At 38.5% G+C, this 133,091-nt stretch overlaps 1 protein-coding gene and 1 non-coding gene across 2 annotated transcripts; one reads left to right on the top strand and one right to left on the bottom strand.

The window, feature by feature from the left end:
* Window positions 1-56,839: 56,839 nt before the first annotated feature.
* SLC15A5 (solute carrier family 15 member 5) lies at window positions 56,840-132,391 on the top strand. Its single transcript, XM_026502340.4, has 9 exons — window positions 56,840-57,200; window positions 61,191-61,413; window positions 71,373-71,542; window positions 82,153-82,373; window positions 86,697-86,883; window positions 100,241-100,429; window positions 109,124-109,252; window positions 127,438-127,546; window positions 132,244-132,391. The coding sequence occupies exons 1-9, from the start codon at window positions 56,840-56,842 to the stop codon at window positions 132,389-132,391; spliced, it is 1,737 nt and encodes a 578-aa protein (XP_026358125.3).
* Window positions 112,374-112,480, bottom strand: LOC113258107 (U6 spliceosomal RNA). Its single transcript, XR_003317122.2, has one exon. It is a non-coding gene; the product is annotated as a U6 spliceosomal RNA (small nuclear RNA).
* Window positions 132,392-133,091: the final 700 nt, after the last annotated feature.

Below are 133,091 nucleotides of genomic sequence, written 5' to 3'. Positions count from 1 at the left end.
ATTTGATAGACGAGTCGGTGTTCTACCAAAAAAGGAAGTAAGACTTACCAGTTTGCTCTGGGAAGCAGAAATTAACCACAAACCTGAGAACAATTTCTGTATAAGCCTATCAGTAGAGTATTGGGAAATCTAGCATCAGAAGATAGTGGTGCTTCATTTTCAGGTCTATATCTTTTGAAAATTGTATTTATTTACTTATCTCAGTAAGGTACTCTGGAACCCGCCCGTAGCACTATCCCGGTTAGGACAGACTTTGAGATGAGTCTATTCTTTGTTATGCGGTGACACAGCCCAAACCATAACATTACACAAAAAGGTACAGAAAGCTATTATTAAATAATTTGATCTACAGAATTCCAGTTGAGCAGTTCTAACATGTTTTTGAAAAGAAGGGGGCACCTGACTTATCTGATTCTCTAACTATAAGATGTATTCAAACTTAACTAATCAGTGAATAAATCCTGAGTTCCTGCTAGCAATAAACCGTGAACAATTATTGCCTGTCTGTTATATATGTGACACTGTCTTCAGTACAACATCAGCACTTAACAGTAATAAATTAATTCAAAAGACATTTATGAAGTGAATACAAGGCACTTGGCCTCATGCTAAAATCTGAAACTAAGATAAATAACATTGAGTAATTTTGTTTGAGGAGTTTATAATCTAGTAAACACAAAGGCCAAAAACAGTACAAAGGCCACCAAACTTGAGGAAGAAAATATTTCAATTGAGAAATGAGAATGCTGATTGGGGTAGGAACTCGGGCAGTAAAGAATTTACCCTTTCTATTTATCTTTGTTATAAGCTCTTAGATGAGTACAGAGAGAAAGAGTTTTTATCCAGCTGCTTTTATTTTGGGTAAAGGGAGGGTTTCAGACTTTGAACCCTTCTCCTCACCATCATTTTAAGTCTATAATAAAATCTTTCAGAAAAGCTTGACCCAAGCTTTAGGACAAGTAATTCCCTAGTAAATATTAAAACAGTTTAAAAGGTCAGTGATTTGGGGTGGAAGAGCAAAGGTCATTCAGCAGAGTAGCTGTCCCAACAAAGAAAAGGGGGATCAGATCAGAAAGGTCTAGAAGAATAAAGCATTTGCAGCCTAGCAATTCTTGCCTTTTAAAAAGCCCAAAAAGGAGAAATATCAGAAAGGATTGCCATTACCACAAGACAAGGCTTACTGTAAGTGGGAGGGGATCAGGTGCCCATCATTTCTTGTAATTATCTTAGATCTTTGTTTTTTTCTAAATCCACAGAAAAAGTGCCCCTGTAACCTGAAACTAAGGGTGCATATCCTTCTTGAAGATTTGCGTCAGCATGCATGAGAACTTTTAAGATTAAGGGAACCAAGAAGTGAAATAAAAATAAGCAATATTCTAAGCATACAAATGTTTTTAAAGTTTTTATTTATTTGACAGAGAGAGAGAGCATGAGCACAAGCAGGGGGAGTGGGAGAGGGAGCAGCAGGCTCCCCACTGAGCAGCGAGCCAGATGCCGGACCCAATCCCAGGACCCTGGGATCAAGACCTGAGCCAAAGGCAGACGCTGAACCGACTGAGCCACCCAGGCTCCCCTGAGCATACAAATTTTATTTTAGAATTATAATATGCTTTTTAAAAGGATACTAGATTATTTATCTCTCCCAACCATCCTATAACAGAGTTCTTATTTTTTCCTATTTTATATATATGCGCTCTGAGATCCAGAGCAGTTTGGAAGTTTTACCAACCTCTAAAATAAGCTCTGAGCCTAATACCTACAGGACGTAAAAGGAGCCACAGGGAGAGGAACAGGACTAAAAAATAATAAAACTCATGAAACAAGTCAAGAGAATATGGTAAAGCTATAGGATAGACAAGCAGATCAAAAGAACAGAATAGAGTCCAGAAATAGAATCAGACTTAGTTGGTCAATTGATGTCCAACAAGGCACCAAAGCAATTCAGTGGATAAAGGAAAGTTTTCAACAAATGGAGCTGGAACAACTGGATAGCCATATGGGAAAAAAATGTACTTGTACACAGCATACATGAAAATTAATCCAGCATGGATCATAGACCTAAAGACTAACACTCAAATTTCTGGAAGAAAACAGGAAAACACCTTTGGGGTAGGCAAAGATTTCTTAGACAAGGCACAAAAAGCATTATCTATAAGAGAAAAAAAATTAATTAAGTGGACTTCATCAAAACTGAAATCTTCTAGTCAAAAAATATCATTAAGAAAATGAGTAGGCAAGCACAGACTGAAGGGAAATATTCTCAATACATTTATCTGACAAAGAACTTGTATGCAAAATTTACAAAGAACACCTATAACCCTAATTAAGAGACAAAAATATACAATTAAAAATAGAAAAAATATGCAAAAGACTTGAATAGATACTTCACAAAAGAAGTTATGTGACTAAGAAGCCGATGTAAACCGGCTCAATGTCATTAGTATTCAGAGATATGCAAATCAAAACCACAATGAGATACTTCTTCCCAAACATTAGAACGGCAAGAATTAAAAAGACAGACAAAATCAAATATTGATGAGGGTGTGAAGCAAGTGGGATTTTCATACATTGATTGTGAGAGTATAAAATGGAACACCCACACTAGGAAAACTGGCTTGTAGTTTCTGCAAAAGATAAGCATAGATCGAGGCTATCGTCTAGCAATTCCACCCTGAGGTATCACTCAAGAGAAATGAGGACATATAGACCCAAAGAGAATTGTTTAAGAATTTTTTTGCAGCTTCATTTGTCATTGCCCAGGCTGAGAAAACCTAAATATCCATCAGCAGAAGCAGAGAAAACAAACTGTGGTAACATTTATATAGAAATACTAACTAGGTCTCAAAAAATAGTAAGAAAGTACTAACGCATAGTAACATGGCTGAATTTCGATACTATGTCAAGTAAAAGAAACAAGACCCGTTTCATTTATATAAAGTCCAAAAACAAATGAAACTAATCTATGATCACAGAAATGAGAAAAGTGGACGGTTGTGGTGGGATGGGGTGCCAATTGGCTGAAAAGGAGCATAAGAAAACTTTCTGGAGTAATAGAAATGGTCAGGATATCAGTTATGTGAGAGTACGCATTTATCAAAACTCAGTGAACTATACACTTAAAATCTGTGTACTTTACTATGTACAAATCGTACCTCAATAACAAAGGCATTTTTTAAAATTTTATAAACTCCACAGAAGGGGTAATGAGCTAAGCCTAAGATAATTACACGGTCACCTCTACCAATTCCATCTTAATATTGGGTAGAAAGTACTGAAGGAAAATGTAGATATATTTCAGAGAAGGCCGTGAAGTCTTAGTTTCTGTTTCTGCCTCTTCCACAGAAACAGTAGATATTATTTGCTTTTCCCGGAAGAGGGATATTCTTAAGTACAATTGTCTGCCAAGCATTAGAAGGACATCATCCCTTTCACTGTCGAAGAGCAACACCGAATCTTGCCAAGATTCTCTGGCAAATGTTTCAGGCAACATGGAGACGTAATTCTCCATTTGTAGGATTAATGTTGACTTTTCCAGCAGAGACCACTACACTCTCTCATGGTATTCCATGAGATTCCATTCCACTCTGACATTCCAATTTAGTTATATAATTTAGGTTCTTTTCATCAATCCCTTCAGTGTAGATGAGATATTGGAGGCTTTAAAACACGGAATTCACCAAAGCGAACCTGAAAATATTATTTCAAGTTTAGAAAATAAGCACGATGCACCATTTGCTAATATTCCCATAATTGCTTTTGCTTCTTTCACATCATATAAGCTTACTGACCACAATTGCCATAATGTACGAACAGAAGTCACCATCACTTCTATCATGGAGCCTCTTTTAGAAATACGAGAGCCTTCCGTGTGCTGAGAGAAATCACTTGGCGAATCTTGTAGAACCTACTTCTTTTCTGCCAAACGGGTTTAAAATTCTTCTTTTTCTCAGTTTTGATTTAGTAACTTTAGATCTCTGCATTATGTTGTGTTTTGCACAGAGCTATTGACTTCAGCTAAGGAACCGTGAACAATAATTATTTTGCATGACTAAGCCCTGGTACACCATTGTCAGACAGGCACTTTACAGTACCAGTAGTTTCAAAATTTAGAACAGAACTGTCAAACAAGCGAATGCCTGCACCAAAGACTTCTATTTTCAAGCTACAGGCTTGAATTCTATGATGTGCAATAATAGAGTGAATCTTTGTATTCTCGTGAAAGCTCCTGATTTGACAGTCCTGGAAACGAAAGTCTGTTTCTTTCTAGAACAGATATATCAGTAGTAGCAACAATACAATTTTTTAAAAAGATTTTATTTATCTATTTGTCAGAGACAGAGAGAGAGAGAGAGAGCACAAGCAGGGGGAGTGGGAGAGGGAGAAGCAGACTCCCCATTGAGCAGGGAGCCTGATGTGGGGCTGGGTCCCAGGATCCTGGGATCATGACCTGAGCCGAAGACAGATGCTTAACTGACTGAGCCACCCAGGCACCCCAACAATACAGATTTTTAAGCAAGGCTGAGGTTTGGCATGAGGGCTGGAAATGGGAGGCTCAGGCATGGAGGTTATTAAATGCTAAGAAGGACTGTATACAGTCAGTTAAGCAGCTTACCCCACACTAAAACATCTAATTTGGCTCATCATTGTTGGACATCTGTCCAATTATTCCAGGAAATTTTTATGGGCTTAACCAATTTGTACCGACTAAAACTTTTATCCTAGAAATAATGTAAATCTAATACAACTGTTTCTTCACATTTTAAAAAGCCCAAGAATGGAGCATGTTACAGCAAGCATTAATAGACAGGGACATACATTTTCTATAAATTAAATGTATTTTACCCTTTCAGCGCAGCCAGACATGGCCCATCAGGAACACAGGCCAAACAATTTCTGTTTCAAAGTTGACATTTACCCTTTACATTTTTACAACACTTTTTTTCCAAGGGTCTTATCTTCCACTGATAGTTCGATTCTTAAAACAACACTTTAGGACAGGCATTACCTTCTTTGCATAGGTTTAAAAACGTAAGAACAGAGATTAAATGACGTTGAAATGTTCTATGACCATGAAAAATAGAGGGAAGGATGGGAAGCATGACAAAGATGTCTCTCAGATACCTCTGTCTTTAAATACTTCTTTTTTATTGACCCAGGCCAGTGTTCAAGTTCTCCAAAATAAATTCATACTAACAGATTTATTACTGCTGCTTTATAAATCAGAATTCTGATTTATTAAGTAAAAAGAGAAAGTTCTGCCTTTCTATTGGTCAGACTCCTCGGATCTACTTTACAAAGTAGTCCCTTTCTAGGTGGAAAACCAAATAAGAGATAACAAATTGTCCAGAACAAAGGAAATACTTCCTCCAGGCTATCGTAGAATTTGGAAAATGATCTCAGGTCCCCTTCAGAGGGTACCTTTCAAGTGACCACAGAGACATTACTACAATTTTTAAAGGGGATTCTCCAATTTTGGTCTCTCTCCCCACCAGTATATCCTATCCAGCTCTGCATGTCTGGAATTTCTGGAGCACAGCTCTGGTACGCCACTCCTCTCCTAGAAATTCAAGATAGGATTCAAGAAACAATGGTCTCCACTGGTCTACCTTTCTGATCACAGCTGCAGGATGCATCATATGGCAGTGAAAGTAAAATGTGGGGAAATGGACTGGGTCTTCTTACCTCAATTGGTCAACTTCTGGGGTGAAAATCTTGATGTAATACTTGGTAAGTTGGACCTGCACCCAGCTATCATAGTACCCAACGAAGTACTTATGTAGAACTTGAACTTCCTTCTTTGAAAAGAGTATAAAGGATTTGTTGGAAATTGTTAAGCAGACATTTTGAAAATAATAAATTAGTATACATATGTAAAATTATGAAATTTGTGTTAGGGAAATTTTTAGGTTACAATTTCTTGACACCCTCAAAAGTAGTTGGCAACTAGAAAGAGAGCGTTTAAGTTACTCTGTATGAGATAGAAGAGAGATAAAAAGTGCAGAGGGTTATTAGAGCAGAAACTTTACAAACCAGAGCCAATAGGTCAGCAGGAGCCATAGGGCAAAGGGCTGAGAAAGAGATAAGATGGCTGGTGAAGCAGAGGAACTTCGGAGGAAGAGCAGATGTGGCTCGTAAGGATTTTCATCAGGATTTCAGACACAGTAGGTAATGCAACCTTCCTCCTCTCTCCTTTCCCATACACTCTTAGGAAAGTCTCCCACTCTCTCTAAAGGCCTAGGGAGTTGATTTTCCTTCTGGAACTCCTGAGAGGTACTGAGCAGGACTCCAACAAACAGACTGAGAATGTAGAGGGCCCTTGAGCACAGCCACGTCTTGGTTAAACCACTCACACACAATGAACATACAGCAGGCTCTGACCACAGTTCCCGTTCCTCCTGGGGAAGATATGGCAATAATTGGATTTGATTACTCAATAACTGGCAAGAAGTTGATCCAGAATAATTTTTTCTCTGCATATTCTACTCTAGTTTCATCCAGCAAAACTCTGCTGCATCTTGCTTTAGAAACTTTACTGTGAAGTCTCAGTCTTTACTTGGGCACATGCTCATAGAGCAGTCCATGTATATGGAAGTCTATAAATGACCTCTGTGTAAAGGTTTTGCTTTCAATATGATCTTCAAGCACGGATGGGCTGCAGACAATGATCTGCCTGCCATCTCTTTGTAAGATCAGTGACCATCTCAGCTCTCACTCACAGGGGATAAGAAAGATAGGGATGGGGTTTAAACCCGCTATAATGATAAAGAGAATTGTTTCCCGCTTCCCATGAGATCTGAAAATAGATTGCGCCACATAGACAGTGACAGGACACTTTCTGTCAACACTGTGAAACTTCCATCCTTCAGAATTTCAATGTCTGCAATGGCTTAGGAATGACAAAATATTCTAATAGCTTATGGGGGCAGTATACAAATTATTGATATCTTAACTGTATGTGAAATTCCAGGACAGGCAGAGAAAGCAGAAGACTAGGGGAAGAGTCTATATGTATTGCTTACTCTCAGGTTGGTTCACTGGCACATGTTCGACTTATTTCCGTTGCTGTACTTCTCTTCTGTTGTTTTATCTGACAATATCTTCTTTTCACCTCAGTTTGTCTAAAATTTATATAGCCTAACCTAACTTCTATTTTTCCTTAATTCTGAGGCTTTTACCAAATTAAACATGATTTTGTTCTCTACTGAACTTTTGCAGGAGATTATATTTACCTCCTTTATGGTATGTTTACATTATCTTATAATTTGATTACTTTCATATTATTTTAACACTCCCACTAGACTATTTTTACTCACCCCTAAATATGCAATATATAAATATAGGGCTCTAAATTCATTGAGGAACAATGTGTGTGTGTGTGTGTGCGTGTGCGCGCACACACACACACACATGCACAAGGACTAGAAGGAAATAAATAAAATGGTGATAATTGTCTTTTTCTTGCCTAAAGGCGTCTATATGATTTCCATTTTCTTTCTTTTACTTATCTCTGTTTTTGAAAAATGTCCACCATTATATGTATTACTTTTTTAATGTAAAATACAATAATAAATATATTTGATCGGAAATTCAAGTATTTGATTACTTCTCTTGACAAAGGTACTTCAGGCTTTTCCCCACAAAATACTCTCAAATGATATCAACAAAATACAAAACACTTATCATCTAGGGTTATTTGCAAGAAGGAGAAATAATCTTGGTTCTCATGTTCATATAATGAAAACAAACTCTAGTAGCATCAGCTCAAGAGGTTTTCAAACTATTTTTTTAAGTATAATTCTGTGTTTCAATGAAATCTTACACAGAACCTTAATATTTAACTAATTTACACCAAGGTACGGGTTTCTGAGATGGTCCTAAATCTCCAGTGATTGGGACAAATATGCATTTCCTTGGTTAGGAAATCCCTAAATCACTCTCCTGGAATCTTGGGGTTCATCTAGTCCAATCCTCTTACTTTACCAGAGGGTAAACTGAGGCACGGGGAGGTTATAATATCTGTCAAGATAACTCAGTTGGTAAGTAGAACCTATATTTTCTAAGTCTAAGGTTCCTGCTGTTACATCATACTGTCCTGATTTCTGATTGGAATTATTTTAGAGCATGACATTTTTCCGACTCAATTCTGGATTGTCACATATATCTCATTGGAATTCTTGAGTTCTTCCCCTCTGCTAGCTCCAATGTCTAGAGTCCTGCTTTCATTCCAGACTTTAGAGAAGGCTTCCCTGACAAAAATGTCTGTTACTCAATGGTTATTTTCTGATTTCCCAAGCTTGTCTTTAGTGCCTGGCCTGTTATCTGACCAGATGCTCATTGCTATGTTGCTCCTCTTTTGACAGAGAGTAAAGATTTGTTTGAATCTGAAGGCACATCTTTTCTGTCTATTCCACATTCGGCCTGACTTTGCAATTGAAAGCACTCCAGCTTCCATGTGCTTATCTCTAAACTTACCACCCCCAAGCTGAGCAACACACTTAGATTTTTCCACTATTCTGCTTTCTCTTTCTTGCCCAACCCATAGGGAAAATCCCAGCATACATTCTGTCTTGGTCTTCTAAAAATTATTGAAGTGATACATATCTTTCTATTTTTCTTTCATGCACACAAGTCTACAAAGTAATGGTGTAAGACAACAAATGACTAAGCTTTTCTCTAAGATCAGGAAAAACATGGAGGTGTTGCATCACTCTCACTCAACATAGTACCAGAAGTCCTAAAGCAGTCAGGCAGGAAAAAGAAACAAAAGTTAACAGAATTGGGAAAGAAGTAAATTTGTTTCTATTTGCATATTATATGATTTTATATAAAGAAAATCCTAAAGATTCAACCAAAAACAGTTAGATCTAATTAATGAATTCAATAAACTTTTAGTATACAAAATTAACATCTTAACATATAAAAATCAGTAGTATTTCTCTACACTAACAACAAATTTTCCGAGAAAGAAATAAAAAAATCAATACTATCTGTAATAGCATCAAAAAAATTAAAATACTTAGGAATAAATTTAACTAAGAAGGTGAAAAATATCTCCATGCTGAAAACTATAAGACATTGATGAAAGTAATTAAAGAAGATACAAATAAATGAAAAGGTATCCTATGTTCATGGATTGGAAAAATTAATATTTCTTAAATGTCAGTACTACCAAAAACATCTATAGATTCAATGTAATCCCTATCAAGACTCCAAAGGCATTTTTTTTTACAGAATTAGAGAAAAACACTCCTAAAATTTATATGGAACCACAAAAGACTCCAACAGAAATCCTGAGAAAGAAGAACAAGGCAGGAGGCTTCGCAATTTCTGATTCAAGCTATACTGTAAAGCTACATTCATCAAAACAGTGTGGTACTGGCATAAGAACAGACAAATAGACCAATGAAATAGAACCAAGAGCCTAGAAATAAACCTAAGCATATCTGGTAAGCTAATATTTGACAAGGAAGCCAAGAATACTGCATGGAGAAAAGAGTGTCTTTCAAATATATGATATTGGGATATTTGAATATTCACATGTCCAAAAATGAAACTGGACCCATACCTTACACTACTCAAAAAAATTAACTCAAAATGGATTAAAGACTTAATGCAAGACCTGAAACCATGAAACTCTGAGGAGAAAATATGGTAATAAACTCCTTACCATGGGTCCTGGTAATGGTTTTTTGGATATGACACTGAAAGCATAAGTAACACAATAAAAAATAAATAAGTGGGATTACATCAAACTAAAAAGCTTTGCGCAGCAAGAGAAACCATCAACAAAGTGAAAAGACAACATACAGAATGGGAAAAAAAATATTTGCAAAATATGTATCTGATAAGAGATTAAAGAAAGAAATATATAAACAACTCATATGACTCAATAACAAAAATAATAATAGAGAACCCAATTTAAAAATGGGCAAAGGAACTGAATAGGCATTTCTCCAAAGACGATATATGAAAGGCCAGCAGGTACTTGAAAAGATACTTACCATCACTTGTCATCAGGGAAATACAAACGAGATATCATCTCATGCCTGTTAGAATGGCCATCGGCCATCTTCAAAAAAACAAGAGATAACAAATGCTGGTATGGATGTGGAGCAAAGGGAACACTTGTACACTGCTGGTGGGAATGCAAATTGGTGCAGCCACTAAAACGGGATGGAGGATCTTCAAAAAATAAAAATGAAACTACCTATGATCCAGCAATTCCACTTCTGGGAATATATCCAAAGGAAATGCAAACACTCACTCGAAAACAAATACTGTATGATCTCACTTACATGTGAAATCTAAAAACAAACAAACGAACAAACACCAAACTTGATAGAAAAATAGATCAGACTTGTGGTTACCAGAGGCAGAGGGTGGAGGGAGGGAAAACTGGAGGAAGGTGATCAAAAGACAGACAAGTACTAGGGATGTCGTGTACAGCATGATGACTGTTGCTAACTCTGCGATATGATACACAGAAAAGTTAAGAGTATAAGTCCTATGAGTTCTTGTCATGAGGAGAAAATTTGTTTCCCTTTCTTTTCCTCTCTTTTCTTTTTCTTTTTGTTGTATCTGTAATGAGAAGAGGGGTGTTGTCTGAACCTATCATGGTAATTCTTTCCCAATATATGTAAATCAAACCACCATGCTGTATACTTTAAACTTATACAGTGATGTATGTTAATTACTTCTCAATAAAAATAGAAAAAAAATTTAAAGAAACACATAGAGGTTGACCTGGATTTTTTTTTAAAAAGTAAAATGTTTGTAGAGGGGATTCTTACAAGATTTTTTCTCACTGGAGTTTAAAATGAATTATTTTATAGAGTACATTAGGATAATTTTCATCACAGATCCTTCCAGATTTCTGCCTTTGATCCAATTCATGTATGATCATATCCTTCCCTTTATTTATTAGTCATTAAGTGAACCTTAGGTGAAACCCTGAGGTAGGCAAGAGTTCATCCAGCAGTAAAGGTCATCCAGGCTTTTCTCTGCACCTAGAAATATATGAAAATGTCTGCAATGCTATTCTGGATCTAAGAGTCAGCTGTCCCGGTCCTTTTATGAAACACCGTGGCTGCCGCCTATGACTTGAGGTTGATGTCAAGAAGTATGGCCCCCTACCCTGCCTAAGTTCTCTCTATACATTTGTTAGAATTTTTTACATTCCAAGTATCAGAATACCCAATGCAAATTCAATTAAAAGGGATTTATTAACTCACATAATTGGTCAGTCCACAGGTACACCTAGTTTCTTTAAGGGCTTAGATCAAGTTTTATAAAATGATTTGGAATCTCTCTCCATTACCCAGCTTTGCTTGCTTGGTGTTGGCTGCATTCCAAGCAACCTCTCCCCTCACGTTTGCAAGGTAGTCCTGTTTCCAGAAATGTATCAAGTCATAGAGGTAAGCTTTCCTGACCCTAATTGGTGTTAATTGGGTCATGCATCCATCTCTGAAATGAGACAGATAAAATACACTGAATAACTTACACTGCTGTGGTGGTGAATTTTACGTGTCAATGTGTAAGGCATTGTTGGATGAGATTAATATTTAAATTTGTGAACCTTGAATAAGCAGATTGTCCTATATAATGTGGGAGGGCCTCATCCAATCAGTTGGTGACCTGAATAGAATAAAAAGGCGAGGGGCGCCTGGGTGGCACAGCGGTTAAGCGTCTGCCTTCGGCTCAGGGTGTGATCCCAGCGTTATGGGATCGAGCCCCACATCAGGCTCCTCCGCTATGAGCCTGCTTCTTCCTCTCCCACTCCCCCTGCTTGTGTTCCCTCTCTCGCTAGCTGTCTCTCTCTCTGTCAAATAAATAAATAAAATCTTTTAAAAAAAAAAAGAATAAAAAGGCGAGCATCTGAGAGCAAGAAAGAATCCTCTAGCAGACTGCCCATGGTCTTCATCTGCACCATCGGCTTTCCTTAGTCTCCAAGCTGCCAGCCCACCCTGAAGACCTTGACTTCTCAGCCTCCGTCCTCACACAAGCCAATTGTTTATAATAAATCTACTTATCTTTTATTCTATCTATCTATCTATCTATCTATCTATCTATCCGTCCTACTAGTTCTGTTTCTCTGGAGAACCCTGGAGAACTAATACAACTGCTGAGTGGGTCTACCTCCAGAGTTGGGGATGAGAGAGAGCTTCATCCAAATGTTGATTGGGAAACTAGGAATGGTTTTAGGATGTAGGGAGGCTTGGCTTCTAACAAGACAATGAACAAATATCCACTAAGGCTTAACAATTTTTTAATGACCTTTTGTCCTCTCTGCTTCTTTTTGTAGCTCATTCTTTAGACCAAGTGACTAGGTTTGAATTTCTGTTCAGCCACTTATTAGATATATGACCTTTGCTTGGTAAGTTACATAACTTTTCTGTTCCATATTTTTTCCTGTTTCTCTTTCAGCGATAATAATAGTTTGTTCCTACCTCACAGGAATGCAATGATTAAATAAATAAATAAATAAATAAACACATGCAAAATTATTAAGCAGGGCCTGGAACATAGAAAGTATGCTATTACTATTACTATGCCATCACTATTATGATTATTTTAATTAATCACAACCTCCTTTGATCCTTACTTGTTCGCTATTTATTGAGTTCCTACTTTCTCCACATTACATCATTTACTGCTCGCAACCGAACTTTCCTGACCTAGTTTTCCCAGTTCTTTCTGACTCCCCTATTGTAATTTAGCCAAGGCAGTAAGATTTTTATCAATGCGTTCTTTCTGTAATTTACAAAACCAAACAGACAGCCTAGAATTGTAGGTTTTCCAAAGTAGGGTACACAGGAGTTTTGATTCATTAAGTTGAGGGAGAAATATGTTAGGATTTATATTTTATGTATTTTAAATGTAAAATTTAAGAAAGAAATCAGCTTGTTATTTAATGAATGGGTTCATAATAGCATGTGTGTGTGTGTGTGTGTGTGTGTGTCTCATAATACATATATGTTAGAGGGTAAATGTTCAATTTTTTTTTTATTGATAGGCTAGTCTAATCAAAAAAGCTGAAAGACCAGTGATCCCACTTGCTATTCTTCCTTCACAGAGGAGGCAAGTGACCCCAAAGAAAGAAACAACTTACCTAAGATCTCAACTGTGAGTAGAAGAATCTGGTTTTCAATGGGAGACAGTGAGATGACCATAGCTAAGTCATTTAAACCTACGCAGTCTCCGTGTCCTCATCCTTAAAGGGGATATTAAGGGCCCTGCCAAATAAAATTGTTATGAGTATTGAATGAAATGAAAGTGTATTAAAGAGGGTAGCACAGTGGTTGACCCAATGTAAGGGTTTAATTAATGTTAGTTCTCTTCCTTTCGTGTCTCAGGATAGACGTCTTTCCATTGACCGGTAGTGCCTTTCAGAAACCGTAATAAGTAATACTGTGTTATTTGGTGCTAATAAAGATACACATTGCTAAGGAAAATTTTTGCAACTCAAAATATTTTTTAAAGGATGCAAATACTGTAATAATAATAATAATAATAACCACAGTACCACAAGAGACGGGTAGCTGAAGGATGCAGGGGTAAGGGTTTCCTTTGCAACCTTCTCCACAAATCAAACCATATGGGTCAGCATTGCTGTTGGCACCAGAATTCTCCTATTGGAGGAGTTTAGGAGCAGTGATCTGTTTGGAAGGGGAAGCCAGGGACTTGGCCTACAGCTGGTTGCATAGAAAGTAAACTGTTTCTTTAATGTATATTTATTTTTTTAAAAAAGATTTTATTTATTTATTCGACAGGATAGAGACAGCCAGCGAGAGAGGGAACACAAGCAGGGGGAGTGGGAGAGGAAGAAGCAGGCTCCTAGCAGAGGAGCCTGATGTGGGGCTCGATCCCATAACGCCGGGATCACGCCCTGAGCCGAAGGCAGACGCTTAATGACTGCGCCACCCAGGTGCCCCTTTAATGTATATTTATATGCAGTAGCATTTTTAAGGGGATTGTTCTCTTGTCCCACCCTCACCGCCATCATCACTGGGTCTTGTCGCCTATGCCCATATCCTTAGCCTAGCAGACTTTTCCATTCCTTCTCAAAATCCTACGCAAACAATAGTAAATCTCCTTCACATTCATAGGTGCTGTAAATAGCCGCTATCCTATGTGAACTCTTCACTTTCAACTTAATAAGTCTTCCCATTCCTAAATCAAAGCTAATTAGCTTTGTTTTTCAAATTGCTGACGCTGGGGGTCTTCGCTATAACAAACTTGCGTGTGATTAGTGATATAACGGCTGGTGCTGAGCTTGGGCAAATATTTATAGAGTAATCATATTGGATAGGGTTGAATAACCTCTTGGATTAAGTGTGAGCGTCTGCCAGGCAATGCTGCAGAATTGTGCTAACTTAATGGTACAGTCCATTGTTCCGTCTGCTGATACAACCTCTACAGACCCTGATACAAATATAATCAGGGATATTAGGGCACAGTATGGTTCCTTTATTGGCACCCGTGGCAGTAATATGCCAGACGAATCCAAATATCACTTTGCAAATAGAGATGATGTGGTAGGTAAATGGAAGCTCACTCAGGGAGATTAAATATACACGCATGTAACATAGTGACGAGCCTAAGGTAAGTAGTCAGTGGATAAATAGTTGTTAACATTATTTGTCTCTTAGCTACCAAAGGGACAATTTTGCTTTTATTTACTCTCAGCAACAGTAAACAGATCTGAATTAGGCAAGCCAGTTTTAGCACTAAAGGAGGATTTCTTCTATATCAAGCTGTACGATATTAATGCCAACTTCTCACGGGGACACAGCAAGTAAATCTGAAAACATACAGTTAATTCTCGATAGCTGTCCTCAACCTGTAGTCTGAAAGGAGAATCAGACCTTGGGAAGGAAGAAACGAAGGCAGTTGTTTTTAAAAGTCATGCAGTTAAGCAGTGGCCAAATAGAGACTAAAAATCCCCTCCCAGTGTGTGAACACACTGCCCAGGGTTTTCCCAGCCAGGGCATAGGGACCTGTTAAAACAAAAGGCTATGATATTGACATACAAATGACTTTAGTAAACTGGGTCATTTCCTCACAAATATTCCTTCTCGTACTGTTACATAAATGCTAATTTAATAAAGATTCTACATGTGATATATATAGGTCAAAAGACCTTGCGTTTTTTATTTGCATTGATTAATTGCTATTGCACCAATTTTTAAATACAGCTTAGCTATCTTTCTTAGACACTCCAACTGGTTAGCTATATTTAGATGTGAGGAGGAGGCAGAGTAATTCTTAAAGAGTTCTATGTTTCTTACAACTGACTTGACTGACAGTCCTTAAGTGCTATTTCTTTCAAAGCAAATATGACTCACAGCCCTTAGGTAAAGTGTGTGCACAGACTAGAAATATTGATCTGTCCACATCCTAGAAACATTAAGACACAATAAAAAGAATTTTTAACTTAATTCTGAATAATGCAGTAGCAAAAACATATGAACGGTACACAGTCGACAATGGTAATGTATCTGTAATGTTTTATAATGTCAAGGATTTAATTTAAACTCAAGAAACAGACACTGTCTTTCCAGCCCAAACTCACCCCCTTCAGCTTCATCCTGACAGTTCTTAGAACAATAAGTACCTTAAAAAAAAAACTTATTCAAAGATATAAATAAATAAGCATTATTTAAGTCATGGGGTACCAGGTCCCCACCTCCGTAGTAACTCTAGTCACCAGCTCAAAATTTAGAAATGAGAGCAACCAGGAGGCGGTCTGGGAAGACTTCCCTTCGGAGTTTGCTTGATAACGGAATGAAAGAATGTTCCCGATTACTCCTCATCAACATTGGCCAGAGGTAAGTGGAGGAAGAGGCGGGTTGCAAGAGATAGCCTGGGACCTGAAGGTCCCAGTCGATAGCTACTCCCTTCCCTGGTGCTTCTTCAACTACTTGGAAACCTCTTTTTCCACATGCCCCTGGCCAGCCTTCTTGCTGCAATTATTTCTGGTTCCCACAGAAGGCAGCAGAGAATAATCAATACTGCTGTGGATTATAAAACATGAAGTTTTCTCAGCTTGGGCTCCAGTGGTTCTCCCAGCCCCGCGGAGGTGCCAGCTCCTGAATTCTTCCTTCCAACAGTAATTCAGTGACAGGAATGCAGGCTTCACTGCTGTCACTACCTTAAGAGTTGTGTTTTCCATTTAAAAAAAAGGGGGGGGCTCATTACATATAGTTCTGTTTCCACTTAATAAATGTATATAATACTTCCCCAGGACAATGGAGATATGCGTCCACACAAGTACATTATTTGGGAAGCAAATATCAACAGATAAAAGCAAAAGGGGTCTGAAGCACAGAGAGCTGGTGAGTGTGGGCAGAAAAAGGCTGACGTGTCACCAAAGGACAGTTTCCAGGCCTGTTGACTTCTCCCGTTTCCCAAGCCTGTCTTTCCGCAAATCGTTGCCCTGGTCTCTCACCCACTCCTTCCCCAGTACCTCCCTGGGTTTTGCAATGATGCGCTTGGCTCTCACCACATAGAGCAGAGTATCGCTTGGGAAAATGCACACTCAGCCCTCACCTATAGGCTAAGACTTACCCCATAGAGGACACCAGCCCAGGCGTTAGGCAGAAGGAATTTCAGAGTTCATATCTGAGATGTTTTATCTCCATGTTAAATCAGATTGTTTGCTTTCATGACACTGTGATGAGTGCAACCGAGTTTCTGCAGGGCTGGGTTCCTGTCCCTGAGCCACCTTTATCACCTGGTCTTTCACCTAGTTTGTGCCCCATCCCTGCACGGAGGCTCTTGACATCTGTTGAATGTCTGAATAGCCGTTTCTTTGGCTCTCTGCCAGATGTCCCTATAGAGACAGGCCCTGGAGTAACTACCTGTTCTGTCTCTGTCTCTGCTTGGGGAGACACATGAGATGCAGTCCCATCCTGCTTCATAGGCCAGCTGCTCTTTCTCCTTGGAATCATCTCCCAATTTCAAATTCTCTTTCTATATTCACATCCTTGTCCTTCCAAGTCTAGACCAATCATCTGGTTACAGTCATGTTCTAGAAGCTTGGGTGTGTCTATGGAACTCTTGGTTCTGACCTTCTTTGGTCTGGTTCAACTCCATACCCCCTGGAGATTCTGATCCAAACTAGTCTAGTTCCAGGCAAGAATCTGTATTTTCAAGAAGTTGACTGCTATGGTTACTGGAACTTTGGGAACACTGCACTAGGGCAATTTTCCCAGAGCATAATTTGAGATTGACTAGAATTATTGTGATATCTCCAGGTCTTAAATGAGCGAGCAAAGATTTCAACATGGTTCCTGAACTGTAGGAAATGTTTTTGAACAAAATAGGGTATGTGTTTCAGGCAGTGGGTTACTTGCTGATTGTTTAGGAGTGGTGCATTTCAAAACTAGAATCATTCTTTGACATCTCTGGAAAAATCGTTCACGACAGCCAATAATTAGAATGAGGCTTAAAAATACATCAAATGAAAGGGACATAGAATCAGAGTTAAAACAAAAATAATTCCACGAAACCTGGAAAAAAGGGTACCGAGTTTATGAAGAAGAACGTTCTGGCTCTAAAAACTATCAGTTTACCCCAAGAGGCTTCCAGAATATGCTTTGCAGAACCATAACCTGTAAATAACGAACTTAAAGGAAATTAAATGTACGTTGTTATCTGTGGTGGCCATTGGTGCTTTTCAGCCCTGCATGTCGCCACCATTCTGCAGCTGTGTTTTTTCTGGTAATGTCTGTTGATATGGTTTGTTACAAAAAGCCTTTGCAGTAGCTTCTCTCTCTTGACATTCTCCCTCCTATTTCTGCTGTTAGCAAAAGCTAATCATGAAACATACAAAAGTGTCCAGAAAAAGGCGAGTATCACATATTAATTACATGCCGCAGGTTTATGATGCAATTCTCTTTCTCAGGAACGCGCTTAGAAAGAAACAGGAAGAAAAAGAGCAAAAGGAATGAACAATTGTCTCTAGCCTGGTCTTATCATGAGAATTGGTTCATTAAATATTTCTGAGGACGGCAGAGTCATCTAACTCAATAGAAACTCCTAGACGCTCTTCCTGACATGTAAATCACCGACAAGCAAGAGAAACCTACAGTGGAGCTGGAATTTACTACCCCAGGACGTGGCCCGAGCTGGGTTGGTTCTCTTCCAAGTGACAAGCCCTGCCAAACGTTTAAACACCTGCTGTAGTTATCAGGACACATATTCCCTTAGACAACTGAGAAACAACTCATTGAATAAGCCAATAAGTAAAATAAAGTGCCAAATATGCCCTCAGCAGAGGCTGATAAAATAAAACATTTAAATAAATTCAACTGAGTGCTTCCAAATGGCACACCTGACAATGAAGAGAATGCACAGCGGTGGAAGCCATAGAGAGAAAAGCAATATTGAGCCATCTTTCTATAATTCTCAACAGCTCAACCCAGATCTAACCTCACCCTCCTCGTCCACAGCTAATGTGACTTCCTGCCCGGGGGTGAAGAAAAGTGAAATGGAAGAAAACAATAGCAACAACAATAATAAAGTTTAGAATTACATGTTACAAGGGACTCGGAATAGAGAATGTCCTCCCTTATTTATTTAGGTGAAGAATGATGCTTTTCTCCCTTCCCTTGTTATTTTTCCTTCCTCCCGTACTTAACACCTGTACAAAAGTCCCTGACTTAAGAGGTAGGGCTTAGCTAATGAGGTGTGTCAACACCATTGGAAGCCCATTTCTAAATGAAAATTGCACTGTGCTGTGAGCACAATCCCTTCAGGTTGGAGAGAGCATTTATAAAGCAGCAGGAGTGCTAGCTGGTGCTTTCTCTGTGAGAAGGGGCCTGTAGGGTTACCACAGCTCGGGGAGAGAGAGCCTGACCTAGAGCTCTGGGCGAACATGATAATTCTCCCCCAAATTAGTCATATTTCTCCAGGTTACCTTCAGAGATAGTGAGTAAAGGCAGATATAATCCCTCTCCTAATTGTAAACCAGCACCAGCCTAATTATATTCCCATTTACCCCAGATACTCTAAAATCATAGGCTTTCTGTTTGCTAATTCCTCTTATTCATGGTTTTATGACTCCAGAGGAGGCTTTGGGGAGTACGAATTGAAAAACAGTGCAGTGAGTTAGTTCCACATAGACATTAACTATGAAAAAGTAATAGAACAGAGGAGAAAAGGGGTGGGAAGAAAAAAAGCCTCATATGTAGTTTCGATGATTTCAGTCAAGGCTGGAGGAGGAGGCGGTGAGGCCTTGCCATGTAAGCGTGGGGGTGAAGGTCATAGATGCAGGAGTGCAAAGCAGAGTTCTAGCCATCCAGCCTGTATTTCCTATCTATTAAACGTTCATTCTGGGATAAACTCCACTCCTTTTGTCTTAGAACGTGTTCATATTTAAGATCTACGTGATTGTGTTAAGGCGAGCACGTGATGTAACGAGCACTGGGTATTATATAAGACTGATGAAAAAAAGAAATTAGAATAAGGTCTTTAGTTTGGTAAAAAAGTCTCATACCAATGTAAATTTCGTCATTTTGATCATTGTTACTGTGGTTGTGTAAGCTCTGAACAGGGATGCTTGGGTGGCTCTGTTGGTTAAAGGTCTGTCTTTGGCTCAGGTCATGATTCCAGGGTCCTGGGATCAAGTCCCACATTAGGCTCCTTGCTCAGCAGGGAGCCTGCTTCTCCTTCTCCCTCTGCCTGCCCCTTCCCCTACTTGTGCTCTCTCTCTCTGATAAATAAACAAATAAAATTTAAAATCTAAACTTTTAACATGAGAGGAGGCTGAGTGAAGGGGTATATGGGAACCGTGTACTAATTTTGCAACTTCTCTGTATGTTTATAATTAGTTCAGAATAAAAAAATTTACTTAAAAAAAGATCTACATAACTGTGAGTACTTTTATGTCTGCTTATTAATGTTAGCTCTGGGAGGGACCCACACACCAAAGCTTATGGGGTGATGCCAAAAATCATAAGATGTTAGGAGCTGAGAAGTAAGACAAAGGGTGAAGGTCACAGTGGTAAGCAAGTTTATTTAAGTCTTTCAAGGTAATGTTATCTCCATGCTCCTTTCCCCAGTCCTCACCCCACATGATAAGTGTGGTTATATAATGACATGCTGGGAGGAAGTGTGTGTTGGGGGGGGGGGTGGAGAGAGAGAGAGAGATCATGCTACATAATTCTTTACTGAAAATGAGTGCTCTTAAAACAGGCTTAAGTGCTTTATTCTTCCATGGCCTTTTGATGCAAGTAAATAATAAAAATCTTCCAAGTTATTACCAAGATCACACATCGTTTATCTCTTAAGTTTTCCCAAGGCCACAACTAAAAAGGAGATCAGAACACCAATATTACAGGGTGCCGCGCTCATGGAAGGTCGGGCCTTAGCTCAGTCTTCAGTTGGGGTCATGTCCGTTGCTGGTTCACCAGGTCAGTATTCTTTCACAGGATAGAAAAGGAGGAGGGGGGCGACTGGGTGGCGCAGTCATTAAGCGTCTGCCTTCAGCTCAGGGCGTGATCCCGCCATTCTGGGATCGAGACCCGCTCAGGCTCCTTGGCTGGGAGCCTGCTTCTTCCTCTCCCACTCCCCCTGCTTGTGTTCCCTCTCTCACTGGTGATCTCTCTCTCTGTCAAATAAATAAATAAAATCTTTAAAAAAAAAAAAACAAGAAAAGGAGGAGGATCAAGGTTGAACAGGGCCAAACGAGCAAATTGTCTAGAGGGAAGTTCCTTCCTTCCAGAAGAATGGGCATTTAAGGTGGAGACACATGACTACAGGGTAACGTAGATCGAGTGTTTGATTCTCCACGGCTACAGATCAAGGAGTTTAGTGGTCACGCCCCCCCAGATGACAATTAGGCCCCCATGTTTACCAAAAGCAAGCACCCTCACAACCTAAGCTGAGAGCAGGGACGATGTTCAGTTATCTTCACACCGCACCCGTAGCTGGAAGAGCTCCTTCCAAAGTGCTCACGCAACATAACTTGAATTGATAATCCCGAGAAAGTCTAATAATTTCCCAGGAAAATTTGTGCTTTAAAGCAGACAGGTTGTTTGTGGTTTGGGTTTTTTTGTTTTTTATCCATGCTAGGAAACATTGAGAAATTGAATTTAAATTCAAAGGTTGCCTGGTAAATATGGAATCAGAGAAATGGAAATCGCATGGCCTCAAGAGATGATATTTTCATCAAACTATGCAGCCTAGTGAGTCATTCCTCTCCACTGAAGGGTTATGTTTGCCAATTTAATCACATATTTGTGTTCTCTAGTATAGTTACCCTCCTTCTTTTGAATGTCATTCTTTCCCTGGAAACACATTCATTCTCACCCTATTTTTTTTCTGGATTCCATAAAAATTCTATTATTTGTATTTATTATCACTCTATGCTCCCCATTTTTATTTAATCACCTTTCCCCCCCCCCCCCCCAATCTCTAGAACATTTTCCCAACTAACTTGTTGATTTTTTAAGGGCTAGCTTAGGGCCTTTCTTGCCTCACTGCCCTGCTGCCATTTTCAGGGACTGCAGTAGCTGATTCATTTTGATACACAACCATCACAGGTAAGGCAATGGATTAAGTGCTGGAGTGTACATAAACATTTATGAGACATGGTCCCAGTTTTCTTTATAGCACATCAATGTCACACTGATGAGCCTGTCGGACTAATTCGGACCGTCAGAGTAGGGTGCGCATGCGCACGGGCTCTGGGATAGCAGCTTGGATTCACGCCCTGCCCTGACACCTGCAGCCTGTGTGATCCTCAGCATCAACTTACTCAGCTCCTTTGTGACTGTTCGTCACCTATACAGTAAGGATGTTAATAACAGCTTCTACTCTGTGAGCTTATAGTGACAGCCAACTGAGTTAATACGAATAAATTTCTTGGAATAATCCCTGGTAAACACACACACACAATGTGTTTGCTGCTACTATGCTCTGCTTTCTCAGCTGTTAAAACCTTCACTTCTACTTCTTTTCAACTACCTATAGACACAGAGACACTTTGTATTTATTATCCTGTGGGTGGTCACCTCATTTTCTGATGCCGATAGTCACGGAGACATGGATGGGCAATATTTGTCCTTGGGTTCACTCACTCCTTCATCCATTTACTAAACACATCTTTGTTGTGTGACTTCTCTATGCCAGACTCTTTTAACATTAGAGATTCAAAGATAAACAAGATAGGAATAAAGCATCTAGCCTCGTGAAGCCCTTAGAGAAGAGAGAGGTTTATACAAAGGAAATAATAAACAAGAGAATTACCCAAAAATGTGATACCAGAGCTCTGAAGAAAATGAAGAGGCTGTTGTGGTAGCTATCAGAGGAGGGACACTGCTTGTGAACACATGTTTGTGATACATTATGAGGTAGGAGATGGGGCAGGAATCTGCTAATGGAAGCGCTTGGAGGCCATGTTTAGGAATTTGGATTTTAATCTAATCAAAACCATATTCTCAACATGGTCTCTGTATTGAGAGGAGAACAGATGGTAGGAGCAAAAAATGAAAATCAGAGTCCATCAGGAGGTCACTGCCATTGTCGAGGCTGTGAAGATGATAAGAGGCGAAAATTTTAAGATGTATTTTGGAGGTAAAGCAGATAGTACACCTTCCAAGTAGATGGACGAGCACCATAACAGGAGAGGCTGCTTTCTCAGTGAGCCAAGAAGCAAGGCAGGTGGATGGGACTTCGACTGGGGTGGGAGTAAGGGGTGCTTGCAATCAATTTATGTATTTAAATTATACAGTAAGAGAATTAAGTGAAAAAAATTGGATACTGAATTTAAATCCACTAATGAGCGATGATACATGATCAAAAAGGCCTTTTCCAGACAGAAGTAAAAAGTAGGTAATGTTTGTCCATGGCTTCACAATCCATACTTCAAAAATATTATTAATAATTTTTGAGAGCTTACTATACACTAAGTGCCTTTCATCTGATTTCTCATTTAATTCACACAGAAGCCCTACAGGCATTTACTGTGATTTTGCTTAATTTTATAGATGCAGCAAAACTAAATCTCAGTAAAACAACTTTTCCAATATGATGGGACCAGGGGCAACACAGCTAGAACTGAACCCAGGCTAGCCTGAGTTCCTAACCACCAAACAGAAGCACTAAATAGAACCACTATTTTACACCATTCACGATATCCCTAACTCTCTCTTTTTCTCTCTCTCTCTCCCCATCCCCTTTTCTCCCCCACCCCCATCACCAAACACACATACACACACACACACACACACACACACACACACACACACACACACACCTCTCTTAACAATAAAAATCTTCCCTCAGGAAGAATCTATTACTCTCAGTCTCTCCAAACCCAATAATGATCTACAGAGTTTTGATGAATTACATCTTTCATTTCAATAGTAGAATCACTAATTCTGAATACCAAGCTTGAGCAATGCAGTAGAGAGAGAATTCCTGAGACAGAGCACCCTTCCTGGTTCCTCTGATAGCACATCATAGCCAGCCCTGTGGATAAATGTGGCCTTAGCCAGGAAAGGATAAATGATAGATGATTTGGAAGAAATAAATGACAGGAGTGTTAAAATGTTTTAGGGCATGGGACATTCAAATAAATGCTATTGGATGATTTATTTTCCAAAAGGTGTTATATTCACTGCTGAAACACACCTACGTGTCTGCCAGAAATGTGGCCGTAAAAAATCTATGTGTATAAAAAATTTACACTGTAGTGAGCTGACCTCAACCTTTCATTTACCAAAGCCACTGCCTTAGCTCCAAGAACACATTTCCAACTTCCTCCTAGACTTCAACACTTGGCTGTCCCACAGCTATCTAAAGCAGAATGGATTCAAAATTCCACTCATTACCTTCTCTCCACACTTAAATATTTGAAATCTCAGTTAATGCATTATTTCAGCTGTCGCCAATGCTATAAACTTCAGAGTTTTCATAATTGCCTCTCTTACCCTCACTAAGCTTTCCAAGTCCAATCCAGTGCAATAGCAAATGCAGGAATGTATTCTCCCTAATTATCTCACACATCTACCCCTCTTTGTCATCTGCATGACTGCGTGGCTCATGTAGTCCAAGTCTTCAACATGTCGCAAGTTCAATATCTTAGCCCAGGTTTTCTCAAAGTCAGAGTTTAAGGCAGAGCATATATGCAAACATTTTATTGAGGGGAAGGATAAGGAACAAGAAGAAGAGGCCAGGAAAAAGGAAAAGCAAATACAAGATGATCTGTTATGGGACTGGCGCAGCTTCTCAAAGATATCCAGGTAATTTTTCAGTTCCATGAGGCAGAATGAAAGCATTACTAGGAAGGCTCTATGAGAAAAGAAAGGAACAGCACACAGATAATCATCCATCTCTCACTGGCCAGAGTCCACCTCTTGAGCTCTAACTTTCCCATGCTTCCATCTTGGTTACTGGATCCCTCTGGACAGCCACTGGAGAAGTTGGAGCCTCTACGTATCCCCTCAATAGGACCTAACACTATAGCTACCCCTAAGCTATTGTCCTAAATAAGCCTTCAACAGGCTATTCCATATTTTATCAAGTTTCCTACCTGTGAATTATGAGGAACATGCATGAATATCTGGGGAGTGAGCCAAATGTTGCACCTCCCTTACGGAAAGAAATAGATCTCCTAGCCCAAGGCAATACTGTGTGGGATATTGTGTCAGTGGATAAGACTTCTAGTAAAGGACTGGAATGTAATGCCAGTATGGGTACTGCAGGGAAGAAAAACAATCCCACTATTTTAGTTTCTTATTGCAGCTATCATGAATCACCACAATTAGTGGCCTACAACCAAATTAATATCTTACAGCCTTGAAGATGAGAAGTCCAACATGGATTTCACTGGTCTAAGATCAACGTGTTGGCAAGGTGCATTCCTTTCTGGAGGCTCTAGGTAGGAATCTGTTCCCTTGCCTTTTCCACTTTCTAGAGGCTGTGCACATGCCTTGGTTTTTTCTATTTTCCAAGTCATCAATGTTGAGCTGAGTCCTTCTCACACTGCCATCTTTCTGGTTCTCTTTTCCACAGCTAAGGACCCAATTAACATTGGGCTCATCTAGAAAATCAGGATAATCTCTCTATCTTAAGGTCAGCTAATGAGGAACTTTACTTCCATCGCAACTCTAATTCCCATTTACCATGTAAGCTAACATACTCACAGGTTTCAGGAACTAGGAAATAGATATGTTTTGGGAGAGGGGAGCATCGTTCTGTCTGCCACACCCACAGCCAGAATAATGCATTTTACTGAACCACATAAAATTATCTCCTATGTAGCACAAAAATGGTCATATATCGACAAATTCATATGCTTCAATCTATTATCAGTTCTGGTAAGGATGAGTTACTCTCTTCTCCAAGATGGAAGGTGTTCAATGTAATTGACCTGTGATCACGTGGCTGGCCCCCCAAAAATGGTGACTTACAAGGGGTATCAGTCATACTGCTGCCAAATTGTACATTCCGCAGTGTTGGTTGCTGGATTGCCTTTGTAAGTGGAAGACCCTCTTGTTGAACTCATCTTAAGACTCCATTGCTGCCACCATGGTCACTCTATTTATAGGCCCATTAGAGAAGTACTGGAGTATCAAGGACCATGCTGGATGCAAGTCACAGTATATAGCACAACTAATCCACCTTGTATTTACATCCTCTGCTATTATAGTGGGAACCAACAGTGCGTGGAGACTTTGGCTTTGCCAGCAGCTGCCAGAGGGGCCAGGTAACACAACCCAAAGGTAAATGGGAACAAACACCCATAGAATTTTGGCCAATTAAGGACAGAAGACTGGGAAGAATTGGCAGATAAACCTTCTGTTCTTGACAAGTGAAAAATCTGAGTAGAGGGCCATTCAGCCTTGCCATTCAGCTGCATGGTTTTGGTTTTCTGTTAGATACTGTAACCAGCTCGACTTACATTTGCTTTGTTTCATCTCCTGCTTCACTTTCCTTTTCCTTCACTCCTCCTTTCCTGGCTCTCATGCCTCATCTCTCCCCACCCCAAAATAAAACACCAACATGCATATTTTGCCTCAGTTTCTGAGATAGGCTAGCACAGCTCTATGAGGAGTAATATTGGGCAGCAGACTTGGAATGGAATTTTGATGTAGAATTGCCCACTAGTCTGAAGCATGCGTATAAGGTTCCCTAGATGCAGTGGCATCCCAGTTCTTAAAGCTTATTCCTCTGGTTAATTGGGAAAAGAATACATATGCAAAGCAAGGTATTATCAGGAAAGGAAATGTCTGTTATATATGAGGCATTGATAATGATGAGGAGTGTTATGTATGATAGTGATTTCTGAGGGCCTTGGAGGCCTTAGTGAAAGAAAATGATAGGCTTAAGTACCTCCTTACCAAGTTAAAACACACTGTTGAAGCCACAGACAGCTTTAAAGGAGATTTGTATCTCACGCAGCTATGAAGGTTGTGCTGGGCCATGACCTTGCTCCAGAGGAGACTGAGGCAGTTGGTGGTGTTAGGGGATGAAATGATTGATTGTGGCTGTTGTAGAGACTCATGAGCCCGCTTAGTGACATTTCTGCGGCTGCTCAGGCCAGGGAGACGGGCAAACAGTAGAGGTTGGGTTTGGGGACAGATGGAGCTAGGTGGACGTGGGCTGACATATAACGTGGGTCTATTACAATAACAGTGACATCAGCCTCCTACGGCCTCCCTTCAAGTCCATCCTTTTGGTCAGAACTGTTTTTATCAAAATATGTCAATCCCCTACAAGTTTTTCTAAAACGTTAAAACTACATGCCTAGAAGCCTACTTAGGACATTTGCCTAATCTATCTACCTTCCCTAATCTTTTTTTCTAATCTACTCTGCTCCCCTTTTCCTGTCTTTGAATGCAAGAGCTCTTGTTCCTGCTCCCTGGAATTTCACCCCAATCTGCCTACATCTGATGGACTGCAACTCTGTGATCAAGGCCCCTAACAAATGATCACTTTTCAGTAAAACCTTCTAGGACACCCAGACAAAAGAAGTGACTTCCTCTTCTGTGTATAACTTAAGCTAGACCTTAATGCTCAAGTCAGAGATATCTATTCAGAAAATGCAGCTGTGATGTGGTAGAAAGGGCACAGGAGCTGAGTGGCCTGGGCTGGAGTCCACATTAATTTGCCAAGGCTACCATAACCAAGTACCACCAGCTGGGCAGCTTAAACAACAGAAATTTATTTTCTCATAGCTCCAGAGGCTTGAAGTCCAAAATCAAAGTGTTGGCAGGGTTGGTTCCTTCTAAGAACTATGAGGAAGAATCTGTGCTAAGCCTCTCCCCTGTTTTTAGTGGTTTGCTGTCCATCTTGGGAATTCCTTGGCTAATAGAGGCATCACCCCAATCTTTGTCTTCATCTTCACACAGCGATTTCCCTGTATGTGCGTCTGTTCCCAGTTTTCCCTCTTTTATAAGGACTCCAGTCCTATTAGATTAGGGGCCCATCCTACTCCAGTATGACCTCACCTCAATTTAACTAATTACATCTGCAGCAACCCTATTTCCAAATAAGGTCACATTCTGAAGTACTAGAAGTTAGGACTGCAGCATATGAATGAAGGCAGGGGTGGAGGGGCAGGAAATAGGGAGATACGATTCAACCTGTAATCTCAGAATCCCAGTGACTTTGGGGAAGTCTCATAAATTTTCTGAGTCTCATTCTAATTATCAGTAAAGCAGGAATAATAATATAGATATAAAGCCTGGATTCGGTGAAGATCAGTAACTATATTTTAGAGCTGCTCGGTGGAATAGCAGAGAAAGAGAAGGGATTAAAACAAAAGAAATTTTGCCTAACTTAAATAACAGTGACTGCCTCTGAACAATTCACTATTTTAGAGTAGAATCTGGGGTTAAAAGGTTGGCCAGCAAATAGAGTATAGAGTACGAGTATAGAGTAGTGAGTTCTTCATTCATACTGAGTTTTTCTTTAAATGGCGAGGAAAGATAGAGCAAAAGCTAGAGCGAGCAAGAAAGAAAATTAGAACATATTACGTGATCTTTCTAGGCCTGTTTCCACATCTGAAAAAACGCTTATCTCCTACAGGTATGAAAAGAGCACCATGAGTTGTAAGCTAGCTATCTCTGGAAATATGTTAGCACGGACAGATTAGCACTGTTTATTTCATCGTCATGTTTCCTTTTACTTTTTTCATACATATCTTTCATCACACAAGTACTGAATTCGGATTTTCTGTCTGTATCCACAAATATTCTGCTGCACTCCCAGATAATTTTCTTAAGATATATATATATATATAAAATATTTCTTTATAAAATTTTTATTAGGCAAGTGGGGAACAAAAAAAATCTTTAGGGTCAAATCATTCTCAGAAATCACTGGCATTGACAATAATTTGTATTCATTAATTGAAACTGTTGGAAAATTGTACAGTAGAATCCCCAACAAAGGCAGTTTGCATTATTCACAACGTTTAAATGAGGTTGTCAATCTCATTACACAATAAATAGGGAAGTTATAATGGTTTTGCAGAATTGCAACTATTAATACTTTTAGCAGAGACTTCCTAATCTTAATTTAAATATTTAGAAGACCCTCAAACACACACACACACACACACACACACACACATATGCACACACATGTGACAGAGAGAATGAGAGAGCAAGAGAGTGAGAGCAAGAGGGATTCTTCCAGCAGTCTTCTGGCAGATCACAACTCAACATCTCCCCATGTTTCCTATCTTCTGTCTGGGATTTTCAAGCCTCTCACTATCAACTCCATGCAGCACTCAGTTTTATCTTTTATAACTGGTCTTTATGGTCTTACACGGTGCAGATTACTGTATGTGTGACCGATCCAAATGAAAGTCCCTCTACTCGATGCTCAGCAAACCAATAAAAACTGACATCGAGCTTTTGCAGTGGAGAAAGATAGGCTATTTACTGGTGTGGTGCCACCCAGGAGAATAGGGAGCTAAGGTTCAAAAGTCCCCAACTCTCCAATGCCTTGGAAGGGAGAGTTTTTAAGAACAAAATTTGGGGCAGGGATCTTCTGAGAAGGTGAAACCCATTGACTGTAGGCCCATTAGGTCATATTAGCAGATGCTCTGGTATCACTTGCCTGGTCCCACGGAGGTTTTTTCCGTCTCAGGAGACTTGAAATCTGAGAAATATCTTTATTCCTTACATTAGAGATCTCATTATGTACATCTGGTGACGCTATCTTTAGGGTAGTGCTGATTAACACCTTGTAAGCCCTGTGGGGTTGCATTCCTATAGGTTCCTTGATTGATCCAGCTGTGCCTGGGGTGATATGATCTCCAGCATTCATTCTTTCATCTGGACTGACAGGATGGACATTGGCTTCATAGGCACAGTGAGAAAAAAGACCAGAAGTTGAGTACAATAAGATTCTCTTATAATCAAACAGGTTGAAAGCATACGTGCACATAAATAACTATAATATAAAACAGAAGACACAAGAAAGAGGAGTAAGTTACAGTGTGGGTTCAAGTGAGGAAAAAACTCCCTGCGGACACGGGTAAAGGAGGGCCATGAAGAGCATCATAGAGGAGCAGTACTTGTAAAGGGCTGTTAGCAGAGAGCAGAATTTTTGGAAAAGACACTGAGACAATAAGGAGTCAAACTTGACTCAAGTTGAGCCTATTTATGGAGTAGGGAGAGACAAAGTTATGTGGTCGAAACGTATAAAAATGCCATTTTTTGAGTCAAAATTGCAGGCTGTAGTCAAACTGTAAAGATCTCAAAAGCCAAAATAAGGAGACTGGGCTCATTTTCTTAAAAAATTGGGCGACCTTGGAGAGGAGGGCATAAATGGGCAATATTCTGAGAAAATTACACGTGATAATTATGCTCTCAGGCTGAAAATAAGAAGAGCAGGTAGGAAGCCCTTGCAATGGTGAGTGCTAACTATCTCCCCAAGGCTCCACCAGACCTCATACCTTCAACAATTATCTCCTCTTTCCTGCATCTACTTCCTATTCCCTGTACTTTCCTATTTATTCAACATCCTTGACCAATTCCTTCGGCTTCACCTGCTATCCCTGTCCACTCACAGTCTTCTTGCCTCTCCATCTGGATAAGCAAAGCCCAGCTAAGCAGGGAGATGGTGTCGGCCAGTCTAAAACTGTAATCACAGCTATCGTGATGCTTACTCCATTTAACCATAACAGTTGTTGGCATGTCTCCCTCTTTTCCATTTGACCATGCTCTTCTGAAAGGCAGTCATAATTCTTTGTCTATGTGCCTAGAACCTGGCAGGACACTAGGCATATGCCAGGTGCTCAATAAATATTAGTTCAATGAGTACAATTCCCACCATACCAACTCACGAGAAAAAGTGTGCTTGTTGTATTAAAATCTTCCCTGACCTCCTAGTCGACATTCTGACTCACATGTGAGTAAGCCTATGGCCCACTTTCTTGGGGATACTCCTAATCTAAGATAATTATAAGTATCTGAAATGATAAAATATAATATAATCCCTATGATATTGTTTCACAGAGCCTTATTAATGCATTTTTAAAATTTTCCTTAGGGCTTTTCACGCACAGTTGTGGGCACATAGAGATGCCCAATAAATCTTTCTATATCGATTGATTAGATAAGCATTTTAGAAATCGTGGTGACCAGATTCATCTTATGATATTAATCCACCATGTAATCTTACTATGTGGGACACTGTGGTAGGTGCCATGGGGACCTTGGATGGTCTGAAGAATGTACCAGAAGCCCAGAAGAAGTTCTTATGGCATCAGCCTGTCTGTACCACTAACCAAATAAAACTTGAAAATTGACCTGATGAGGTGATCTAAAAGTCTCTTTAGGCTCATAATTTTCCAAGGCTCATTATACAATTTCACATTGGAGCTTTCAGCTCTTTAGATCAAAAAGTAATAGACCAAAAACAAACTAAGAATATAAGCACTATTTAGACCACCGTAGAAAGACTCATCCCCCCTCAGCTAATTGACTGAACCAGAAAGCCTAATTAGTGCTACAATCACTTCATACTGGAAAGCATTCACCGTACGTTAGAACAATCCAATGTTAACCAACATTGTACATTAAACCTAGATCATGCTCACTAGCAAGGAAATCATTTTTAATGGAAAGAATTCAGTTTTAATGTTCTGTAATGGGCCATTTATTAGTATACAAGAGGGTCAGAAGAACTAATTAGAGACTATTTGAGCAAGTGTAAGTAATACGGTTTTCCCAGGTTGCCAATTGGGATTCCAAATCCCAGAACAGAATACTTACATGCAGATATAGCATCCGATTTTACATGCCTGTGGGATTATCTGAGTGCCCCAAAGTGCACTTTAAATGCCAGGCTGTGAAAATTTGCTTCAGTAAAGCAAGTTTAAGTCACATTCGTCCTTTTGATTTTTATGGGATCTGAGCAGCTAAAAGCCTACTTAGGTTTTTAAAAAATTAGGTTCGTGGCATTGGGTTTTTTCATTTTATGTACTCCAGTATATAAACACGGAAAAGCAAGATCTTTTCTTTTTTTTACACAGTCCAACATTCATGACAAGAATTATCTGAATTGCTCAATTCCCACTATGTTCCTGGTTGCATGCAACACACTTTACCAGCATTTCCTCAATGTGAAGCCCTCCTAACGGTTTCTTTTTTTCAGCAGTTGTGAGAAAAGCTGTCTGAGGAGAGGGAGTAATTTTGGAATTTGATAGCAAGGCCCCTGAGGATATGAAAACTTGCTCAAAATGCATTGTACAACTGCCTTAGGCAAGTAAGGTACACCCAGGCTATGAACATCTGGCTTGCAACTATTATTTACATAATGAACTCATTCTTTCCCACCCTCGGTATTTACCTCAGGATCCTCAGCTCTCTCCCTCGGGGAGTGCTCCAGAATGCAGCTGAGCCATCCTACACCAATCTGGGCCAGCTGGTAGCCAGCATGGCCTCTGCTTCCTTTACCCCGCTCTTCCAGATCAAGCACGTGCTTTGCTCCTCACATTTATCCTTTATGACTTGCACTTTCATTGTTTCCATCTAAGGTATTTTTTTTTCCTGAATGTATAAATTTCTCCTTTAAGCAACAACCAAAACTCTTTTCTTTTCTTTTTTTTTTTTTTTAAACCATTCTTAACCGATTACCTCTTTACTTTCCCTGTTTGATTTTGAATCAAATTATAACCTCTATAGGGGCGCACTGGGTGGCACAGCGGTTAAGCGCCTGCCTTCGGCTCAGGGCGTGATCCCGGCGTTATGGGATCGAGCCCCACATCAGGCTCCTCCGCTATGAGCCTGCTTCTTCCTCTCCCGCTCCCCCTGCTTGTGTTCCTTCTCTCGCTGGCTGTCTCTATCTCTGTCAAATAAATAAATAAAATCTTAAAAAAAAAAAAAGATTATAACCTCTATAAAACAAAAAAGTATAAGAGTCAGGTTTATGATAAAGTTACACAAAAGAAGTGTGTTTATGTAAACTTAAAAATAAATTAAGAACGGGAGCCAAAATTATCCCCAGATTAAACTATGAGAACAATGGAATTTAGAAATACAATGGAGCAAGATGACGATCTGATTCTGAAGGTAAAATGGAATAGCAAAGAAGCAAGACTTTGCAAGATAATCTTCCATTAGAAGAGGAGAAGGAGATTTGTCCTATCTGACACCAACACTTCTATTAAAGTTATAATAGGAACATGTGGCATTTGCATAGGGTTAGATAAGTGGAATAATGGAAAAGATAGCATCCTAAAATAATCCCACACAAATAACATGGAGCAGAAATTAGAGACCAGTGTGTGTGGGGGGGAGTAATCGTTATTAAATCAGTGGGTCTAAGACAATTGGTTATCTACACGGAAATTAATTAAATTTGATTCTTAACCCATATCATATCCAAAAATCAGTTACTCGTTGTAGATTTAAGGCAAATATGAAAGGTAAAACTATGGAAATTACAGAATAAAATACAGACTATCTTTGCAACCACAGAGGGCCGGGATTTCTTAAATGACAATAAAACTGGCACACCATAGAGTAAAAGATAGGTGTATTGCTACACTGAATCTAAAAACCTGAATTCATCAAAAGACATAAGGAGTTAAAAAGAAATATCGCAGAGGGGTGCCTGGCTGGCTCAGTCCAAGTGGCAGACTCTTGGTTCTCGGTGGGGTCTTGATCTCAGGGTCCTGAGATCCAGTTCCTACTTGGGTTCCCTGCTCAGCATGGAATCTGCTAGGGTTCTTTCTCTCTTCCTCTCCCTCCACCTCTGCTCCTCCCTGCGTGCTTTCTCTCTCTCTAAAATAAATAGGTAAATAAAATCTTAAAAAAAAAAAAGACAAATCACAGGAGACTTTCGCTACGCATATTTTGAACAAAGGATTTATATGAAGAACCAATAAGCAAAAGACAACACAACAGAAAAATCAGCACAAATGTGAATGGGCATTTCTCAGCAAAGGCAAATAACTCCAAGCATATGTAAAGATGCTTATCCTTGGGGCGGCGCCTGGGTGACTCAGTAGGTGAGGCAGGTTAAGTGTCTGTCTTCAGGGCTGAGGTGGGGTTCCTGGTCAGAATCGCAGAGTGGGAGCAGGGATTGAGCCCCTGTCAGGCTCCTTGCTCAGTGAGGAGTCTGCTTCTCCCTCTCTCAGCCCCTCCCCTTGCTCTTGCTCCCGTGCTCTCTCTCTCTCAAGTCTTTAAAAAAAAAACAAAATCCCCATCCTCATTGGTAATCAGAAAAATGTAAATTAAGATCACAGTAAAAGAGTGAATAATTGATTTTGTGAAAATTAAAATGACGATAAATTTAAAAATTAAAATTTACTCAAAAACAAGGTGAGAATCTCTAACACACTGCTGGTGATGATTTAAATTGTTACAGCCACTTAGAAAAAAGCTGTTACCAAGGAAAATTGAACATAGACATATCCTATGATTCATCAATCCCATTCCTAAATATATGAGCCATGGTCTGAATGTTTGTGTCTCCCCCAGATTCATATGTTGAAACCTAATTCCCAAGGTGATAATATTAGGAGGTAGGGCCTTTGGGAGGTGATTTAGGTCATGAGTCTGGAGCCCTGAGTGATTAGTGCCCTTATAAAAGCAACTACGAAAACTTCCCTTGCCCCTTCCGCCATGTGAGAGCACAGAGGAAAGGCGGCCATCTCGAAGTTGGGTCCTCATCAGACACTGACTGCTGTCACCTTGATCTTGGACTTCCCAGCCTCCAGAACTGTGAGAAATCAATGTTAGTCTGTTAGCCACCCAGATTACAGTATTTTTGTTATAGTAGCCCAAACAGACTAAAGACAGAACATACCACAGAGAAACTCTCATCTTTGAGGAAGGAGACTTATATAAGGATATTCTTAATAGCCCCGAACAGGAAATGATCTAAATGTCCCTCAACAGGATAAACCATGGCGTATTCACACACTAAAATAAGACATAGGAATGAACATTAATGAATTACTATTATATGCATCAGATGAGGCTGTTGGCCCAAGGACCCCTGCCCCATGTCCTCAGGGTTGAGACTAGATTACCAGTATTATGCCCATATTCCAGCACTTAAGAAAGGGGAAGAAGATGCAAAGACAAGCAATTTCCTCTAAGGAAGCAACTGGGGAGTCACACACATCGCTTTGAATCAGACTACGAAGAACTGAGTCTTATGAGCATACAATGGCTACAAGTGAGACCACAAAACATAATCTCTAGTTAGGCAGCCAAGTGCCCTTGTAAACTCAGGTGCAAGTTCTATTCCTACAGAAAAGAAAGAGAGTGATAGGATATTGAAGATAGAGCTGTAGCCAGTATCTCAACTCTACCCAATCCCATTCTCTCTACTCTCTCTCCCAACATGACCTCTATCCCGAAATTCCTGTTTATCATTCCCACTCCTATGTATGTATCCATGATAATAACTGATTTTTTTTTTTTAGTTTTTAAACTTTATATGCATGGTATCCTACTGGATATATCATTTTGCACATTTTCCCCCATTCATCCTTATGTTTTTGAGGTTTTTTTCCTTGTTAATACATGTAGCTCTAGTTCACTCAATTTACCTGCTGTGTAATATTCATATGTGAATGTAATACAAGCTCTCTCTTAATTCTCCCCCTGGTGAAAATTAGGTTGCTTCCAATTTTTCTCAAAGTCCAAAGCACACAGAAAAGGTGTTAGCAATGGTCCAGGAGGGAGATAACCACACTCTGAGCTATGTGCTGTGTCGGTACTATGAAAATTAAGAAGGTGGAGGATGGGGCACCTGGGTGGCACAGTGGTTGAGCGTCTGCCTTCGGCTCAGGGCGTGATCCCGGCGTTATGGGATCGAGCCCCACATCGGGCTCCTCCGCTAGGAGCCTGCTTCTTCCTCTCCCACTCCCCCTGCTTGTGTTCCCTCTCTCGCTGGCTATCTATCTCTGTCGAATAAATAAACAAAAATCTTTAAAAAAAAAAAAAAAAAAGAAGGTGGAGGGTATTCAGGAAAAGGAAAACTTGCTTTTAATCTCCTTCATGGACACTTTTTCTTCCTTGTTTTCATAAATTACAGTTTTCCCCCAAGTTTTGTCCTCTTCTTGTTCTATAATCTTTCCCCATGTAATACTGTCTGCTCTGGTGAATCAAAGTATATAGTCAGCCTTTGCAGGATTTCTGTCTTCCTTACTGCTTAGACCTCCTTGCTACTCCCTCCATTCCTCCCTTGTCCTTCCCTTCCCTCTGCCTCCCTCTCAATCCACCCCCCACACTCCCACAATATACCAATGGAGAACAATTCAGCTCCCTACCCCCACCTCATTTAATTCTGCACCGAGTGTTTGAGAGTGGGGCATATTTAAAAGCTAAAATAATAATACAATTTGAAAAAATGTATATGGAGGCTTTATTAAGTTCTTGACAAGGGCTCTCTGTCCCTCCAGCCTATGTGTGTTTGTTGTTATTTATGACATGTCTCTTTGGGGTAGGGGGGGCAGGGAGGAGTGGAAAGGGAGTGGTCATGTTTCCACCTACGAACATGAGGGTATCTATTTGTGACATCCTCCTTTGTGTGTGTGTGTGTATGAAAACTTGCTTTATGCGTCTCCTCTAAGCATGAATTAGCACTAATTGGTTTATATACCTGTTGTGTGTTTCAGCCACTTTCACGCTTTGGATCTTGGGTTTGAATGTAGTTGACAGACGTAGCACGAATTAATTAATGCTACTTTATTTTGCATACCTGGAGTAAAGTCTTGGATATTAATGCAGATTTATGTAAAAATAACCTAATTAATACTGCTATGACACTTCTTTTAATGGGATCAGAGCTTATTTCTAGATAGAAACAAGTTAAAGTAAACATCTGCCTCTAGGAACTATTTTTCTTCAACCAGGGTTGATTTCGGTCTGTCTCACAGAGTTATTTAAGGAAAAAAAGTTAGAAAACCTCTTTAAATATAACATGCAACTTAAATGCTAAGGCAGCAAAAAAAAACTTTTTTGGGTGGGAAAACAAATCAGAGAGTGAAAAAAGGATGGATTCTCTTTACTGAATCATAACTTAGCTTGAAACACAATCTAGAAATCCTTGACACCACCAGGTTTTTTACAGCTTGTGTACTAAAGACCACAATTCACACAGCAGTTCATCCTCTCCTGGGTTTCCTATAGGACCTCAATCAAACTGGCTTCCCAGTTCTTGACCCAGACTAGCATGAAATCCATCTGGTGGTGTGAGGCTGGGCCACTCCTGCTGGATCCCCATACCGCACCCACATCCTAAGTCCAAAGAGTTCCACTGTCTTTTGCTTAAGCAACAAAGTAAGATATACAGTAACACAAAACAAGTAATAAAGCTTCCAGGACCTCAAAAATCAGCCTGGAGAATGATGGAAGCTTTGGAGACAGGACCCAATTAAATGGCATAATGCTTCTTTATTTCACGTTTTGCTCGATGCATCCATGCACCCCCAAACAACACACACACACACACACACACACTTTGCTTGCTCCAAGAGCTTAATTAATATTATTGACAAAGTAATTGTAAATAAGAGGGGGAAAAAGGGCCTCCAGAACATATGAGATAACTTTTTAGTATGATACATTTACATACTATTGACACAAACAGGCAAGATTGAGGTGCCCCAAATAATATTTGAGGATACAGAAAGATACATTGGAAAAAAAAGTTTGAAGGGTTTTATTGGTGAAGAGGAAGCTATTAAGGGATGTGACGAATCACTAAGTGGATAATATTAGCAGTAGCAGTAGTATCTTCAACTTCTACGCAACTTTCTATTTAATGGCATTTGTGGTAATTTATTAATAATTAAACATAAACTGTACCTTGATTTCCTAGCTCTATAAAATACATATTAAATTTATCCCAGATGTTCATCCACATTTTCCAACACATCCTCATTGATTTATGTAGTAGAATAGTCTTCCTAGCAAGACTATGGAAGCGGAGAAAGAAATAAAAATTTTATTCACAGTCTACCATGTGCCAAGATGCACTACCAATGTTATTTCATTTAATCCCCACAACAATCATTTGAGCATTATTTTACCATTCCCAAATTTTAAATGAGAAATCAGAGATTTAGAAAGGCAAATAACATTTTTAATGTTTCACTAGAAGGTGGAAGAATTGGTATTTGAATGGAAGTCCATCTGGCTTCAAATTCCAGCAAGCTTCCTTTCCCCTGTGTTAAACTCCTCCCTAATGAACATAGTATGTAACTGTGAAGAGATTTTCATGGGAAAATTCTCCCCCGTGACCATAATCTAATGTCAAGAATTTTTTAATGGAGAAAATTGACATCAAGTCTCAGAGCAAAGCCTGCTAGTCGAGAAAATCTTTAGGGGAAACTTCTGGAATACTGATGCCTATAGGTAGTTAGGCAATGGCTTTGCATCCTACTACTAAGTCATTCCCAGACTGAACCTTCCACTAAAATGTGGCTGATTGCAAGTGACTTCCAAATCCAAACAAGCATTTTAGGTCTATTGAATAGATCAATACAGTAATTCACTCCGGGGCCCCTGAAATCATTTGTTTGGACCTGATGTCTATGTAGTCAGATCAAGGTGTACACAATAGCATGTGCAGGGAATTACACAAATAACTGGCGTTGAAAGATGTTAAACCAATTTAGATTGTGTGAAGGAGGCAGTATTTAACTCATTTCCAAGTGACTGGGATTAAATGGGTCATTATAAAGGCAATGGCTTCAACAAGCATCACAAAGGAAAAGAAACCTTTTGGCCAAAAGATACACTCCATCATGTACAGATGCTTCAGAATGCAACTGAGCGGAGGCTAGAAAGAAAAAAGTTAAGAAAACCTAATATAAGTTGAAGGGTTTTTTTTTTTCTTCTTTTCCTTCTTCTTTTTAATCACTTCTATTTGACAATGAAAGAATCTCCCAAGGGAAATAGTAGAGGACCTGTTGCTTGATTCGCTTAAACTCAGTGGACAAAACACCAGAGGGGAATAATTTTGCCTTAATTCCCAGGAGGAATGGGTCTATGCGGAACTAATAATAATTTTCCATCTTTAATTTTGATGACACAAAACCCAGAGTTATGTGCTTATTTGATCCAGTGTTGGATTGGATTTTAGCGACAACATTTCATACCAACTGAAGTCTGTTAATTATGTGTGCTGGGACACCAGCCAAAAAACTATTACAATAGTCTGAAGGGAATAAAGTAAAAAGTTTTAACATGGATCCTTCCATGAGGAACAGAGAATTGGCAGTAGAAGGAAAATTTCATTACAGCTGAGGTGTGACTCATTTGTCAGGTGTCGAAGTAAAAGAAGATTCTCCAGGAGAGAAACAAAAGAGATTCCTTTGAAAAGAGAGTTAAAAGGAAGTCCTTTGCTGATCAATGAATGACTCAAAGCATGCCCATAGATGTAATGCTGATAAGAGTGAAGCCATATAAACATTCATTCATTTATTCAATCATTCGATAAACAGTTATCTGATCAGCAAGTATTTTGCCAGATGCTGTCAATTTAAAGAGGAATAAGACTCCACCCATGTTTTCAAGAGAGAAGGACAAAGTGGGGAAAGGAGATATAAATAGATAGTAATAATGTAAGATCTTGAAGTACAGTGAAATGGAAGCACAGAGAAAGAACATGTCACCTGCCATGGACTGAAGCACAGGGACATCTTCCTAAAGGACAGGAAATCTAAAATAATTCTGGAAATGTGAAGAAAACTTAGCCAACTGGAGAGGACAGTATTCACAAAATAGGAAACTTCATGGGCCAAAGGAAAGAAAGTAAGGCCAGAGCTCTGTTGGGAACTATGAGTAGTTCAGTGTTGAAGCAGAGAGAGCCCTGAAGGGAGAAGGAGAGGCCAGATTACGGTGAGCAATGTGAGTCTTCTTAAGGAGCAAGGACTTCATCCTGGAGACTGACAGGGTAAAGAGAGGACGATGGCAGCTAAACAGAGAAGGGATTGTAATGTTACCAAAGTAGAGACAGGGTAATCAACAGGAAATCTCTTACAATAATTATGGCAAGGGATAATAAAAGCCTGATTAAGGAACACTAAGGGTAAGAAAGAGGAGACAATCTGAAAAATACCTGAAGGTAAAATGGATACAGCCTGATGATTGACCGGATGTGGAAGAAGATAGTGAAAGAGGAGAAATATCCCAAACCACAGAAGTTTAAATGAGAAAGGAGCAGAGGAAAAAATGAAAAATAGCAGTGCTTAGCCACGGGGCCAGGACACAAGCTAAAAAGAAAACGTAACAAAGACGTGTAGGGAGAGACTCTCTGAATAATCATGGTAAATCATGCAACTTTCCTGGGCTAATGTCTTCGTTTTTACTGGTAGTACTTGCACTGATGGCATTGAAGGGATTCTGAGCAAGAATGCCCAAAATATAGGTTATTTTGAGCTAAAGGCTCAAATGGAGATCTTGTGGTCTCAAGAGAAACGTTTGCCCCTCCCTTTACTACCTAGAGGAATATAAATTGGATGTCTTTTCCAGAATTAGAATTATTACCAGAGATAAATTTTATCAGAGTGACCCATCTGTATGGCAGAGTGAACATCTAATTACTAAACATCTGCTCTTCCTATTGCCCTGTGAATTGCCCTCCTCCCCTTTGAAGCCCCAGGCCCCTCTCCCATTCCTCAGCACAGGATGGTATATATACCTGATTTTGGCTTTCTGTTTTTGAGCCCCTAATGTAAGTGGGATTCCCAAAACATGAAATTAAATTTGATTTTGTTTTGTTTTGTTTTGTTAGTCTGTCTCACGTCAACTTAATTCTTAGACAAGCCGGAGGAATCTTTGAAGAGTAAATGAAAAATGAAAAATTTTCCTTCCCAACACCATCTAAAAACACACCCAGGTTTGTTACATTTGTGTTCTGGTGTTTTGTTTTGTTTTGTTTCACTAGATAACATATATCTGTATGCTACATATAAAAGTGCCTAAGCACGTTTTGGTTGATTGAATTTGAATCTAAATCTGCTAGTACTTACTGTTCCATGCCTTCTTTAAAGTCAGATGCCAAGCTAGTTCTATAATGCTCTTTTAGGCCCATTATTTTCTTCTCTTTTCTTTATTTTTCTATCAGTGTCTACAACAGACTGAGACACACTGAAAGTTTCTATCCAATCTGATTATCCTGTAGCACAATTCTGATATGAATCAGCATTTTCATTATATAAATCTCAATTTTCAGTTCAAACTACCAGTATTTAAGGCATTACATTTGGGAACTCTGACTCATTCAGAGTTTACCTGTAACTACGAGCTAGGAAAATGATAAGAATCAGAACATAATTCTGGTCGCTATTTGAACAGATGGAATATCAACATGGCCTTTCTATTCTAATTTTTACTAATCTGCCCTGACATATAAATTTTTTCATTCATTTAACAAGTATTCTTTGAGCACTACTTTGAGGCCACTGGATGTTTCTGTTGGGGGTTGGGCGGGGTGGGGTGGGGAATAGCAAAGCCTCCTGATATTATGGAACTTAATTCTACAATAGGGAACTATTCAATTAAGTGTGTGTGTGTGTGTGTGTGTGTGTGTGTGTGTGTGTGTGTGTCTGTGTGTGTGTGTGTGTGTCTGTGTGTCTGTGCACATGTTTGTGTGGTATTTGTGTGGATAGATAAATAAATGGATGGATGGATGGATGGATGGATAGATAGGTTAAAAACTTAGGCAGAGTAAGTTATATTGGGCTGAGGGGGTTTCTTAGGATGTGGGACTTGCAGTGTTAAAACCAGAAAAATCCCAGGGAAACCAGGACAAGTTGGTCACCCTAATGTACGAGTGGGGAAACAGAAAGCAATTTTAAAGAGGAAGCTCAGCGTATGCCTAATTGAGAAGATGGTATCTGAGGAAAGTCTTGTTGGAAGTGAAGAAGTTAGACATGAAGCTATCTAGGGGAAAAGCATTCTAGACAGAAGAAAAAGCTCAGGAAAAGGCCCTACACTGGTGACATGTTGGTGTTTATGGGTATAGTGAAAATATGTATCACGGACAGACAGTGTCTACAAGGCAGCAAAATTAAGAGTGAGGTTTGAGCCAGGGGAGCAATATTCAAATCTAGCATCTACTACTTCGTAATAATCTGATATTGAACCTCTCCAAACTCTCAAGAGGAATAATTATACACAATCGGAAATATAAAAACAGTAAGTTTAAATAGTTTGTGATCAGATAAAATTATATTTGTGCTGAATTAACAAATCAAATGAACTTGGACTCAAAATTCATTGTTGCTGTTTTTTAATACCCTTTGAGTCATTTCGACTCTGTCAATAAACCCAACATGAAACCAATCAGTATCATTTTTCTTCTACATATTTCTGCTTTTGCCTTAATAATAAAATATGGGTGTGGAAATCCCAAAACCTTCAATAAATATTTGGTATAATTATAATAACCCCAGCCTTAACCCATACCAAGACTAAATCAGTATTTCACACACACACACACACACACACACACACACACACCTAGAAACTTGTGTTTTCTCATCATTTTAGTTCTTGTTGACAACTTATCTGGATAATTCACACTGAGGAATATCTTTCGCTGAGAAAGACTTCATATGAATTAGTTAGAGCTATTGTTTTCAGTAAACCATGCAATTGTATTAAATTTTATATTCATTTTGCATGTTGTGGACATTTACCTGTTCAGCTAGAGTGAATACTTCAAATAAAACTAGATTTACAGAGCCCAAATCTTTCCTTCCTGGTCATTTTCTACTCAAGGATACATTTTGGCTTAAAATGAACCAAATCACAACAGAAGTCTCTTTCTTTTCATTTTTTACCACATCCTAAGCAATTCCTCCAAGGACTTCCTCAGAGTTATCTGCAGATGGGAAAGGCAATTCACAATGCAATAAAATTTATAGCTCATAAAATTATGAATAAGCCAAACGTTAAAAAAGAAAAGTTAAACTAGGTTTAAAATGATTTTTATAATATCAGCCACATGAATTGACACAGAAAATGAATTGCAAATGTAAGGGAATGCAACAACTAAATGTTCTGTGCTCTCTGGGTGTTAAATGGAGACTGTCAGCACAGCACAAAGAGATTCAGGAAATAGTCATTGATTTCTCTCGGTAGAGGTGGCCAAAGTAAGGCCCAAAGTAGATTCTTTAAAGCAGATTAACTGGGTATGACTATAAGTACACAAGTCAAAAAAAACGAGGTATTTGGAAATTAGATGATGAAGTGAAATGAGTCAACCCAAATCATCTGTGTGGCTATTTTTGTTAAAAACGATAAAAATACAAGCAAATAAAGAATTAAACAATCTAAACTTTTCTTTCTCTCCATACTTGAAGTTCTTTTTAAAAAGAAATATTAGAATACTTAGCAATATTACAATAACTTCAGTCTTTCCCTTCACTAACCTACTTACCATGGATATCCTTGGCAACAATGACATCAGTATCTAGAAGGATGGTTCATGAGAGCAGATATTATAAATATCTAATCCAGAATTGTCAAGCCCTCCACAAGGAAATGTCCTTTGTGGTCTTCTTTTCTTCCTATACACAACTTTCCTGGATGACCTCATCTATTCTCTTCACTCTAATGATAATCTTTACATTGATGATTCCCAAATCAACATCATTACGGCTCATATTCTTGTGCCCCAGGCCCATATTTCTTCTATTGACATCTGAATGTTTCTCATAACTTCAGCCATATGCCTATGTTCAAGCTCAATATCTGACCCCAACCGGCTCTTTCTTCTGTATTTTCCATCCCAGTTAAACATCATTCATCCAAATGTGTGTGGAGGCCCAGAAAAGGGCGAATGAAGTCACTTTTTATGCATCCTTCTGGGACCAGTATCCCCAGCCCATTCCAAGCAGTCAGCATTTTTGGGCATCAATACCTAAGGCATGTCTTTTGAGTTACTCTTTCTGTCCATCTCTATTATTACTTGCTCATTCCTGGCTTTTCTCCTACTTATCTCTGTATCACTGGGGTCTGCCCTCTGAAAACTCTGTTTCTGAAGCTCCCTTACCAACTGGTTTCTGCTTCAGTTTGATCAGGGTGATTGGCACATGTGGAAAAGTGAGGCCTGGAGGAGGGGGAAGACCAGGTTATTCTCAGCCACACAGTCACCCAAATATTCCAGTATCAGACTTCAGGGTTTTGCTCATACTCTGGATAGAATTCTTTATCACCTTTTCCACAAGACAAGTTCCCACTTTGTTCAGGCCCAGCTCAAATATCAATGGATTGTCTCCTCACCTCACCTCTTATATAGGCATCTTATATAAGTATCAAGTAACATGATCTGAGCACTTGGAAAACACCTTCAGTATAGCACTTAATGTACCAATGAAATTGGTTCCTCATCAAAGATATTAAGTCACATAAGGTACATTTTATTTCTCATCTAACTTGACATTTGACATTCAGTTCTTTTTAAATCTACTGGGCAATCCCACCCTTGCTGCCATTCCCACTTTCTTCCTACATTTCCACTTACACAACTCTTTTTCTGTCTTAAACATTAAAATTCTCCAAGATGTTTTGTATTGCCTTTGTTTTTCTCTCCCCACCCTTCTTGAAAGGCATCAACCACTTTTATGTTTCCATCTAGCATCAGTAAATAGATGACTCAATCTGTATCTCTGGTCCACGTTTGCCTGCATCACTTCAGATACGAATATACTGGATATCTCTTTCTGTATGATCCATCGGCTTCTCAAAAGCCTCATAACAAACTTAATTCATTATTTTCCTCAATCCCATCAAGTTTCCCACCACAAAGTCCCTCCACCAACCTGTGTCTTAGGAAACATCATTGTGACATTTCTCCAACCAGAAGCCTGGGAGTCAAAATTGATTTCTCCTCCCCTAGCAAAGATATTTAAATCAGCCAGAAATATTTGTAAATTTCCCTCTTTAATGACTCACTAATGTGTACCCTGTTTTCTATCCCCATTGAAACACCCGTAAATAGACATATGAAAAGATGTTCACCATCACTGATCATCAGGAAATGCAAATCAAAACTACAGTGAGGTATCATCTTATACCTCTTACACCTGCCAGAATGGCTAGAATCAAAAAGACAAAAAATAACAAGTGTTATCAAGGATGTGGAGAAAAAGGAACCCTTGTGCACTCTTGGTGGAAAAGAAAACTGGTGCAACCACGGTGGGAAACAGTATGAAAATTTCTTTGAAAATCAAAAATAGAGAACAGAATTACCATATGATCCAGTAATTTCACTGTTGAGTATTTAGCCCAAGAAAACAAAAACACTAATTTAAAAAGCTATGTGCACCCCTACGTTTACTGCAGCATTATTTGCAATAGCCAAGATACAGAAGTAATCCAATTGTCCATCCATAGATGAGTGAATAAGGAAGATGTAGTATATATAACGGAATATTGGTCATAAAAAAAGAATGAAATCTTGCCATTCATAACAACATGAATGGACCTGAAGGCTATAATACTAAGAGAAAGAAGTCAGATAGAGAGACAAATACCAGATGATTTCACTCAACATGTTTTAAAAAAAATAAACCAACAACAACAACAACAAGGAGAGACAAGCAAACAAACAAAAAAATAGACTCTTAAATGCAGAGAACAAACTGGTGGTTACCAAAGGGGAGGTGGGTGGGGGATGGGTGAAACAGATAAAGGAGATTAAGAGTACACTAGTGATGAGCACAGAGTAATGTATAGAAATGTGGAGTCATTATATTGTATACCTGAAACTAAAATAACACTGTATGTTAATTACACTTCAATAGAAAAAAGAACAAGAAAAAAAGAAAATGTCCCGGAAATCCTAAAACACACAGCCACCTCGTCGGTTGGAATGGGGACAGGGAGAATTTTCCACACTGAAGTCCTCCTCACATTGTCCAGTAGCCACTGTGGTATCTCTGCAGGAGGTCTGGAGGAAATGAAGCTCTTTCCTACTGTGCATACACTGCAGTCCTCCAAAAGAATGTGCAGGTGTTCCATATGGCTCAGTAATGTTGAGTTTGCTTGCCCGTGTTGGCTGTCGGGCTCAGCACAGAGCACTCAGAATTCAGTGTATCAGTGGACATGCGCCCTCTGCCGGCTATCAAGGGCAGTGCCAGGATGCTCTCGGTTCACTGGGGGTGGATGTGCACCCCCCCCACACTCAGCCACTACTACTAATATATATTTAATATCAAATGAAGAAAACCACTATGCTGAAACAAAAAGCATCTTGGTATAAACAGGTGTTAAAAAATACCCCTAAATAGACTCTCATCACTTATCACCAAGATCGCTTCTATACTAACCAGTTTCTATGGCCTCCTGTCCATTCTTCACATTGCTGCTAGAAACATGTTCCTCATTGCTCCCTAGAATATAGTTCTGACTCCACCAATCCATAGGTGGAAACTTTTGATGGCATTCTCCTAACTTCGGAATAAAAGCTATGCTCTTTATCATGACAAAAGCCTCCACAATTTCCCCTCATCTAACTTATCTTTCAGCACCCCTTCTTTTCATTGTGCTCTAGTACTATCAAAATATCTGCAGTTCTCAAACTCTCTCTTTGGTTTCACGTGTTACTGCCTGTGACTCACTCCTCCCTCTTCCCAGAATGCACTTCCCTTCTTTCTTGGCCTGGTAACCCATTGCTCTTCATTGAGATTCCTCTTTTTTTTTTTAAGATTTTATTTATTTATTTGACAGAGAGAGAGAGACAGCCAGGGAGAGAGGGAACACAAGCAGGGGGAGTGGGAGAGGAAGAAGCAGGCTCCCAGTGGAAGAGCCTGACGTGGGGCTCGATTTCAGAACGCCGGGATCACGCCCTGAGCCAAAGGCAGACGCTTAACAAGTGAGCCACCCAGGTGCCCCTTCATTGAGATTTCAATGAAATCTTTTTGAATACAATCACATTAAAGTGTATTTTATCTGTTATCCCATAGTGCCCTGTGCATCCTTCTATGAGAACAGTTGTCACTGTTTTCTAATTTTATTTTTATTTCAATCTCTACCATCAGACTATGAATTCCACAGGCCAGATCTGTGTCTTTTTCTCTGACAGTTTTCACACTGTTTGTGAAAACCTTGAAAGGTTTGGTCTTTGTTCTCTTGGAATTTTATAATTTAAATAGATACATAGTTGCATATATGAGTTTAATATCAGAGTTCATCATATGGACAAGACAGATAGGATCTAACTATTCCTACAAAAAAGTTCAACACTCCCCTTACCCTCCAAGGTTTCAGAGATAACATTGTTCCCATTTGTGGATGCTGTTTTACAATACAAAAACTTTTCTAAAATCCGTATCAAGAGCTAGGAAATGAGTCAGAAAAAGACATCTCACTCTATGAGATAACCCGCTCTAATTTCCTCATTAGTGAAAACGACATCATCATAAAGAATATCTGCCAACAATCTGATATAAAAATGTACATGCATCATGAAAAATAATTGCTGTTCAATTACTACTGAATTATAAAGCCGTCGTACAGGTGCAATAATGCAAGAGCTTTGAAAGTATGAAAAACTGCTTAGCTTAGGTAATTACATGTGTTTGAATAAAGTCCCCAGAATAAAATTTGCAGCGTTTGAAAAAAACAATAAAATCAGAACAAAAGTGCTATTTATAGCTATATATTTTTAAATTTTCTGTTTTTTTTTCTCTTGTATAAATTTTGAAAGGCCAGGGATAATAATTTTTAACTCCGGGGTCCAGAGAAAGAGAGCCATGTAGAAGCTCTTCCTTTGCTTTCCACCTTCCCCACTTCTCAAATTGGATCCACAGGGATACTACTACGAAGATAGAAATCTAGCCATAACCAAGGTAATTGTATCTTTTAAAAAAGTTAAATCTTACTTATGCCCTCTGCATAGTTTACATATACAAAGGGAAAAATTTATGGGAAGACAATTCCATTACTATTGTGAAAGGGATATATTTCTTGTAAATTTCCAAGGTCTTTAGCAAGGGAAATTAGAATCAGAGAACCAGAAAGGGCTTTAAATCTCATCTACACAAAGGCCCTTAGTCACTGTTTAAGAAAACGGAGGTCCTAAAAATTTTATTGTACACATTTGTGTAGACAGTGGAAGAACTAGGTCTAAATGCATTTCTACAATATTATAGATTTGATTAAGCATAAGCTCTATTGTTCCAGGTCAGTTTCTAATTTTCGAAGTACTCAAACTTCAAAGCTCTAAGATATATTTTCACCCAACTGTAATGTTATAAAAATAAAATTAGACTGGCAGCAAAAGGACATGAATTTATGGCAGGATAGGCTATTAATTAGTTAAAATAGCTTAGACTAGTCATTTCACCTCTCAGACCTTCAGCTGTAAAACACTGTGAAACAAGGAGCTTGGCCAAAATGCCCTCTTCCAGATCTAAAATTATATAATTTTGAAATTAAAGGATAGTTGGTCGAAAATTATGGGTTTCTAAAATGAGATATCACCAGTCCTATCTGTGTATCCACCATCTGCAATCCTCCCCCAACAATGGTAAGACATCTTCCTTAAGGGCGCCATCATTCCTTTAAATCAGGTCTGTTAACTTGTGGCCAAGCTCATATTCTAAGCAAATGACTGGTTTAAGAGTGGGGGCGGGGCGAGAGTGGAGGCTTTAACATTCATCATTATGTTAAGTTTTCAAGACCAGTGCTGCAGAAGTTAATTATTTCCTCCTCCATATTTTCCCCAAAACTGGTGCAGGCAAAACCCAAATCTGAGATGAATGACAGAGAATTGGTTTCACCTTCTCGTTGATTAACATAGTACATGATCCAACTGCTTTCATTTTTCTTTTAATGAAAATATAATCTAGTGTTAAAATAACAGCCACATTGTTTAGTTCACTGCCAGAAATAAGAGGAAGTGACTCAAAGAAATTAAAACTAAATTAGATTCGTATTTTGTAATTAATTGTAAAACAACTAAAGCATATCCATTTTCCTATTTTATTAAAAACTTTAACTTTTTCTCCAGAAAAGGTTGTTGTTCTAGTTTATGTTCAGCATTTGCTACAGTCTCCTACAGCCTTCACTAGGCCCCTTCCTTGGGGGTGGCATAGGGCCCAGTAAATTCTCATGAAATTTAAATGGCATTCAATAGAGGTGATTAACTAGAAAGCAATGGTCTAAGCTTTCTTCACTTTGGGAATGTTTAATATTGTTATTCAAAGCTTCATTGGAAGATACCTTTCACCTGGGCTTAAAGCAAGAAGTAACTCTTTCCACATGCACAAAGAAAGAGAATTTGATTCCCCTCTTTCGTGGCCAATTGAATATGCTGTTGGGGCCTCAAATTTGATCTGTCATATAGTAAAGTCATTTTCCTTTACTCCAGGTCTGTTCCTTTGTGCTGCATAACAAAACTATCCACTGACATGTCTACACTAAAAAGCTGCCCATCATCCGTAATGCCCTTGCTTCCTCATGCCACACGTCCAAGGAGCCCTAAAGTTTCTGTGTCTGATTTTCTATCAAATCCTAGTATTTTTTTCCATTTATTTTTGCCTAGATTATTATATTAGTACTTTAGGTGGTGGTGGTGGTGGTGGGAAAAAGAGGTAGCTAGAAATTATTGGGTCTTGCCAGTACCTCTTAACTCATACCCATACTTCTGATCTTGAGTAGGAAAAAAAATTATTTGTATGAAAAACTTTAGTCCTTCATACCTTGCTTCTGGTAGAAATTCATTCTACTTAGATAAGTCTGTCATATGGAAGAAAAATGACTTCAAGAACGGATCAAAATTCTGTCTCATAAAGCCATTTATGATCTGTTTTTTCTTATCTTTTCAGCTTTAACACTCATGTCTCTCCAAATCCTTGCAGCTCCCTGATCCAGACCTTCTGAATCTGCTCTTGCCTCAAAGCATTAAAAATAACTTCTTAGGTCCTTCAAGAGTAAATGCTCTAAGATGCTGTCCGTTAGATGCACCCCTCACCTTCCATATTTTCCCCAGGCTGAATTCTGTCCCTCGGAAGAACCCAAGCAGAGATACTGCTTCAATGGGAACCTTTCTGTGAACTTGCTGAGGTTGGGGTACAAGCTCTGCTGTACGCTCTGTGGCAATTTCTCTTTCCTCCATCACGGCACACAGCTCACTGGACTGTAGTTCTTGCTTGATAATATTCCTTACTACACTGTAAGCCCTGGAAAACCAAGGCTGGTGTTTTGTCATTATGGGATCCTCAGGGCCTGGCTTCAACTAGGCGCTTAATAAATATTTGGTCATAGTCAGATAAGGTCCACTGGTGCATAGGATTGCTTTTGTTTCCGTCATAACGTCCCAAGGATGTGTAATCCTAAACCATTCTTTCATTTCTTCATTTGGGAAGTCATTTATCCGTTCAAAATGTTTTAATATATAGGCTTCAAGTGGATTTCACCCAGTTATTAGAGTCAAGATCCTGGTAGCAGACTGGGGAAAACTACACGAATAGCACTCCTTGCAGAACTCTGATGGAATACAGGTTATTTGTGTCTGAATATGGCAAACGGCACAGCCACTCTCAGCCCCTAGACACGTGCTTAAACAACAGTACATTCCAGGCAGTGTGCTAGGCAGTGGGGGTGTAAAGACAAATAAGAAACTACTCTTGTTCTCCAAGATCTCATAGTCAGTGAGGAAAAGAGTCATGCAAGCTAATTACTATAACATAACATATGTATCGAGAAAGAGAGAGAGAGAGAGAGAAAGAGATACAGTGTTTTAAGAGCACAGAGAAGACTATCTGAGAATCAGAGGAGACTTTACTGAGATGTGATACTTAAAGCTGAGTTTTAAGGAATGAAAAGAGGCTCCCTGAGTGGAAAAGGGTTCCAGGCAGAAGCAATGGCATGTGAGAAGCATGAAAAGAGAAAAGAGCAGAGCCTAGTCATGAAACTGTGAGCATGTGATCCAGCTCCACAGCAGACTGGCAAGGGAAGGTTCTCGTCACAAGGCAGCAACGTGATCAGCAGAGGCCTATGTGCCGGCAAAGAATGTTTAATTTAATCACTTAGTCTAAAGGAGTTGTTCACAGACCTGAAGCATGGGAGCACATTGATCAAATTCAAAATAAAAGTTTCTGGAGGGTTTAGGGAGAATTAAATAGAAGAATGTTTCCCAATATCTTGGAATTGGAAATGATTTCAAGTGATATGTAGTTTGGGCATTAAATAACGTAGAATTCCGTGGGGGGGGGTGGGTTTTTTGTAGAATATCTTGCCATATTTTTATTATAGAAAAGAAAAAGCCTCTGTTCAGTGTAGGCTCTGGAGTCAAAGCACCCAGGTTGAAGTCTCTGCTCTATAATTAATTATCTTGAATAAGTTAATTGTATTCTGTGCCTCAGTTTCCATAACTGTAAAATGGGGTTCATAAAACTAGCATTTACATCACCAAATGGTTTCAAAGATAAATGAATTAATTCTTAGAATGGAGCCTGACTAAAAAAGCACTTAAAAAACATTAGCCATTATTTTTAATTAGGATTATTATATTTATTTTTACCTTCTATTATGGCAAGTGATGCCTTTTATAGTAATAATTAAACTTTTCCTGTTAAATAGAGTTACTTGATTTTAAAGAACAAATCATTCTAAACAATACCACTAAGGAAATAATATAATAAGAAAAAATCGGAACAGGCAGAGGGATAAGAGATTCCACAGGTATGGCAAACAGGTGAAAATAATGTACATGTGACTGGGGTTGAGATCAAAGGAAGCCATACTGGAGGCCATGAGAAGGGGAGAAAGGTTAAAAGTTCAAATTTAGATCAGAGTAGAAAAGGTGAAGAAGAAAAAGATGGATTTGTGAAATATTTAGAAGGTCGAATTGACAGTATTTCCCTGCTCTCAAAGTCTAGATAGAGCCTGGCACGTGGTAAGAACTCAGTAAATATTTCCTGTGAAAAGGTAGACAAAATAGGTAAGGAAACACTAAAGAAAAAGTCTAAGACATCGCACAGTTTTCCGGTTAGAATATCTGAGTAGGTGGTGATTTTAAAGAAGGTAGAGCAAGAGAGGAGGAGGGCCTGGAAAGAAGATGATGAGTTAGCAGAGGATGTGATGAGTTTGAATTTTTCAGTAGAAAATCTAGATGGCGATGCCCGTCAGCTAATCAGAAACTCAGGACAAATGTTTTGGTTACACATACAGATTTGGGAGCTATCGATTCCATATTCTTAAGGACGTCTTTGTTTTTCCATCATGATCAAAACAGAAAGACAAGACAGAGAAAGAGGGATGGTGTGGATGGTGTCTATCAGTCAGGGTTCTCCAGAGAAACAGAACCAAAAGGATACACATTTATGCAGTAAGAGATTTATTTTAAGGAATGGGCTCACATGATTGTGGAAGCTTCCTGAGTCCAAAATCTGATTGCGGACTCTGGGAGGCTTGAGACTCAGGAGAAAGTTACCGTGCTGGAGCAAAGGCAGTCTGCTGGAAAACCAGAAAGAGCCAGTATTACCGGGAAGTCCAAAGGCAATCTCCTTAAGGATCACCTCTTGCTCAGGGGAGTCAGCCTTTGTTCTCTTCTGGCCTTCAAATGATGGGATCAAGCAATCTCCTTTGCTTAAAGTCAGTGATTAAAACGTAAAATCTCGGGGTACGTGGGTGGCACAGCGGTTAAGGGTCTGCCTTCGGCCCAGGGCATGATCCCGGCGTTATGGGATCGAGCCCCATGTCAGGCTCCTCTGCTATGAGCCTGCTTCTTCCTCTCCCACTCCCCCTGCCTGTGTTCCCTCTCTCACTGGCTGTCTCTATCTGTCAAATAAATACATAAAATCTTACAAAAAAAAAAAAAAAAGAAAGAAAAGAAAAACGTAAATCTCATCCAAAAATGCCTTCACAGAGACATCCAGAATATTGTTTGACCAAATTATCTGGGCACTGTGGCCCAGCCAAGTTGACACATAAAATTATTACAGTGTAGATGTGATAAATCATTCTAGTCTTACTTTATACAAATACACCTTCTATGCAGATTTCAGTGCAATAGCAAAATTCATAACAGTCATTAGTGGTAAGGAAGAAAATCCCCTTAGGAGTACAATGGCCTTCATTCTTAGTTATCCTCAGAAAAAGAAGAATGGAACATTTTCTTGGTACTTGGGACTGCATGAGCTATTATCTGCTGGAGTCTGAAGCAATTCTCCTTCACATCTTAGAAGGATCGGGGCAGAAACACACACAATTGCCAGAGCCTCTGTGTAATGGAAGAGTAAAGACTAACACAGAGAATGTCTTTCCTAAAACAAAACTACAGCCCTATATGTACCTTTGCATTTCCACTTTACAGCTTGAACAATGCAGGAAAAATTTCACTCCAAGTCTTTGATGCCCAATTTTTAATAATTAAGTTATAGTTAAGACCAGTCCTTCATGTGCTTGACAATGCTCAAACCAGGTTTTCTATCAAACTTTATAGTCAACAGGATAAAATGGAGTTGATAGGCCTAAAAGAATAAATATCTTCAAATAACCTTTGTGCTTATCATATACAGAGAATTATCGAGTTAGAAAAGCTCTTCCCTTAAAAATGCTTATTTAGTGTTTACAGGACCTATGAAAAGTCATTCCGCAAATGTACATAAAATTTGAAAGTGTTACAGTAACACATTGTAAAACCATTTTAGAAAATATTACAGTTTTCTCAAAATTTATAGTCAACTTGGAGATTATAAAAATACTTTATAATCCTTCATTGCTAAAAACAGCCTCCTTAAAAGCAGGGCTTCCACGTCTGGTACATTCCTGCAGCCCTCATGGGATCTGATGCATTCACACTCTGGATGCTTAGTAAAAACCATGGAAGATCATTAGTTCATCAAATGAGCCTCTGACTAATTTTTCATATTAAATAAGATACATTTTCCAATACCTGTTAAGTATGGTCAACATTATCACCCCACACATTGACTTATGACTTTCATTTCTCCAGTGAAGAATTCTAGTGTTGGGGCACCTGGGTGGCTCAGTCGGTTAAAAGTCTGCCTTCGGCTCAGGTCATGATCCCCGGGTCAGGCTCCTTGCTTGGTGGGGAGCCTGCATCTCCCTCTCGTTCTGCTCCTCCCTCTCCCTCTCTCTCTCTGTCAAAATAAGAAAATAAAATCTAAAAAAAAAAAAAAAGTATTCTAGTGTTAAGTATAGTCTTTGCATTCCAAAAACAACATGGGCTTTTCAATTAAAAAAAAAAATGCCTGAAGTTTGTATTGCAATTTGACTTATGTCAACACGCCTGAAAACTTTCCCACATTTTAACCCAGTAATACTGTTAAATACTAGCCTACGAATATAATGTGGGTTTCTTAAATTCCACATATGAGTGAAATCATATGGTATTTGTCTTTCTCTGACTGACTTATTTCGCTTAGCATAACACCCTCTAGTTTCATTCACATTGTTACAAATGGCAAAATTTCATTCTTTTGATGGCTGAGTATATATAAGATCTCTCTATTGGTCAGTTGATGGACACTTGGGCTCTTTACATAATTTGGCGATTGTGGAAAAAACAAACGATCACAGGGGGAAACAAGAGAGAGGAAAACTAAGAAGCAGACTCTTAACTATAGAGAACAACTGAGGATTACCAGATGGATAGTGGGGGACAGGTTACATAGGTGATGGGGATTAAGGAGTGCACTTGTGATGAGCACTGGGTGTTATAAGTACGTGTGGAATCTCTAAACTGTACACCCGAAATGAATATTACACTGTATGCTAACTGCAATTAAAAGAAATTTTTTTTAAAGAATATAATGTGGGAATGGGGGAAGTTTTATGAACAAATACTCATTCCAGCGTTGTTTATAAAGGTGTTTTTTTCTTTTAGATGTGCGTGTATAATCAAAAGTTAACATCTGGGTTATAACTGATCTGAGACAAACGTAACCAACCAAAAATGGAGGAATAGTTAAGTGAATGATGTATCTATTAATACAACCATAAAAATTTATGTTCACAAAGACTTCATAACGGAATGTTAAATTACCTACAAAAGGGATAGAAAATGCATTATACAGTAGTTGCATATAATTATATAATTTAAATATTTAAAGTCTATTAATAAAAAATAGTCGTGGGGGAAAACATCAAAATAAATTCTGCGAAAACTTTCGCTTTATATCTGTTTCTAGATTATTTTCCACGTTGGGTCCAGTGTACATACATTGCTCTTAAAATGGAGGAAAAATGTGATTTTATTAAGGCAGGTGGAGGGAGAAAGAGAGCAAACCTGAGGTCTGGGGCAGGTGGAAGTACGCACGAAGCTAAAGGATGCATAAGCCTCCACTCAAGGGCTCAAGTTTGTTGATAAGGATGACGGTATTCAATATTCCCTGCCAAGTGTTATTCTCAAGTAGAACTGGTAGCTGTCCTTTATGTTCCCCCTGGGCTTGGTATTAAGAAATAGCCGTAAAAAAGAGGTGTTTTCCCATTGCTTTAACTCTACTCAGCAAATGCTGTTGCTCTCCCTGACTCAACCATCTCCAAACCACAGGTTGCCACTACCTGTGGCCTGTTTGGAGACAAGGGCACACACTGTAGCTGAAGAATTCAAACATGCTTATCAGCAGGGCCTGGAAAGGGTTAGGACTACCCTACTTATGATATAATCCTGCAGGAGTCCTTTGTCGGGTGCCAGTTAAATATATACCCAGTGGCTGGGGAAAAACTTTCTCTGCATCTGGGGCAAACAATAACATAAAGTATCGCTTAGGGTTCTCTGCCAAGCACAGAAATCAAACATGGCTGCCTTAGGCAAACTACAACTGATGGAAAGTGAGTCCTTAACAGAGGAAAAGCTAATCATGTCTCCTGAAGGATAAGAACCAGGATGGCACTGACTTTTCCATCAGAACCTCAGAAACAGTCCCTTTTCTGACAGCTGCCATCTGAATGACTCAGCTTCCAATTCCAAACTGGAGTCGTTCCCCTCATGATTAAAATTCTCGGGGAAAAAATGTAAGAGGATTGCCTTGGACCATGTGTTGATTCCTTTGGCCAGAAGAAAACCCCGCCAGGATCTCATGGAATAGAGGGAAGCTATTCCCCAAAGGTAAGATGTATGTTGCTTCTTGCCCTAGATGGTCCCCATTTGTATCTATTTTTCAGGAATAACTATAAATAGCTTCATTTTCACTCACGGAAGCGTCCAAGTTGAGATAATAAATTGCATGATCACTCGACACAAAGAAAAAAAATAGGGCATTGTTACCTAAGAGGGGGAAGTGATGCTGAGCAGATGAAAATAGAATGAAACTATTAGAAGGAACTGAAGCAGAGTGTTTGCTCCCAATCTCTCCGGTCAAAAGATAAGAATCAGAGTCAAAAGCCCTTATCAGTCTTTTGCTTCTGACTCCAATATAAAATTTACATTCCTATACTCACACCCTATGTGTTGAAGTATTATGACTTGAACCCAATAGTTCCATCTTCTTGTCTTCCTATGTCCTTGCAGCTAAATCCCTAAATGTTCAAGAGTTCTCTTTTGCTGCTGCTTTTTTAGCTTAATTGGTGCCCTCCTGCTTTCCAAAATAGAATGCTAACTTCCATTCACCCAGCTGGAGGAAGGTCAGGGTGATACCAGATCCAATATTCCCCAAAGCATGTGTAGGATGGCTGCCGCATCCCTGCTGCTGACTTCATAATAAGGAGTCAAAAAGCACCTTTTGATTCTGATGTCCTCCGAGAGACTGTTCTACAAGCATGGGGTCAACTTAAAGGAAAAGGGTTTCTGTTTAATATTTTCCCCTTTCATTAGTGCACTTAAATTACTTTCTTGCAAACTCTGCTTGTTACCTAAATGTACTAGCACTTTTGTTACCTAATTAGCTTTCTTATCAGAATTCCAACCAAAAATAACAAGAAATGTAATAATGATAAGGTATCCTGCCCCCTCAAAACAGATTTCCTTTCGCGCTTTATCTCTTGGTGCTGTTCTGGCTTGTTTAATTAAAGTATCAGAAATTATTAGACTCAAATTATTTCTTGATCTAGCGCTCAAATTCTCCTGAAAAACAGCTTCTTTTGCCTCGGTATTTAAACCTTTATCAGTGTGAGGCAGACGACTTTCCACACGAATGCAACAGGATTCATGTAGTACAATATAAGTTTGGAGGCAGAGCCTAATTAGCCTCTAAATAATTAGACAAACAAATCAGATTTGGCTACACTGGGCTACCATGAACGTTTAAAAAGTTGTGTCTCCTCTCCCGTGCTCCTCCATGTTAATGTGCAAAAAACCTCACGCAACTTTAGCATGCAGTTGTGAAATTCAAAGCAAAGATCTTATTTGTTTTTTTCCTTAGAAGGGTGGGAGTAAAAAAATCACCAAGTTCGAAACACGACATAAGTTGCATTCAAGGAGGGTAGTCATGTCTGTTACAGACTTCAAAACAACGGATGAGAAAGTTTCCCTACATCACAGCCCCGAGAAGGAGAAAACTCTAAGACATACTGGTTTTTTCTCTTCAGCATACGCTGTGAAAAAAATTCGGGTTGGAATCTGTTTGCTTCTGGTGGAGGTGTGTGAGAGGTTCACTTTCTTTGAAGTCGTCTGCAATATGATCCCCTTTTGCACTGTCAAGCTTGGCTACCCCAACTACCAGGCAGCCATTTTGAACTTGTGTTTTATTGGGACTTCAATACTTAGCCCTGTGTTTGCGGGATGGCTTGCTGATGTCTGTCTAGGAAGAAACAAACTGGTATACGCTTGCTTATGTCTACATTTTCTAGGTGAGTGTCCTCTTCTGACTGGATCGTTTTGCAACTTAATTGAATAGCTTTTCGTTAGAGTTTTTGCTCTCTCTTATTCTTATCTTGCTCTTAGTGTAAAATGGGATAAATGAGGTAAGAATGTTGTTCCAATTTACTTTGTTCTCTGTATTATTTGAGGGATGCTAGTTAGCGTGTGTGCGTATGTGTGTGTGTCGATGTGTGGATGCTTTGATGCCTATATTGTTGCACTGATGGTGTTTTATTATAATTATCTCTTCACATATCTGTCTTCTGTACTCCTTCAAACACCCTCCTTTTTCCCCTTCCTACCCCAAGCCCAAATCCGTGACAAATTCTTATGTGAGACATGAAGTTCATTTGCTTCACAACCAAGATGAAATGTGCTAAAAAGGTTTTTGAAGTTCATGTAGAATAACTGAAGAATGTTTTCATCAAAAGGTGGTTTTTAATTAGTCATAGGGTAATTAAGATTGTGTATGGAGACATGATTTCTATATTATGAACTATGGCTACATGCTAAATAAATGAATGAATTCAAACACTACACTAAGCTTCTTTACATAGAAAAAAAAATAAATATATCTACAAAACTTCGGGAGTGAAGTGATCATGAGAAATTTGGGGGGAAATACCAAGATTGTTTGACAAGGTATAGAAAGTAAGTTGATGAACAGTCTAGAACAGGCTAAAAAGTTCAGGTTGTTCTTCTGGACAACAAGGAGTCACTGAAGATATGATGAAAAACATCTGGGAAATGTTTTTCTTCAATAAGCAGGATAGGCAACCACAGTGAGAGGTTAAATAGAGGGAGACCAGAACATCTCAGGAGGATGGTCTAGGAGAAGTGTCAATCCAGGAGAGAACATGTGAAAAACCATAAAAACTTGGCAACTAAACAAGAGCACAAATATGATGGAGGAACAGAAATTAACCAAGTTTCTGAGCTGAGGAACTTAGGAAGCTAGTATGTGGTTCACCGACCCTGTGAAATGTAGCAGAAATGCAGGTTTGGAGACAGGGGAGAAGATAAATGAGGAAGGATGGATATCAGGTATTCATCATATCCCCCAATTTCAGGCAGGTAATAAATTACCATTTACCATTCACCAATGAGAGGGTGATGCAAACTCACAACTCTTCACCAAGTCAGCTTTGTTAAGTAAAAACAAAGTCACTGCATGGCAAATATTTATTCCACATTCAACAAATATTCTTCAGTGACCACTCTGGCATTATCCCAGGATCTGGGAATGCAACAGAAAAGAAAGCAGTCTCTTCTCTGCCAATGTTGACTTTCCAGTGTGGGAAAGAGAAAATAAACAAGCAAATGATATTATGTCAGGTGCTCAGCAGTGCTGTGATGAAAAAGATAGGTGGATAAGGGGGAGACAGGGCAGACTACACAGTCACATGGTTGCTGTTCTGTATCAGGGAATGGTTTCTGATAAGGAGACGTTTAAGCAAGCGTCTGAATGATTTACTTTTCTTGGCTTGGTAACAGGCCATATCCATGGCACTTGGCAACTCTTGTTTAACATGGCAATTCCTATCAGTCTCAATTTCCGTGTAAGCCATCAGACTAGGACTGAGTCCCAATTTTAGAATTTGACAAATAAAAGACCTAAGTCAACTCCACATCCATTCATTTTCTTACTAAGAGGTACTTCCTTTGTGCCCCCCACTCATGGCTGCCATCAAATTCCAACCAGGCGCTGTGTATCAGAGGTTCTATCAAAAATGTGTTTCAAATGCTTCTGTTTCAAATGCTAACCCTTAGCTCAAAAATGCAGCTTTCTTTTTCTTGACCATTACAATGGCCTATTTACTGGGCTATCAGACGTCAGTATGACTCCAATCCATACACCTTTCTACTAACACTAAGAATAAATAAGAATAAATCTCTATATATCTATATAAATCTCAATATAAATCTATAAAATAAATCTATGTATCGGCTCTATTATCTAAAAAATAAAATCCAATTTTGTACATAAGAATTTTTATAATCTATCCCAAATTTACCTTTCCAGATTTTTGTCTCAATATATGACCCCAACCATGCTGAACTTTTGGTTGCCTCTAATCCCTTACTTCTCTAATGTTACTTATGCTTATTTTTCTATGCCTGAAATTGTCAACCTTCCTTTATCTTTCTATCCCCAAAATCCTGTCCTTCCTTCAAGACCCACCTTGCTCAACCACATTCTAATCATACCTCTATAATTTCACTTACCACATTATAATCTAATTTCCACTGGATAGTCTTCTCTGATGGACTCACTAGCTCCTAGAGAGGAAAGCCAGTGGACCCCCACCACCTAGCAGAGGATATGACCCAGCCTGGTGTTTTACACAGAGCTATCCAGTGTGCGTGCTGGTTAGGCAGTGTACAACACAGCACACATCAGAGAGGAGACTGTCTATCATACATGTTGTAGACTTGTATTTTTATGACTTCAGTTTTACAACAGATAAAAATAAAGTTTTGATCTAATGAAATCAGTATATTACAACATTTTCTCAAAAGATGGAAGTAGAGTGTCTTTCCAATTTACACAAAGGTACCACTAAAAGTGCTTTGTCTTTAAGTATATGGCTGCTGCAAGAAGAAACTCTTCTGCCCACCCCCTCGGGATAACCCTTAGCCTCACCAGGCCTCACATCACACTTCCAGAGACAAGGAGGACTGAGTGGGAGAGAGAAAGCAGTTGGTATCATACCCGGCCAAACTTAATAGGAAACATTTCAAACTCAGTAATTTAAAGGGCCCGCTCTCATGGTAAATCAATTTGTTACCACCTATTGAGCACATATATTCTTCAGATTGTAAAAGCCACCCTAAGGGAGATAAAACATTAGACCCAATTTCTGCCTTTAAGGAACTTATAGTCCAATTGAGAAAACTAAGCATATACAGCCACCATATAAAAAATCACACCAAAAACATGAATGTCAAATTAACAAAATGGAGGACAAAAGTAACAGGGAGAAGCCATTTTTAAACACTAATCAAATTGACCAAAAAAAAAAAAAAAGGATGATTTGACCAGTTGATAGGAATTATGAAAAGTGGCAGATTATATCTGGGTTACTCTGTAACATTGGGCAAATCACTTAACCTCACTGAACCGGGGTTTTGTTTTGTTTTTTTTTTTTTTTTGAAAAACTGGAATAAGAAAATCTATCTTCTGACATCACAAAGTTTTTCCAAGATGAAACAAATAATACATATAAATGTTTTACAGAATTTAAAGAGCTTAGCAAAAGTATAGAATTGAATCAAAATTTCTATTAAACAAGGAAAGTGTTCAAGCCTAGTGCCTGTGAGATGGAAGTGAGAAGAGGCTCAACCCCCACCCCTTGTGCCTTCCTGTCCTCCCCCGCCTCCCACCTAGTACCAAATCACCCACCTCACCTTCTCACTTCTGTGTGCGCCAAGATGGCTCTGCTCAGGAGCATAAGAAGTGAGAGAAATCAAAGGGCATGAAAAAGAGAAAGAGAAGTAGAAAAGGAAAAGAGATCTATGTTCTTCTTACCGCTATGATAATATTCTCCGTAAAACATTTTCTTTAACAGGCTCCTAACAAGTCTGAGATCTTCGAGTTTTCTATCACTCTAGCGACTGAGAATAACCCTTACTAACTGGTTTTCTTTGGGGGGTGAGATTACAGGCATTGCTTGTTTCTTATATGATATATTTCCAAATTTTGTTAAAATGGACATGATTTGCTTATACATTCTGAGAGAGAAGATAGGTCAAGTTTAAGGGGGGGAAACTAGGCCTCTGGATTAATTAAAACACATAGTGAAGAAAATTTTCACATTTAGAAAAATCATGGTATCTCCAGAATTGCAGTGACCAACAAATATTTCACGAACGCAATCACATAATGATGGTCCTTGCACAGGAAAAACCTTATTTATAATGTGGTTTGGTGATTCACTTGGTCTATGCCGTATTTATTCTTTTTTTTTCTCTATCTACAGGCACTGCTTTGCTATCTGTGGCTGCTTTTCCCTTGGAAGATTTCTATATAGGCACTCACCATATGATTAATAATATACCAAAAAAGGAGCAGAAGGGGCTGTTTTACATGGCACTATTGGCCATCTGCCTTGGCACAGGCGGAATGAGAGCCATTGTCTGTCCACCGGGTGCTTACGGCCTTCAGGAGTATGGATCCCAGAAACAAATGTCTTTTTTTAACTGGTAAGTAGCACTGGGCTAGGAGTGAAATGAGGCTTATGACATTCCTCTCCCTTCTGGGATTTCTCATTGCTCTCTGGTCCCATTTTGATGGTAGAAAGTCAGTGTTTGTCATTGACTGGCCTGGGTCAAGTGACGATGGGACAGTGCCTGTGACAATGAATCAGCCAGTAAGTGTGGGAGCCTAGGAGTCAGGTACAGACCAGCGTGGCTTACCAGCACCTTCTGGGACACAAGAATGCATTCACCTTACAAATAAGCGTGAAGTGGCTTGTCATACTGAACAGAAGGTGGCTTTGGAGCCAGACAGACCTCGACTCGACTTAACACAAGCTATCTGACCTTGGTAAAGTCATTTATTCTCTGTAAGTTTCAGTTTAATCATTTGTGAAGGGTTATCAATAATACCTCTTCTAGGGTTTAATTAGAGGCACGTAGTAGGTAATCATAAGTGGTAGCTGTTATTAGTTCTGTCTACACTGGAAGAGATGAATTTGACAGCGATTATAAATTCACAGGACCGTGCAGAGAGAAGATAAAAAGGACAGAAAAAGGGTTTTACAATTTGTTGAAACATCAACCAGCACTTCTGTTTGGCATCCACTTCACCCTTCACACCTAAAAGAGTTTGTATTTCGTGAAAATCAAACCACCTTTCTGTGAATCTTTTTCTCTCCCAGTGAATTCTTACACAGTTTTATGTGGCTTTAAGGAACCAATTTTTATTATCATATACAAATTCAAAAAAAAATTCGATCTTCAGGTAGAGTATTTTGGTGTTATTATTCATCAGTGAATGTCAAGTAGATCTGAGATACATTCTTTTGTTCCCTCTTTTCTGTGAAATGAATTGTCAACATTTTTCTAAATATTCTGTCTTTCCACCAATGTTAGCAATGGAAAAACTCATTGCACAAACAGAATCAGACAAAACGTTTAAAGAAAATTCATACTTAAAGCATTAAATGAAAAAAAATTAGCATAAATAATCTCTGTATATATAACTATCCAAGGCAGTTTCTTTCCTTTTTTCTCTCTCCCTTTTTCTTTCTTTTCTTTCCCTTTCTTTCTTTTTCTTTCTTCCTTTCTTTCTTTCTTTCTTTCTTCCTTTCTTTCTTTCTTTCCTCTTTTCCTTCCCTCCTTCCTCCCTTCCTTCCTTCCTTCCTTCCTTCCTTCCTTCCTTCCTTCCTTCCTTCCCTCCTCCCCCTACCTCTAATTACATTAATATTACAAAGCACTCAGGCCTATTTTGGATTCAGTCCAAATGTCAGAAAATAATACAGTTTTCCAAAGGTGGAAGGGACTCTTTACTTCCATATAGCAAATTCTGCCTCCTTGACCTGCCCAAAGGAGAAAGAAAAATCCTTCTTTTTTATTCTATTCGGAGGTTTTAATCCTTAATTAGCAACATCATTTTGATTAAATAAGACTCTGGAGGATTAAGACTGGAGAGCAATCAGTTGTTCTGAAAGATAGCTCTGGAGAATTTATTGTACTGTGGTCTTAGTCATTCAGAGTTGTGTTTAATCAAAGTGACATTTCTCAGTGTTGATTACAAAGGAGACATTATATGAATGAAATATTTCCTTTGGGAAAGGGGGGACTCCCAATGGGTTTGTACTTTAGGCCTTTAAAGGGGGGATGGGGAGTGGGGTGAAAATGAATTTCTGCAGCAGTGAGGAGCCAGGCCAAATTTAGGAGGAGCACATTTCAATGTGGTTTCTTATTATTTTCTAATTTCACTAAAATCTCTAATAAAAAGAATCATGCAGGGGCGCCTGGATGGCTCCTTTGGTTGAACATCCGCCTCTTGGTTTTCAGCTCAGGTCATGACCTCAGGGTCAAGAGATCTAGCCAGTATCAGCTCCCGGTTCAGTGGGGAGTCTGCTGAGATTCTCTTTCTCCCTCTCCCTCTGCCCCTCCTCATCACACTCATGTGCTTTCTCTCTCTCTCTCCCCCCCTAAAAATAAATAAACACATCTTTAAAAAAAAAAAAAGAAAAAAATCATGCAGAAATTTTAAAACCTCAAGTTAAAGCACCTAGAAATGTAGGGCACCTGGGTGGCTCAGTCGGTTAAGCATTTACCTTTGGCTCAGGTTATGATCCCAGGGTCCTGGAATCGAGCCTGGCATCAGGCTCCCTGCTCAGTGGGGAGTCTGCTTCTCCCTCTGTCCCTCCCTGTGCATGTGTTCTCTCTCAAATAAATAAATGGAATCTTTAAAAAAAAAAAAAAAAGCACCTAGAAATGTGCATGAGGAATCAAGGTGTTACTCTTTAATTTGACAAAGGACTCTTTGGATGGTAAGCTTCTTGAAGGCTGAATCTGGTTGTTTCCATTTTTGGGTTTTTTTTTTTTTAAGTTTATAGTACCAAGCTACAGGGCAACTTCTATGGGCAACTGCTTTTTGTAATTTATAGAAAAGAATATTAACTCTATGGCTGTCCGTACTGCAGGGGTGGGTGGCAAGATGAACAGAGACCCTACTGGGCAGTCAGAAGGCTGACAGGATCCTGGCTCTGTCACAGGAGTTTTTGTGCTTTTTGGTCCCTTAACCTCTCCAGGCACCAGTCCCTCATCCACAAAATGGGAATACGCTGGACGGCGGTTGTATAGTTTATATACAAGGTGTCCTAGCACATCATGGGATTCCAATTAGGGTAGCTATTGTTATTAAATGACAAATCAGCTAAAATCATTGTCTAAATTCTGGGTAAGAGGGAACCCGTTTAGGAGGCGGCCATCTTTAAATGGGCAGCGTCTTAATTTAAAATCTATTTCTCCATGTCAAAAATGCCTCTAGAAATTACAAGCTTGGTTAATATAATGAATTTCAGTGGTGTCTTTAAAAAACAGCATACCACTTGAATCCATAGCCACTTGAAGCCTGCATGCGGTTCTATTTTCAGCACAGATGTCAGACGTTCCTGGTTACAGGACCTTTAATGAGATGTGTCATTGCATCTATATCACCTAAAGCTTCCCGGTGATTATGTTCAATAGTATAGACTGGAAGTCTCGAGCATGGAAAGCACCACTTCCGAGTAGAGCTGCCAAGTGTAGGTGAGAAAACCACTCCCAGCCAACATTGCCATCTGGTACTGGATCTTCCTCAACTATGTACCTTATTGAAAGAATAAAGCTAAACTCCCTGAAATCAAGAGGCATAATAATCTTCCAACATCCTTGTGCAGTTATCTAGAATAGAACCTGGCTCTTTCAGCATTTTCCAAGATCTGAGGTGTGCAATTAAGAGTCACCACACTGGAGATCATCTAGGTAAATACACCTGTGCAGAATCTTTTCTGGAAGCAAAAAGAAAGGTGGATAATTAAGTCTGTCTATAACCATAATTTTAAATTCTACTGCAATTAACTTCAAATCTTGCTTCCACATTTCTCTACTTACTTCACCTGGTAATTTGCATCCAATCTGCATATCATAGTCTGTTCCTAACTAGTTACCAGAGTGAATTATACATGATTTAAAAGTCCAAATAGAATATTGGTAGAGTTCTTGAAAAAAATCTAGAGACTAACTTATTTTATCTCAGAAATTTTGAATATTTCTGGTACTCAGATTGAGTCTACATATTTGTCTCACACTAAAATGTTCTGATACTAATACTTACTTGAATTTAATAACTTTTAAGGAAACACTAGAGGTAAAAAATTATTATCCCACGGAATGCTTTTTCAGAAGCTGTTTTAATATTGACTTGAGTGTTGTTTGAAAGCAGCGATTCTCAATCCTGGATGCACAAAAAAGCTACCCGAGGACTCTTAAAAATACTGATTCCTGGGCCTTGGTATCAACGTTTCCATATATATTGGTTTGAGGCAAGATCCAGAGACCAGGATTTTTTTTTTTTTTTAAGCTGCCTAAGTAATCAGGTTTAAGAACTACTGCTCTCAAGCAGTTGTCTAATTTTCAGAATCACTTCAGGGCTTTATTTAAAAAATGTTTCCCAGACCCCACCCACAACTTCCAAGATCAGAATTTCCTGGAAGCAAAGCTGGGGAATGTATACCACTTTTATCAAGTGCTTCAGAATTTTGAAAACAATTCCAGAGATATATGGAAAGAGGATACTAACGTGGTCTAGAGATAACTTTGAAAAGAAATGGACCGAACATCATTTGAGCGCACATACTGGATGCTAGGCGGCTTTGGAAAGTTTTGACGATTCATAGCAATTTTGCACCGCACTTAGAAATCTATCTGATTGAGAAATTCTACCTAATCCTTGAGAAGAGAAACAAAATACGAATATACTTAATTCTGCAATAGTAAAATCATAATTTATAGGGTACATTTCAGCCAACAAAATCAAAGTAGTACATGGAATAATTGTATTAATACTCAAAATATCATCTGAATTGCATACTGAGAAATAGCTTGTAAATAGCTTTAAAAAAAAAAATCTCTAAACCTTCCAAAATTCTATTTGCATGAGCTTTAGCCAAGCTTCTCAAATGCTACCCACCCACTCTAATAACAACAGACACCTCCTTCTTTACTTTTGCCAAAGTTGTAAGCTTTCAGGAAATACATTCAGAATTCCTCTCCAACACATAATTGTGGAAAGCAAAGAATATTAAGGAAAAAAAGAAAGAAAAAGAAAGAAAGAAAGAAAGAAAGAAAGAAAGAAAGAAAGAAAGAAAGAAAGAAAGAAAGAAAGAAAGAAGAAAGAAAGAAAGAGAAAGAAAGGCGGGCAAATTTCTTATCTGTCTTACTGCTCCTTCCTTTTCTTAAGCCCTGCTTGGTCACTTTTCAACTTGGTAGGTATATGAGTAGGGACCTATTTTCATCAGTAAACATGCAGTGGTCTAAAGATCATAAATTAAGGAAATAAGAAAATGATATACAGGAACAATTCTTACAGTTGGGATGTTGGGGGGGCAGGGAAAGAAGGGAGGATCCAAGAGAGAAAGGGAATGAGAATAAGTTAAAAGAAGCAGAGGCAAGGAGAGCAAGAGAGAAAAAGTGAAACATTCTTCTGAATTTCTTAATTAAAAATATACCTTTAACTTTAATCATGCTGTCTATTCACCAAAACCAACACTCTTCCTTCATTAAATGCCTTTCTTTAACTGCAGTGTTGAAAAAAAATCATAGATAAATAGTATTTAGAACTGCAAAATTTCCATTTGCTTCTTTTTTCTCTAAATTCATGGCCGCCAGAGTATTCTTTGAAATACTTCAATGGGTCAATGGTTATGCTAAAAGAAGCAAACATTGACAACCACCATCTACCAGGATATCAGCACCCAAGTGTTTCCTTGAGTTTTCTGAACAATTTTATCCCATTGAAGAACCACAAATCCCCTGGTGAATTATCTCAATATTATTCAATGCAGAATAAAATATTCTCCCTGAACTCTGTAAATTACCAGGAAGACCCGAGAGCTTGCCTTCCCTCTTGGTATCTTCTCAGGTTAAGAAAAACCAATTTAAACCATTTTACCTAAAATCACTGAAAATAACTCTGAAGTATGTCAAAATGGGGCAGCCTAAGAAATGACAAAGTATTTGAACAGCTTTAATCATGATTACTAAATAAGTAAAGGCGAATATTTAAAAGAAATAATCTCAAAAGGATTGCTGAGATTTGCATCAACAAGGTTTCTTTTCCTTATTTGTATTCAATACCATAGAATCACGAAGACAAAAAAAAAAAAAAAAAGACTTATATGTACTCCCAGTTATTTGCAGTTCCCAGTCTGTATTTAAAAGTAGACTAAAGAAACATATTTTTACTGCTGCTTTCAATTTTCCTTAATCACTGGTATTTATTTTGCTTTAGTGCTTTGCTCTCTGACTTTCTGTGTGAGAGGTGCTTTATATATTCAATTTGCTAGTGAGCTATGAGATGAAAGGAGCCTTAATGGTGAGTTTGAAAACTGTGGATTTTTATTTCTTTTATTTTTTTACAGTTGATACATACACAATTTCACCCTTAATTATCTATGGCTTATCCTGTCCATGGATCAATAAAGACATATACAAAACATGCCTGTACTAGGTAATTCTTCCAGAAAATTACACAATCAAATAGGTTGGATGGCATTTGTTAAAATACATTTAGTACTTGATGTGAAATCTCTTCCTATACACAGCTATTCAACACTATAATTCTTTTGTTTCTAACTACCTTTCGCAAGATTTAAGTCTTGGAATAATTGTAATTTCCCTTGACCCTCTTTAGAACGATTTAGTTCACATCACCACGTGGTGTTCCGGGGAGCCACACAATGTCCTCTCGGATTTTCTCAGCAATAGTGAACATTTAAAAGAAGAGTTTCCCAAAGATTGTAAGAACCGCAACCCTGCTTGCAGCTCCGGCTTCTCGCAGTTGCCACAGCCACAACTCAAGCATGCAGCGTGCAACAGCAGGACAGGATGACCCGAGACTGAGCCTAGGAACTGTATCCAGTTGTCCTACCCAACTCGAGCTTTGCATCTTCCCTGCACTGGGACAAGTCTCTGGTAGTGGATTTTAGCAAACCAGTTTCCTCAGCATGGCCATGTTTGATGTTCGATTACTTTCCTAAGTCAATTATTGAAAATTTGTTTTTATATGTTGTTGTTTGATCACTTGATTTTTCTGAGATGCCATGTTATTCATCAATTACTTACTCTCCCTATGGGTGGGCTTAGAACCACGTTATGTCCCGTGGAGACAAAGAATAAGGTGTTGCTGCTGCCAGGGAACTCTACAATCTGTGAGAAGACAAAACTGACAAACGTGAAGTCATTGCGGAATGGATTGTTTTAGAAGTTCAGAGAATTTCTATTCAAGAGAATATTGAATGAAGGAAAAGAGACTTGACACGGGACTTTAGTTAAGTGAGAAAGGTTATAGGGATGGGAGCACCTGGGTGGCTCAGTCGGTTAAGCATCTGCCTCAGGCTTAGGTCATGATCTCAGGGTCCTGGAATCAGCTGAGAGTCTACTTCTCCCTTTCTCTCTCCCTCTGCCTTTCCCCCTGCTTGTGCTTGCATTCTCTCTCTCAAATAAATAAATAAAAATTAAAAAAAAAAAGTCACACGAATGAAAATGACCAACTGTGTTTATAGGACAGCAAAGGGGCAAGGCTAGCTGGGCACGTGTCTCCTTTCCAAATGTACATCACACGCTGATCTCCCTCTCTCCCTTGAGTTTGCTACCCCCACTCCAGTTCACTCCTAGCTCTCCTCCAGACTACAGTAGCTGTGATGGGTCTCCTTACCGGCCCTATGCATAGACCTGACACAATAATCCTTTCTTTTTTTTTCCATTTAAAAGCAGATCATTCCGGGGCGCCTGGGTGGCACAGTCGTTAAGCGTCTGCCTTCGGCTCAGGGTGTGACCCCAGAGTCCTGGGATCGAGCCCCACATCAGGCTCCTCCACTGGGAGCCTGCTTCTTCCTCTCCCACTCCCCCTGCTTGTGTTCCCTCTCTCACTGGCTGTCTCTCTCTCTAATAAATTAAAAAAAAAAATCTCTAAAAGTAGATCATTCCAGCCCCATGATCGATTGCCTTCAAATGGCTTCCCAATGTACTAAGAATAAAAACCAAACTCCCTACTATGGACTTCAAGGCCCTGCATGATCTGGATTGCACTGACTTACTGATCATCTCTTCAAATGCTCTATTCCTTGCTCACCATGCTCCAACTACTGCTCATTTTGTTTCTGAAATCAAGATTGAAGAAAAGTGAAGAACACGACGAAGTTAGCTCAGCACAGTGAAGCTACAGTCTATGTTCTTCATTCAATCTTTACAAAAACCCTGTCTAGAGGGTATGATCCCTATTTTAAAGATAAAGACCCAGAATTCCAGATAGCCTAAGACACAGGTCATGTGATTATCAGAGTTGTCACTCAAATCCATGATCCTGGGGTCCTGGGATCTGCCCCGCATCCAGCTCCCCACTGAGCAATGAGCCTGCTTCTCTCTCTCCCTCTGCCCTTCCCCCTTGCTCGTGCTCACTCTCTCTCACACTCCATCTCTCTCTCTCAAATAAATACATAAAATCTTAAAAACAAACAAAGAAACCAACATGGCACTATGTTCATGACCAACCTCAAGTGGGCCCCTTAGCATTACATAGCAAGTAACCAGCATCCAATATTTCTCCTCCTCCTCGTTTAGATAAGTTCTGACCTTTTCTTTTCCCCTCAAACTTTCAATATCCCCTCCCCATAGCCATGCTTACCAGTTGACTCTGTTTCTTCTTTCACTTAGAGGAAGAAAAAAAAGGGAAGAGACAGGAAGGGAAGGAAAAAGGGTAGAAGGGAGGGAGGGAGGGAGGGAGGGAGGAAGGAAGGAAGGAAGGAAGGAAGGAAGGAAGGAAGGAAGGAAGGAAAGAAGGAAGGAAAGGAAGAAGGAAAGAAGGAAGGAAAGGAGGAAGGAAGGAGAGAGGGAGGAAGGGAGGAGGGAGGGAAAGAAGGAAGGATGGAACAATTAGAACATGTAGAGGAAATGTCACAAGATGAACCTGAGTGGTCACACTCTTGACAGACCCATCCCCTAGAGTCTGGGCACAACCTGTGACCTGACTCCTTCAATAGAATATGGCAGTATATCAATCCCAGATTATGTTGGTATATGGCAAAAGTGAAGGGATTTTGCAATGTAATTGAAGTCTCTAGGGGCACCTGGGTGGCTCAGTCAGGTAAGCATCCAAGTCTTGGTTTTGGCTCAGATTATGATGTCAGGGTCATGGGACTGAACCCCTCAGGCTCCTTGCTCAGTGGGGAGTCTGCTTGAGGTTCTGTCTCCCTCTACCTCTGCCCTTTCTGCCACTCATGCACACACGCTCTCTCCCTCCCTCTTTCTCTCTCAAATAAATAAAATCTTTTTTAAAAAAGTCTCTAGTAATTTGATTTTAAATTAATCAAAGAAGAGATTATCCTGGAATCCTGAGTGGGCTTTATCTAACCAGATAGGCCCTTTAAACCTTTGTGATAATGTTATGTGTTCTAAAACGCAGATCTATTAGTGTTTGCCCAAATGAAAAATTTACCAGAACTCGTAAAACTATACATTCAAGCAAGTATTTTATTGTTTTTAATTTTACCTCATAAATTTTTTAAATTAATGTTATGACCCCACCTCTGCAATGGGATTCTAACAGCAGAGATTTAGATCCAATGAAAGGTTGAGAGGTACAGATTATTTCCCCCAAATTACAAACCAGACCACTGCTACAGGTGCTTAGCTGTGATACTATTTGTTAGGAAGAGGTACTGAAAGTTTTATTCAAATCTCACTCATTTCTTTGGCTTAATGCATGGTCTGGGTATAACCACAGTAGTTCTGAGTTTACTCATACTTTGACAAGTGGAAAAATTGGAAGATTCAACTCTTTAACCATGCAACCCTTTCTGGATTCATTAGGCATGGTTGATTAAGTATTGTCTATGGCTTCTCTACTGCCACAACACGTTGTTGAGGGGCTGCTGTAGAGACAGTATGACCCGCAAAGACTGAAATATTTACTATGAAGCCCTTTGCAGTAAAGGTCAACTTCTACTTTAGAGAAGAGAACACGTTCTTTTCAGATGTGTTCTAAAAAAGAAGGAAACAAAGATAACAAAACTGATAAGACTCTATAGCTGATATGTATACATTGATTAAGAAGTCTAATAAACAGGGGCGCCTGGGTAGCTCAGTTGGTTAGGCGCCTGCCTTCAGCTCAGGTCATGATCCTGGGATCAAGTCCCATGTCGGGCTCCCCACTAGTTGGGGAGTCTGCTTCTCCCTCTCTCTTTGTTCCTCCCCCTGCTCCTTCTCTCTCTCTCTCTCAGATAAATAAAATCTTCAAAAAAAAAAAAAAAACAGAAGTCTAATAAACAGTATTTGCAAATTCTAGTTCAGCAACAGGCCACCACTTCATAACTTACATTTATATCAAAGCATTGAAATTAGCAATTGTTCTCTGAAGTAACTGAGTGGTCTTTTTATTTCTGTCACAGGTTTTGTTGGATCACGAACCTGAAAGCAACTGTTGTCTTTCTGGGAATATCTTACATCCAGCACTCAGGGGCCTGGGCCCTCGTGTTACTCATTCCCTTTATGTCTACACTTATGGCTTTGATAACTCTTCATATGATGCACTGTAACTTGATTTACCAGCCAGAAAAATGTAAGTAAATCACACTTACATTAATTTTTTTATTTTTACCGTTTTCTTGATCTACTTGAGCTTCTCCGTCTTTGATCCCCTGTAACTGCTCTTTCAACTCACAGAATTTGTAGATTTTGCCAGTTACCACCCTTGAGAGCAACAAAGTCTGCAAGAATATCAACGATCTCTAAGATCTTTTAGGTTTCCCTTGTTCAAAACGGTTCAATAATTGGATGTTTTAAACAAAACAAAAATAGAAAAAAAAACACGTATGCACTCTCAGCTTCAGCTATCATCAACTCCACTCACTCATTCTCCATCCTGCCTGGTCATTTTGAGGCAATAATTAAATATTATAGCACTTCTAAATGAAATAAGTCAGTCAGAGAAAGATAAATACCCTATGATCATACCACTCAGATGTGGAATTTAAGAAAGAAAACAGATAAACATAGGGGAAGGGGGAAAAGAAAAAAAGGAGGGAGAGGGACAAATCATAAAAGACTCTTTAGAGAACAAACTGAGGGAGGATGGCAGGACATGGGTGGGGGATGGGCTAGATGGGGGTTGGGTATTAAGACTCACCCTTGTTGGGATGAGCACTGGCTGTTGTAGGTAAGTGATGAATCACTGAATTCTGCTCCTAAAACCAATATTGCACTGTATGTTAACTAACTAAAATTTAAATTAAAAAAATATTAAGAATATTATAGCATTTACTTTGTGTGCAAGTGTGTAAATGAAATACTCCAAAAAATATATTCACAATGTCATTATTACATACACACACACAATGGAAGAAAGAGAATTTAATACCTTTGAGTTATCTGCTCACTGTTAAAATCTGTTTCCGTTTTTTAAATTTGTGTATTTTGTGTTGTTCAAATCAAATCCAAATAAGGCCCATGCATTCCAAATGGCAGATATGCCCCTTACATCATCTATAGTCCTCTTTCATTTTTGTCTCTTTTCAATTTTTTTTAAAGAAGTCTGGGGGCGCCTGGGTGGCACAGCGGTTAAGCGTCTGCCTTCGGCTCAGGGCGTGATCCCCGCGTTATGGGATCGAGCCCCACATCAGGCTCCTCTGCTATGAGCCTGCTTCTTCCTCTCCCACTCCCCCTGCTTGTGTTCCCTCTCTCGCTGGCTGTCTCTATCCTGTCGAATAAATAAATAAAATCTTTAAAAAAAAAAAATAAAGAAGTCTGAACATTCTACAGAGCATTTCTCATAGTCTGGATTTCACTGATTACATCCACAAGTTGGAATGCAACAGGTATTTCTCCTTCTTAATACCTTTTAATTGTCTGAAAGACGCTTGATGAGATTAAGATTTTTTTTTTTTTTTTACAAAATTCCTTCATTGGTGGTGTCATGGACTTCAATGAAGAGGAGAGATGTCTGATTATACGCACCTAGTGATGATTTCTGCCCAAGTCCATACCCCACTGTGGGTTGCAGGGCAGTGATAGTCTTATATTGATTCCTCCATTATTAGCTGAAGTAATTCTATAAAAAGAAATGGCGCCTCTTTAACTATTCAGTTACACAAAAGTACAGTTTATATAAAAAAAGAAAAAAAATGTTTAATTCTTTTCCTCCAGTTTTAGACTTTCAAATTAAGAGTTGAGCTTCAGTATCTTTCAGAGGTGACCTGCTGGTTGATTTTTTTTTAACTATTATTATTAATTTATAGACTTAAAATTTTTGGTAAGTTTCAATCCACTACAGTTATCAATGCTCAAATTGTTCCATATCTGGGTAGTGAGGTGTCTGAGTCCTTCAGACAAGCCTCTGTTGTCTTTCGTGGTTTTCTTGCTTTCTGGTATAACAACGTGTTCTATGGTCATCATTTCCTTCCCTGAACTTGGAATCTTCTCTTTCTCCAAAAAAACAGTGTTTCCTTTCTACGGATATTGGTATTTAGAGACTATAATCTCGGCTATGAAGATGCTCAATGCTACTTAGTCCATCATAGTTCCTGGGCTTTTCCATGCACAAAACTAGAAAATGTTATTATTTTTTTCTTTCTAAAATAACATACATTTTAGATTATACTAATACTTACTCAAAACCAGTGCTGGAGGGTTTTTCCTTACCCTATCAAACTCAGATCTTTTTCTCCTACTTTGCAGCCCAAGAATCCCAGTTCTCAATGACAGCAATACCTCCGCACACTTGTTTTATCTTGAAGGCTCAGTAGTCAGACTGACACTGCTGCCCCCAGTATGGTTATTGAAAACCACATTCAAGATTCTCACAGGATTTCTTTTTCTTCTTTATGTTATCATCCCTAGAAATGTACACCAAACTCAGTAGTCACACTGACACTGGTGCCCCCCGTATGGTTATTGAAAACAGCTTCAAGATTCTTGCAGGATTTCTTTTTTTTTTCTTTATGTTATAATCCCTAGGAAAGTACACCAAAATTATGATGTTCTAAAGTTACTTATTATAGGTTTTCTCTGTCTGGTTATGTCACTAACTTTATGTACAATTAAATGTATTTGTTCCATTTTTTCTTTATACTTAGACATATTTTTAAAATTTAATTTTAAGTCATGGGAATAGTTTCATGTATCTAAAAATTCACGTAGAAAACAAAGTCTATTTACAGTCCTATAACCTCTCCTATTCCCTTAGGTGTCCATTTACGTATTTTTAAAGAATTATCTTTCCATTTTTGTAATAAGGGAAAATACTAAAGTTTATATGTGTGTGTATGTCTCCATGTATGTATTTTCTCCCCTCCTTATATAAGCAATAGCATATTATTCACTCTTCTCACCTGCTTTTCTCATTTAATGTAAACTGGGGATTGTTTCATAGTTGTATATAAAAATATGCCCCATTCCTTTTTGTCGCTGCCTGATACTCCATTGCGTATGAACCATTGTTTATTTTACCAGCCTCATATTGTTAGACATTCAGGCTGGGTTTTTTTTTTTTTCTTTTGCTATGTTAAGTAGATTCTAATGAATTCTAGCGTGATAGAGTTATAGCGTGATGTAATCCTCTCTTCGCACTTTTTCCCCCTAGCTTAAGGGTAGATTCTTAGAAGTAGGATTGTTAAATCAAAAAGTAAATCTACATACAATTTTGCTGTATTTTGGCAAATTCCCTTCCACAGTGGTTGTACCATTGTGTTTCCACCAAAAATGTATGAAAATGCCTGTTTCCCATAGTCTTTCCAGCAGAATCGTGTTGTCCAACTTTTGGATTTTTGACAACTTGAGGGTGAAAAATGGTATCTTGCAAAAGTTTTAACCAACATTTCTCTTATTATGAGAAAAGTCGAACATCTTTTCATTGCTTAGAACAATTTGTATTTCTTTCAGTGAACTACCTGTTCATACATCTAGTCCATTTTTTTTTCTATAGGATTGTGAACCTTTTCTTTTGATTTTTAAAAGATTTTTCTATATTGTAGATGTTAACCCTTTGTCTATGATAAAAGTTGCAAATTATTATTCTCCAATTGTCATATATCTTTTAACTTTGTGTTTTTTTCTACACACAAGATTTTTAAGTTTGTTTTGCCTTTTTTGGTGGGGCATTATGCTTATAATAAAATTTATCTATCTCCCTACTGAATTATGTTGGAAAAGTTTTCCTTACTCCCAGATTATACAGATATTCACTCATATTCTTTCAGTATTCATATTTTCTTTTTTTTTTTTTACCCTTACATCTCTGACCCATTTGGAAGTTACATTAAAATAGGTTATGGGGGACCTAGGTGGCTCAGTCAGTTAAGCCTCCTACTCTTGATTTTGGCTCTGGTCATGATCTTGGGGTTGTGGGATCAAGCCCCGCATTGGGCTCTATGCTCAGCGTGGAGTCGGCTTGAGATTCTCTCTCTCCCTCTCCCTCTGCTCCTCCACTTGCTCGCTCTTGAATTAATTAATTAATTAAATCTTTTTTAAAAATAAAATAGTTTTAAGAGTGAATTCAATTTTATCTTTTTTCTATATAACTATCAAGTTACCCAAACTCACTTATTTAAAAGTCTGTATTTTCCCCACTAATTTGAGACATCCCCTTCATCGTATACAGACACTTGCACTTCTGGTGTTTCTACTCTGTTCCTTTGGTCAGTCTATCTATCTATCTTGTCTAATTCTGAGCTTAATTTCTCATGTATTTTCCTTTTACTACTACCACTGTCTCTACTACTTCTCTACACAACTACTACCAGTAAGAGTGATACAATGAGTTGTATTTTTACCAGTTGAGCACCTTCACCAATGTTACTTCATTTTCACCCCCACCTGTGAAGTCAGTAGGAAGGGAACCGTGTATCTTTTCATAACTCAGGCTCCATATGCTTTGCTCTGCTCCTCTGGCAACTTCAGCATATCTTTGCCATTTGATCTGCCATATTATGTTGAAATGATCTACCTGTGAATACAATTAGGTATTCCTGTGTCTTACAAATGCTTGGAATATGGTAAATGCTCGTGTTTGTTATTGGTAAACCAAGGGCAGAAACCGAGGCATAATTAAACTAAATAACTTACCTCACAGAAAATGGCTGACGTGGAACCAGAAACCAGGCCTTATTTCTCTCAGGCTAGAGCTCATTTTATTTATTTATTTATTTATTTATTTATTTATTTATTTATTTTTTAATTTTTGAGTTCAAGTTAGTTAATACACAGTGCAACGTTGTTTTCAGGAGTAGAATTCAGTGCTTTACCACTTACATACAACGCCCAGTGTAGAGCTCATTTTATGACAGCATGTTGCCCCCATTTCTCAGAGCTCTGTGGTCTGCGGATCACAGCTAAGCAGTGCACATCCTCCTGGCAATTTGTGGAATGGGTTCAATACGCAGAAAGGTATCTGAGGGATGGTTTCGTCAGCCCCGCATAGCAAAAAAAAAAAAAAAAAAAACAACGCTGTAAAGCATAAAATTTCATGGAAAGACAACTTAGCCATTTCTGGAGTGTAAAATTAGCAAATAATTCTGGGGTTTTGTGAATATGAATTTATTATATATATATATACACACGTGTGTGTGTATATACACACACACACACACACACATAATTTTAAATACAAAATTTCTAAATATCTATATGGCATCCATCCATTTGCTTCCCAATTTCCTATTTGAGAATATATTTATCTGAATAAAGAAATACAACTCTTCAAGTAATACAGATATATATAATCAACCATTCACTGCCAACCTATTGTAGTCCGTATGTTACATATTTTAACATATGATGAAGTAAACTTTCTATGGAAATTTATGAGAAAAAATTTTATTCGTTGTAATGAAAAGTATAATAGAAAATGTTCCCGAGTTGTTTACTTTACACAATACTCCATAAACTGAATACTTTGCAGTTTTCAGTTTTGTTTTGTTTTCTATTTCCAAGTTATAAGATCACCCAACGATGAAGTAAAACTCTGTCTTCCCTCTAGCAAAGTACATAATCCTTATTTTGGCTTCTTCCTCTCTGATGACTAAATTGGAAATTCCTCAAAGCTGTAATTCAAAGCCATAGGTGACCTTAAAGAAATGATTTTTTATATGCTACCTTTTATTTTAAGGTAACTTTTCAAATGTGGACCATGCATTCCATTATGTTTAGCTGTCAAGCACGGCCTTCATTTGCATTTCTTCCCACTGCTATAATTTTGAGAACTGGCAGGTGACCAAAGAAGAAAAAATGTGCATCTACCATCTAGAGTGCAATGTAGGCTTTTTTTTTTATTATAATTAAGTAGCATAGATATTCATGATTAGATCAAGGTCAGAGGAGCAGAACATCAGAGCCAAGGACTTAAAGGTACAAAGAATAGAAAAATTGCTTTCTAAAGTTTTTTTTTAATAGTAATAGCTACAATCTTTAAGTTTTGCAATAAAACATTTAAAATAGCTCATCTGTTTTATTTTAAAATGTGCACGCCTGGTGTGTTTGCCATGCACATTTAAACTGGAGCTTGAAGTCTCAGTTGCATTTTTCATTCCTTTTTTTTTTCAACTTCCCATTTCTGCTCCTGGTGCAGAAAAGCAATTTGAAAATTATAATGACAAGGGATTTTTTTAAAAGTGAAGTCTACATGACACCCCAAATTATTTGTACAGAAGGCATGAATTTTCTATTAAGTCTAATGGATTAATCCAAGGAGGTGGTGTGAAGTTTAGTCGGAGATGTTTTCAAAAGGGTATCTCTCCCAACATTCAGGAATAACTCCCCGGTTTGATGGGGCAACTGTTGCTCTCCTTGGGCAGACAGATGACTGTACAGCTCCTTTTCTCACCCTCTCAAACTAGCTTATGACTCCCTCCCAAGTCAGCTGATCCATTTAGGATTACTACTTCTCTGCCTTCTTTCCCTCTGACTTAAAACCCATATAGTACACCATCCACTTCTTCTCAATCTCCTTGAAAGTCTTCTCTTTTCTCCTCTGATAGTCTTCTAACTGATGGGAAGCCCTAGGGTTCATTCCCTGGACCCCATACCTTCACACCCTCTTTCCTTAAGTAATCTCTAATCCCACTTTTAATGCCAAATATATACTAAACACTCAAGTTCATATCAGCCTCATCTTGAAACTCAATTATCCAACTTCTAGTCAACATTTTTTTTTTATGGTAGAAACTTTTATTTTTTCAATTTAAAACATTTCTACACAGTTTACCTCCCCTCTCCCTTCATATATATATATATATATATATAGTTCATATATATATATAGTTCATATATATATAGTTCATATATATAGTTCATATATATATTTCATATATATTTCATATATATATTTCATATATATGTGTGTGTGTATTTGAAATTTAGGAATAAGACTTCTAATCAAATCATGGATTGACCACATATATTTAATTCTACCTTTCAAAACCTCATTAAAATAAAAATACAAGGACAAAAAGGTATAAGCCCTCAAAAATGAAAAGAACAGAAAATGTGGCATTAGAAGACAAGAACTTTTCATACATTTCTTGAAGTCAGGCATCAACATTTTAACTTGGTTATCTAATGCTCCTCTCAAACTTAACCTGACCAAAACTCAACTCCTGATTCACCCAACGGCAACCCAGCCTCTTTCTTGTCTTCTCCATCTCAGTGTATATCACGAACACCCAGTATTTTAAGGAAAAATAAGTAGTCATCCTCAAATTTCTCATTTCTTCAAACTATCCCCCATCATGAAATACTGCTGGTTGTTCAAACACACATGCCATTCTGTCCACTGCCTTCATTGCTATCACGACGTCCAAGTCGCCACTACCTCTTGGCCTCTCTCAGCTTCCCCTCTTGGTTTTCTATTATCCACACCACTGTCAGATTTCTAGAGTAACTTTTTAAATGTATACATTCTACAATATCTCCCCTCTGCATAAAATTCCTTAATGCTTTCCCATAACACTAAGGGCAAACTCCAAGCTCCTTACTTTAGTCTGTGAAGTCTGATCCCTGACCAACTCTGGGACCTCATCTCCTTCCAATCTTCTTACTAACTAAGCTACTGCCTCAGTGGCCTTTAGGGATCCTGAACTTCTTTCAGCTTTTTTTTTTTTTAAGATTTTTATTTTATTTTATTTTATTTTATTTTATTTTATTTTATTTATTTTAGAGAGAGACAGAGAAAGCATAAGCAGGGGAAGGGGCAGAGGGAGGGAGACAAGCAGACTCCCCACTGCACAGGGAGCCTGACACAGGGCTCGATCCCAGGACACTAAGATCATGACCTGAGCCAAAGTCAGATGCTTAACCGACTGAGCCACCCAGGTGCCCCTCAGCTTATTTCTGCCCTATGAGATGCCTGGCACATGCTTTCTCCATGTCTTTTGCCTGCGTCCAGTCATTCAATCCGCAGTTCAAATTTCAACTCTTTCTGCGGTCTTCATAATGAGTGTCCCTCTTATCGACCCATTTTGCTTCCATCCTTGAACCTGCCTAATATTTTTCTGCTTATTTAATATCTCCCCCACCAGAAAGAAAACAGAGATTTATAGGTCCTGTTCACTATTATATTCTCAGGGCCCAAAAGCCCTTGGTACATAGTAGGTACGTAATATGTTGAATGAATGAATGATTTCATATTCACATTTGTTTGGAATCAGTTACATGCCGCCCCGTCCTAGTTAATATTTTAGACCTCATTCATGTTCAACCATTCCTTGTTCATAACCATTTTGTTTTTGTTGTGTCATATCACCCGATCAGATATAACTTTACTTGTTTAAATAAAACTCACTTTTCAAAGTGTGTATCCAGTTGAAGCCAGTGCTACGCAAAGCCTTGTCCATGGAGCAGGGCAGATCGATGAAGTGCTTGTTACTGGTATGCAACAAAATAAATACAGACATTGAAAGAAAACATGTAGAAGTATTTATAGAAAGTTAGATTCTACATCTGTTGAATCTAATAATAAAAATATCAGGACTTATATTTTATATGTCTGTTTTATTTTATTCTTTAGGTTATCTTTATGGTTATCTTAAAATGTATTGACTACAATGGTTGAGACTTTTTTAAAAAATTTTTTAATACAGCTACTTTAAGAAGCAATAATCTAAACTATTTCTCTTTAGAAATATATCTATATGATATAGATAGAAATATATCTATATGATAAAGATATTTAACTGTTTAATAAGATTGCAGGTATCAATTTACCATGCATTAAGAGGAGATGCCAATTCATCTTGCAACCAATAGTAATCTGCTTCAACAAAAATGTAATGATGGGTTCAAAACATGTACTCAATATAAGTGCCCGAATTAAAAAAAAGAGGGGAAATTGGGAAGAATGTCGTTGGAAATAGTTTGTCATCCTATGAATAGTGATCATTTCATCATAAAGCCTATTCGAAAGCATAGAGTAAGTTGGATTAATGCCAGGAATAACACTCCCGACTACACAGCACTGTTTTGCAAAAGTTGAGCCGAGAACAGACTGATGAGCAACAGAGACGAGATCATAAGGAAATGTCAGGAAGTTAAGCCTCCTAGCCCAGACCTGTTCAAATTCAGTCTCCAGACTGTTCATCAAGGCATTCTCAGTTCTCATTTTACTGAAGTCTTAAGTAAACTAATTGAAATAGCTAGGAAAGTCTCATAATAGAGCAGTTCTTCCCACAATAATAAAAAGATGTCCCTCTTCTTTCCTAAGAGATGCAACCATCCACAGGGGCTTCTGTTCCTGTGGTGTTCTCAGTCCCTGGGCTTTCCTCTGTGTCTGGCAATAGTGACTAAAAAGAGGCAATAGTGACCACAGGTATGAGCCCATGGGAGATGCAATTATTCTGACATACTTCCACTTGACCTCAACACACTTCACAGAGGCCACCAAAAAGCCACTGCTATTATCATTCTTGGTCACTACCCATTTGGGCTGGATTTGATTCAGTGACTTAGAGGTGAAAGGTTCCATATTCAATTACCAGGCCCCCAGCTTCTTCAATTAATCAAAGGCTGACATAATAGGCCTATTACAACTCTTAAAAGAGATCAAATCAATATAATCACTCTATAACCATAAAAAGAAATATTAATAAATATTCTTTATTTAAATATAAAAACCAATGCTCGATGGCATTTATATGGATTTGGTTAGAATGTATTTCATGCAGAATTTTATTATGGGAAATTTGAACATAAACAAAATGACCACCAAACTATCCTTTGAATTTCTTTAGCAGCTTTCCTTGGAGAAACTCAAACATTTTTACATTTATTTTACCAATTATCCTGCAACCATGGCTTGGTACCTATGTATTTAGTGGAAGGATTTATTTGGTTAAGGGAGGAGTACTATGAAAAATTGTAACAATTATGGTGGCAGAGCTAAACGGCTAACTCAAAGTGGGGGGGGTACCTTATCTGTCATTGTATCAGGAAGTCCTAATGGAGTCAAAGAACAGGTGGAATCTGAAAGATCATCAGAGAAGCAACAGTGAGGTTGCAAATCACGAGCAGTAAGTGACTGCTAAATTCTGAAGCAATAAAATGCTTCGGATGCTGAAGTGACAGCCATATAAACCCAGAGGAAACTACTGGAAAAGTCAAAAGCCAGCTAATCCAATCTGAACTTTTAGTGACACTATCAACATGTATAAAGTCATTTGAAGAGTTCAAGGTTTAACCTTAGGTCTGAAATTCAAGGATAACGTCAAAGCTGAGAATACATTTCACTTCATCTCCATGTCAAAATAAGAAACCACCCTCTACCTGATGAGTGAGGATGATTTATATAACCATTTATATTAAGAAATAGTACTAGTCCTTTGTGTTAAGACTGTAAAAGAAAGTTCTAGTTGTCTTATTCATTAACGAGTTAGACTTCTAAGAGATTGTGGAATTTCTTACTTTGGTGTTTTATTTTGTCACCTTTCTTCCCTTTGTAGCATGTTCCCATTGATCTTACCTTTGTCATTTTTTACAGTAGCTGCCAGGCACCATCTTGGGCTGGTCACCAGGATGCCAGAACCCTTGTCAGAAGCATATTCCTTTGAATTCAACCCCTTGGGTGCTAAAACCTTCTCAGTCACTTTACTGCCCTTCATCCTTGCAATTGTCATCTTTCTGATGGAAGTCTTGGAAAATTGAAGAACAATTCCTTCACTGATACATAATATCTTGAATTACTTGCAGGTTGCTCCCTCCTGACAACCTTTGGGGTGTTCATTAATGCACTGAAAATATGCTGTCTGCGCTATAGGCGTCTTGCTGGAGATGTGACAAGCTGGTTAGACCATGCCAAGAAAAAAAATGGCGGTTGCTACAATGAGCTCCATGTGGAAGATACAAAATTTTTCTTCACCCTTCTCCCTCTCTTCGTTTTTCAGCTCCTTTACAGAATATGCATTATGCAGGTAAGGAAGGGTAATGAGTACTACCCCACAATAATAAAATGATTGTATGTGAACATTACATGTAAATCTTTATTTTCATCCCATCAAATTCTTCTCATACACTTTGTCAGGCAGTTATCCTATAAGTGCTTCTCATCATTACAGGCTCTAATTTCAAGAGACAAGTGGGGTCAGGCAGAGGCATACCTGAGGAGAACCCAGTATGTTGTTTCTCCTGTAAAACTGGAAATGCCTTTCAGAAGATGCAGACATTTCAGAATGCACAGTCACAAGGCATAAGAGCAATGCACAAAAATATCAGATCTATGGGCAATTAGCCAACTTTTTTCAGCCAAAGTTTGCCTGCCTCCTTCATTAAGCCTTTAAAAGCTAGTACTAACATGTAGATAACTTGACGGATTTAAGTACCACCTCCCCTGTACTCAAGTGTATGCTCTAATGAGCAAGTGATTATTTCCCCACCCACCCTTAGTTCCTTAGTGATTCAGTCCCTATGCTGTGGAGAAATCAGAGGGAAAATAGCAAGTGCAAAGTACTTTCATAAATATAAATGATTAAAAAACAATTTTAATATGATAATGGCCAAAGATGAACTTATGAAGAAATATAAGTGACTCCAAAGTCTTTGAAGAAATTCAGGACTATATTTGCTGCTAACCTGGAATTTAGATGGCTAATGAGTGAGTTATATTCATAAATCATAGAACAATAGAGCTGAAAATAAACTTAGAGATTAACTTACACAACTACTTCATTCGTTGAAGAGGAAACTGAGGCTCAGAAAAATTAAGTGATAATGGAAAGGATAGCTAAGTCACACAGTTAATAATAGAGGAAAAACAAATCTACCTGTTGACTCTCTGGACAATGTTTGCTCTAATTGACCAGGGGTCAGCAAATTACTGCCTGCAGGCCAAATCCAGCTTGCTGCTTCTCTCTCTCTCTCTCTCTCTCTCTCTCTCGTGCTCTTTTTTTTTTTTTTTTGCATGTCCTGCAAGATAAAAAGGTTTTTAAATTTTATATGCTTGAAAAAAATCAAAAGAAAAAATATTTTATGGCACATGAAAATCATACCAAATTCAAAATTCGGGGCCAATAAAGTTTTATTGGAACACAGCCATTCTTGTTCATTTGTCATACTATGTCTCCTGACGCATGAAAACAGCAGGTTTGAGTGGTTGCAACAGAATCAGTATGTGGAAATATTTTCTATCTGGACCTTTGCAAAAAATTTGCCAAGAATCCTTGCTATAACCAGTGCATGAAAGATAGGTTAATTTAGCAGATTCAACTTCCCTCCTGACTCCACAATAGGAGCCAGCACAAAAACACAAAAATATTACCCATATACATAATCTTCAGTATCATAAAGAACATCTTAAAAGGGCAAAATTAATAATAAGTACAAAATTACCAGGTAGTCCATACCTAGCCTCGAACTTTCTGTACAAATAGCACAAATTACTGATTCTTTATCTTCGTAATGCAGTGACACTTGCTTTCTTTCTTTTTTTTTTTTTTTTTTTTTTTGTTTTTGGGCTAAATTGAGTCTCTTCTGCAAACTGTCATAAATTTTTTAATTTGACATAAATTACCATAAATTTCAATAAACTGAATTTTAACTATCTGACCAAATCTAGATACTCAGGCATTGCAAAGAACAAAAACTACTATTTATTGATCACTTATATATGGGACATAGCTCCTAAAAGATGATTTCACGGTATCTAATTTAATCCCCACAGCAAGCTTACAATGTCTGTTATTATGATCCTAAATCCGAGGCTCAGAGACATGAAGTAACCTGTAACTTGCTTGCAGTCACCCCACTAACATATGGCATCCAGACTCAGCGCTGGTATCAACAGCCACAGTTTGTTATTACCCACAATGCCTCTCTGGCAGCTGGGTTAAAAATTCCTGACACAGATCTGTAGGTTTCAAAATTATACACCGTCATGTTATGCCAGAAAATTAAAAAAAAAAAAAAAAAGCTTAGAATGTACTTCTCAAGGGAGGCAGAGGAAACTTCCAATGGGATAGGCTGAAATTAGATTTTCACCTTCAGAGGAAATAATCACCAGCATAAAGGCGATCAAAGTACCAAGAATAAAACATCCTTGAATTCCATATTTTAAATTTAGTAGTCATTATTGACCTTCAGTTCCGAGACATACATTTAAAATATGTTGATATTAAGGCTGATGATGTTGCCATTTGACATTACTGGCCACTCAAAGGTGAAAATGAATCTCTATTGACAGCAATTATTTCTGAATACTCAGAGGCTTGTATGAAATAAAAGTATTTAAAATTTTAAAAGGGGATGATTTCAGAACTTGAGGCAGAAGCAGAAATGATTTCAAGCTTTCAAGACACTGGAGCCTTTTCTTAGATTAGGCAATATATTAATATTGCCTCACTAAAGATTAATAGTACATTCGCCACATTATTAAGTTAACAGATTTCTGTGTCTGTGATTCATGCCGATAATAACTTTATTCCTATTAACAATAATTCTCATTTGAAATCAGTAACAGAAACTTCCAAGTTATGCTGGGAGCCTTTCAGTCTTTGAGCAGATCTGCTGCCAGCACTTTTCTTTAAAAACATCATTCATTTTCCTCTGATTGGGGGATACGTGCTTAATAATTTTACTGAAGTAGGGCTGAACTAGCTACCGTTCCCTTCAGTCTTGCCATCTGCACCCAACCAAAGCAATCCTTGTTGATGATCATAAAAGTCAAATTAAAGATTGGAAGATGAGTTATCACCAGGACAAATTTTATAGAGAGAGAAAGAATGTCTGTGCAAATGTGGTCCATTCCTGGGTTTAAGTAGTTAACTAGCAAGAGGCTCTTTTTACAAGGGGGATTCTCGTTAACAGCTGTACTTACGACTCTGACTCTTCTTATACCCTCTCGAACTGAACAACTGATAACAGAGGAGTCAGTGAAACGCCTCCAACAGGAAGTTATCATCTGGACAGTTGAGCAGGGCTTCTCTCCCACCATGGCAATAAGGCAGAAATTATAACGTAGTGCACACACAGCAAGAAAAAATGGTTTGGAGAATCCATTCCAAGGACCAGACTCAGTTTGACTTCCTTTCCAAGGGCCTTAGCAGTTTTGTGTTCCACTGGGCATCAGAGAAATGCTATGCACTGTGAGTGATAATGATGAGTGACTGCAACCAAGTTCACGAACTAGAAAAGCAAAGAGAAGCCTTCTTTCCTGTGACACTGTGATTTTTAACAAGAGGTTGGAACACATCAAGAGGCTCCAAGCTCAGGTTATGCTTTTACTTAGGATTAGGGTTATTTTAAAAATGAAGAAATTCTGACACTACACTGAGGGTTTGGGGTGGGGTAGAGGTTTTCTTTGTTTTGGCTTTTTGGTTTTGGGGGGATTTTGTTTATTTGTTTTTCATTTCTTACCTGTTAGTTTATTACACAGCCCTTTTTCACACAGCTTCCTTTGTGGTCCACCAGTGTCACACACTTAGGTTAAAACGAGAGTGTAAACCCAAGTGTATTTTGTTTCTCTTTTTTCGTGTTACTTGGCTCATTTTAGAAGTGAAGCCTATCCAAGGAGCCAACAAAGGCAGCCTATGACAAGTACTGTGTTTCTATACTGGGCCCTCTTTTTATTAAAAATCATTCCTATCTATTTTGCCACCAGACTAGATACTATACAAAGGATTTTTTCTAGCCCCCAATTTGTTTCATCAGGGTAAAAACAAACATCCTTAATACTTTCTACTGGTTTTTAATTTATTGTTTCGGGAAAACGTCTGGGGGCGCCTGGGTGGCACAGCGGTTAAGAGTCTGCCTTCGGCTCAGGGCGTGATCCCGGCGTTATGGGATCGAGCCCCACATCAGGCTCCTCTGCTATGAGCCTGCTTCTTCCTCTCCCACTCCCCCTGCTTGTGTTCCCTCTCTCGCTGGCTGTCTCTATCTCTGTCGAATAAATAAATAAAATCTTTTAAAAAAAAAAGTCTGTTTGCTTTTACGCAAAGTTATATTTTTTTAGTAAGTTATTTGATCTCTTATGTGTCATCCTAAGCACAAAATCAGGGCCATCTTTACTTTCCATTGGAAAATTAAGAAGTTAGATGGGATAACAGAAGATTCTTCCATGAAGAATCAGGTGTATTGTCAACAGATTAAACAGAGATCATACTGCCCTTTGTCAGCTGATAATTGGGGAGCATGCCACTCGACTGTCACAGAGTACTTGCGAGGGGCAAGGCATCTGCTGCAAGATGCTTTGTCCAGAGTTAAACCACCCTCGTAATGCCTGGCCGCTTTCCCCCTCAATACAGATTCCTTCAGGATATTATGTGCAGACCATGAATTCCAACCTGAATTTGGATGGATTTCTTCTGCCAGTTGCGGTAATGAATGTCGTCAGCACCCTACCACTATTAATTCTGGCCCCCTGTCTGGAGTATTTCGGCACCTGCCTCTTGCCCTCGAAGAGAGATGGATCGTTTCTGTTGGCGTGTATTAGTAAGTACAACTTAGCATCTCAAGTGAATTGTTTGCAACTTTTAAAATAAAAAAACACTCTGCTAAGATCTAAGCTAGCTATATGTTCTGGAGTAGAACATATATTGTTCTTCCCAATTTGACAAATTGGGAAGAAAATGAATTTGAATCCAACTCCTCAAGTCTCTACACAGACATCAGTGGCCCATTTTCTCCCCATCCGTGTATGCTGCCTCAGAGGACACAGCTGATATGAAGACCTGGCGAAGCTTCCTGTACTACCAAATGTCCTGTCTTTCCTCGAGTGAGGCGGTCCTTACTCCTAAGTCAATGCTGAGTATGTTCTTAAAAATTAACACAGGTTGGGATGCCTGGGTGGCTCAGTGTCTGCTTTTGGCTCAGGTCATGATCTCAGCGTCCTGGGATTGATTCCCTGCTCGGCCAGGAGCCTGCTCGTGCTTGCACTCTCTCTCTCTCTGTCTGAAAGAAATAAATAAAATCTTAAAAGCAAAAATTAACACTGGTTCACGAACCCAAAAAATAATGCCTGACTATATTTGGGAGGCATTAACTTCTGAACCAGTAACAAAATTTATTAAAAATTAGTACTGTGATTCAAAATTTCAATGTAATACTCATTCGGAAAGTGAGATATATAGTAAAAATTTTCAAGCATTTTTTCCAGCTTTATTGATCTTCCAGCTTAATTAACATATAATATTGTGGAAATTTGAGGTGTACGATGTGATGATTTGAGACAAGTACACACTGTGTTTACCACAATCAGGTTAGTTAACACACCCTTCACCTCACATAGCGCTGCTTTCTTGTTATAGGGAGAACACTAAAGCTCAACTTTCATTTTTGAAAGGGAAAAAAAGTAGGTCATCTTACTCAGAACACAAGCAATAGCCCATAAAATAAAAATTCTCCAATTGCGGTGGGAGAGAAGGAAGGAGCTGAAGTCCATTCTGATCACACTCCGCCTCTGCCTGGCCAAGGTCCCTCAGGCACCTCCAAGAAACAGGGGACAAGGATTGGTACGGCCAAACCAGGCTCCGCCTAAGAATCAGAGATCACGGCCTCAGCCTCTCTGCTGCTGAGCTCCTGCTGCGCGACCCTGAAAAGCCGCCTAACCTTCCTTGTCTTCTAGTTCACTTATTTTGTTCACCCAGGGGCAGACCCTCAATCAATTTGGGGTCCCTCTGTTCTGGAAGACTTTCAATATCACTCCGGATGATGTCGGTGCCTGGAGCATAGTCTGGACACATAGTGAAAGCTCTGTAAATGTTAACTAGTATTGAACCATCATGTGTAGGGGGCAGGTCTAACTGGTGTGCATAAACAGAAAGCAAGGGTGATCTGAAACACTTAAGAAATATCTTATAATGGTAACCTAACATCTTATGGTCTACTTGAGATATAACTCTAGAAGATTCTCTTCTCTTGGTTAACCTGTTCTATTCTTAATTCCTCCCTCTTAGAGAGGAGTGGAGACCATACAGCCTTTAATAACCCATTACTATATTTTTTTGGCTATTTCTCTGTAGAAGTTACTTTTAGAGAGCATGCTTCTTGTTATTTACCAAAGCCACCAAATCACCTCAGATCACATCACAGGTTAGATTTGTTTTTGGAAAGAACTCAAAGTGACTGAACTTAGCGCAGTGGATGTTGTTATCTCCAATTATAGAGGCCTTTAGCAAATAACCTTTTTTGATTGAGTTCTTAAGCCGCTAACCCCAACATTATTTATCGTAATTGGTTTAGGCAAACTATAAATCTTACTTGGTTTTGACAATCCTTAAGTCTTAAAAAGTGCTTTTTGGTCTGCCAGTGTAGAAATTCTAAAACCAGTCTTTAGTGAATGCCCAACACTATTTCAAGATATAAGCAAAAAGCAAGACATCGTACATGCCCTCAGAAAGTAGACTTTTTTTTTTAAGATTTTATTTATTTATTTATTTATTTATTTATTTGAGAGAGAGAGAGAGAATGCATGTGGGGAGGGGCAAAGGGAGAAAGAGAGACTCTTACGCAGGCTCTGTGCTGCACGTGGAGTCTGATGCAGGGTTCAATTTCATGACCCTGAGACCATGATCTGAGCAGAAACCAAGAGTGGAGGCTTAACCAATTGAGTCACCCAGGCGTCCCCAGCAAGGACACTATTAAAACAGAATGAATACAGGACAAAATGGGGGTAATTCATATTGCAAACGGCCAAAAACTTCAGCAGTCTTGTACAGTATAATGGAAATCCGGTCTGGGCTCTCAAATTATGCTTAATTACTAGTTTTTTTTAAAAAATCGGGCCATTTTAAGAAAATATACTATACAGCATGGCTGAAAGAATTACATTAGAAGTCTTTCCTGAGAATAAGATATCTTAAATTCATTTTAAATATGAGCAACTTTCTCTTGGACAATTCTCCACTCTTACATATTTAAAATCCTTTCTATTCTTTCAAAGGGGTATGTTTTTTATGGATGGAGGAAAGTTAGGCAGAGTTACCTAACATATCTCATATATATGAACTAAATATTCCCCTTCAAGATTGGTAACAGACTTGTTGGACAAGAAAAAGGAAAAACTAGACTCATTAAAAAAAAAAATGAGCTATGTTCCTCTGAGTACAGAATACTGAATTCGGTTGTTTCTAAGCCAGACTCCATTCATTTGTTCATTTACATACTTGTTCATTTATTTGCATAATATTTTGCTATGGGAATATAAAAAAAGTGTGATGATATGCATCTTTTAAAACTAGATGTTTGCTTCAGTTCTTCCTATTCTGCTTATGATTATGGAAGATTAACAAGTTTTATCAGGGCATACAAGCACAAACTTAGGCTACTTTTTTGGTAGTAATTTACATAACTGAATTAGTCCAATATTAAAATCTCCTTTCACTTTCAACCCAAGTGCCTTGAAAATATGAATGACGTATATAAGTACATAACTTGTGAACAAATATTTATGAGTTCCTAATTTGAACCTAGGCCCCTTCTTATACATATCCCATTTAGGCTCATGATAAACTGTCATTTAATAGGTCAAGGATCTAAAAGAGAGTAAGTGCCATTTGAATTCAGGTGTTCTCATTCTAATGCCATTGCAGCAGCGTTATTATTATTATTTATTATTATTATTATTCCACTTACCAGCTATAAGTAATTGTTAGATGATAGGTAAATTATCATTGTTAATTTGGAATCCTTACTGCTATTTCTTTTTTTTTTTAAGACTGTATTTATTTGCTTGAGGGAGAGAGAGAGAAAGAAAGAGCACAGAGGGAGAGGGAGAAGAAGACTCCCTCCTGAGCAGAGAATCCAATGTGGGGCTCAATGCAGGGCTGGATCCCAGGACCCTCGGATCATGACCTGAGCCAAAGGCAGATGCTTAACCAACTGAGTCACTGAGGTGCCCCCTTACTACTATTTCTTTCCTTCTTTCTTTCTTTCTTTCTTTCTTTCTTTCTTTCTTTCTTTCTTTCTTTCTTTCTTGAAAGATTATATTTATTTTGGAGAGAGAGAAAGAGTGAGTGAAAGAGAGCACAAGAGCCAGGTGAGGGACAGAGTGAGAAGCAGACTCCCCACTGAGCAGGGACCCCGATGTGGGGCTAGATCCTGGGACTCCAGGATCATGTCCTGAGCTGAAGGCAGCCACTTAACCGACTGGGCCACCCAGGAGCCCCCTTACTACTATTTCTAATTAAGGCTCTGCAATGAATGAAAACAAATCCTTTCGTCACTACAACAGGCAGTTACTGCTTAGACCCGGCACTCTCTTCCACATTCGTCATCCCCCTTCCAGGGACTGTCATGTTTCAGGAGGCAGATGGTACAGACAGTGCACATGCCTAGTGTTTGACATGGATAATCACAGCCTAGGCCAAGAATGAGGGATGGGGAAATCTCACTCAGTTGGTCAAACTAGAAATTTAATAAAGGAAAAAATAAACTTACCTTTTCTATCTAGCTCATAAACAATGCAACAAGAGAAGGGTTTCTGATTCAAGATATGACGGTTTTGACTTTATCACCTAAAGAAATCAAAAAGTATATCACAGTACCAACTATAAAGAATCTCCAAACCTTCCAGAACCGTGAAAGTCAGAGGCTTGATACGCTCAGAGTTTTACCAAGACTGTATTTTCCTAACACTACATGTGAGCAGATTTATCTGTTTACGAGTCAACCTTAATTCACCTAAAATCTAAAATCAGTGATATTGTGGTTTATGCTCTGTCATAATTGGACATACTTCATTTTAGCCTTTTTCAGTTCAAAAATGTTTATACGATGAGTACTTCCTTTCCTTAGTGTTAATTAAAATCCTACAGTATGTGGTATTTAGCAGTTAGTGCTGACATACACAAGTATTAATCTGACTAAAATTAGCCTAATTAAGATTGTTATTAAGTCTTACATAAAGCAGAAGTGTATAACACAGTAGGTAGCAATTATGTTGGCTTTTAAATAACATTTAAGTTGAAATGTCGATGAAGTATTTTCAAACATCTCCCAGGCCTTCCTCTTTAAAATAAAAACTTGAAAATTCAAATTTTAACCCCAAGTCCTTTATGATAAAGGGACAACCAAGGTGTTGGTCACTTTTTACATAACCAGTAACTGTACTTGTTCTAATAATTGACAGTAATAAAAGGTTCCTTTCTGAGGGCACCTCAGTGGCTCAGTCAATTAAGCAGCCAACTCTTGGTTTGGCTCAGGTCATGATCTCATGGGACATGAGAATGTGCCCCACCTGGGGCTCCACATCAGCATGGAGTCTGCTTGAAGATTCTCTCCCTCTGCCCCTATCCACATTTGCACACATGCTCTAAAATGTTCCTTTTTGGGGGCGCCTGGGTGGCTCAGTCATTAAGCGTCTGCCTTCAGCTCAGGGCGTGATCCCAGAGTCCTGGGATTGAGCCCCACATCAGGCTCCTCCACTGGGAGCCTACTTCTCCCTCTCCCACTCCCCCTGCCTGTGTTCCCTCTCTCGCTGTCTGTCTCTCTCTCTGTCAAATAAATAAATAAAATCTTCAAAAAAAAAAAAAAGGGTTCCTTTTTTGATTGGAGCCAAAGTGCTTGATAAATTAAAAATTGAGTCAGAGGTCCAATCACCTTCATTGAAAATAGCATTATTTTAGGGCGCCTGGGTGGCTCGGTCGGTTAAGCGTCTGCCCTCGGCTCAGGTCATGATCCCAGGGTCCTGGGATCGAGTTCCACATCTGGCTCCCTGCTCAGTGGGGAGTTCTCCCTCTCCCTCTGCCCCTCCCCCTGCTCGTGCTCACTCCCTCTCTCTCTCTCTGTGTCAAATAAATAAATAAAATTTTTTAAAAAGAAAGGAATATTTTAGTAAAACCACTTTTTTCGTTATTACAGTTTTAGAACTGATGCATTTTTTTCCAAAAAGAAAATCACAGTGTATACCCATTGAAAATACCTGCTCGAAGGAACTGTAAATACTAAAAGAAGTAATGTGTAAATATCCAGCCTGGATCATTCATTTATTCGATTGTTCATTTGTTTCATAAAAGCACATTAGTGTTCTCAAGTTCTTATTTTTACAGTGGACATCAACAATGGACTAACTGTGAAGTAAAGTAGACCAGCTCGTACACCAATTGAAGCAATAATTGATATCTTACAGATAACACGTGTGCATCTGATTTCTATGTAAATGAGTTACCTGCTCCATATTTAGACATAAAACACCAACTGAAGTTGACCCTCCTGAAATGAGTTCTGGTGGTCTAAAGAGAAACAAAAGACAGAATACGAATACCTCCGTTCAAATATAGGAACATACCACTAATAGGAACAATGAAAGTTAAAAACACACCATTCTAGTAGTGAGTCAGTAATATCTTCTGCAAAGGCAGCAGACACATACGACAATAAAGTCATACTGTCTCCGAGAGTGGTTTATGGACACCTGTATGTTCTCTCATGAGCAAATTTCCTATTCTGGGAATTGGCCAAAATCATGGATCATGGCTCAGTAGAATTTCATACTCACAGTTGTGTTACGTATCAGAGACTCATACATCAGACTACCCATAAAAAAACCCATAGTTTTCTCAGTCGGTAAATTTAACCAATAACTGCAGAATCTTAACATATCTATTTTTTTAGTATTAGATTGCTTCAACATGAAACGGCAACGTTTGAATAAATTCTGACTTTCCTTTATTTCACTGTGGTCTAATTTGGAAAATTATTACATGGCAGAGTAATAGAATAAACTATAAGAGCTTCAAGCCTCTTACAGACTTGTCTACAACCCCACAGCCAATATTAAAACATACATTATTTATCCGAATATAGTATCTCCTTTGGAACCATGTGCTTTATCTTGTAAATACAGATCTGCTGGAGGTTTAAAATGTGTACATTCTGATAAACTGCGCTCTGCTTTGGACGAGTTATGATCTCATAGAAGTTAAGAATAAAAACGGAATGGATTAAATTTAGGTTGTAATCAAACTTTGTTTTGAATTTTAAGAAAGTCATTTTTCACTGGCATCAGAGTGCAGTAGCAAATACAAAGCAAATGTGGTTATCTAGATCCTTCAGGTAAAAAATATGCTTTGCCCTAAAATATCTGGGTAAATGAGTTAAGTATTTGCACTTCGCTTGAAATTGTCTGGAGGACCGTCTTTCATTGGATTTTGCTAGATTAGTTCTTATAGTGCTTTATGCTAGAGCAGTACTTCTCAAAGTTTAATGTGTATGGGAATCGCTGAGGCTTCTTATTTAAATGCAGATCTGACTCAGTCTTTCGAAGGTGGAGCCTGAGATTCTGGAGGTCTAGCGAGCTCCCAGGTGATACGTACACTGCTGGTCAGGGACTACGGTTTGAGTATCAAGGACAGATAAAGAGGCCATGAGACTGCTCTGTCATGGTTCATGCCTGTATACAGGCAGTAGGAGCCCAGGAAAAACTGCCACTCTTTCTCATCCGGTCAGAGTTCAAATTCAGGAGTAGGCAATAAAAGCTGATGGCTAAGCCAGGGCCAAATCTGGCCCATCATTTGTTTTTACACGGCCGGCAAACTAAGAATTATTTTCACAGGGGCGCCTGGGTGGCACAGCGGTTAAGCGTCTGCCTTCGGCTCAGGGCGTGATTCCTGTGTTATGGGATCGAGCCCCACGTCGGGCTCCTCTGCTATGAGCCTGCTTCCTCCTCTCTCATTCCCCCTGCTTGTGTTCCCTCTCTTGCTGGCTGTCTCTATCTCTGTTGAATAAATAAAATCTTTAAAAAAAAAAAAAAAGAATTATTTTCACAGATGAACGTTTGCTCTTGATCCAATGATAAGAAGCAGTAACTTTAAACCCCGGTTAAGTGAAATTCCATCACCTTCCCCAAAGAATTATTATTTTGAATTTCATCCATAAAAAATTTGTAGAAACATATTCTACCTCTTGTTGCATAAATTACTTTCATATCTTCAAAATTTTGCCTTTTTGTCCCCCAAACTCAAAAATGTTTATTATCGGGCTTTTACAGAAAAAAAAATTGCAGGTATCTTGTCTGAGCTACTGCCTCAAATGCTATCAACTTTTCTGAGTAAAATATAACCTGGTTTACATAGTACAAGGTGATAACCAAAAAAAGGGGGGGTGATGTTTTTTATCTAGATTACCCTGAAGTAGTTAGGATGGGGGCCATCGGAGAAGATTCTCATAGAATTCAAAGTCTGAAACAAGAAAGTTTGAAAACTTATTCTTACCTACCTCAACACTTTCTTTACAGTTCGTATGTTTGTTTGATTTTTTTTAAAGATTTTATTTATTTATTTGACAGAGAGAGAGACAGCCAGCGAGAGAGGGAACAGGCAGGGAGAGGAAGAAGCAGGCTCCCAGTGGAGAAGCCCAACGTGAGGCTGGATCCCAGGACTCTGGGATCACACCCTGAGCCAAAGGCAGACGCTTAATGACTGAGCCACCCAGGCGCCCCTACAGTTCATATGATTATCATGGACAATACAGTTTGTGCAATTTGTACAACTTAAGTTTTATGTCATGCCTGAATATACCTGCGTCAGTTTGCTCAGGCCGCCATAACAAAATACCACAGACTAGGTGACTTAAACACCAGAAATTGTTTCCTCACAGTTCTAGATGGTATAAGGCCAAGGACAAGGTGTAGGAAGACTAGGTTTTTCCTAAGGCTTTTCTTTTCTTGGCTTGCGGATGGCCATCTCCTCGCGAGGTCCTCACATGGCTCTTCCTCTGTGCATGCACGGACATGGTGCCTTTTCCTCTTCTTCTAAGGACACCAGTCCTATTGGATTAGGGCCCCACTCTTACGCCCTCGTTGAACCTTAATTACCTCTCTAAAACCCCTGTCTTCAAATAGTCACATTGGTGGTTAAGACTTCAATACACTATTTTGAAGGAACATATATGGACTCATAGCAACACTATATGTAGGTAAAGATTCATCTCTAAAATTGGGTTACGGGGCGCCTGAGTGGCGCAGTCGTTAAGCGTCTGCCTTCGGCTCAGGGCGTGATCCCAGCGTTCTGGGATTGAGCCCCACATCAGGCTTCTCCGCTAGGAGCCTGTTTCTTCCTCTTCCCTACCCCTGCTTGTATTCCCTCTCTCGCTGGCTGTCTCTCTCTGTCAAATAAATAAATAAAATCTTTAAAAAAATAAAAATAAAAAAATAAAATGAAATGAAATTGGGTTACATATTATAATGGATTGGCAGCATTTTTTTCCCTTCTTGGTGATACATAGAAACATGTTTCTTCTTATAGTTTAATTCATCTTAGATTCAGGAAACATGTTAGATTAGTGAACAAATAATGCTGAAAGCCTTTTAACAGCAAGTTATGGTCTCTAGCCTGGCTTTATCCGCCATCCAGTCATGGTTCCCAAAGACAAATCATTTTCAAATTTTAGATGTTGTTTGTCTAAGTGAATACTGCTAAATAATAAGATTATAGAAATAGTTTTATTTAAATCGGCGATCAGTTTTACACACACACACAAACTCATGGCAAAACCAAAGAATTGGATTCAATTTTCTCATATAAAAGTTTATTTTCTGTACTTAAAAAGTATGTGATTTTCCTCAGTTATTTAATTAAAAATTGTTTGCTTTTTAAGTTTCAAACTGCTTTACCAGTTTCACGACACTACCACTACTTCGTCCCAGCGCTAAAACACGTAAGGTAATGTACTAGAGGCTCCTCTTCCTCTGGAGATCTTCTTGCGGACGTCTATGTCCTTGTTCTCTGTCTTGACGATGGCCCTCTAGATGGGCTGCATGGTGCTCTTTTTTGTTAGATCTCTAATGACCTCTTCCTCTTTCTTGACTTCCTCTTTCATTATCATTTATTTTTTAGCAACTTCCTAAGAAAGGGTATTTGGAAAGTATAATTTTCCAAGAATTTATATGACTGAAAGTCTTTTTACCCTTACACTTGATTAATCACCTGTAAACAGAATTCTAGGTTGAAAATAATTTTCCTTCAAAATTTTGAAGCTATTGTTCTGATTGTGATCCACAGACTTGAAGGACTGTTGAAAAGCCTAGTGCCCTTCTGATGCTCTTTCCTGTGTTTATGACCTCTTTTCCTAACTGGAGCACACTCTCTATCAGTGATATTCGAAGACGCCATGTTATTGTACCCTGGTAAAGGTCTTTTCAACCACTGCACTATTCACAGGTATTCTCACCATTCTCTCAATCAGATAACTTTTCTTTTTCTTTTTAAAATATAACTTTCTCTTCTTCATTTTCTCTGTATTTCAATTCCTATTGATTACAATAGGGGTTGGACCCTCCTAAAATAATCCAAATAAGTCTCTTTAAAAAAAATTTTTTTGAGAGAGAGAGCACACACACTTGCTTGCAAGCAAGTTGTGGGGGAGGGGCAGAGGGAGAAAGGGAATCCCAAGTAGGCTCCACCCACAGCATGGAGCCCACCACTGGATTCAATACTACAATCCTTAGGTCATAACCTGAGCTGAAATCAAGAGTAGGTCACTTAGCCAACTAAGCCACCCAGGTGCCCCCAAATAAGTCTCTTTCAAAAAAAAAAAGCTCTATTGAGGTATGATTGATCTACAAAAGCTGTACATATTCAATGTACATAACCTGATGAGTTTGGATATCTTTTATTTCTTCTTCTTGCCTAAAGGTTCTGGCTAGGTCTTCCAGTAATATGCTGAATATCAATGGCGAACGTGGGCGAGTAAAGAGTAGGGAAAATGTTTCAGAAGAGCAAAGCAAAGGCTCTAAGGTGGGAACGAATTTAAGATGGTCAAGAAAAACAAAAAATGTGGCTGAAAAATGGTCAGAGAGGAGAAAGTAGCAACCAATTAGAGAGAGATGATAAGTACAGGCAATATAAAGGCCATGTTGAAGATTTGGGATTTCATCTTTTTTTTTTTTTTTAAAGATTTTATTTATTTATTTGACAGAGATAGAGACAGCCAGCGAGAGAGGGAACACAAGCAGGGGGAGTGGGAGAGGAAGAAGCAGGCTCATAGCGGAGGAGCCTGATGTGGGGCTCGATCTCATAACACCGGGATCACGCCCTAAGCTGAAGGCAGACGCCCAACCGCTGGGCCACCCAGGCGCCCCTGGGATTTCATCTTAACCGTATGAAAACCTACAGACAGAATTTAAGCAGAAGAGTAGCATTGAATTTGCATTTATATAAGATCTCCCTGACTGTATGGTGCTTAGTAGGGTACAGGTGGGCAAGAGTGAAAACAGAAAGACCATTAAATATGGTATTGCACATAGTCTGGGTTAAAAATAATAATGACTTGGACTAAAATGATGGCAGTGGCTATGAAGTGAAGCAGGTTAATTCACAATACATTTTGAAATAGAATCTGGATAACTTAATAATATATTTGGAGATGGGGGAAAGACAGAGGATCCCAGATACCTGCCTTGAGTATGTGAAGGTACTGGTGGAGATGGGGAAGAGTGAAGAAAAAGGAGGGCAAAGATCAGAAGTTCTGTTTTGTATAACCACCTCTTTGAAACCTTCCCTTACAGATTACTTATCTTTCTGGCCTTTCTTTCCATAGTTTTAGCTCTTTTTTTTTTTTGCCCCCAAATGCAAATATGTTTAAAAGCATTGCTTAGATGTTCTCTTCCTTCGCTCCCCATCATTTTTAAATTTCACCTGATCTTAAATTTCCATTCCATGCAGATGATTCATTAATCTTTATCTCTTGACTCAACCTGTCTTCTGACCTATGATTCACATTTTCAGTTGTTTTCTGAGCACTTCTCTTTAAATTATCTCTTTGTGCCTCTACCCCAACTCAAAATCAAATTCATTTTCTCCCTGTCATGGGTTCTCATTTATATTATTGGCACTACCATCCTTCCAGTCACCTGGACTTACACTCAACATTGACATCTGCTTCCTCTTTGATCTTGCTATGGCTTTATCAGTGGAATCTATTGCATTTTATGTTTCTATTGTCTATGTTTGGAAGTGGGAGCCAGGACTGTAACTTAAGCCCCATTATACTTTATCAATATTATTTTAACTTCCTAACTATGTTCCCACCTCCACTATCTCTCCCATTCTATCAACCAGCACAAAGCCTTTAGAGTAATCATCCCAAATGACAGTTCTAATCATTTCACTTGGGTCTCGCATCTTCAGTGATTCCATTATCTTCGGAGCAATTTACAGATTCCTTAAAAATATATTAAATGCTTCTTATGATCTGACCCCAATCTATCTTGTCCCCCAATTCCCAAATAACTTGTTTCTCACTATTCTGAAAATCTGTCCAAATGTTTTATAACTCTGTGCTTTTGCTCATGCCAGCGATGCTGCCCCCACCTTTTCATATGGACACCCTTCTTTCTCTAAAGCATAAAATTATTTCTCTCACCTCCCCAGCTAGAAATAAGTTCGTCTTCTTAGATTCCCCAACAGAATATGAGTCTGCAATGACTGAGAACAGATATTTTTTAATTTTATATCTCCAACTGTGCCTAACATACTGCCTTGCATAGAGCAGGAGGACAGTAAATACTAAATTGAATTGACGTATTAGCTCTTTTTCTGATGACCGTATAATGTGCCAAACAGTCTAAATAAATGCAATTATGTGATGAACATGATCTTAAACGTAGATAATGTTGAGACTCAGATTTTTTATATGAGCTGTTTAAAGAACCAAAATCTTGACCCCACTATGAATGAGCCTTTATGGAACCTAATTTCAAATAAAAATAAATTAAAAATTGCTCAAATTTTCTGTTATTCAGATTTCCCCCTTTTTTTACACCTTCTATTTCTTAGAGACTCAGTAAAGAGCAGACTTTACAGATACATTTAAATACTGAGATATAATCAAAAAATTTACCTACCAGTTTCTCTATCAACCAAAACAAACACTAAGCTATTTAAACATTAGATTGATTTTTTTGAATTGAAAGCTTTGCCTTATCTGAAATTTTATGCAAGTTAGCAAAATGTGACTATCTCTAAATTTCAAGTAAATTCCATCAATCTCAAGGTTGCCTCTGCTCTAAAGATGGGATTAAGTCCAGTAATATGAATGGTAAATTGAGAAAATGGAATGGTTGCAGTGGATATAAACTGTAACAAAATCATAACAAAATCCCTACTCATTTTCATCCAAAATTTTCTAGATAATTCCTCAAGAGTAAAATGAAAAGATGAGCAAGACGACTTTTTGAATAATTGCTTTCATTTATACTCTTTATCTAGCTATTCACCTTCACTATTTTTTTTCTAAACAAACGTTTCTAGTCTTTAATTCTCTGCAAAGATCAGAGAAATGTCAGAAAACTGAGGACTGATAATACAGATCATTCCAACCCATTTTTTAAATGATTAAAACTTTGTGATGAGATCACTTTATTTTAAATTTCCCCCAAACTATTTTTGACTCCAATAAATCTTAAAAAGTCATGAAAAATAATATATCTTATCTGAGGACAAAAATTCAAAACTATTGCTTTATCTTCAATAATTGCTCGCTATTGCTACGGAGCTGTTATAATAATACCAGTACATTATCTGATTTAAATCTCAGACTCGCCCTACAAAGGTAAGCATCATTAACCCCATCTTAGAGCTCAGAAAAGTGATCATGAGGTTAACTAACTTTCCAGAGGCCCTCCAAGCAGTAAGTTGGGAAATAGGGAGTCAGTGCAGCTGTTTCTGAGAGACCACAGTCAAAGCATAGCATAGCCAGATAACACAGGTAGCTGGCAGCTGGATATTCCCAAAGCAAAAAATATTAGCAAACATCCCCAAGTGTCAATGTGTAAGAAATGTTATGGCCTCTTGCACTGATTTGGGGCTCTTTCTTTTTTTCTTTCTTTTTTGTCTGCATTATTTTCCTTCAGTCGCTGGAAATCTTTCTGCCGCCTTGTCTGTGATGGTAGCTGGCTTCTTTGAAATACAGAGAAAACACTTCCCTCCAGTGGAGCAGCCTCTTTCAGGCAACGTCCTCACCATTTCTTCCATGCCCTGTTTCCACCTGGTTTTTCAGTACGTTTTACTTGGAGTGGCTGAAACACTGGTCAACCCAGCTGGTAAGTAACGATTTCATCACCTCATGTAAGAGCAGCACACCGAGCCTTTACACAGAACACATCACCTCAAGCGGTTGGCGACCTATTCACTCCCTGGAGATTTCCCACAATGCTTCAGAACAAGCCTATTTATCACCCTCATTTAAAAAAAAAAAAGGTTTAATTTCTCTTCACTCCTCTGCCAGATACAGAACAATTATTAATTCTACCTGAATGTAGATGGAAGGAAAGATTTATGAACTTAGTTAAAGGCAGTTACTATTTGGTCAAATACACAACAGGAGGAAAAATTGCTAAAACCTAGAAGACAAGTCCAGTACACTCAGACGAAAACTCTCCTGTCTGTCTTCTTCTTCCCACCTCCCGCCCTCCCACTCGCAGATAAACTCACATAGATACTCCCTCCAAAAATGACATTTATAAGGTACTCTGAGAGTGTATAAACATGCAAATGAAATGAAAATTTGAGCCAATTTTCCAGATAATTCAATGTCTTTAAATTAAGTTACACTAAATTAAGTGTGATCACTAGTGTTTCATAAGACAGGTTCAAAATAACTTTATTAAATATCAAGCGTTTTCCGGATTATCTAGATTGCTGATATTAATTAAACTAGCCATTTTCAAATTCATCAAGGTAGTTCAGTGACGTCTTGCAATACAGCAGTGTGTGTGTGTGTGTGTGTGTGTGTGTGTGTGTGTGTGTTTATCGGTGTAATCTATTGCATCTTATTTTTTAGCTTCTTTATATTTCCCTGCAGTGGGAGCCCTGATTGTAAATCATTATACTTCACCAAGATTATTTTTTTACTACCTATCTTCCTACTTCCACTATCTCTCCCACTCTATCAACCAGCACACGACCTTCAATCATCCTAAATGACAGTTCTGATCATTTCACTTGTCCAAAATCTTCAATTATTCTATTATCTTCAGTTATTTCCAAATTCCTTAAATATACATATTTAATAAGGACATACGTATATATGCACACAGACACATACATATATGATACCAAAGCAATTCACTGAAAAAGGTAAAAGTAAAAGCAATTAATAAACTCTGTGTAGGATGTGTAGGCGATCTGACGTAACATCTGTCACCCCATTGATCTTCAGGGTTGATTCGGCTGATCTGGTTGACTAGGCAGGTGTCCCCTTCCTTCCCTCCCAAAGCTGCAGACTCGGTGGAAAAGGATGACTTACCTCATAGAGGAGGGACATTCTTCAGTCAAGGGTATGTGAGTAGCTGCATTCCATTGCTAGAACCTCCAAACAAGCTCTCAGTGTCCATTTGCAGGAGAATGTAGGGTAGTCAGGTTTCCAAGACTCCAGACACATATTCAAGTGAGGTGCTGCGTGCCACGGCCTGCCTTTCAAAAATGAAAAAAAATAATAATAAATAAAAAGAAAGAAAAAGAAAGTTTATGGAATTATAATCATAGATGTCTATTAGGTCTCCTTTTTTAAAAGATTTATTTATTTGGGGCACCTAGGTGGCTCAGTCGGTTATGCGTCTGCCTTTGGCTCAGGTCATGGGATCAAGTCCCGCATCAGCCTACGTGGTCACCAATATCTCACCAATTCTGTCAGAACCTCCTAACTTGTCTCCCTGCTTCTTCTCCTGCCCCAGGAGTCCATTCTCCAAAATAGCCATCATGCTCTTTCCAAAAGAAGTCCTACCATTCCCCTGCTTCAAATTTCTCAATAGGATTTTGGAGATAAATTCCTTAAATGTGAATAAGACTGTACACGGTTTGGCCTCTTGTACTGCTCCAACTACATTTTATAACATTATTCCCTCTGACCGCTCCCCTAGAAATTTAATGATCTTCATTCTGTGTTTCTAAAGCGTCAAACGTATTTTCATCCCAAGGCCTTTGTGTTTGCTCTTCTCTCGACCTAGAATCCCCTTTCCTCTGTTTTCAAGTGTCTGGCTTCTTCTCAGCATCAAATTTTCTCAAAGATTATCTCCTCAAAGAGGCTGTCTAGGTGATCTTATCACTTTCACTCTATTACCCTGTTCCATTTTTTCTAATAGCACTTGTCAGGACCCGCAATTATCGTATTTATATGTGTATGTTTACTGCTTCCCTCTCACCATGAGAATGTGCAGGCTTTAAATCAAGATTCTTATCCTTATTGTCTATCCTTAGGTTCTAATGTTCTTTCTTCCTTAAAGTGCATGTACAGAGAAGATGATTAATACATATACTGAATAAACAAATGAGAATTAAATATACAGCTATTTCTATGTGAGTACAATAAAAATATATCATTCAAATTCCTGACAATGTCCTACACTGATGGCCTTGGGTGAGAAAGCACAGTGGATTTCTCCCCTAATTTCACTGGACATTGTTTACCATGCTAAATCATGTTATACCTAGGAGATGAGCTACAAGAAACACACACACACACACACACACACACACACAGAAAACTTTTCAAACTATGTCTTAATTACAGCAATGTATACCCCAGCTGTCTCATAACCCGTGTTTGTTTTATTTATTCAAAAAATACTGTGTTGGTACCTACAATAGGCCTGACACTACTTTAGAACCTTAAGGCAAATCAATTAAAAAAAAAAAAAAGATGAAACTTTCTGCCATTGTAGAACCTACATTCTACCAAAGGGAGAAAGATAATAAAAAATAAATGTAATTAAATTACAGAACATGTTGGGTGACGAGTACTATAGAAAAAGAAAAGATAGAGCAGGATAAGGAGGGTCAGGAGCGCCAAGCATAGGAGGCAGCAGACTGCAGCATTAAGAGATAGGTCAGGACAGACCTCAATGAGAGGTAACACGCAAAGACTTGAAAAAGTTGAGGGAGTCAGCCACATGGATATCTGGAAAAGAATATCACTGTTAGCAAGGGAGTCATCAAATGCAAAGATGGGAGTATATCTGGCAATGAAGTGGAAGGGGTCTCATGAAGTTGGAGGAGAGTGAGGAAGAGAGAAACTAGTAAGAGATGAGTCAGAATGGCCGTTGTAAAGACTTGGGCTCTGAGTGAAATGGGAAAAAGAATGACATGATGTTATTTACACTTTTAAAGAATCTTTCTCTCTGCTGTGGAGAATATCCTACCTTGAAGAAAAGGATAGATTAAGAATATAGTACAGTGAGGAAAAGGATAGAGGATAGATGAATTAAGGGGAGAAATGAGAGCCTCAGACCAGAATAGTAGCAGTGTGGGTCGTGAGAAATAATCCAAGCTTAGTTATATTTTAATGAAGGAACAATAGGGTATAAGAAAAAGAGAAGAGTTAATGATGACATCAAAATTTATGGCCTGAGCACCTGGAAGGATGGAGTTGCCATCTACAGAGAGACAAAAGGCTACAGGCAGAACAAGCTTTGGGGAGAAGATCACCCGTTTCATTTTGGACACAAACAAGATGTCAGATCGAGGTGACAAATAGAGAATTGGATATCCAAGTCTGTATTTTCATATTGAGCTGCAGATATAGCAAATTTGAGAGTCATAAGCACATCAATAGTGTTTAAAGCAATGGGATTAGTTGAGATCACCAAGAGAGTTAGGGCACATTGGGAGTCAGTATAGACAAGAGGATCCAGAAACTCGACCCTGAAGCACATCATCATTAAGACATTAAAAGAAGATGAGAAATTTGCAAAGACGAGAGAAAAGAAGTGACAAGCAAGAAAAAGCAAAACCAAGAGAGCAGTATCTCAGAAGTCATATGAAGAAATGGTATCAAGGAAGGGGTGTTCATCCGTGTTAAATGCTGTTAATACATCAAGTAAGATGAGGACTGAGAATTGGCTGAGAATTTGGCCATTATTGGTGGTCTGGAAAAAAGCTTTCTTATGTGGGATATGGGAATGCACAAAAGCCTCTTTAGAATGAGTTTAAGGGATAATGAGAAGAGAAGAACTATAGATAATTTATGTGAAGAATTTTGCTGCAAAAGAGAACAAAGAAATGGGACAGTAGCTGACAAAGGAATGGGGTTAAGAATGAGTTTTTTATTTATGTTTGAAGAAGGAAAGACAATGGCATCATACAGCATGTTGGTGGGAATGATTCAAAAGAGGGGGAAATTTTTTTAAAAAAGAGAGGGAAAGTTGATGGCAGTGGGAGGGGAAATTACTGCAAATAGAAAGGTTGAGATCTAATTTACAAGTTGAGAATGTGGCTTTCGATAGTAGTAAGACGGCTCATCAATGGTAACAGTTTGGAGGGAGAGTATGAAGGTGCAGAAACTCATGGGTGCGTAAACAGGTGTGGGGATTCCTACGGAAATTCTCTTCCAGCTGGTTGATTTTTTTTTTTTTTTTCAGTGAAGTAGGATGTCAGGCCATGAGCTCTGAGTAAGGATGGGAGAGTATAGTTGGGGGGGGTTGAGGAGAGAGCAGAGATATGAAATTGTTGTCTAAGACAATGAGAGAGTGAATGAACTAGGGAGATCTAGAACATTGCCAGGGTGTATTAGGAGACCTTTGAGGTGTGTGGTCAGGAATTTAAAATGAGTTGGTCAACATGGTTATGTGTTTTTCTTCCAGAAACATTAGGCTGCATGGATCTAGGAGCAGAGATGGCAGAGAGTGAACTGTTGAGCCAATCAGTTTCCAGAAAGCAAGAGAAAAGCAAGGGAATGAGGGTATGTGAAAGAATATGATCATAACAATTAACTATGGAACTTAACTCAGCTAAAAAGAGTAGTAGGAACGTAAAGGGTATGAAAGAGGTAAGAATAATGAAAGGAGCAATGGAGTGGAGGTCCTAAAGGAGTCTAAGCATTTTTGTGGTTGAGTAGCAGACAGTAAACTGGGAAGGCAGGAGGTTATAATCAGAGGGGGTTGCACAAAGTTGAGATTATGGAGCGCTTACAATTACTGGCCTAGGGCATGGGTTGGCAAACTTTTGCTGAAAAGTGTCAGATTATAAACAGTTAAGCTTTTCACACCAGACAGTCTCTGTTACAGCTACTTAACTCAGTCAGTGTGGTATATGAGCCGTCATAGGCATACCTAATGAATGGGTGTGGCTGTGTTCCAATAAAACTTTATTTATAAATAGGTGGCAGCCGGAACCTTATCTGATGGTAGTTCACCAACTCCTGGTCTGAGGAACAAGGTTCAGGGTGTGACCGTGGTAATGAATGGCTAAGGTAGAATGGAGGAGGAGGACATTAGAAAGAAGGTCAAGGAACTGAGAAACCAAGATCTAGCAGGATGGAAGTTTTGAAGGGTGACCTCTATATATGATAAAATTGCCAGGAACTAAGGCAGGAATAGAACTGGAGAACGTGGCGAGGAGAGAGGAGCTGATGACTTTGAATAACAGAGGAAAATATCCTAGAGATTAACAGACAACCGCACAAAAGAGAAATATGAGGTGATACCATCGAATAATACTGATAAAAGCAGAAACAATAAGCTGAAGCTTTTTAGGGATGAGGAAGGAATGATGATCTGAAAGTGGGTAACAGAATCAAATCCGTTTTCTGAGACGGAGGTACTTCTCTTACCCATGTTCGAAATAACTTCTCACCACACATTATCAGCACATTTAACAGTTTAAGAACAACCAGAGTGAAAGAAATTTCAGCAATGAGTCCCCAGGACCAGGGCCTCAGGAAGGTGCTTATAGCCCCACAGTCCGTAGTTTCCACAGATGCTGTGAGGGGTATCTTTGCAAACACTAACCAGCCTCCACCTGGAGGCACATTTCAGCTCTCCTTGGCAAGACCAGCTTTCACACACACCGAATCTTTTTTACTGTGTCTTCACGGTAAAATGAGAATTGGGGAATAGTGGCAGACTTGTGGATACTATGTATGCTATCATGTGCTAAAAGAAGTACCGCAGAGCCTACAAAATCAGGCTGATGATCACTAAAGTCGAAAGAGATCAGAGCATGCGAGTCGGTGCCTGAAAATGGAGATCCGAGGACTTGAAAAGCGAAGTCCTCTAAAAGGGAACCGGAGGCTTTCAAAACGACTAAAATGACACCAAAGAGAGATTAACCAGCAGGCAGAGAGCTGGCAAAGTGTGTTCATGAATTATATACCGCACCAGAAGTTCTAGCAAGAGAAAAGCATAGGATTAATAATTAACTAGCAGAGTAATAATGGGCTTGTACGTTCTGCTTTTTCTCAGGGAAAGAAATCGGCCTACTTCGTCTTTCTGCCCATTGTTTGTCTCCTCATATTTATAGAAAGGAAAGTTCATAAGCCAAATCCTTTTTATAACAGTGAATCATTTCTTCCCAAAGCCTCTTCAGCATTTCCCTCATACCGTCCTCCAGATCTTCCTGAAAGAAACAAAACCTTGTGAGCTTGGCCTCGGGCTCCTGAGTGTGATTTGCACCCCACACGAGAGCTGTGGTACCCATGGCCCCTTGCCGCTGATATTTGAAGTCCTTCTCCACAGTATTTTATTTATCACCATCACTATCTTCACCTCCAATAAGTATTTGTGGTGTTAAGTGCCTGTGTAGCGCGGCCCTTAGCGTCGCGCACGTCTCTGCTCTCTGCCTGCCCAGAGTGGAACATCTAGGAAGGATGCTCAGAGCCTGAGCTGAGGGCCGCCTCAGCCTCCAAGCGCAGCCCGTTTCCTGGAGCACAGACAAGCGACTCCTTTGAATGGTCATCGGATGATAAATGAAAACATGTGGAGGATATGCAGAAACCAAAACAGAAATGTTAAATGAATGCTAGGAGGGTACATGAATACATGAACATTATGTATTCGTTAGTTTATTTAAACGGGCTGAACAAATGCAGAGTTTTTCTGGGGTAGAGGGCACGTAAACCAGGGTGACATTTTCCCGAGAGAGAAGGGAGAAGATAATGAGATCTCTTTCTAGAAAAGGAAACTAAGGGGCACCTGGGTGGCTCAGTCAGTTAAGCATCCAACTCTTCATTGCAGCTCAGGTCATGATCTCAGGGTCATGATCTCTGAGTCATGAGATGGAGCCCCGAGTTGGGCTCGGTGCTGGGTGTGGAGCTTGCTTGAGATTCTCTCTCCCTCCCTCTCCCTCTGCCCCTCCCCTGTCTAAAAAAAAAAAGAAAGAAAAGGAAACTAAAGGTTAACCTCTCTGGTATATTGGTTTTCTATCACCACTTTTCTTTTTTAAATGAACTTTAATGTTTATTTATGATCTCTCACTGTAGACAAATTTGCACAAAGTACAAAAGAGTAAGGAGAAGGAAAATTAAAAATCCGATAATTCAACCACTCAAAGCTAACACCATTCCTGTTATTTTATGTATTTCCTTCCAATTTTTTGCCGCACATAATATGAAAGAGAGATTACTGCAATAAACTCCTGTGTGTTCACGTTCCAGCTTCAATCATTCTCAAGCCAGCCAAACTTGTCTCATCTCTACCCTCACTTGCACACTCTCTTCCTCCTCGTTGTATAATTTTGAAGCAAATCCCAGATACCATATTATGATAAATGTTGTAAATATTTTAGCATGTACCCCTAAGGTTGCCATGCATATTTTAATATAGTTAATATCATATGTATAAAATCAGATATACTCATTTTCATCTATGTCTGATACCCAGAAAATTTTGGGGGGGGGCTTTTTAAGTTTTTATTTGAATTTCAGTTAATTAACATACAGTGTTATATTAATTTCAGGTGTATAACATAGTGATTCAGCGAGTTCATACATCACCTGGTGCTCATCACAGGTGTGTTCCCTAATCCCCATTACCTATTTCACCCATCCCCCAGCCCCTCCCCTCCAGCAACCATCAGTTTGTTCTCTATAATTGAGTCTGTTCAAAAAAATTATTTGTAATTGAAATTAAAAAAAAAAAATTTCCTCCACGGTGTTTTTTTCAACAGCTTGCCACTTGCCACTTGCAACAATGACTTGGGGGAAGAAAGATAATCTTTTTGGAGACCCAAAGCTTAAGCTCTAGTCTCTCTTTAGGTAACCTCTCCTTAAATAGGATAATTTAAATGCATGTAAGGCACTTTGCACAAGAAGGAGCCATTTGACTTGGTAAGATTAATACTGTTAAAAATAGCCAACCTGATTCTGTTCCTACAAGTCAGCATTTTACATATATGATGGGATTATACATACATTATAGCAAGGAAGAACCACAGCCCCTCTGCAAGTGAGTGATGATATTATTCCCATTTTATAGAGAGGAACACTGAAGCTTGGGAAGTTTAAGTAATTACTTAAAATTACAGAGGTAATAAATAGTTGACTTGGGATTCTAGCAAAATCTTGTCTAACTCCAGACCCATCCTCTTAACCCCCATGCTAATTTTATATGATAAATTCAAGTTTTCTGTAGGGAAACTAATGATTTACTTGGAATCACAGAATCATAGACCTTATTACTAGATTGTCACAGTACCCAGTACAAGCCTCACCTCAATCCAAAATTAAGAAATATTCAAATCGGGGTGAAATTTGGGTGAATATGTTGGGACACTCAAATCACCAAGCAATTAAATTTTTCTTGCAGCTATACAAGAGTATGTTTTGCCGTATTTTACTCCTTTTAGATATACCTAAATTGTACCATCATAGTATGCCTTACTATAGTAACTTTAACAAAGTCCAACCCAAATTTTGCCTTTATTGGTAAGCTTTCTTTGAGGTATGATCAACACTGATTTGAATAATATCTATGGAAGTATTTCACAGAGAATGTCTAATTTTTGACTTTCTCTTTTCCTTTCAGTGTCTGTGATATATGGACTTGTTCCGAGTACCATCAGAGGAACCTCTATGAATTTTTTGACACTGTTCAATGGATTTGGTTGTTTCATGGCGGCATTGCTGGTGGAGTTGGTATATCTCATCTCAGAAGGTAAAAATAGGTTCATGGTATGCTTATATATATATATATATATTGATTTGATGACTAGAGAATTGGGAGACAAAATCTTAAAAGAAGGGCTTTGCCAGTGTAGTCTTTTTTTAATTGATCCACTTTTGCAATTAAGATAGAATTAAGATAGGAAATAGACTCTTGCTGTATTCATTAATTTCTGGGAATTGTTTTTCTTTTGATAGGAGGAGGTAATTACAGAATGTCACTTCTCATGAGGCCCTGTCCGCTGTCTTTCTTTAGTGTATTTTAAAACAAATCAGTCATTATATTCTTATTAGATCTTTCAGTGAGGTCATATTCAATAATGCCTCATAGCTGGCATAGATAATCCTCAGAAAAGGTAAGTCCTGTGGAAATGTAGGAGAATGGGGTATCTGGATGATCTCTTTTCCCTGTGATTTTCCAGAAATCATGTCTATGCAATCAAAAAGAAACTGTGAACTGAATAGCAAATAGTCTTGGGAAATTTTTCCCATAGAAATTGATCAGGAGAAACACCCCATCTGAAAAATTCACGTGCAACAAGAAAGTGCTACTCAGACGTGTGCTGACAGAAAAATCGACAGAATGACAGTGATTAGATGTCATGGTGAAATGTCTTTGGCTGTATTTTAAATCCACAGGCTTTTTCCTTTATTTGTTCTAAGATGTTAACATGGCTTAACATTTTTTTTAATTTACTTTTGCTTATTTTATGAAAATACTACAAGCCTATTCTCTACTTTCAAAGGTACTTACAGTGTACACTTAAAATCATGTAAAGAAAGCATTGGTTTGTATTTTCCTGTAACAAATTTAATTTACTTACTTTCAAACTACGGAAGAAATAGCTTCTATGAATGAGAAATTCTTTTTAACACTATCTTCATTCAAAAAATATTTATGGAAGACCCACTTTGCTCCAGGTACCACGCTGGACACTGGGGATACCATGACAAGGAAATAAACGCTCCCAAATCCTCAAAAAATTTCCAGGGTGTAGGGAACAAGTCAAATTAAGAAGGATAAATTTGCTGGTAGGTAGCGTAGAGTTCTAGGGAACAAATGTACAATCCTTGATTGATTGTTAATAAGATGAATTATTGCCCTTGTCTTAGTTAACTGAGAAAGTGAAACAAGTGTGTATTGACTGCTTACTGTGTGCCAGGCTCTGTGCTACACGGAATTTGTGAGATATGGTTCCATTTCTCAAAGCACGAAAATTCAAACCATCGTAACAACCGCGTGAACAGCAGCAAGTTGTTGACTGCTCGGGTGGTTAGATTCTTTATGTATAAACAAGGGACAAAGCACTGGTATTAGACTTTTATAAGATAACCTGGGAAAGTCTTACCTATATCTCTACCTAAACATCTTATGTGTTCGGCATATGTTTATTTTCTTCAACATTACTCAATGAAGATGAAAATCTGCTTTTATTATTTTTTTTTGAAAGATTTTATTTATTTGAGAGAGAGAGAGCATGAGCAGGGGAGAGAGGCAGAGGAAGAGGGAGAAGCAGACTCCCCATTGAGCAGGGAGCCTGATGCAGGGCTCGATCCCAGGACCCTGGGATCATGACCTGAGCCGAAGACAGACGCTTAACCAACTGAGCCATCCAGGCGCCCTGAAAATTTGCTTTTAAAAATGTCTACAATCAAACCACATTTTCCATATTCTAGAAGAGCTATGAAGTCAGATATTACTATCAGTTTATCTTTGATATAAATCTACATTTTTCATATGTACGTTTGAGGAACGTACCCAGTTGGGCCGAACTTCACAAGACTGTGCTCACCTTCGTCATTAGCCACAAGTTCAGAGATTCCCCAGGACTGCGGTCACTTCTGATAAGCTGGCTATAAATGTGGAGGTCCCCACCGACGATTTGCGAGAATGACTCACAGAACTCAGAAAAGCACAGGACTTACGATTACAGCGTTATGATAGCAAAAAATACAAATCAGATCAAGGCCTAAGAGGGTTTCAAAAGCGAAAGCTCTTTCATCCCCAGGGATGCAGTGGCCAACTGGCACACCAATGTGTGACACTATGCAGAATATGGCCAACCAGGGAAGCTTGCTTGAACTTCAGAGTGCAGAATTTTCATTGAGGTTTTATGATGTAAACAGAATTGATTGCACCATTGGCCATGTGATTGAACACAGTCTCCAGCCTCTTCCCTCTGGAGGTTGGGCTATCACATGGCTCAAAGCCTCAACCCTCTAATCATGTGCTTAATTTTCCTGGCTGGCAGGCCCCTAATGTGTCCTCTCATTAGCATAAACCATCAGGTGGGGCTGGAGAGACCTGCCATGAATAACGAAGGCATTCCAGTTACTCAGAGAACTCAAAGGGTTTAGTGTTTACCAAACAGGAACCAGGACAAAGGCCAGGCAAATTCTCTATTACACCCAATTATTCTTGCAAACCATTTCATTGAAAACCTACATTTTCTTGAGAATCTGAATAATGTGGTAGGAACTGTTACTTACATTATTGCATTTATTGCAACAATCATATAAAGGCAATCTTATACTTATTTTTGAAATATAGTAAGACAGAAAAAAGAAAACAAAGTGGTCAAATCATCACAACTAGTATCTGACAGAAATCTGACCCTTTCAGTGTTCTGAAACCAACATCAACATTGCTTTTAATACACTAAACAGCTATTAAGAGTCACCTAGTGTAAGGGCCTTTTAATGACACTTGCTATTTCTGCAATACAACCTTTTCGGATGGGGGTCTGCACGTTGGATATTATTGATAATATTCTAGATATAATAAAAGATGGGTAAACAAAAGTTTATATAATTTTGGCAAAGTTTACCAAGGACAAATGGCAAGGATATCTTAGCTACATCAATGTGAGTGGGGTGCTCTCTACTTGTATTCAAGAGAACACCATTTAAATTACCACTAATTAATTCAATTTGCTTCTTCTTTGAGAGGTTTTTGTTGTTGTTGTTCATAATAATACTGTGTTACATTAAATCCTATCCCAATATATTAGAATCTTTTTTTATTTAAATTCAATTAGCCAACATAAAATACATCATTAGTTTCAGATGTAGAGTTCAATAATTCATCAGTTGCATATAACACCCAGGGCTCGAAAAATATGGAACATTTCACGAGTTTGCATGTCATCCTTGCTCAGGGGCCATGCTAATCTTCTCTGTATCGTTCCAATTTTAGTATATGTGCTGCCGAAGCAAGCACCCAATAAATCAGAATCTTACTACTGGATATTAATGTCAGAGGCCATCTAGGCTAACACTGTACCCAAATCTAGATGTGCCTGCGTCATCTAACACCCAGAAAAATTCTCTGCTTTGAATGTAACCTGTGTCTGCCCATCTGCTAATCACTATGTTCCACAGAGGAAGTCTAATTTTCTATCCATATACCAACTCCTCCAACGTGTGATAAATCTTGGGAGACATAATGAGGTACGAGGTTCAAATCCAGACAGTCTAGGTATGTGTTCTCAGTTTCTATGCCAGTAACAGCAATGCATAGTTCATCACGCTGCTATCAAGATTACGTAATTAACACACACAGTAGGTGCTCAGTAAAGATGGCTATGGTCCAATAGTATGGCTTCTAGGATTAAACACAATCCTCAAGATGTTATTGTTATCAACCTAGTGTCTCTCTCCCTCTCTCTCTCTCTCTCTCTGAACGCCAACAGAGATTGTGTTGACTTTTTCAGTAGTTGCACTGGACTTATGGTTAATGAAAACCTGAGGCTTTTTTAAAATTTTGTTTGTAACAGTTGCTTTCAGTTCAGTTTGACTCCTCTTACCACAATTTTTTTTCTAATTAAATGTAAGACTTTATCTTTATCCTCGATACATGTCAACTCATCATTTTAAATAACAGACATTTTAAAAACTTGATTCTGTCACCCAGTTAATTACTAATCTTTACTTCTTTACTAGCTTTGTGTCATCTGCAAACTTAGTAAACAAGTGCCTAGACTTCTTTCAGGTAATTGACCAAATTGGTGAATTGGACAGGACCAAAAATAGAGCCTTGTGGAAAGTTCCTAGAGACCTCACTCACTGCCAGTTATCAACTAATCTTCCCCTTTTGGATGTAATCAGCTCCCACTTCATCTAATTACTATCATTCAGCTCATGCACTTCTCCATCATTCCCTGAATGACATCACAGGAGATTTTGTCATATGTTTTTCTGGGAGCAGGATATATCTGCGTTTGTGAAAATCCCTTTAGCCATCAGAATAGCAATCATCAAGAAAGGAAATGATGGGGGCGCCTGGGTGGCTCAGTCATTAAGCGTCTGCCTTCAGCTCAGGGCATGATCCCAGAGTCCTGGGATTGAGCCCCGCGTTGAGCTCCCTGCTCCGCTGGGAGCCTGCTTCTTCCTCTCCTGCTTGTGTTCCCTCTCTCGCTGGCTGTCTCTCTCTCTGTCAAATAAATAAATAAAAGTAAAATCTTTTAAAAAAAAGGGGAGGAAGGAAGGAAATGATGTTTATTTAGAGGATTTGGTTCTTGTGACCCTAACGTGGCTTATGTGACTAGTCAGGGCCCCTAAAAAAGAGTGATCCTTTGTATACACGACATTCGGTAGGTCATCATCTTCCCTAAGACTATTTCCTCTTATTTGAAAAAGGGAATGCTGCACCCCACTTTTCTCAGAGATGACGAGAGGATAAAATTAAATAATGCATTTGATCATTTTCATACCAGAGATTTTTTTAAATAGAAAATAAAGTCATATGTTATAGTGGCCCCTTTGGTTAAAAACAAGACCAGTCTTTTAGTTAAACAACCAGACCAATTTTTTTTGACAGAACCCACCAGAGTGACCCCATCACTGTAACTATGTACGTAAGCATCCCGCACGCCTCTGCATTCCATTTAGCATATAAGATATTTTAAACCTTTAAGGATTCATGTCAGCCGAGCATGTGTGTATGTGAGTGTGTGAGTGTTGGTGGATGACTGGGAGAGACGATCGGCTCTCCCAGTCTCCCAGTCTCCAAGCCGCATTAGTCATTTTTAGCACCATGATGGAGAATGGTGTGAATGCGGTAAATTCAAAAGATTTCTCAAAACTTGACTGTGCAGACAGATAACTGTTAGAGTGACATTTTCAGTACAAGTGAGAAAACTGATCCTTCTGGGATCTCTAACTCTGAGTGCTTTAAAGGAGAAGATACAAGACTAAACCCATCCTCCTACACTAATCATTTCAGGAATAGTTTCTCTAAAAGTAGTAATGCTAATATGAGGGAGTGAAGAAGTCAGTCAAACTGCTTATTTCCACTATATCCCATTAGCAACCAGATCAATTTTCTCACACTCATGGGTTCGGGCTTACTTTTTGACAAAAATAACAAAACAGAATTCAGTGGAAAGTGACATCTTAGTTACGGACGTGCAGGTGATTGAAAGATCCAAAGCAAAATGTCTATGGGAAAAAGGATAATTGGGCAGAATCAAGAAGTGAAGGAATACATCTTCTTGTCCCTGTTCGTCCTTCCTCCTAGAATTCAGGAAAGGAGCAAAGAATTTAGCTGTTTGATTCCCATCAAGATCATTTTAAATTAAAAATGTGATCTTTTAAAATTCTCATTTGACTCTCTGTGATTATTGAGACCACTGACAGCCACGTCAGCATGAATCATGGAGTCACTCTTGAAATAGGAATTTACAGTTGCAGTAAACTTGAAAGAAAATATTTATGCACCTGGAAAGCTATTTAACTGGATTCCATGGGTCCATGCCTATTTTCTGAGAGATATTTTCTTCAAATTCATTCCAGTGTTCTTGGAGCTTACTTGACAGGCCCCCACCAACTCTTGCAGGCAAATCCTACTCATGGTCTTCAGTCAGAAGCAGATTCAGAATCCTCCTTGTACAATGAGGTTCTGAATCTCAGGTATAACTTATCCTATGCCCCCAAACTTTGGCGCTCACAGAGACCCTTGGAGCTGCTCAGAGCCCTCAGGGTTCATAACAGTATCAAAGCAGAGTTTAAAATACCCACTATACTGGGGTAAGCAACTATTCATTGCTGTTGGCTCACCAGAGGTAGAAAGGGCAGATTTCTGAGTCAGACAAATCTGAATTCAAATTCAACTCAGCCCTTAACAAGCTGTGAGATCTTGACCACATTACTTAACTTTTCTGAGTCTCAATTTCTCATTCACCATTCTCTAAAATGGTGTCACTAATAACTTAGCTTCCAAGATTTCTAGAAGGACTAGAGGAAATAAAGTATCAGGTTAATAAAAGTGCACAGAAACAATGATTTGTGTTGTTGCTATTCTAAATTGAGTGGGATCTCAACTTTTTCCAAGTAGGCTAGGATTACCATGGGTATGAAAATCTGGTATAGCACTTTAATAATTCTTCAAAAAAGAATGTATTCCATAAATGAGGACATCAGGTATCCTATTCAATTACAGGTCCAGATTGGGATGAGATGAAATAAAGCAGTACTCTGAGATTCTTCTTGGCCTCATGGACCCATGTCATTAGTGGAGCTTCCTTTTCACTGAAAACATACAAGTCTAGATGGAATTAGATATGCATGGATGCTCATACTAAGAGTGCCTGGAAATACTATTGAAATTGACAACAGAAGGATGGTGGTATTTGGCTTGGTGTGAAGTATTTCTGGCAGAGAGTACATATACCAAGGCCTGGAAGTAAAGAAACACTAGGTGCATCAGAAGAACTCAAAAATCAGTAATCTGAAAATAATCAGCAAATGGGAGGAAATCACATGAAGTCAGGTTGAGGAATTAGACAGATGCAAAATTATGCAGGACCTTTGGCTTATAGGAATTTTTTTTAACTTGAATGTAATATGAAATCATAAAGGCACCAGGAAAGTGACATGATCTATTTGTTTTAAAATCACTATGGATGTAGTTTAAGTTAGAAGGGAAAAAGAATGGTTTGGGAGAAGTGTACACTTTAACTAACCCAGGCGAGTCTAGAGTAGCGATGAACTAGGAAGAAAGTAGGCGGATGGAGAGAAATGAATGGATATAAGCTTGACTTTAGAGGTAGAATCAATAGTGCCTAGTGGAGTGAGGAGGTGGTAGGATGCAGGAGAGAGGAGTGGTATCAAGGAAGCATCCAAATTCTGCCAAGAGCAACTGGGTGGACAAAAATTCCCTTTGCTAAATGGAGAACACTAGAAGGCAAACAGATTGGGAAACTTGTCACCTGTTCATTTTTTAGCACATTAATTTTGGCATACCAGTGAGACATCCAAATAGAAACATCTAGACCTCAGTAAAAGGCTCTGGGTTAGATATATAAATATGTGAATCCTTGGCACAAAAATAGCATTGGTAGCCATAGAAGTGAATTAAATTACCTAGTGTGAATATTGAGAATGAGGGCAAAAGGAGCCCAGTACTTAGACCTGAAAAGCCCCATATTACAGTTTAGATGGAGAAGGAATGGCCTGCCAAAGAAAGAAAAGCAGCAGCCAGAGAAGTGAGGGAGCACACACACACACACACACACACACTCACAAACACACGTGCGTGCACGGGTATGCATGTGTGTCTGTGTGTATGCATATATTTATTTACTGAAGATAAAAGAGAGGATTGTTTCAAATAGGAAATGATAAGCTAGGTAAAATCCTACTGTGAGATCAAGTAAAATGAAGAACGGAAAAAATCTGTAGATTTAGCAATATTATGACCACTGAAAACTTTACCCAGAATCATTTCAGTGGTGAGAAGGGAATAAAAACCAGATTGGAGTGGGGGGAAGAACATCTAGGAAGTGAGTAAGTAAAGGTATTGCATTCAAACAACTTTTTTAAGGAACTTGGCAATGACGAAGATTTAAGAGAGAAAGTAGGGGCTACATGGGTATGTGGGTAAATTTGCCAGATTTAGCAAATGAAAGTACAAAACACCAAGTTAAACTTGAATTTCAGGTAAACAATGAATACTTTTTTTTGGTACAAGCATGTCCCATGCAATATTGCGAACACACTTTACACCAAAAAACTATCTGTGCAGTGTTTAAGACATGGTTATCCTAAAAAATAATTCATTGTTGTTCTGAAATTTGAATTTAATGGTGAGTCCTGCATTTTATCTGGGAGGTTAGGTGTGAGTTCAAGGTACTTTTTTTTTCGAGACATACTTGGGCATATTTAACTGGTGAAAGAAAACATCTGGTGTAGATTGAGAAGCTAAAAAGGCATGAGAAAGAAGGGAGATTGACTTCTTCCTGGGGGTGGATGCTTCCTTCCTGCACTCACACAGAAGGGAGAATGGGAAGGGTGGGCGCCCAGGCAAACAGACGTGTGGTTCTGGTGTTGGGAAGATGCTGGCACCTACCTTTCCAGACTCTCCGTTTTCTTTATGAAGTACGCAACGAGCCATTCACGAGAGCAGGAGATTGGGATGAAAATGAGGAATAGGGAGAGCAGGGAGCTAAGAATGTGCTGTCGCAAGAGCAAGAACAGATGATTTAGAAGAGAAGCCATTAAGATTGCGGGCAGTGCTGAAGGCCCAGCTGGTACTGGTAATCACGAAGAGTGATACAAAAGGACCTAAAGCATGATTTGGTCCAGTGACATTCAGGTGTCCAATGCAGTTATGAAGCTGTCCGGTGGATTTTTAAGTGGTCTAAAGACCACAAGACAGGAAGAAAGGCACAAACTCTACTCCCGAATTAAAGTAATGTGAAGCAAATCTTATATACGATTTCCCTCCAAATATGCAAGAGAGAAGGGGGTGGATATCTTTTCAAATTCTGAAATAAACAAGTCTCCATCCTTAGCTAACTGAATCTACAAATCAGAGAAAGGACTGTACAAATAAGCAGATACTGGGCAAAATCAGTTCCTGCTATATCCGTGATGTTATTTAAACCCAATATTTTACAATTTTAAATAGCTCCACTTCTAGGTTGACTTGTAAATTCAGTTCACAAATACATATTGGGTTCCTACTATGTGCCAGCACTGGCCAGAAAGTGAATTAATAATACCAAGGCTGATGTTTAATTAACAAGAAGAGCCTTATAGAAATATTTGACACTCAAATTAATATCAGATATATTCATTTGACTAATGCTATTACAATTACAGTTCATAGCTAATGGCATTATCGGGCTATTATCACAAAGCATTACCTCTCTTCTAAAACTCATTTCCATGATAATTCATTGAAATCATCATGAGAACACACTATCTTGATGGGTTTTTACCTCCCAACGCTCTTCAAGAGAATGAACTCACCCTTATAAGAAAGCCTGTTATCCCAAATATCACCCATGCTCATTCTTTCTGCAGTTCAGGTGAACAATGCACAGCGATTTCTCTACAGTGTTGAAAGACACAGTGGCCCTTCCTGGAAACAGCAACCTAACTTCATTTTTATCCACAATTCCCAAGAAGTACAAATGCAAATTAAAGTCTTGATGCAGACATTGTTATGAGAGCAAGGTATCAAGCATGTGCAGATTTGAGGCCCAACCTCCGTTCACCCGTTCAATCAACAAATAATTACTCTGTCTCCTTCGCGTAACTTTAGGCAAGCAGTTCAGCCTCTCTGCACCTCTGTTTCCTCATCTGTAAATTGAGGGTAATAATAATTTGGGTACTTATTAGACAAATACGAAAAAGTGGTAGAAAAGCCAAAGTTAGCATATAGTTGTTAGATATTATTTCCTTCAGGTATCATGAAAATTAATGTGTTTTAAAAATTAACTCAAGTAGGAGAGCTATGAATCTCAAATGAAGCATTTAAATCAGGTTACTGAAAGGGGGAAGGAAAGAAATTAACATTTATTAAGTGTCAGTTATATGCAGACCTTGCTATATGTATTTTGCAAATATATTATTTCATTAAATCTTCACAACAATTCTTTGGGGGTAGATGTTTGTAGCCTCTTCCCACGTAAGCAGAAAATGAACCTAGAAAGTTATACAAGTTGCCCAAATCTTACAGCAGGGCTGGATTCCTGATTCCCAAGCTCCTTTTGCTTCACCAGAGTTTATTTCCCGTGGCGCAGAAGCACGGCCATCCTGGAGAATGGCTGGTACACGTTTTTAACTACATACTTCTTCGCACATAGTGAAGCGAGGGATAAAGTAAGGTATAAAACCCATTTCAGTTCTGTCTCAACAATTTTGGACGTTTGCTAGATCACCAGCATTACAAAAATTAACTTAAAAAAATAGGTCTAACAAAGTCTGAGGGGAAATCATGGCTCACTGTGCCCAACTATCATTTGAAGAGATTCCAAAAGGCACATTTTAATATTTTCAAAGTTCCATTATGTTCAAAATAAAACGGTGTTGGTAAAAAGGGGAATGACTGAATCTTCCTCTGAAAAGACATAGCAGAAATCTGCTTCTACTCAAAAGCGGTATGCCACAGCACTTAAAATAATGCCATGTATATTTGAGATATTTGGTAAATCGAGGGTTCCAGTAGGAAATATAGCAACATATCACTAAAGTGAGTGAATCTCAGGTTTCAGAATAGACTGGTTATTGTTACTTGGGATGTTATGATTTCCATAATAATATCTTAGGACGGTTTTATAAATAGCACATAAGTTCCGAGTCACAGCATCAAGGCTGCTATTCAATACTTCAATTGCAGAAGAAGGGTAGTTTGTGATAGAAAACCACCCTTTTCCGTTGTTTTATCATAAACCAGAAGTGACTTGGGGAAGGCAGAGTTTTCCAAAAGTATGCTTGGTGAAATGGTTTTAAAATGTTATTTTTTGCTGTAAAGGTAATATATGATGAAATAAATCCAAACTCTAAAGGGAGGGAGGAAGACCAACAAAATGATGGCAATTATTATTTGGGTAAATTCTTTTCCAATATTTTTTTATTTGCATGCATGTGTGCACGGGTATTAAATTTATATAGAGATTTTAAACACAATTGAATAAATGCTGCTATATGCTCAATAAAAAAAATCATATCAAGTACCCACTTTTTCCCATTAAAAATATCGTGAGCATATTTCCATGTCATTTCAAATTCAAAAAAAATTAAGCTCACTTTTTTTTTCTAGCATCCTGAAAATGGGATTACTCATTCAATAAGGATAAACATTTTAAAGAGTATTGAGAAGTAAAGACAAATTGTTTTCTAAAAGGCTGCATCAATTATGCCACCACTGCAGTAGAATAATACTTGTCTCAATGTGTTAGCCGCAGCCTTACGCATAATAATATTTTGATTCTTGTTAATGAGTGGCAAAAATTATATTGCATTATTACTTTAATTTATATTTTTTCAAAATGGAAAACTGAAATTTCTAATGGTATGAATACTTTTATCTTTTCACGTTCATGAAATGCTTCATCATACTATTTGCCCATTTTTTCTTTTGGCCTATTTGTCCTGTTTATTTTTTATTTTAAATGGTTTTTTTAACTTTAGGGATATTATCATATAGTCAAATTTATTGCTAATATTTTCCTAGTTTTAAGTTAGCATTTTAATTTCATAGATGAGTTTGTTTTGCACAAGTTTTGCTGATACATGTAATCAAATCTATCAACCTTTTTTGTTGTGATTCATATCATTGCATTTATCTATGGTTGTAGAAATTTCAGTAGTTTTGTATTTTGAATATAATAGTCTCATCCATGTGAACTTTACTTATGTGTTAGATAAACACTTATTTCCTTCAAATAACCAAATTTCACAGTATAACTTGATATTTGTTGTGAAAAGTTAGTTAAACCATAAATACTCCACTGCCATAGGATAAGTGGAATGAAACTAATCAGTAATAAATACTTTAATATATCTTTAGTTCTTAGGAGATTCAGGGCTGTCTCAGGGCTATACCTTTCAGCTGCCTCTTGATTTTGGCTTAGCATCACCCTCTCTTTAATTATTACACTTTATGGTATATATTATGTATCAACTATTGCTAATCGTACTTCTTATGGTTAGTCTTCATTTGTAAAAATCTTATTTCCTGGGGTGCATATTTCCAGGTGAATTTTAGAAGCATTTTATCAGTTTTCCCCAAATCTCATTTTTATTTTAATTAAATAAGTAAAGCTTGTTCATTAATTAAAAAAATAAAGCTTTTATAATCTTTAGTGTTCTCCCTAAGTACATAACATAATTTTTTATTTATTCAATGTTAAACAATTCGATTCAGTGAGATTTTCTTTTCTTCGTATATATCCTGAATATTTGTTATATCTATTGTCGGCGTTTTATGCTCTTTTTCTGTTTGCTGTTATGAACAGACTCCTTTTGCCTCATTACAACTCACTGACATAATCACTACTACGTAGGGGGATTATTAACATCTATGTCTGTGCCTTGCATTCAACAACTTAAACTTTCTTAGTAAATTTATGAGAGTATTTTAGTTTATATTAGGTTTACAGCAAAATTATCTAATCTTAATTATAATTTTTTAAAATCATTTTTCCCATATTAACTCCTATGTTTTGCGTCTTTACCAGGACACAGAACTTTGGAGCCATGTTAATACCAGAAGACAGTCACATTTTATCCTGTTCATAATCTTCATATGACTCTTTCTTATTTTTTATCAAGCATACTTGTAGGTTTAGAAGGATAATAATTAAAGGGTATTCTTTACCAGTGTACTCTTAATCCCCTTTACCTATCTCACCCTACCCCCCACCTCCCCTCTGGTAACCACCAGTTTGTTCTCTATAGTTAAGAGTCTGTTTTTTAGTTTGTTCCTCTTTTCCCTTATTCATGTTTTGTTTCTTAAATTCCACATATGAGTGAAATCATATGGTACTTGTCTTTCTCTGACTGACTGATTTCACTTAGCATCATACTCTCTAGGTCCATCCATGTCATTGCAAATGGCAAGATTTCATTCTTTTTTATGGATGAATAATGTTTATATATACATAATATGTTCATACACACACACACCATCTTCTTTATCCATTCACGTATCTCTTGGTGGACACAGACTGCTTCCATAGTTTGGCTATTGTAAATAATGCTGCTATAAACATAAGGAGTATATGTATCCCTTTGAATTAGTGTTTTTTGTATTCTTTTTAGTAAATACCCAGTAGTGTGATTACTGGAATACAGGGTAGTTATTGTATTTAGTCATCCCCAAAAGAAGAGATTTACTGAGAGGCAGTATTGACCAATGAAGAATATGTGTGGATTCCCTTAGCCCCTGTCATTTTCCATATTTTTAATAAAGTCTTCTGTGAAAGTGCTCCCATTAAAACCCAAGTTACTATGATGAGCAGACTGCTGGGATGGAGTGAGAATTTTATGCCATTTTCTGGTTGTCCAACAATCTGATCAAATGATGTGACTGTAAACTGGTTTCAAGTATACATGACTATCGGGTGCTCCCTAAAAATCCCATTCATCTATAAGCTCTCCTTTGGGAGCTGTATTACCAGAACGTGGTGCACCTTGATGGTCATGCTTCCATTACTTCTCGTCTTATGGTTTAAGGAGGTACTAGAGGCAGAGGTACTTGGTGTTGGGTACTGATCAGAATGGAATGTGCAACTGCTACTTCTCCTCCCCCAAGCAGTAATTATGCATTGGAGCAACAGCATCTATATTGTTTAGAACTGACCTTGATTTCTGTGTGGGGGCATGTTCTGATCACCTCCTATCCACCTGTTTGGTGTGGAAGGGATCCTCAACCTAAGTAGGCTAAGATGGCTGAAAGTAGGACACCTGACTTGAGCAATGGACTGACAGCAGTTTATTAGGCACATATACTCACAGCCCAGGGAAGAGAAAGTGCCATGCAGTGCCGTAAGGGGGCTGCACTTGGGAGTGGAGTGAACAAGGGTCTGTGGAGAGCAGGCTTGGTAGTAACAAAACAGGGAGGCAACTCTTGGGTCCTGCAGGAGGATGTGATCGCCTGTTTGAATAGTGCTGAAGGCTGGGAAGGAGGTGAAACCAGTAGCAGGCAGCTGGTCCGACTAACAGGAGAGCTAGCCAAGTAGGGAGGACTTCCCACTGGGTGGGGAGTGTATCTGAAAGAGCAGAGAAGTATGTGGTTAGGACTTAGGGGCCTTGTGAGACTCAAATTTGTGTTGTTTATAGTAACATATTCCTATTAGCATCAATGGCAGCTTTAGTAGTGCAGTTGTAAGAAGATGAGGGTTCTTCTACTGAACGGTGCCTCAGTTTACCTCTCTGCACCTTCACTCTTAATCTGTAAAATACAAGAACTAGTCTAGATAATTCCACAGTCCTTCTGTCTCCAAAATGACCATGATAATTTAAAATAAATAGGGGTGCCTGGGTGGCACAGCGGTTAAGCGTCTGCCTTCGGCTCAGGGCATGATCCCGGTGTTATGGGATCGAGCCCCACATCAGGCTCCTCCACTATGAGCCTGCTTCTTCCTCTCCCACTCCCCCTGCTTGTGTTCCCTCTCTCGCTGGCTGTCTCTATCTCTGTCAAATAAGTAAATAAAAAAATATTTTAAAAAAATGAATAAACTTTCATTAAAATAAATAAATAAATAAATAAATAAATAAATAAAATAGAAACATTTTACTTAGTATCTATAAGGTCTAATACTCCAGAGTAATTATCTGTTTGCATGTCTCCCCTACTAATCTATGACCTCTTTTTACTTAAGGAACTTGGAATGTCCATTTCCTGGTACATGAAAACTTCTTAACGAATGATTTTCAAATGAACAAATAGATCTAACTGAACAAGAAATATTTGGAGAACTTCTGAGCCATGCAAAGTACTTTGTGAATGTTCTAGAACTCAGTGGTCCAACACTCATTGCTAACTAGGCTGGTTATACTATTAAAAAGTACTTAACTAGGGTTCACTGTGAGTATTAACATATGGCACTTACTGTCCCCCACTGTTTACGCGATGTACTTTTTCTAGCATTATTAGCCTTCCTACCCACCCAAGTAAAGATCTGGGGCAGTTTAGTTCGTCCCATTCTAGACCTAAAGTCTTCCCTTTGTCTCCTTTTGCAAGGATGTCCCAGATTTCAATCAGCTACTAGAAATGTCAGATGAAAAATGGCACAAATGTGAATTACGACAATAAAAGTTTATAAGCTACTAAAATAAAGTTATAGTACCTAAGAGCTGAGTCAACTGATGATGTTAAATGGAACATTTTACAACCAGTCCTGGGATAATGATAAAAAAAAAAATGGCACATGAAGAACATGAAGAAATATGTGATTGGAAAAGGGTCTAAGATCAAGCTCAGGCTACATGATTTTGTATGAGCCACTTCTAAGGCATGGGGGTGGTGATAATCTAAAGTTTATGGAGTGCCTCTTCCGTGACCAACCCTTGACATCTATTACCTCTTTTACGTCTCATAACAGCTCAGTGAGAAACGTGGTATTGTCATTTTAGAGAGGAGAAACCGAGGCTGAAGTGGTCCGATCGGGCAAATGCCCCAAAACAAGACTATTAAATAATGGAGACAGTATTTGACTTCAAAAGTCTCTCTGCCTCCAAAGCCCACGCTTTTTCTATGTCTCTTCACACCCAAAGCTATCTCTTTACATAGACTGATAATCTCTATACTAATAAAACAAATTTTACGTTTCATGAAGTATCTCTCTGTCCAACGTGATGCTAGTGTGTATTCAATTTCAGATGACTGTCCTGCTTACCTTGGAACTCACCATGTAAATTAGCTACACAGGGAATGTAAAATTACAGCCAAGTAAGGCAAAAATATGGGGCTAGCATGAAGATCGGCATTAGGAAGGAAGGTGAACACTAAAAATGATATTCGAGAAGGACTATAGAAATGTTATCAGGAGTTTGAATAGGTTATATGGCAATCTTTCATTTTATTTTTTAAATAACTCCACTCACAAAATGTTTTGCGTTACTCGTAAATTCCCACTGCCTTTCTCTAACCTTTCCAGCACGACATCCTCCCGTCACCCGACATGCCCATCCCAAGTCACCGCGCTTGTTATTTGTGCCCACCACAGTACCCCCAGTGACAGTTACAAGCACATGGGCACGCGCAGGGTGAGCTGGTGCAGTATCAGGATAGGCTGGTATTTGCTGCAATTGCATAATTTTTTTTTTAGAAATATTATGTTTTACCTTTAAAGATCTTACAAAATTTATATTCTTCTCCCTCATCTGACTTTGTTATAATAAAAAGATAGCTTTTTCAATTACTTATTATGGACCAAAATTCATGCTCCAAGAAAAATTAATGTCATGTTAATTCTGAGGCTTCGCATACTCTGTACAAACTTCTCTTACTCTCGCCAGAGAAACACGATGAAAAAATGGTCTAATCGCATCACATGCAAAGTGCTGATGTGAAATGAAAAGGACAGAAATATGATTGTGATATTAATTCAAGAGAAGTAAGGAAATAGGACTGTTTGAATAAGCTTAGCAAGGTGGTTTAGTTCTTCCTGAAAATATGTGTGATGTTATCTCACCTTACCTTGACTTCCACCCCCATTCAAGTACAATCAAATGTTTAGTTTCTATGTGTGTGTGTGCGCGCACACACACACACACACACACAGAGCAAGCTACATAGACCCAATAGGCAAACACAGAGGGAAACATTCTATGAAGCTACTCCTATCAGATGAAGGCATTATGTCAATACAGCAATAACACCATACATTTCTATTGTAATGGAACACAAATTAATAAAATAGGGAAGTAGAACTCACCACATAGCTTTCAACTCAATACCAGATTTCAATTATAGGTCCAAGACACAAGCTAATTTTCATGGTTGGTCCACAATAATAGTCATTGTTAAATGACAGAAGAGAAACAGCTTTAAATGGGAAGTGGCACAATGAATCAAAGCTGTCATACTTATGTACTTGCTGACTATCAACCCTGAACAGAGCATTTAATTCAAATCTCATTTAAAAGTACGCACTGTCAAGGAAAAGGCCAAGAACCATTTTCTAGTTCAGGAAGCAACTCACAACCCATGTACCAAAGACGGCACTGAAGATCAAGTCTTATTGGCACATAGACCGATTGTTCTAGTCCCACACCCCTCCTCACAACCCACTGTGGGAGCTGCTCCCATAAAAAAGCAAGAAAATGCCAAAACCTTGGCATCTGACTGCTCAAAGGAGATCAATTCTTGTTCTCATAATACATAACTTTTTTGGGAAATATTCTGCCCATTCAGAACTGCAATTGAATTTAAGTTCTCTCCGCCAAGACAGATTTTTGCCTTTTGAACAATCTTTTTAACGTTCTGTGGTATTATATATATGTATTTGTTAATACTAAGATCCCATTGTTGTTTTAAAAGTACCGCATAAAAATAAGCATTCCATATATAATACATCATTTCATATGATGTATTAAATAATAGTATCTCAAACCCACTGAAGGAAAATTGCGTGTGTGTGGAAATAGAGATGATCCATAGAGATGTGTATTTGGATATGGAAAGAAAGAGAGAATTATAGCAAAGATCCAAAGCAAAAGTCAAAATGTAGCAGTGAAGTAAAAACAATTGCCTTGCATCCTAAATAGTTTTATATATACTCATGTGATAGTTTTGTATATAGCAGTTTGACATCATAAGAAAGTGGGGGTATCTTCTTTAGAAGTATTAATTTGAAGGCATTACTTATCAGGTCAAAAAAATACCTTCATGTCAACCAGAGATTGCAAGTAATTTGACCAATAGGGTCTGCGATATTACAATGAGGTGATACTGGATTTATCTAAATTGTCAAAATAATGTAACATCTGGAATCTACATGTATTATGTCACTAACCTTACAATTAGAATATGCAACAGACTCTGGTAAACAGTTTTCATGCACTCAATGTGTATTCACTGAACAATTCCTATATGTCAGGTACTGTTCTAGATACTAGACATATAAGGATAAATAAGATATATATATACATGGTTCTGGTAAATTAGCATAATCAGGGTGACTTTTATAGCTCAGTTCTTCTGAACCTATATTGTGTTATGCTATTCAGATTTTGTGACCTTCAAAATATTTGGGGTGCTTTACTTGTCATTTTACTGTTAATTACAGAATTAAATGAATTTTGACAATGAGTTTCAGATGAGCTTTTTTGCTTTGTAGATATTATTGAAGCGAATAAATCTGTGTGAATAGTGGAATGATAAAACATTCACAGAAACTTACAACTCTGCAGTTGAATAACAATTACATTTGTTCCAAACAGGCAATTGGTTTCCAAACACATTAAACAAAGGCAATTTAGAAAGCTTCTTCTTCTTTTTGGCATCATTAACGTTGTTGAACGTCCTGGGATTCTGGAGTGTTTCACAAAGGTAAGTGTGTGGTAAGATGAGCAATTTCCGAGTCCATGAAATATTGATCTGGGAACCATCACTGGGCCAATGGGAATCCTGTATGCCATGACTGGACACATTAGCATAGTAGAGAAATTTAACAGATTATTCGGAGCAAGAAAGTTCAATTTAGACTTTACTTTTGCCATTGATCCTTATAATAAAATAGTGCTTTATTCGATTCTAAAACATGTTCTGAAGGAAGGTATTTTTTTCTCCACTGTAGAGTACCATTTTAGAATTAGAAATAACCATACTGATAATAAGAATGAATGAGTCATTATCATTAAAAGCAAATACCATTAAACAAATAGCTAGAAATCTAATGATGCTTAAGATTTGGATTCCATTCAGGCCTTTAAATCAGCAGTGACCATTTCAAGGTCAATAACAAACTGCAAAATCATTTAGTCAGTCACCTGAGACCATTCAGTGGTTTAATATGTATCATCTACCATCCATCCATCGCCAGCCCACCTCTCTCTCTCACAGACATATTCTTGGATAGCTGTGTACTTTTGAGCAAACTGTCTAACCTCTCTGAGCCTCTGTTTTTATACTTGTAAAATAAAATCAAGAGTACCAACATCTTGTGGGCTTTTAGGGATATGAATTTTGGTAAAGGGCCGAGCACAGTGCCTACCACATTGTGGAAACTACAGAGATCTTTATTTTTCTCATTTTCCTCCATTCATGTATCTGTTTAGTCAAATTTGATCCTATCATTGTCACTTCTCCCTTGCCTAAATCATTCTTTAATTCATTGAATAAATCTCTGTTGGAACTACCCGTCATGTGATGGGGACTACAGTAAACTAGAAGGACACTAAGTCAGCAAGTCAATAAATGTTTCGTGCTATTATACTCCTCTCTCATGGAGCTTATTGTCCAGTATAAGAGAGAGGCACTTAAATCCCATTATGACAAAGTCAAAAGTCTTAAGGGCTCCCTGGATTTTCAAATCTCTTACCTTCCACAGTGTGTAAGTTATCAAATTAACCCCCCACAATGTATATTTTCTCTAAAACATCTATCTCATTCTTGGATTGAAAACCAAATTAGAGTATCAGAGAGTCTTGCAGAAGAATCCAACAGGAATGTCCTCAGCTTGGTAGCAAAATAGCCATCAATGACAACTGAAGGTGAAGGCAAAGCATCTCTCCCCTCCACCCATTGCCTCCAAACACGTAGTGGTGCCCATCTACCAATTCTCATAAACCTGTAGTTTCTCAACTTTTTTACTTTTTCTCCCACTATAAGATCTGACCCACGTCTTTTCATAAAGTAGTTTAAAAGGCAAACTTTCAAGTTAGCCCGGGTGACTCCAGTTCTACAACTTCGCTGTACAAACATCAGCAAGGTATTTAACCTTGCTAAACCCATTTCTTCATTTGTATAATGAAATAATAGGAACAGTCATTGTGTCATAAAGTTGTTGTGAGGACGAGAAAATGCTCAAAATGTTAGCTACAGTAAACCCAATGGCCTCATACTCTGCCTTATGCTCCCTGCTTCCTCTTTTTAATTCTTCTTCTAGACTCATGCAGAGGTGTGGCCAAGATGACCAGGATTATGGGCTGAATTCGTGGAAGAACTAGCACTGGACCCAGAATCTATTAGCTCAGGGATTTACACATTCATTCATTCATTCATTCACTAATTCAACCAATATACTCAGCATTGTTCCAGGCACTACAAAAAATAGAACTGAAGAAGGCGGAGTACCAGTCTACATGGAGCTAATATCTAGTGCTCAAATCAAATTATTTAAGGGTGATTCCTTCTCTGTGATTGTTGAACATGTGAATTACTATAAAGAAGTGAAAGATGGTGGAGTGGGGTGCAGAGAAGGAAGCAATAATAAAATTATACTAAGCACCAAATACTGGAGGAACCAAAAATGAGAATGGACTAAGTGATAATAGAAAATTTATTTAGAAATAAATCTGATTCTTAGCATATCTTCTCTAGTTCCCTATACTCCTCCCCCTTTTTTTCTGTATACTTTTTGAGGAAAGGGGAAAAAAGAGAGAGAGGATAAAACAAAGCAGGAAGGGAAGAAATTAATTTTCCAACTGTTGAGCACTTCTCTCTCTTGGGCAGCATGCAAGACAAATAACATTTAATCTCCACCACCCCTCTGTTACCTAAATCTTATCACTTTCCTTTATAAATAAGAAAACCAAAGTGAGAATCTAGGTAAGCAAATTGACTAGGTTCACACACCTAGGATTCAAAACCAAATGTGTTTGTTTATAAACACTTTCTCTCATATAGCGTGCTATTTCTAAGTGCCTTAGAGGAGCGTTCCACCTGCTCCGTGACAGCCCCTTGAGTCTGGTGGGTAGGGAAGAAACCAGTCCCTTCAGTTAAAGTAACCATACCCACCACGCCATAGGGAAAGAACAGGTGTCACATATCAGAAGGAAAGAGTCTGGAAAATTTGCCAGTAAAGGTCAAGCAACTAAAACCAACTTACATTAGTGCAAAGACACACATCACCTTGGGTATCTCTTGCCCATTGGGGTGGGACGCGCCAAGCCAGAAGTCAGGCAAGAAATCATATGGAACTTACAGTAGCAGGACAGCAGTGTCTATCGTGAGGACTGAATGATTCTGATTTATTTCTATTCTGATTGTGACTGTCAAACACTAACAAACAGTAAGCATGCAAAGACACAGGAGAAAACACAAGTATTCTAGGGACGGTATTATTGAGATACATTTAGGAATCACATGGTGCTTGATTACAATAAACATCCAGTCACAATCCAATTTTGACCAAACCCAATGGGGTTCAGAGCCAGATAACAGTGGCAAATCTATCAAGAGCAGAACAATCCCAAGTCATTCTTGTCCCTAAAATTTTGAGGACAGTATATTATTATGAAACAGCATCCTCACTTGAGGGCAGCTCCACCACGAATTTCATGAGTTTGATGGAATCCTAGTGTCAGCCCTAGAGCCAAAGAAATCTTGTCAGGGTCACTGGGATATCACCTAACTGAGTACAGTTAGGAATTATCTGTGAATGTCAGGCCAGACTTATTTTTCATTTGTACAAAAAACAAACACACACACATACACACACACCCCAAAACAAAAAACAGCCCTCTCTGTCTTTTATTAGGGTCCTCTTCCATCAAATCTGAAATAGGGCATGGTAACATGTCATACGTGAAGGTCTCCAGGTGGGGGGGGTGAAGGAAGTAGGTAGGTGAAATGTCTTTCCTTAGCTGAAAAGTATTATATAAACATCTCTATAGTGCTGAATATAAATATGTATCCTACATCAGATACTAAAATAAAAAGATATTACAGATGTTTTAGGGAGGGGGCAAAAAGGTGTTTGTTTTTAAAACAACACCACTGTTCCTCCAATGTTTTAAAACACATCTTAAAGTTGTACCATTGGGGCGCCTGGATGGCTCAGTTGTTAAGCGTCCACCTTCGGCTCAGGGCATGATCCCGGGGTCCTGGGATCGAGCCCCATATCAGGCTCCTCCGCTGGGAGCCTGCTTCTTCCTGTCCCACTCCCCCTGCTTGTGTGCCCTCTCTCGCTGGCTGTCTCTCTCTCTGTCAAAGAAATAAATAAAATCTTAAAAAATAATAATAAAATAAAATAAATAAAGTTGTACCATTGCACTGATTTTGTCAATGATACCAGTCATCTTTAGTGCATAACCTGTAACAATTACTGAAAGCAACGTAAATCAGAGACCAAAGCATGTTCTTCTCCTACAGTTACTTTCAGCAATATATTGGGAGGGGAAAGAAGGTAAAATGAACTTTGGAAACTTTGGAGGCTTACATGCACCTGATAAAACTGAACCTGTAGCCCATATTCATTTGTTCAACAAATATTTTTGAGCATCTGCTGTGTACGAGGCACCGGTCGAGGCACTAAGAACATCGCAGTGAATAAAGCAGTCTGAAATTCAAATCCTCCAGAAGCTTACTCGAAGGTGTTTATGAAAATAATGTGTCTTTAGAAGTCGTGCACCATAGGACCAAAAGGCCAGGATTCTGAATAAGAGAGCTCTGATTTCAAACCTAGGCTCTGCCAACTACTATTCATATGAACCCCAAGGGAGTTATTTAACCTCTTAGAACTTTAGTTTTCCTATCTGTGAAATGGGGACAATTTCATCCTTCCAGGGTTAGAGTGAGAATTCAGTAATTAGGGTGGGGATAGTGCCCAATACTTAGAAAACACTCAGGAAAACCAGGTGTTCCTCGGGTCAGGGGTAAAGGGTACACATTCTAGAAATGTATCCATGGGTTTCTTCTTTGACAGCGGTGTTTTCCACATAGGTTCAACACCGAATTTACAAAGCCCTCATGCATCTGATAAGCCTTTCCTGAGTCCTGGCCTCCAAGAACATTGTCAAGTTGACAGGGTTTCAGACTTTCCAGTCTGTCGCGCTTTGTCACTCATTGCAGGTTGTGAAAGAGCGCCATCTAAAGGTCCTTATGGGACACCTTAATATGACCTGAAACTCCTTTTGTCATTTTGTAAAGACTGTTCTGGTGAGCCGTGCTCTTAAATAATCATCACTGTTGTGCCAGTATCTATGGCCCATAATAAAAGGTAGACAAGCACAGGAAGAAAGCAAATGATTTATCAAGTCATCTACATCTGGTCCTAAAAAAAGCTTGCTTTCTTTCTTTTTTAGGTATTGTAATCTAAATCATTTTAATGCCCAGAACATCAGTGGAAGTAATCGTGAAGAAACACTTCTCCTCCATGAAAAGTCTCTGAAATTTTATGGCAGTACGCAGGAATTTTCTCCAAGTATTGATCTTTGGGAGACAGCCCTATGAAACTACATTTGACTCTACCTGTCTTCCGAGCAAAGTATTCATTGTTTTCTTCAGCTGAACATCTTACGCGTTTTAGTTTAAGAACGAACATGTATGGGTGGGACTTCAGGACTATTATCTGTGTACTTTATTTATAAAGACTAATTATGACTCCTCTAGTAAACTATTATGCCTTTTGCATTAACACATTATATATTACAGTTAATTTCAAAGCCTGTGATACTCCATGACAACAAAAGGACAATTTCATGCACATTACAATATTTTATAACTTTTTACAATAATGGTTCAGCCACTAAGAGCAATATAAATGATATTTGTTAGTTTTAATGTGCTAATAGAACCAAAATAATCGTATGTTAACATTCCTCCTTTCTACACATTTATTGAGCACTTATTAAATGCCAGTCTTTATGATCATACACTATGTCTGACTAAATAATAAACCTATATGTGATCCTACTGTATTTGATCCTGATGTTACACTATCAAGATAGGAAGGAAGGAAATTTTCTCTGAATTGAAAAGCAATGTTAACTAAAATAGAGATCTTTAACAAAGAAAGAATAGTCACATACTGAAGAAGTTATAAAATAAAGGTAAATGATGGAATGATTTAAAGGAAAAAGGGAAATTGGAGAAAGTGAAACGAGTGTTGAGAGGGTAAGCGATAAATCAAAAAGAGAAGCTTAAAAGAATT

Source organism: Ursus arctos, unplaced genomic scaffold (genome assembly GCF_023065955.2).
Source record: "Ursus arctos isolate Adak ecotype North America unplaced genomic scaffold, UrsArc2.0 scaffold_26, whole genome shotgun sequence".
Classification (NCBI taxonomy): domain Eukaryota; kingdom Metazoa; phylum Chordata; class Mammalia; order Carnivora; family Ursidae; genus Ursus; species Ursus arctos.
This window is presented reverse-complemented; position numbering and strand designations above follow the sequence as displayed.

What these genes read in the sequence shown, in the direction of transcription:
- SLC15A5 (XM_026502340.4), top strand. Translation starts at nt 56,840, where the DNA reads ATGTCTGTTACAGACTTCAAAACAACGGATGAGAAAGTTTCCCTACAT. An exon ending in AACACTGGTCAACCCAGCTG is followed by an intron (nt 100,430 to 109,123) that starts GTAAGTAACGAT and finishes TTTTCCTTTCAG; the next exon opens with TGTCTGTGATATATGGACTT. An exon ending in GGTATATCTCATCTCAGAAG is followed by an intron (nt 109,253 to 127,437) that starts GTAAAAATAGGT and finishes TGTTCCAAACAG; the next exon opens with GCAATTGGTTTCCAAACACA.